This window comes from Aotus nancymaae, unplaced genomic scaffold (assembly GCF_030222135.1).
Source record: "Aotus nancymaae isolate 86718 unplaced genomic scaffold, 86718_ANA_hifiasm-v0.15.2.pri h1tg000015l_0, whole genome shotgun sequence".
Taxonomy (NCBI): domain Eukaryota; kingdom Metazoa; phylum Chordata; class Mammalia; order Primates; family Aotidae; genus Aotus; species Aotus nancymaae.
The window spans coordinates 11,606,840-11,751,018 of NW_026988426.1; the positions used below are offsets into that span (position 1 = coordinate 11,606,840).

A 144,179-nucleotide genomic window follows, 5' to 3' on the forward strand; every position below is an offset into this window, starting at 1 on the left:
CTCACAGTTTCTTAAATGTTAAAGTTCAGCAGCATATTGAATAAGTGAATAAAGACCAAAACCATTATAAATTGTGGTGGTGGCGCCCAGTGAAAACACCATTTTTAAAGTGCTTACATCAAAACCATAAAGAGGGTGGTATCCACAATACATTAACACATTCTATACAAGTTTTATTTTTAAAAATAATAAAGCTTTTTGGTTAGCTTCATTTTGTCTTTTACCTTATAATATACATGCCAGATATATAGACTTCCAAAGCCACAAAGAAAAATATTAGAACTTGTAAGAATATTTTCAGTTCCACGGAGGATTTATATTTTCTTTTGTTTTGTGAAGTTGCAATACATTTTTGTAACTGGGAATTGACAAAGATCTAATAATAGTTATATTGGTTTCACTCTTTATGTATAATCCACTTTATTTATGCATGCATGTTAGTTAATTGGAATATCTGTGTATATGAAAAGTATAATTTAACCTGGAACATATTTGTTGAATGGCTAAACCATCTTGAGTCCAATGCTACTACACCCATGAAACATAAAACAAATGAAATTTAGTCCTTCAACAGAAAACTAACTCTAGTTATAAATAAATAATAATTTAATAAATAATAAATGGATATATCCATGCATTAAAAGTATAGAACTTTCTTCAAAAAGTATGTCTGCCTCCGATTAAGGAAGTGCCAGGGATAGCTTTCTGAGGAAGATGACAACTGAGGTTTTAAGATAGAAAAGAACCTGCAAATTATAATTGTATCTCTAGATTTATTTATTTTTATATATAATAGACTAAATATAATATATAATGGTTCTAGTAATTAATTTATTATGTCAGTATAAAATCATGAGCTCTTCTCTTATTCATTAGGGTTGCAATACATTGTTGACATTATTTATTTTAATGCCAAAATCATTCCATTCAAACTAGCTTCTATATACTTTTGACATGTCCCCAATATTCATTGAACATTGCCTTAATTCAGGTGCAATAAAATGTGCAATCATATTTTCTCTGCCCTTGCCTTGGAATCAGTCATTTCTACAAGAAGTTCTGGTTCTGGTTCTTTTTAGTAAGGACAACATTTAGAAACTAAGATTATGGCCCTTGCCATGCTTGTTGTTATAGGAATGTCATTGCTTCTACGGCCTTTCAATGGACAAAGCTTGGAAATATATGTATATGAATGCATATACAACTATAAATACTTGTTGAATATGTATAATGAGTCCATAGTGAAACCTCCAATTTCAATCCAATACCTTTTGCTTATTTTCATTATTGTATTTTCTTTGTCTATTAATAAGTTCTTTTGCTTTGAGGGGTTCCATTTTATTCTCAATGCAGTTACTTACTTGATCAGTATAACCAAACTATAGCTGTGAAGGCCTCCCTTCTGTCTTTGCCAATCTCCTCCCAGCACTGCCATTGTGGGTCACCAAGCTTCCGGCCAGCTTATCTATATGGATCTCTAAATCTCCCTAAATGCCCTGCATCCCTGGTTACCATCAATCCTGCCAGCCCAAACCCCATGCAGCTCTCCCATCTTCCTCTCTCCCACCACTTCACATTCTAGGTTCCGTGTGTTCTCCTCCACATTACCTTTTTTTTTTTTTAATGGAATTCTTTTGCATGCTGCTGCAGCCTTTAAAGTATTGAAGTAACTGGAGAATCGCCAATATATCCAGAGAGAGACTACAGCTTTTTGTGAAAAAGTTGTGGTGCATTATGTCACCGTGCACTTGCCAGTGTGATTAGTGCCTAGGGGCCTCCATTGAGCAGAAATGGTAATGACAGTGATAAAACGTCTGGAATCTGGTTAGGCAGTAGGGGAGGGAGGCATAAGGAAAAGTGTGAGATCTCTACCTTTTGGTTTTTATCCTGTTGTGGCATATATGAATTCTCAAACATTATCTGAATAAATTTTCCACTCTAGGAAAAAAAAGAAAAAAAAGAAAAACTCATAAACGTGTTTTAATAGCATTTTTGTTCGTTGATGACTACTTCACAAAAGATTTATTAAAGATAGTGCCTACTGTCCCTTCTTAGAACACCAACAAAAAAATAAAGAAAACAAGAAGAAGGAAAACTTCTAGCACTTTCTTTTTTATTTTTGGGTCGGATTATTTAATTTGAGTCATCTAAAGAAGCAATTCTACAGTTTTGCCTAAGACTTTATTTCTTTGCACTTCTATCCTCAGAATACCAAATTAAATTTTAAAAGTGTTCATTGTAGCATTAAAGACATCTGTCAATTGTAACACCTGATATTTGAGTTAGAATGTTATGATGTAAATATTAGTTATATAAAGACTTTTAAGCTACTTTTTTGAGAATATTCATATAAAATTTCATGATTTTTTTAAAAATAAAATACGAAGTGACCATATGTATTACATGCAAGGCACAGTCTTTACTCAGGGGAGATTTACCGCCCTGTTAAAACATCAGCAAGAGAACATTGAGACAAATGTATCAAATAGTTAAAGTCTCAAAAGCATCCAGCTTTTATAATTTCACTATATAATGCTGCTGACTCTAACATAAAACATATATCTAGAGATTATCTTCTCTTTTCTTCCAAAAATATACAGTGTTGTGATGATATCTAGATACAATGTTTTTAGCCATAAATAATAAAGTGTGCCATTAAAAGAGGATCTGAGGAAATTTATTACCTCAGACAACAGGAAGCCCAGTGTCAGTAACTGTGAAGGTTCTAAGATGTTACTCTGCCAGATCCGCTTCTGTGTTGATTTTAAGGGCCAGACGATGCCCTTACATGAAATTGGTTGCATTATAGGAGAGAAACTCCAAGCTTAGAAAACAAGTCTTCTACAATGGACAGTAAGCTTGTCTAAACTGTTTTTTGGAGGTAGACATTATCTTTACCACAGTGAACAGTAAACAAAGCAGCCGTTTGTTCCAGAATGAGACACTAAATTTCTATCTTTCAAACTCTTTCCCTATACAAAAATCCTTGAAAAAAATGATTAGAAACAAAAGCAGTAAGTGAATTTGCCTGTAAGATTTAAAGATATTCAAGACACCTACAGAAAATTGGATGCAAGCTTCAGCTTGATTTCAGAGTTCATATAGCAAATCAGCAATATTATCATAGACCCACATGCTCAATACTTTAGTCCTCTGTTCTCCTTAGCATATTGGCAGTTGTTACTTATGGTTGCAAGATGCGTTCAGCAGTTTCTTGGTACCATATTGGCACATGGCCATCATAAGTGAAAAAGAAGGGTGTTCTTACTATTGCGTACTTCTTGTGGGTAAAGCCACACAGATAGATTTTCCTGCATGTCTCTGTTCAGTACTGGGTCATGCATTCATTCCTAATCCCCAGGTACCAAAGAATATGAGACTGATCACAATTGTCCCCCTCCATTTTCTTTTCTGAGCCATTTGAGAGTCAATATTCAAATAAATTGAGGTCCTATGGCAAAAAATGTAGGCAGACGAGGCAACCAGCTGAAACTTTCAGGCTCATGGATTCCAGAAATGTTGCTACTTCTCTGCTCTATAAATTTTAAATATTTCTTTTACAGCACAGCAGTAGAAAATGGCCTTTCTTTTCCACATAGATTTATGGAATATGAGCAATTACAGAAGCCTTATATTTTGGGCAAACCATAAGTAGGGAGCAAGGTGGGACATGCAGCTTCATCCTAGGGTCTGATAATTTAAGATTCTTATGCCATTTATAAGGGTTTAATTCTAGATGTTTCCCTCATTTTCACCCTGAAGACAAGTGACTATATATATTAGCATCACTATCTCTTTAAGGGACCTTTCTCAAGCTTCTGCTATAAAGTGCTGCTTCTTATTTATGTCTTTTAAAAATGTGAGCAGGACTGCTGCTTCTTATATTCCCTTGTGAGCTTATCATTATCTCCTTCATCAAGAAGTCATCTCTTGAATTACCAGAGAGCCAATTAGTATGATTCTGAGAGCAACTTATGTTTGAATGGTCTTTAAAAATGTGTTTTATGGAAGGAAAATGAAAAATATCCATGTGATTAATTTAATCACTAAAGGTGAAACTTCTTTTTCTTAAAAGTCAATACTTTTCCTCCAGTAGGTTCACGCTTCTTTTTCTCTAAGCTAAACTTTTATATCCAAGAGTTCTGAAACACATACCCTGCTGTGATATAATGGGATCTTATGAAACTGGGTTACTAAGTATGTCTAGAAACCCAAAGAAGATTCTTTAATCTTTTAACCAGTAAAACCTTAGCAGAATATGATAAAGGCCTTTCTTAGTATTTGAAAAAAATGTATTTTCATGTCTCTCTTCCTTAAGAGAAGTAACTACATAAAGTGCTCTATCTGGTTTTAAAATTCTGATTTGAATTATGTTACATTTAGTTACTAAACAGAGGACTTTTTGGTCTTTGATCTTGGACACCGGTTCAAATGTTTCTTTTGTTGTTTTTTTTGTTAGAACTCTTAAAAATCATGGCCACAGATAAAAGACTACACATTGGGTACTGTATACACTGCTGGGGTGATGGGTGCACCAAAATCTCAGAAATCACCACTAAAGAACTTATTCATGTAACCAAACACCACTTGTTTCCCCAGAACCTATGGGGAATAAAAAAAACTGAACAAATGTTTTAAAAATCATGATTTTCTACCAAAAAAAAAACACAAAAATCAGAAAGTAAATGTTTCCTGGTTCACATGGTCACCTATTGACTTTGCAGAAGGAAGAAAAATGGACTCCTAAGAGGGGTCTCTCCTAGAATAAGTTTCCTTAGAGTACTTAAATTTTGAAGTAGGGTTCAGAAAGCCCTACTTAGCCTTCATTTCTGTGACACTGAAAAAGTTACTTAACTTATCTGGCATTTTTGTTTACTCATCTGTGAAGCGCAAGCATTAAATTAAATACTCTCCAAGAATCATTATTCCATACAATGATTTATTTCAGGATCTGTGGGATTTTTATAATTTGCATTACTTTTATAAACTGGTAGTCAGTATATTTCCTAGATATGAGAAAATGCCTCTAATTCTCAAAACGGTTTGTTTTGTACTGTTTTAATGGTTCACTTCTGTGATTTTTATTCCAGTGTCTTTTTCTCCATATGTGAAAGACAAAGACTGAGCTTCCTGACCCATATTCCTAATAAACAAGCTATCTATTCCTGCCTTTTTTTCTTATTGATCCTATTGCTCTTATGAAAATAACAAGTTGAATTCAATTGGAGTAAAATTAAATTTATATTCAATAATGTCCTTTCCTGTTGAATTTGCTCCCTGAGTGACAAACAAAATTTTTAGTAGAATAATAATATTAGTAGTATGCACCACTAGCCACTACAAATTCTCTTTGAAAACAAGTTGAAGTTCAAATAAAAATAAGAAAAAATATATCTTTCTATAAGCAGCCTATTTTAGAGTAATATATTTCTAAAATACCCATTTGTTATTTTTTAATTAAAAAATATATTTATTAAGCTCACCATGTAAGCAAAATCATCAGACAATTTTTTCCTCCAGTCTGTTTACTCAGTGTCTGCCTTGGTCAGATGAAGACGATGATACTTTCTGCCAAAAATTCTTGTTAGTAGTGGTTCTTAGATATATTGTTTAGCATGAAGTGATGCAACTCATGTGCTTGAAAGAAAACAATATTCCTAGTGTAATAACTTCAGAGACAAGAGTCTTTGTAAAAAAAATATAGATGGTGGTCGAAACCACATGGGTGCACTTGAATACTAATTCTTTCTACATGGATTGATTTCTCTCAGAAACGTACTTGGCAGAATAGAGATGATGAGAAATTGTAGCTAGGATATAAATGATAGCAACAAACATCATTACAATGAAAAAGAAAGTTCACCTCCAACCATCCCAACAGAAAGACCCTGATAAAATCTAATTCTCAGCGTGGAACTACACTCAGAAGTATTTTACTGCCTTTCTTAACAGATTGCAAAGTAAACATTCCACAGTGCAGATGCGGGATTGTTCAAAATCTCAGAATCTCCTCAGAATTTAGTGTGGTAGTAAGTTGGGCCAGGAGCTAATGAAGAGGGATATAGACTATTAAAAAAAAATTAGACATGCTAAAGGGTCCTAAGGCTCTTATTGTTTCCCAAGAAATAATTACTTCCTTTGAAATCAGGGCTATGCAGAATTTCACTGATGCATAACCACTGGCACTTTCGTGGTAAATGGCACTACTTTGATGAAAATGATCTTGGCTTCAGTCACAATGCCCAAGTGGCAAAATGATAAATGTCACCACTGTGTGCTGTCTCTAACCAGCTTCTAAATGCTAGGAAGGGTGGGCCCTGGGAAAATACAAACTTCTTTGACTACAAATATGTAGAATAGACTATGCTGTTATCCTGAGGTACTAAGAGGTCTGCAAAGTGGCAGAGAAACAAAAACTGTCTTCAGCATGGAAGCTGCTGTTAGTGGGAAGATCCAATTAAATCAAAGAAGAGTCTGCATCTTTGTGCACTTAAAAAGGGTTGTTCTTAAAATTGGAAAATGGGAAGGTATTTTAAAATTTTTAATTCATAGAAATAATTTTCTCAAATATGGGCTTTCTTTTGGTGTAACAGTGAGTGTTCTTAATTTCCTTTGACATTGGTTATGTTCTTGGAATGGACATTGTCACATGAATAAACACCAGTGGCTTTTTATTAATCAGTCAAAGAAGTTACTGCTCTAATAGTTTGGTTTTTCTTATATTTGTTTATTGAATCCCACAAACAACCTCCCCTATTTATCCTCCATATTGATGCTAGGGAGGTCATTCAATAACACAAAAGTAGTCCTGTTTCTCTTTGCCTACAACTGCTTAAAAATTCCATGTTGCCTAGCGTACGATGCCTGTGTTCCTTAGCTTAGATTGCTGTAAAAAGTCTTTCACAATTTGACATTTGTCTCTCTAAATGTGTAATTCTGTCCTAGGACAATATATCCACCACAAGACAAATTCATTTCTGTTCTCCAGCTGTATCAAGCATGCTGAAGTTCTTGGGAAACATGATATTTATATCTATTTTCCTTTATTACACTTTCTACCTGTATTATATTTCCATTTTTCCCTCTATTTAAAAAACTTCTATTCACCCCTCAAAACTCAGTTAAGAGTCTTCTGAAAAGCATTGCATGACATAGTCAGAATCAATCACTCCTCTATCTTTCCATGTCATCAGCATCTAGGGCAATCTCTAGCACATGACAACTTCTTAATAGTTGTTTTATTTATGCAGGTATAATTTATGACAACACTTTTCAGGATTTTTAATCATCAAATGTACCTGCAAAACCTTCTAGAAGAATGTGGAATATGCAAATGTATCTGGAATTATGTCCAATCACTGTTAAGTAGCAGAGACCTGGCTACAATGGCTTAAACCATTACCGTTTTATTTTCCTACCAAACATCTAATTAAGATGTTAGTACACCAGGGCTCATATGGTAATACCACAGAGTAAAATGAAGCTTCGTTTACAAGTTTTTTTACGCTAATTTGTGTATTTTATCTTGAAAACAACCCAATGCCACAAAACTGTGGGTTGCTAGAGTTCCATCATTACAAGCAATTTCCAGGCAGAAAAATAAAACAGGGAAGTGGCAAAATGGATGCCCCTCCAAGCTCACTTAGAACCCTTATAGGACCTTTCTTATAGTACAATCCAAAATTAGCCCTGCATTTCATTGGCTTCCTCAATGAAATATAGGCTGAAAAATACAGGCACATACTATTAGATTATAATGCTTCCCCAACTAACTAAATGGAGTTCTGTTACTAAGAAAGGATTGTTGTGTATAAATAAATTCTGCTAGACGTTTTTCAAACTATGAGAACTTATTTTCATAAAATGTTACTACGTCTAGAAACATGCATTCTTTGTAACACAGTTATGAAAACACTGGTTTAGTCAATCTCTTTAAGGTAAATTTTCCCAGTGCAACAACATGCCAACATGTTGGTTGGCAAACCAACAACAAATTGGTTTCCAATTACCCAAGAAGTAAATTTCAGATTCCTGTATATTTGGTATTCTACTAGATCAAAGTCTCCCTTTTCAGATAATTTTATGTGTTCCCTTTGATTTTGCGCATTTATGAAACATTTCCTTTGGAATAATAATATCCTTTTTTCTTTAGAGATATTTTCCAGACACTCATCCTTTTCCTTCCAAAAGACCAAAGTCTAGAAGCACGAGGAATAAAGCATGGGTCAGCTATATACTCATGCTACATGACTGATTTAGGCACTTGGATTCATCTTATTGTGTAGACATGATACATTTGTTGTCTGATGACACCCACTAAAAGAAAAAAAGAAAAAAGAAATGTTATGTGCTATGTTTTAGCCAATGTATAGAGCGACACTTTTCAAACAATGCAGATAAAAACCACCAATCATTTTGTCCCAAGGCTGAACCTAACAATCTTTGAAATGCTACAATTCTCTATCAACTGCTGACAAAGCCGTCTGCTTCATAAGTGAAGGAACATCTGCAGCATAAAGCTGCTTCATTACAATATGGGCTGCATATTTCACAAATATCCTGGCTCCTGGCTCAGGAGCCGGGTAGTCCCAAGGTTCAACTCCTGGCCCAGGCACTGGCTAGCTGGGAAATCCCAGGCAAAGGACTTCCTTTCTGTAAGCATGCATTTCTGTCTCTGAAAAGAGCACCATTGCATTTTATTGAGTACTTTTGAAGTTTAGAAAAAATGTATAAAGCATTTTGCTTAGTTCTTGGATGAGTCTCTCAATAAGTTGTTGTTTTGTTTGTTTTTCTTCTTGTCTTCTTCCTCATCTTTTTCCTCATATTTTTATTTTATTTTAGTAGTATTAGAAGTATTTATGTTTTAGTAGTAACAACAACAGTGTAATTCATTGTAATAATATTTAGTTCTATTTCAGAAATTTCTAAGTAAAGGTTTTTCTTTCTCATTTTGTTTTAGAAATTCAAATACCTGCACTTTCCAGTGCAAATGTGTTCCTTGCCTTCAGAATACTCATGATATCAATAAACTTTATGACTTCTAAAAATAATGAGGAAAGTGAACCAATTCATAAAGTTAAAGAGAAAGCATCTTCTCCATTTGATTACTTTACTGTGCTCTATAATTTCCAGTATGATTTTGTGCCAGTACAAATAGCTAAATTCATTAAGTATCCCTTTTTCTCACCCATTATATCCTAGCCATACTGCTTTTCTTTCTCTTTTTGGAAAAGAAAAGTTATTTAATCCTTTGGGTTGGTTCCAGGTCTTTGCTATTGTACACAGGGCTGCTGTGTACAATATTCAATTCCTAATAAACAAGCGTCTTTTCTATTGCTGTTTTGTCTTTTGCTAGAGAACAAAAGTCTTTCCTTTTCTCTCCCCATTCTTTCCTCTTTTCCACTCTCCTCACTGCTTTTCACTCCCTCTCCTTTTCCTTGTCATCTGACATGTCCTTTTCCCCAAGTTCTACATTGAAGACCTTATACCAAATGTTATCACTTCATAAAGACTTTCTATGACTATTTTAATGAAAAAAGTGTTAGCTTGTTACACTATGCTTCTTGTTTAGCTTCACAGTATATGTAACCATCTGGAATTTACACACATACACACACATACTCATGTATTCATTCCTGCCTCTGCTCAGTACCAAGAGAGGAAGGAAATTGTCTGTCATAGTCAGTACTATATTCCTGGTACCTAGAATAATATCTGTCACATACAGGGTGCCCACTATATTAATAACAGTGTTAATGCTAAGTGGGTCTTTATTAAACATGAAGAAAGGAAATCTCAGGCTATATTTTACTTTTCCTTTATTGAGTTATTTTATCATTTTTATCACTTTATCGCTCTACGTTGTATCAAGAACTATGTAATGTCTAACACTTTACCTTACTTGCAAGCTAACACTTTGTCTTACTGCAGTTTCATGACTGCTAGAAGAAGATATAAGACTTCTGGTGTTTTTATGGTGTTAGGTTTTATGTTTAAATCTTTGATCCATCTGAAGTTAATTTTAGTGTAAGGTGACAGGTAGGGGTCCAGTTTCTGCTTTCTGCACATTGCTAGCCAGTTTTCTCAACACCATTTATTAAACATAGTGTCCTTTCCCCATTGCTTGTTTTTGCTGGGTTTGTCAAAGATCAGATGGTTGTAGATGTGTAGTGTTTCTTCTGGAGTCTCTGTTCTGTTCCATTGGTCTATGTCTCTGTTTTGGTACCAGTACCATGCTGTTTTGATTACTGTAGCAATGTAGTATAGTTTGAAGTCTGGCAGTATGATGCCTCCGGATTTGTTCTTTTTGCTTAGGATTGTCTTGGCTATGTGGGGTCTCTTGTGATTCCATATTAAATTTAAAGTGTTTTTTTCCAGTTCTGTGAAGAAGGTCATTGGTAGCTTGATGAGGATAGCATTGAATCTATAGATAACTTTGGGCAACATGGCCATTTTCACAATATTGATTCTTCCTAACCATAAGCATGGAATGTTTCTCCATCTGTTTGTGTCCTCTCTTATTTCGTTGAGCAGTGGTTTGTAGTTCTCCTTGAAGAGGTCCTTTACATCCTTTGTTAGTTGTATTCCTAGGTATTTTATTCTCTTTGTAGCAATTGTGAATGGGTGCTCACTCTTGATTTGGCTCTCTGTTTGTCTGTTATTGGTATATAAGAATGCTTGTGATTTTTGCACATTGATTTTGTATCCTGAGACTTTGCTGAAGTTGCTTATCAGTTTGAGAAGATTTTGGGCTGAGACGATGGGGTCTTCTAGATAGAGACAGTTTGACTTCCTCCTTTCCTAATTGAATACAGTTTATTTCTTTTTCTTGCCTGATAGCTCTTGCTAGAACTTCCAATACTATGTTGAATAGGAGTGGTGAGAGAGGGCATCCTTGTCTAGTGCCAGATTTCAAAGGGAATTCTTCCAGCTTTTGCCCGTTCAGTATGATATTGGCTGTAGGTTTGTCATATATAGCTTTTATCATTTTATGATACATTCCATCAATACCTAGTTTATTGAGAGTTTGTAGCATGAAGGGCTGTTGAATTTTTGGGCAAAGGATATGAACAGACTCTTTTCAAAAGAGGACATATATGAGGCCAACAAACATGAAAAATTGCTCGTCATCACTGGTCATTAGAGAAATGCAAATCAGAACCACACTGAGATATCATCTCATGCCAGTTAGAATGGTGATCATTAAAAAAGCAGGAGACAACAGATGCTGGAGAGATATGGAGAAACAGGAACACTCTTACGCAGTTGGTAGGAGTGTAAATTAGTTCAACCATTGTGGAAGACAGTGTGGCAATTTCTCAAGGATCTAGAAATAGAAATTCCATTTGACCTAGCAATCTCACTATTGGGTATATACCCAAAGAACTATAAATCGTTCTACTATAAAGACACATGCACACGTATGTTCGTTGCAGCCCTGTGTACAATAGCAAAGACCTGGAACCAACCCAAATGCCCATCAATGGTAGACTGGACAAAGAAAATGTGGTACATATAAACCATGGAATACTACGCGGCCATAAAAAATAATGGGTTCTTTGTAAGGACTTGGATGAATCTGGAAATCATCATTCTCAGCAAACTGACCCAAGAACAGAAAGCCAAGCACTGTATGTTATCACTCATAGGTGGATGTTGAACAACGAGAACACGTGGACTCAGGGAGAGGAGTATCACACACAGGGGACAGTTGGCAGGGGTAGGGGAGAGACAATGGGGGATGGGGAGGGAGTGGAGGGTGGGGAGGGATAACATGGGAGAAATGCCAGATATAGTATGCACCTAAAGTAACACAAAAAAAAAGTCTTCTGGGTCAGAGACGAAGGGCTTTATTATTCATAAGACAGCAAAAAGCATGACATCATGTTTGCATCAGTGCCCTTTACCCCAATATCCACAGGGCAGTGTGAAGAGGGCCAGATGACATTTACAGATGAAATTGGGTGCATTACAGGAGATAAATCCTCAATTTAGGAAACCTACCTCTTTTACTATAAGAGGTAGTTTTCTCTCTCTGGAGAGAGCAAGGGGTAGATATGCTTACTTCTTATAGTAATTCTATGTTCCATGGTTATAAGGAAATCTGCTCTTTCTTCAGAAGCAGAGCCATTACCTCTATCTTCCAAGGCTGTTTACTACAGAGATATCCTTAAAAAGATAATCTGGAATAAAGGCAGTCAATGTGTTTGTTCAGAGAATGTGCAGAAATGCTAGATACACATGGAGAATTGTCTGTCAATAAATCCCTCTAATTCTGACGCTTCAGCACAGAATCTATTTTGCACTTGAAGATTCAATCTTATGTATGACTTTTAAAAACCATTTGTTTTCTCTGAATACTCCTGGCCCTCATGGAACTAATAGTCTTGTATTACTAAGTAAGAAAACCCAGATTCCCCATCTCCAAAAATGTATTCCCAGCCCCAACCCATCCTAGTGATCACAGCCTCATAAGTAGTTTAAGTGCTGCCACTATTTCTCAGACCAGTCTCCTAAGTAATGCAGACAGGAGGTAGTAAAGTCATATTTCCCAATGAAACTGGAAGATTGGTTAACCTTTGAAGCATTTACAAATATGAAACCCAGCAGGAGAAATTAATGCGTGATTGCTGTCAGAAAAATCTTCTCATGTGAATAATTATTGGTATTTGTAAAAAATCCTTCTAATCAGCATGGCTTCAGTACTTTGGAGCTAGAAATGTGCTTCTCTTAGTTTGGAAAGCAGTCACAGTTTATATTTAGAGTCAGGACTCAAGAAGAAATATTTTTAGTTCACTATATACCTAAGCTGCAGTACTTGAGCTATCGAGTATTTGAAATTATTCACTAAAAACTTTTTATTTTATCCATAATGAATGTATAAACTGATATATTGGGAAACAACGTTCTTGCTTAATTTCCGCAATAATAGACTTCTTAATCATTAGTATTGAAAGAAGAAATAGAGTTACACAGAATTCACAAACATTCATAACATTAGCATATTATTTTTACCTACACAGAGATTCATGTATCCTAGGAGTAATCATGCATTCTAACTGTTATAATATTGGTGTTCCTATTACCTGGATCTTTTTAAGCCTTTATGACTGTAGAGTATGGTCTTTAAGATAGGGTTATCTAAAACCTATACTGACTGCTCATCCTAATATACATTGGCATCACTTCTCCTAGAAGATCATAGTTAATTCATTTGTTTAACCCTAAGTTGTAAAGTAAGACAGATGCTTCTTGATGTGTGGCATTTCCATGGCAATTTTGTAAATTCTCAAGTGATGGTGACATAATGCATTCCTTAAAGAAAAACATTATGTTAGTGTTTCCAGTAATGGTACTTACGGTGATGCTTTCCTTGAATTACTAATTTCTAACCTTATGATAAATACAAAGTATTAACTACAATCTATAAATTTAGAAACTGAGTCTCAGGTTTTTAATTATAATTTCATTAAATTACACATTATCAGTTAAAGTCTAAAACATATTTATTGAACATTTATTATGTGCCAGAAACAGTGCTAATTACTTTAGCTAAGTTATATAATTTAGACTTCATAAGAAAACATTTGAGATGGCTATTACACTTGATTTTCAGGTGCAATATCAGAAGTTAGATGGTTAAGTAGCTTGTCTCGGCTCAATAATTAGCTGAGCCATGTTTGCCTGAAACTGACCTGTTGTAACTCCATCCAGACATTTCTTTCATTGTGTTTGTGTTGAATGAAAATCTCTCTGTTATCTTTATGCTCACCCTAGCCTGGAAATTTAGCACCTATCTCCATCCTCTACCCTCATTTGATCTCAAGAGATGTTGAAAAATTGTCCACTTTACTGTACCATACTACAGGACTATCAAGTTAATCTTCACTACCTACTCTTCTGAAATGCAAACCTATGTAATCTGAGTGATAAACAAGACACACTATCTTTATCCGCCGGCACTCAATAGTAAAATGTAATAATCAAAGTTCTAATCTTAGAAGTGTTTCAATAAAATCTTAAAGAAATATTATTGATGACTTAATCTGATTTTTTTATCTGTTAAACAGAAACTTATGCTTTCAACTCACAGAACATATTTGTATATGTCAAAAATATATGTTCATATATGAAAAAATTATTGTCTTTCTTTTTAGAATGGTGTAAAGAAGAGATACTTTTCTCTTGACCATGAAGTTAACCATTTATGTCTCCAGAAACACTGAATGGATGTGGTACATTACATAGGGGTGAACACAAAGGAACTTAAGACATTTAAATTTATTCTCCATTTTAAAAGTTACTCTCCTTGCTGAGGCTATGTGGGACCAAATATTTGCAAATGAGAGAAAGAGCATCCTTGATGGAATTTTGGAGCTGTTTACTTACATAACTGTTGTGCAAAAATATACAGCCAAATGTAAATATCCTTCAACACAGGGAATAAGAGGAGTTCATTTAACATAAAGCTATGAGAATTACACTAGTGAAGAGTTTCAAAGTGTATAGACGGTGAAGTAGACTAAGTACTCTGGCTCCTATAAATATGTTGTTAACATACTTAAACATATGTTCCCTAGAGTATGTAGCAAATAGAAAATGATTTCTCCCTGAAACAACAGCAACGACAACAAAAGAAGCAGAAGAAGCAGAAGAAAAAGAAGATGCAGAGGCAGAGGCAGAGGCAGAGGCAGAGAGGCAGAGAGGCAGAGAGGCAGAGAGGCAGAGAGGCAGAGAGGCAGAGAGGCAGAGAGGCAGAGAGGCAGAGAGGCAGAGGCAGAGGCAGAGGCAGAGGCAGAGGCAGAGGCAGAGGCAGAGAGGCAGAGAGGCAGAGAGGCAGAGAGGCAGAGGCAGAGGCAGAGGCAGAGGCAAGGCAGAGGCAGTCTGTAAGTCTCCATACAGGTAACATTGCAAAATGATTTGGTATTTATAATGTGCACTAGACAGTTTTTCTTACTCAAACATTTCTCTTCAGTTGATTGACAGTTTCTATTTCCAATCATTTGTTGTTGAATTTACAGTAGACTTTTAAGCATGTTATTTGGAAAAATGCTTAAGATTCTGAACTATCTTATTTCTGAAGGGAAGTGTTACTCTTGGATGGCTATATAATTAGGAAGACAAAGAAAGTGAGTATGAGCTTCTAGCGCTATTCTGCCACTTCCTTCTCAACTTCTAGAAGTGAATGAAATCACAGCGATTTTGAGAACCCAACTCTTCTTGGGTGATAATTACAACAAACTTGTCTTTGTAAATCTAGAGTTCAGACTTTGGGATTTTAAGTGAACTCTGGGTGGCACTGATTTATGTCTTCTATATCTAAAAATCTAAATCTCATTTTCTTTTTCTTTTGTTATTATTTCATGAAAAATTTTTACAAAAGATATATACCCACAAAAAAAATGCCATATGAAAAGCATAAAATAAAAAGAAATAATCCATGTCAATAGTTTTATGTATATTAAATGCATATCATTTTAGACCTGTACTTTATCTTGTATATTACATATATTTTGTAAAATAGGAATAATATATTTCGTTCTTTGCTCTTCGAATTAGCTATACAGTGAAAATATCTTTTTGTGTCAATGGATAAAGATATACCTCATTTTTCTAAATGCTCATATAATTTCATGATGTAAACATCCCAAAATTTATTCAACTATTTTTCTATTTTCAGATATTTAATATAGCTCTAATTTTAAAGGCATTCACATTAATCCTCCATCAAACTTCCATATACTTATACCCTTCTATACTAGCATTCAAATATCTGTAGAATGAGTTTTTAACACCAGGATATTAATTTAAAATTTGCATACAGTGTATTTATCATTTGATAGCTACTAACAGTTTGCCATTTTTGCTACCAACAACTCAAATAAATACTGAGAAGTATCATTTTTTTAAAAAAGTTTTCATTAGTCTGATAACTGTGACATCAAGTTGTTTCAGTTTGAGTTTGTATGATCACAAATGCAATTGAATATCTCCACCCATGTTAATTGGCCACTGGTGAAATTTCCTTATTGATTTATCATTTTGTCCTGTGCTCTCATTTTTATGTGCATTGCCTGATTTTTTTTTTTTTTTTTTTTTTGAGACGGAGTTTCGCTCTTGTTACCCAGGCTGGAGTGCAATGGCGCGATCTCGGCTCACCGCAACCTCCGCCTCCTGGGTTCAGGCAATTCTCCTGCCTCAGCCTCCTGAGTAGCTGGGATTACAGGCACGCGCCACCATGCCCAGCTAATTTTTTTTTGTATTAGTAGAAACGGGGTTTCACAATGTTGACCAGGATGGTCTCGATCTCTTGACCTCGTGATCCACCCGCCTCGGCCTCCCAAAGTGCTGGGATTACAGGCTTGAGCCACCGCGCCCGGCCCTGATTTTTTAAATTAATTTCATTAATGCATAGGATATTTGTTGGTTCCTCCTTTCACCAGTAAATCATTTTTATTTCTAGTTGGGGGTGTGAATTTAATTTTAATATTTTTGTTCATTTGGTTTCTGTTCTACTTTATTGTAATGTCTGTAATCCTGTTCCATGTATTGAATAATAAATTACACTGCTTTGGAAAACTTCCTTTTCATGTACAGTTGCTCAAATATGCATGGGTCTTTTTCTGGATTATTCATTGTGATTATAGCTGTACAAGTCTTTCAGTGCCAGAATTACTGAGTTTTATTTACTACAGCTTCATGTATAGTTTATATCTGGTAGAATCTCTATGCCTTGATTTGATGGTTTTGCTCACATTAACTCCTTCAGAGAACTTCTGGATTGATTTAATTAGTTCTAAAAGTTATCTGATTAGATTATTTGGTGCATTTTTAAAGATATTTTATGAAATACGTTTTGGAAACTCCAAGGCGGTAAACACATGTATAGGTATAAATTCTTCAAATGGGCAGGAGAAAGTTGGCCTGAACAGGCATATCCTTTTAATATGGTGTGCCACTAAATGAGGAAATCTCAAATTTGGATTTAGATTTAAAAACTAGATAAAAACAATGATGAGCACAAAAGACAGTTACTGAGACTTCTTCAAATAAAACTGTGATTAAGAAATAAATACTTATACTTTCCAGGAGTCATGTTTATTAAATTGTTATGTAAAATTTTAGTTTTCCATGCTGAACTCTGAGAACTATATTTATTTTAATGTCTGCATTGATATGCTTTAATAGAGGAGCAACTTTAGAGTAACAATTATATTTCAAAGGAATGAGAACAATGTTTGTGACTACAATTTCAAATTTTACAAACACATTCTCCACCTGTACTCATACATTGTTGTAGTAGAGGAGTTACAATAAAGTGTATAAAAATCTTATTCTAAAATGTTCTTTTTTTTCTTTCTGTACTTTTCTGGTGCTTCATAAGCTCTTATCAAAGGAGATATTAGTTCATCTTTTTTGTTTTTAATTTTCTTTTGTTTTTATGTATTTCTCAGAGTAAATTGCACATTGATTTTAGGAAATGTAAGAAGTGGCTCCATCTTGCAATGTTTGTTTGCTTTTGGAATTAAAAGGGACTTCCATGAGCATATATATGGGAAGCAGATGCCCTTCTATCTGAAAACAGAGCTTGTATTTGAGCCCTCTTTAAGACTTTGACAAAGGCTTTCTGAACCTTGACTAACCTTCCCCAACCATGTTCCTTCAAAGCCACAGGGCAATTCTATTGAATTTGCTGACTTGTTTGAGAGCCTGACAAAAATTTCTCCAGGCACTGAAATCATAATTTAAACATATGGCTGTCAGACTAACTTAGCACAGTCCAATCTGTGAAATAGCTAGTTTTCCTAGAGGTATCAAATCTCCCAAGGTCATCAGAAGAGTAACTACAGTTTTTTAACATAGTTCAGAGAGCTAATAATGAAGGATAGGAAGAGAACATTAGTATAGTTCTTAGTTTTCAGTCACTGTTTCTAAGTTTTGACTTTATTCCACATTGATAGTTTAGAAAAAGTATAAACAAACTTTTAATTCAAATTGGTCATATAGAAATTATAAAACAGAACAAGATGTTTTGTTTTGATTTGTTTTGTTTTCAATGCAATCATAGTTGATTTTTGTGTTTAATTTGAATTTAGGAACATTGATAAGATTCACTTAATTCATAATAGAGTGAACTTGCCTGCTAGAATATTCCACAAAAATAAGTAAAACAAAAACTATGATATAAAACTGAACCTCTATGATAGTATGCCCTGATTTTTTGTTTTTCTAGTAAAAGTTCCTTTTCATTTCTGAATTTGCTGAATTCAGACTACATGGCTTCTTTTTTGGTATTCCTTTCTGATGTTTTGTGAATTGTTTCTCGCTTCAGCAATATGTACTCCAGTTGTTAATAAACATGTAAAACATGGCAAGCATAGGTTAGTTTCCTTTAGTTTCTCATTTATTGTTTTTCATCCAATTTGTTTTGCATTCCATTTTATTTGATTTGAATTTTAAACCCTTCCTTCCTTCCTCCTTCCTTCCTTCCTTCTTTCTTTCTCTTTCTTCTTTCTTTCTCTTTCTTTCTTCCTTCCTTCCCTTCTTTCTTTCTTTCTTTTTCTTTCTTCTTTCTCTTTCTTTTTTTTCTCTAAACCTTGTTGTCTTGTTAATAAAAAGACTTCAGCAGAAGTTGGACAGAGAAAGAACATGTTTCCTCCCACTGTGGTGTTAAGGTTGAGTTTCACAATAGCTTGTGCCTTAAGCATTTTATGTCTTTGGTCTTACCATCTGCTGAGTTGAGTTTCTCTAAAATAATGAATTCACTCTCCTTGCAAATGCCAATGCTTCCTTTCTTCGGGCCACAACTGTATGATGAAAAAAACCCAAATGATCAATCTGGTATGTGATAAACTTTGGCTGAGTTTGAGTGTGGTGGTTCAACTGCAAAGCCTCAAATGAATTGGTTGCAATGTGCAAAATCTTAATTTCATTATTCAGAAAGCGAAGAATTATTCTAGGAAAAGTTACTTGTTATCATGGACTGTTACACTGTAATGCCTGTGTTAACAATAACCATACCTACCAACTGTAGAGAATATTTTGTTAACTACTTTACAGGTATTATTTCATGAATATTCCATGTAAAATGAAATCATTAAAACTCTAATACAAATAAAGATACTAAAATTCAAAGAAGTGACCCAACTTAACTTCTGTAAATAATTAACCTAGAAAAAAGAAGAACAGTTTTGGTTCCAAATTTCGTTTTTAAATATTGCATTACTTTGGGAGGCTGAGGCAGGTGGATCACGAGGTCAGGAGATCAAGACCATCCTGGCCAACATGGTGAAACCCCGTATCTACTAAAAAATACAAAAATTAGCTGGGCGTGGTGGCACACCCCTGTAGTCCCAGCTACTTGGGAGGCTGAAGGCAGGAGAATTGCTTGAACCTAGGAGGCGGAGGTTGCAGTGAGCTGAGATCGCGCCACTGCACTCCAGCCTGGCGCATGGCAACAGAGCAAAACTCTGTCTCAAAAAAAAAAAAAAAAAAAAAAAAAAAAAAATCACATTAGACTGCTTTTTTAAATGAAATATTTTATTATTATTATTATTTTGAGACAGATTTTCACTCTTATTGCCCACACTGCAGTTCAATGGCACGATCTTGCCTCACTGCAACCTCTGTCTCCCAGGTTTAAGTTATTCTCCTGGCTCAGCCTCCTGAGTAGCTGAGATTACAGGCACGTGCCACCATGCTCAGCTAATTTTTATATTTTTAGTAGAGGCAGGGTTTCGTCATGTTGGCCAGGCTGGTCTCGAAATCCTGACCTCAAGTGATCCACTCAACCTTAGCCTCCCAAAGTGTTGGGATTACAGGTGTGAGCCACCATGCCTGGCCTAAATATTTAATTTTAAAAAATGCCTAATAACTACATTTCATTGCTGCAGATTTTTGTGATCAGAAATAGTATCACCAGTCTCTCATTATTGTTCTACTCCCAAGTTATGTGGAGGGATTTACCTTCACTGTTGTATAATCAGAAATTTTTGGAAGGCACAAAATCTATTCCTACATTCAAATGCAGAGTCTGACTTATAAACCATGTGTCTTTAAGAAAGTTAATTAATCTTACTGAACATAGATTCCCTAATCTGTAAACAGTACCTTTATAAGAACACGATTACAAACGCTATGTGGGAAACTAACAACCACCACAAACAGCTAAGAGTGTCTGGCACATTACAGCTACTAAATAATAACTAAACTTTTTGTGAGGAAGAGACTGTTATTTGGGGGTTTATTCTTTTTCCCTTAAATAAAATTTAAGGGTGGTCAACTTTATGTTGAAATTCCAACATTGAATGTGGTTAGTCAGAAGTAGTAAAAATCCACTCAATTTTTTTTTTCTTCTTTTGAGATGGAGTCTTTCTTGTCCTGTTGCCCAGGCTGGAGTGAAGTGATGTGATCTCAGCTCACTGCAATCTCTACCTCCTGGGTTCAAGCAGATTCTCCTGCCTCAGCCTCCCGAGTAGCTGGGATTACAGGCGCCAGCCACAACACCTGGCTATTTTTTGTATTTTTAATAGAGATGAGTTTTCACCATGTTGGCCAGGCTGGTCTTGCACATGTATGTATTCATCTGGAGCATGCTTTCTGGGCCAAATCCCAAGTTTTCATAGGGGTCAGTCTATGTTTCTGAGATTGGTATGAGCTTACCATTGTTTGATATATAATTACTTAAAAATGAATATCACTCATTTTTAAAACTCTTGATTTCCCCCTTCCCAAGTGAAGAATCTCTCTCTCTCTCTCTCTCTCTCTCTCTCTCTCTCCCCCTCTGTTTATTTAGGTCAAGAGAGAGAGAGATAGGAGAGAAGTAAAGATATCAATATCAATTTAGAGGTATAGATATCAATATTATTGACATAGAGACATAAATATAGATAACTGGTAGAGTGCTTTTATAGCTATAGACACATAGATATTTATATCCATATTTATGTATCTATATCTCTCCCTATGTATACATAGAGAGAGAGAAGGTATAGGCTATAAAATTTTCTTTACAGAGAAATCTTGGTGAATGTTATTATGAGCAAAATTGGAAATGGGTTAGGTTAAGAGAGATTCTTTTGTGTAGTTGTAAATTATAGTAAAAATATAATTACATCCATTTTCTACATTTAACACAAGGGCACTAGTTATGTTTGGAGATATTTATGTATAGCCATAATAAAAATGCATCTATATCCACAAATTTGCTTTCATTTCATTCCACACAACACAATTATTGTAAACATCAAGAATTAGGAGCTATTGAACAGATGGTGTATTAGTGTCTTAATTCTTGATCTTTATTCTAGTAAATCCTTCTGTTTCATATCCTTTCCACAAATCCTATGGCCACTCAGGGCATGATGAATGATTTTATATAATGCTGCTTTAATGTTGATGTCATTGTTTTGTGTTTTATTATTTCAAACAAATATGTAAATGCAGCTATCCAACAGGATATTCAGACCACATTAAACTCTTCAAATATTTAAACTAGACATATCCTAACATACCAGCAGGTCCTGAATAAGCTGAATGCAGTTTCTTGCTACCATCATGCCTAATGATTTTTCTTATTTTTGATATATAATATCTCTAAGTTGATTCTCTTAGATCTATGTTTCCTTCTGCAAGATAGATATTTAATCATTGTTACTGATTGAATATGTATTCATTCTATTTAACAAAGAAAAACATAAGTAAATATACATTCTTGTGGTTTAAAAAGAGTTTACACAAAGACTATATGTGTGCATATATTTATGCACTTTAGTTTTATCAAAGGAAATACATAAACATCTTAAATGCCTGAATTTTGCTATAAATTTTTTTAAAATGCATGTTTCCTCAATCAAGTTATATGGGATACAACATTTTAAAGTATTTAATCTAGGGAGTTGTGACAACGTTTCAATAAATAATATTTATTTTCTTACCTCCTTCCTGAGTTATATTAGTCTTCAAGTTACCAACTGAATTTGCAGGGTCAAAAAATTCTTCTTCAAGAATTTCAAAAGTAATTTATATATTACTTGAACTTTTAAAATAAATAATTGTTTCTAATTATCAGCATATCATTTTTCCTAACTCTGAATAAATTTGCATATGCCTTCTTGGGTTGATGTGTTAGACATCTGTGAAAAGAAAAGTCCTTGAAAGAAAATGGGTGAATCTGGGTTACATGTGAGTTGTTGATAAACAGAAAACTGCCAAGAGAGGAAAATTGGATAGTGCCCTACTTACATAACTGTTAAATAGACTCTGATTCTCACATACATATTTTTATTCCTGATGAGTATTTGTTGCATCTTACAGAATAATAATATAAACGTGTCTTTTGGGGAGCCTATGGTTGATTGTACTAGCTGTGGTTTGAGCATTTGCTGTGATTGGTTATATCCTGAGTCACAGTCTCTTCAAATGTTCTGGTTTAATGTGTATGTAAAATACTCTATGCCCAAGGCCCATGTAGTGAAAATCTCCTTCACTAAACACCTTAATGGGCCTAGGATTAAGATGGCACAGAGGCTAGCTTTTCCCACCACCTGTCTAAGTGACTATTTTGTTTCAATAGTATGCAAAATGTGAACAATATTATGTGTATTATTAGTTATTTGAACACACTGTAAATAATGCACTAAAATTCCGAGAAAAGAAGACTTTTATGGTGAGAAAAAAAGAGAGAGGAAAATGAGCATTCATTAGATGTATATTAGGTGTTACACAAGAGGGCTGTCTGATTCACATTTGCTTTCCCATGTAATGAATGCCACCACCAGCTTATAAGTTATCATTACCTCATTTGAAAACTTCAGAAAAGTTCAGCAATGTGACCAGGACCTTACAGCTATGAAACATCTGTGACTTCAAGTATATATTCATGCATAGTCATTTACTGTGGCATGCTAACCTGGGTTCTACTTCTGTAAAGATCATGGAAAAAATTACATAAGCTTTGTGATCTGTCAAAGTGGTTGGGGCAAACAATCTCTAAGTTCAACTAGAGTGCCAAACACAATGCAAATATAAATAAATTTTGTCTTTGCTATATCCATCATGTTTCTCAGTATGCTGACATACCAAACTAGCCTTCCAGACTAAGAAAAATAATTTGTCTAAATAACCCAGATGACAAAGATGTCCAGATAAAGGTACAAAAATACTCTATTCCTTAAATCACATTTCTTTTCTTTTTCCACTATTGAACTACTATTTCAATATCATTTATGGAAGAAGAGATATGCCTCTGGGTACGCTAGTATAGTCAATTAAACATGGTGGTCTGTGTTATGAACAGATGAATTAGAAAAGTAGGACTACTTAAATAAGTGTAATGAAATATTCCATATAAATATTCATTTATATATACATAAATGTGGGTGAACTCATGTTCAAATGCAACCTGTACATATATTGTTGCAGATTGGTAACCATGTTTCACAGTATAATGTTAAAACACGCTTTCAGTGTATATATCTGAGCCATTCAAATACATTTTAAAAGATCGATTTGTTCTGAGTTTCAACTAAAGTTCATTTGATATTTTATTATTTTTATTTATTTATTTGCTTTCACCCTATATTATTTTGTAAATGATAAAAAGACACACTGAATAAAGGAGAACACTCTTGCTATTTTTTTCTCATTTGGTTCACATTTAGTTGAAGAAAGTACAAACATTTTTCTGTTGAATAGAATCAGCACCACTTCATCAATTAGGTCACAGCTTCCTGCCATTTAAAATTGACAGGAAAAGCAAAATGTACCAGACTGCAGTACTGGAGATAGAGTTATTAGGCATCCTGAGGATCCCTGGTTCTAGATTTGACCTCAAATTATTTCTGCCAAAAACTTGTAACTATTAGAAGGGTCTTCGCTACTGGCCTCGTGAGACAAAAGAAAAATAGCTTAAATCTCTGAAATACTAAAGTAAGCCTGATTTTATGTTGCAGTTGGATGCACTGGATCATCAAAATAAAAGTCTTGTCATAAATAATTAATAATAAATATTCAAAGATAAGTTTTATGTGACTGATAGAAAGATGGTCAAGCATAGACATAAAGTGGATGAAAAATATTTTACTAAGGAAACAAAGTAATGTGGAAGTGTGGTTGAAGAGGACAGGCTTTGAAGTCAGAGCATATGGGTTTGCATTTTAGTATGGATACTCACTAGTTGTGTGACCTTAGACAAGTCTTTTGCTCTCTCTAGTCTATAATTTACAGAATGATCTGTAAAACAGAAATATTAATACTGTCTCTCAAAGGGACTCATTTTGAGAATTAAATTGAATTATTATGAAAATTAGTTTGCACATTAATTGGCACCAAGTAAACACTCTAAGAATATTAAACACCATGACAATTATTGTTTAGAAAACTGACATCATTAAATTCACACAAAGTTTGAAGGGCTTCATTCTAGCTAAAGCAAAACACACAATATCGAAAAATATATAAAATATTTAATATTAAAACACAATATAAGGTATTTTCTTGTCATTAATTTATTTTATTGTATGGTAGTATGTGCATATATTGATGACATCATGATGGAAAATAATAAGCGAACTCACAATTAGAGTGTCAGTTGTTTTGGAGAACTAAAATATGAATATTTTAAAATGCAATTAATAACATATATGTCTCAAAGCAAATTATATGCATGTGTGCATGTATACATACATGCATATTATATATTACAAGCTGATATTCATAGCAAATTACCTAGTAAAATCTACCTTGTGAGTATTGTATTTTAAAAAGAGAATAATAGTATAGGTATGTCCATTTCCATATACACACTGTAGCCCCCAAATTATTTAATATTTATTTTTTAAATGTATGAAAATGCTGTGTAATTGTATCCTGTTTCATAGACACATAAAAAATTTTTATCTGAAGCAGAATTGATTTGGCATTGATCTGAGACTATTGTTCACATGATTAAGCTTCAGTGACTCTGTTTGCAAAACCAAAATCAGTAGAGTGATTTGGTTGTGTTTCATTAATAAAGGATATAAAGTTATTTTCAATTTGTAGAAGATCATAAAAGGACCTGCAACAGTTTAGCCAGGAGAACACTAAAAAAGCAGACGTTTATGGCTATTGATTTTCATTAAAACAAGATAAAACTGTGGAATTGCATTGTATATGAAGTAATATAATAATGTTTTCTAATTGTTAAATTAGGATTTCATTGTTAATTATAAATATCATTAAATTCAGTTTTATTCTCAAAACCACTCAATAAATTAATTAATGGATAAGCAAATAAATACAAATTGGGTAATGTCACATAGGGAAGCTGTGATGTTTTTTCAGCGAATATCTTTAAGCATACATTGGCATTTATTATATCTGAACGTAATAGGCAATTAACTACTGCCCAGGAAAACAGGTATCTTAAGATAATCTTTAAATATCTCTCCCAAAAGTTTATCTCTAAAATCATTCCCAGTTGCCACTTAATCACAAAACTCAGAAGGTAGCAAAGCCCAATGTCGAATGTGGTTTTCAATTTTATATTCCCTATTATTGCAATAACCTTATTTAAGTTTTAATCATTACGCTGATTGCATTGCTGCATAAGGTCAAGAAGCACTTGTAGAATCAGAAACCCCAAAGTGGTTATGGACTGGCTATTCAGGGTTTTTCTTCACTTGCTTAAGCTCCGCCCCATCTGAAACGTCTTCTCTGCTAGGAGCTCACTAGGAGAAAATGACCAGTGCAAAGCTCAGACCTTATCCACCAGAAACCTTGCATAGGACACCTCACCTTTTCAGCACCTCCTGCCGTAACTGGACGAAAGTGCTGAAGGGACAGCTCCCAGTGATTTAGGTCTCAGCAAGCGCTCCCAGAAAGACAGCACCCATCCCCTCTCTGCTACAAACAGCCATTCACAAAATCGGAGAAGGAAACCACAGCCATCGCTGATTCCTTGGAAATTTAGTTAGACTGATGTTGAAACACCCCCCCTTTCCTAGTGTATAATTATTTGTGGGTGGAGAGCTACCAGGGAGGGCAACAGAAGAGGCCACAGAGGGGAGAAAAAAAAAGTAGACGCGGATTTTGTCCTGACTTCTAAAAATTCATCCTCTCCCTCTCCCATTTTCCTAATCTGAGAATCATGGAGCTCGAGGCAAAGAAATGATTCTGAAAATGGAGATGGGACTCTCAAACCTAGAAATGATCAGGGTGATTTATTAGTTAAATATTCCTCGTCCAGGAACCCCGCACAATTCAGAGGTAACAGCGCCTGCGTTTTCTCCATGATAACATAGACAAACAGTTGTCTCCAAAGATTGAAAAACAACAACAACCTGGTTTCGGAGGGTGTTCTTGCTGTCCTCTAAGCTACAGAAGAAGGTGGGCTGGAAAGCGCTCCCATCCTGAGAAAGTGCGAAAGACTCTCTAAACCCAGTCCCAATTTCCTACCTGCCAGAACTCTTTCCTACCATCCGTCACCATTCGTGACTCTGCAAGACACGGGGACTTAGACATATGTGTGGGAGTGTGTGTGTGAGGGAGAGAGGCGAGACGAGTGCTCTCTCCACACGTGTAACCCTGCATCTCCCTGTTTCAGAGCTTGAGTTCATTCATATGCAGGCAGCGGTTTCATATCTGATCAAAGGTAGAATACTTGCACGGAACAGTTGTATTTTTAATGGGCTCACCTTAAAATCGGGTGTTCGTGAATTGCAAGTGTGAAAAGACTCTAAGTGCAGTTCGTGTGTCTCTCACCCTTTCTACCCTTCCCTCCCCCATGGCCGCTCCCCGCAAGAAGGGAAAGCTTGCAGCAGATTGTAGAAGGATTTGAGCCTGCAGCTAGAGAGAAGGGGATTAGGGCCAGAGTGGTGCAAGTTAAATTGTGCTGCATATAAAAAATGGGCGGATTGGTCTCCAGATCCAGAGGCTGGTACCACCTTCCTTTCTAAAATAAAATCTCTCTGGCATGAAGTCACCGCCTATTTCACATCCGGTTTGCCCTGGGACGTATTACTACTGTCTTGGTAAAGAGAAATCTTTTGTTGTATAGCTGCAGATTGGATATTGGGAAGCAAATTTGGGTGTGAAATATTCAGCAGAGGAGCACGCAGAGTCCATGATGGCTCAGACCGAGTGAGTGAGAGGCTGAGCGAGGACGCCCCTCGGATCCGGCGCGCCCGGACTCGCAGACTCGCGCCGGCTCCAGTCTCTCCACGATTTTCTCTCCCAGACTTTTCCCCGGTCTTGAGAGATCCTGTGTCCAGAGGGGGCCCGAGGTAAGTGCCACTTTGGACCACGATACACAGACAGAGCTTGGAACGTGGCTCTTCCTAGCTAGAGAGACAGGAATGTTATAGTTGCGGAGGGGGGGGGGTGGTGGTTGGAGATGGGGGTAGAGAGAGACAGAGAGAGAGAGAAGAGGGAGAGCGATCGAGCGAGCGACGGAGCGAGCAGGACAGGAGCCTGATCCCACAGCAGGTAGAAACAACGAAATGCTTTTCTTTCAGGGTGAAACCGCAGCAACATAATAGCATTATTTTCCCGCTGTCTTTCTTCTTTTCTTCCCCGCTTTCTTAGGCGTATTTGACTGTATTCCGCAGGGTGGGTGGTGGCATGTTGTTTTGGTCTATTTTTTTTTTTTTTTTTTTTTCCTGCAAGGGGGAGCTGGGGTGAGTTGGGGAGGGGCGTTGGGGGCCGTCATCTAAAGTTAAGACACTGAGACAGAAAACCTGTCTCGCTGTTCTATCCTAGGGAAGGCACTCTCTGGTCCTGGCTGCAAAATCTCTTTTCTCCTTTCCAGTGGCCGCCGGTGAAATGCCCTCTGGTGTAGGGGGTCTCTCTCATTCAGAACATGAAAACTCAACTTATTCTTTGATATGGGTGGCATGGGATGGCGATGTTTGGAGTGTGTGTCTGGGGCGGGGGGTGGGGGGGGTGAAAGTAGAAAGTGATAAGACTGCAGCTTAGCCTTTCTTTTAAACTATTATGTTTGTATTTGCAAGAAACTTTCTTACTCAACAACTCAAGTGCCATGATAGGTTTGTTTTTCTCTTTTAAAAATGTCAGAGGAGGGCAAAAGCTATGGTGCCTTGTCTCAGGGTTTTGCTGTGTTTTGTTTACCCCTTCGGATATTCAGTATTTTTAAAAAGATCGCCAAAAATTAATAGGACTAAGAAGTTGTTTTTCCCTCATAACAAATGTTAAATATTAGTAAGAGGGTAAATTAAAATTTTGCAATTAACATGTAGTATTTTAACATATTTATCCAAGATTTCTTGTCATAGTCAACTTATCTGTTTCAAAACCAGTCACTAAATTACTAAATTGAGTAAAAGCTATGATGAGGCTCACAATTCTTATCTCTAGACCATTTTGCTCTAAACATACTATGTTTCATTGCTTACATGCCTGTTTGTAATGGTTTTTAGTGATTTAAATGATTCCCGAGAGTGTAGAAAGCATTTTATAGATGTATTTAAAAGCATACCGTGTTAAACTATAGAGTGTTTAATGAAAAAAAAAAAAAAGCTTTAAAAGCCTTGCAATCTATTAATCACTTACCCTACTAAGGAGTATAGATTAAATACTTTTAACATTTCTCATATTATGATTGTAATTAATTACAGCACATTAAAATGTTACCATATCTGCTCCTTATCCAGGTAGTGCCCTGAATTTTGAAAACGGACTCAACACACAGACTATATACAATTTTATTTCCCTAAGCTTTCTGAACTCCTCCAGTTCTCCAACATTCCACTACCAAGTCTAAATTCAACAATCAGATGGTGATTGATTGCACTTTACCTAAGAGGTAGAAAAGAATCCCTTATTCATGCAAAGCAAAGCACTCAAGCTTCCATCTGTTTGAGATGAAACATTTTCTAGCAGCAACCTGGCAGAATTTGAGAGGGCTTGAAAGATATGTGTGGGCATGTTTGTGTGGATTTGTGTGTGTGTGTGGTTCGTATGTGAGAGAGATCAGCACACGGCTTGACTATAAAGTGTGTCCTTTAGCCTCACAGAAACATTAGGAAGCATATTTAGCAGAGCAGTCACAGGCACAGAATACAAGCACGACTCCGGCATTCAACAGTGTGTTTCCTATGGTTTTAAATAGAGATAAATACAGTTGCTTCTGAAGTCAAGGTACCTGCAGAATTCAAAGAGGAATTCAGCCATCACAACACGTTAACCTATCCCATCCTATCCCTAAATAAATTCTTCCTGTTAGAGACACCAGCTTAAAAATTTTAATGTGCAGTTCACTGTGGAAACTCAAATCATAAAGGTTCAAATTTTCATATGATAAATATCAAGAAGAGAATAAACTAAACTATATTCTAAATATAAAACCTAAACAACTCACAGTTTTTATGTTGAGCAATGCTGTCACCTGAAAGCGTTTCAACTTGTATTCTTTTACAGGAGAATAAGGACACTGATATATTTCTGAATGGAGAAATGGAAGGGAGAGTGGAGAATGGATGGTCCAGGTTTCCATTGCTTCCAATGAGGTGTCATATCCCAGTGAGGTCATTTCCTGACTTCAAAGCATTCATCTAAACTGCCTCAGTCAGCCCCAGTTGTTATAACCTGATGTTTCCTGCTAGAGACATTGATCTCTACTTATTCTACTTTTCAGCTGCTCCAGCCCGCGATGAGGAAAAGTCCAGGTCTGTCTGAGTATCTTTGGGCCTGGATCCTCCTTCTGAGCACACTGACTGGAAGAAGGTGGGGACATTTTTTTTAAAATCTGCATGAAAATTTCTGTAACTTTTCATTTATTTTATCAGGGGGAAGAAAATTGTCCTCAGATGCATTTATGACTAAGGGAATTCAGAAAACTTAACTGCAATAATTTCCAGCTAAGAATAAAGAGGAACAGTATGAAAAAAATAATCATTGTATTTGCATGTTAGTTAGAATACACCTAACAAGCCATTGTTAAGACACTTATTAATTCAATATTTAAGTCTTACATTGAACTTTTCACTGTTCAGCTGGAACTGAACAAAACATGTGATTTCCTAATTCATAAAAAAAGTTACCCAATTAGTGGTTGCATACCGTGTAAGCTGATTATGCAGCAAGAAAATTTCTAGCCAGTTGCAAAGATCGCAGAGTAATTTTTGTATATATAGAAGTGGAAAGTTTTAAATAATATCTGCAATTTGAAAATCATGTCTCTATAAATGCATGTGCTTATCATGTTTCGAAATCGTTAACTATATAACCAGTAAAGGTGGACTACATGAGACAAATATTTAAGAACTTTGGTAACATCGAATTTCCCCATTTAAATGTATCTACTATGAAAACAAATTTTGGAAAACAATTACTAATTGTTTATTAAGCTTAACCATAGTCAAAATTTTTTAAAGAACTCAATCAAGCTTGGGAAATTAATATAGTAGAAACTATTTAAATGACTGAGTATTTCAGATTTTTCTTTATCTGATTTTGTATTTTTTGTGTAGCCTATTCCTGTGGCCCATAAGAAAGTCAGACATAAAATAAAAACATGAGTTTCTTCAAAATGCAATGGCAAGTGAACTCTAAAGAGTTAAAATAGGGACATGTAATAGTCTAGAAAGACACGTGAATTTAGAAAGATTTATTTTAATTCAGAAGTTGTCTGTTGTTGTTTTCTTGTTATTGTGTATGATAAACACTGACAGACATGCATTATCAAATACCCTTAATGTGAGAAGTTAAATGTCTTTACTGCTTTTGAAAAATTATATGAAGTGTTACTATTGCAATGACCTGTAGATGGAGTTAGTGCACAGTGTTTTATTATATAGTGGTTCATATGGAATCAAAATCAGGTACTGAAACTGGCATTGCTCTTCAAAATATATATTCAGTTTAGGAAACACTAAATTGTCAGGAGCGTTTAATACCAAATGGATAACTATCTAATTCCCAGGGTTTTTCTCTTGCAATTACAACTTGACATAGTAAGTTAGAAGTAAAGATGGAGAATCACTTAAAAATTACATAAAAGAAAGATTTCCACTTCAGTTGGGAAAGCAGAGGTTTTGGGGAAAAGGCAGTGGTCTCTGGGCATTTGTATTCCAATGCAAACAATTGGTGAAAACATTTGTAAGATAAAACCAGAAAGAAAAGCATTTTCTGAATTTTACATAAGCTGTAAAAACTTACAGGGTTTAGATAAAGGTAATAAACACTCCATGTTCTAAGGATTGTTTTAAAAATTTTATTTTACTTCGTCATGTTACCCCATCTCATGTTTTCCTTCTTTTTATTGTATTGCTTCTTCCTGAGAGTTCCCGATCAGGCCCTCCTCATAACTTAGGGTGTTCTAACATTTCTTTTCCATTTTTATCAAGATGACCTTCCAGTATCCTTGAAAGATGCATGCATGACAATTGATTTTGTGACAATGAGGTTTTTTTAAATAAATAATTGCATTCATAAAACTATTGTTACCTTACTGCTGTCATCTGCCAATGAGACATATTGGAAGACACTTAGCTTGTTGGAAATTTGATTTAAAAACCAGCAAGATGCTTAATTTTGCCAAAAGAGAGTAAGCCCTCAATCTGCATGGCATGAATATTGAAATTAGGGGAATGAAAATTGGTTTCATAGAGACATATTACATATATCCAATATTATGGATAGCCTTTAGTTCTAATAACTTTATCAAATTAAAACTTCATCAGAAAAATAGCCATTGCATTTTGCCGATAGAAAATTAATTACCTGCAAAGCAGTGTTTGTTTTTGAAATGATGTTTTGATCATATTTCTTGCTGATGTCAAGTAAGTGAATTCTGGTTTCAAATGTTACTATTTTTCTTATATTTATCAATAACATCAGCACACAGAAGTTCAGCCCAAAGCATATTAAGTAGAAAGTGTGGAAGAGATAGATTTGTGGCAGTTTCTTAGTTTACATCCTGTATTCATTTTTCTTTTGTATTCAAGGTCAGAACTATGATTGAAATATATCAGTAAATGTGATCCATCCTAAGATAGAAAACACTTCTCTCAAAGGATTTTGGAGTTGTCATGCTAATCATCACATCAAATATGATTCAAGGAGCATAGATAGCAATGTGATTGATGTAGGAAATACACGATTTTTGAACTGAGATCACTATGTGGTTGAAACGCAAAGACTAATAATGGTAAGGGATACAAACTACATCTTCAACTAGTAACATTTAAATATAGATAATTATTCCAATATAGAAGAAGGGAAATAAAGTTTCAGACTAAAATTTGAAGAAAGCTAGATTCTAGGTCAAGTTTTGCTCACAAATAGATGTGCCTTCTTAAACAAAACCCTAAAACTGTACTACAGCTTAGTAAACCATAAATTAAGATTATTGAACTTGATCTTTCTAAAGGTTCTTTTTACATCTTAGACTAGAAAAAATATTAATTAACTGTGTGAAGAGACAAATTTTAGTAATTGGGTCATGAATCTTAAGAGGAATGGAAATTTGCACACTGATGTAAAAATAGAATTATCTAAGAAATAAGTTTTATCTATGTTTCTCATCTAAATTTCTTACAAGAACATCAAAAAAGAAAAAAAAAAAACAACACCCTGCCAAAACACAGATCTGTAAGAGGTGGATGAAAGAAGGGATATTGGTAGGTAAAAACTTAGGCTTTTGCTACATGTTAAATTTAAAAAAAAAACACACACACAATGATTTTGGTAACTTTTTTTTAATTTGGAAAGAAGTTTTCCAGATTTTTAAAAAATGTGCATTAGCATTCTTACTTGTTCAGAGAAGACATGCATTACAACATAATATACATGTTGAGAATTCAAAAAGTAAACAGACAGAAGTCATTTCTTATAATTTTCCATTCACATTTAATGAATAAAAACTTAAAATAGCTTATAAACCATGAAGACAAATATAACTAAATGCCCAGTGTTTAAAAATAACATTCTTTTTTTACCTTGTGAAAAATAATTTTCAAGTTAAAATTCAGTAGAAAGCAAGGTAGAAAAACTGAGACAGGTTTCATTTGGAAAGAGGTTTTAGTAGAAATGTATAATTTAGCTATTGCTTCTCTTTATGGTTTTTCAGCTATGGACAGCAGTCATTACAAGATGAACTTAAAGACAATACCACTGTCTTCACCAGGATTTTGGACAGACTCCTAGATGGTTATGACAATCGCCTGAGACCAGGATTGGGAGGTAGGTTGCATTTGTTGTATTTTTGTTTTAGAGAATAGCATGAAATCTTTACCATTACAGCCTTACTTTACCTCTAATAGTCAAATAATAAGGATAGTAACATGTGATTTAATGACAAATCTATTTTTAATCGATCACTCAATGTTAATTCAAGTTACTATGTAGTTTCATATCCATATGTAGTAAAAGGCAGACACAAACTTCTCATAATGACACGAAGGAGATGCTACATTTACGTGATAAGCACAGTACTTTCTGTGTAATGATTTTATTATGTAGGTAAAAACTGGGATAATATTCTCTCTTCCAGCACAAAGACTGCAGCTATCTCACCTGGTACTGCTATATGTCTGCATTGAATTCCAACAGGGGTATCTTTGATTCTATTGGTTCAAACATTTATTTTGGAATATTACATATTGATCCACTATTATGTGTTAAATTGCCACCACCTCTAGGATAATAGGGGAAGGAGATAGATGGTAGTGTTGTAGTTTAACTGTGCATTTGAACTTATACCCTAATTTTCTGCAGTACAATTTTATTTTTCTTGGTTTATCCATTACTCGGTTATATTGATACATTTCTGCTTAGGAAGAACACAACACTTAATAACACAATATGTATAACAATAAGAGTAAATAGTTACATGAATGGCACACATTTGAATAACACTTGAATAAGATAATCAAAGTGTCTTATTTGTTAAACAAAGACTAATGAAGCCAAATCAAAATATTGATCTCAGAGTAAAACAAGTGAAGCAAGGAAATAAATTATCTTTCAGCGTCACACAGAAAACCAAGGTTAAAATCCATGATTCTCAACTATAGCTGACACTGAACTTTCCTAAAGCATTTGTAGAAACAATTTAATAGCAATATTTAAATAGTAATTAAATGGCAATATTAAGAAGGCCACCTCTTCTTCATCTAGACAGCACAGATAAGCAAAGAATAAAAAGCTTACAAATTCAAGCAATGATTTTACAACTAAATGGTTGCATGGATTTACAGCCACTTTTTAAGAAATATTTTTCATAGTGTAATGACATGAATGTGCATTATGGGTCTATTTTGAAGCTGCCAAATGTCATTAGTGTCTCAGAAGTTTAAGGGGAACTGCCTTGTGAAAGACACAGACCAAATATATGTCAAATGTCTTACCAGGTGTCCTTTCTAATCAATTTCAAACATTCATTTTAGGACATACTATACAAATTTCCTCAGGTTTAGACTTCAGCAAGTATTCATTTAAGTTTTTAGAAAGAAATTATTTAAGTCTAAATAAAGTCATTACAAAATGGGGAGCCTAATTGTATATATGATATGTCAAAATATTGCTTGTGTACCTTTAAACATCTCAATTGGTTTCACAAATTTTTTTTGATTTATAAAATTTGCAATAAATTCCAAAACTAGCTAGATGAAGAACATACAAAAAGAAGAAATAGCCAGGCTAGTGTTATAAATTTTACGTAGAAAGACTTTTGAAAATATTGATTGGAAGGATCTTATCACTTTACTGAATCTCCTTCCTGCCTTATGATATAATTACCTAAAAAATCATCAGATTTTACAACATATTTTAACACTTTCTCTTCATTCTAGTTTAGAAAATTCTATTTAATATTTTGACATGTAAATATGAATATTATCTGACAGATTTGTGCATAGTCTTCAATTTATTAAATAATTTTACATACAAACTTTTAAAATACTACCCATGTGGATATATTATTGTTCAGAGAACAAGTAACAAGCTGTGAGTGTTCATTTCCAACTAATTGTATATAATAACTCTTTAATAAATGTACACATTAACCCTTTCATCAAATATCGTTTTAGCAGAAATCACTTTAACTAATTTTTATATGCACTCCTAGACCCTGGAGAGCCATAGACCCTGAAAAGATATAGATTAGTCTAAGAGTATATTGAAAAGCTAATTTTCAATACTGGTGATTTGTTTATAAGAATAACTATGTTAATTCATACTGCCACATTGCTATTTTTGTAGAATCTACTTTTATCATCTATTTAATCCCAGAAAATAACAAAAATATAGATATGTATTTAAAGAGCAGAAATAGTAGTTTTCCAAGTATAGACATGCCATCTTCCTTTTAGTGAAATGAACTTAATATGCTATAATAATCTCAGGACTTGAGAAAATTAACAGTGGATGTGCTTTAAGCTTTAGTAAGATTATTTTTTCTGATATTTCTGATTTCTGGTAACAATAAGTTTTGAGATTATGATATAAATTAAAGCAAACAAAAAAGTAGCTCTGATATTTTATCTATTTTTATTCTAAACATCCTGTTGGAATGTGGTACACTTAAATGTGATGAATTTGAGATTTATGAAAAGACTTTGACTGACTGAACTTATTTTTTTATATTCTTTTTTGGATTTTTTTTAATCCTTAAGGAATAACATGGCATATGTTTGTTACATATATCTACAGAATCATCAATATTTTAAAGTGCATTTAGAGAAGGTATCTGAAATTGGAGAACTATAGTTTAAAATGCTAAGTATAGTTTTAAGATATCTTGAGAAATATAACCAGCTGTAGACTTAGAGAAACATGATAATACCATGAATGCTGGCTGCTATTAAGTTGACATTATTGTGTATTTTTTAAATTTTTACATATTCAATGTATTTAATTTCATTCCTTTACCATAAATTTTTGCTACTTTCAGTATGATGTGCATTCCAGTAGATCTTTATTGCAAAACAGGCCCTCTCCTTTTATTTATTTTTTTACAGGAGCCATTTGCCTTCAGATGAAAAGACTATGTAAAGGAAATATGTGAGATTATCATTACCTTATAAGAGAGTAAAAGATTTAGTAATTTTATGATCATAGCTAAGATAATTTCCTCTTGCAAGATAAAGGTGCCACTGGCTTCTTTCTTATGACAAAAGTCTTGTTTTATATAAGTAACAACATTATGCAAAAGGCAGGGATTTTGCTTCTGAATGTCGTCAGAAAATAGAAAAATGTGATAAGCTAAGACTTGAGACTAATACAAGAAACTCTTCTTTTGCAAATTCATCATGACCTGTTTTTTTGGAAACACACACCGCATCAGAAGGTGTAGCACTGCTCTTAGTAGATATATACCTTGGGTTCAATAACTAGAAATGCAAACTATAACTTGGTTAATCTAGATGACTGGAAACAGTTTGCAAATATTGTAAAACTATTTTAAAAAGCTGCCTTTTCAGGGATAAGATTAATCATGAGAAACTGCAAATAAAAAGATGACTAATAAAGAGAAATCTCTAGGAAGGTATTTTTAAAGGTAGAAGAGCTACAGAAGATTAGAATATGTGGAATTCTAAAAATTTAATATAGTCTATTTGGGATGTAAAGAGAAAAATAAGTTAGCTATGTTCATAATTTATGTACAATGTCAGTGAAGAAACATTTAAATACACGAGTTAAAATAATCAGTATCCAGAAAATACAAATAAAAATTATTAGTAATTGCTAAATTAATTCTTGTCTATAATCTCTTTGGTGGTAAGATGTTGGGGGGTTGCTTCTTTCTTGCAACTAGAAGCTGAATAATGTTTTTGAAAGCACTCTTACCTAAAGCATGGTCAGTGTAGAATAATAAAATAAGGGAAAAAGGAAAAAAGTCAGAAAAATGGGAAAAGAAGAAAGAAAAAGTTAAAAAAAGTAAAGGAAAGCAAAAGAGGATAGAAAATAAAGAGAGAACAGAGAGGAGTGAGAGGAATTGAGAAAGCGAAAGACAGCAACAGAGAGGAAATGATAAAAGAGAGGAATTGATCTCATGAGCCTGGGAAGACTCAAGTGTCCTTTGATCAATTTATATGGCTCTTTTAGTTTTAAATCAAGATGAAACCGAAATTTTTCTAGGAAATTCATTTTCCCAAGTTTTTTCCTTTTTGCCTGTATTACAATAAATGAAGGAATCCTGGATGTTCTCCAGCTTCCTAAAAAATTAAATACTGCTCCTGCTGAACTGCACCCATCTGCATGAAATTTCAGTTACTTCCATATTGGCTTCCCCTTCACTTTGGTTGTGGGACAAAAATAATCCACAAACAGAGATATGAAGCTGAATTTTGAAGGAAGATAATCAGGCTTTTATGGATATTTAATCCTCTTCAAGTGATATGTTTCTCCCCCCTTTTGCCCCACCATATATACAGGCTACACTTTATTTATGATTAGCCAAAATCCCAGGTGAGCCCCACTGATGTACATACAGTTTATCACCAAGAGGCCATGCAACCAAGCTAAGGGTTTCTCCTTCTCCTGTGCACATACTCATTTTCACCCATCTAACTTACAAAAGACATTTTATTCTATGAACACATTCACTTCACTTCTTGGAAAACAAATTAGGGCAGATATTTCTTTAACGAGAACACAAACATGATATAGCTGAAAAAATGAGGTCTTAAATGAAAGAATTTCAAAAGAAAGAACTTCTCACCCTCTCTCTCCCTAACTACCATTAGGTAGTTCCTGGAAATATTGTTATTATGATCTACATCAGTCTTAAACTTAACATCCATGTGTGATATCATGGATGATAAATGCCTTTCAAAGGTTTTGTCATCAAACCACATAGGTAAAGACAGCAAAGGAAACAGAGATGGATGTGTATTCCTAAAACGACAAACCCTGAGAGAAGAGTGGAGAGGTAGATGATAGAGAAGTAAAATTGTAGCTAGAGAACAGACTATCTTTATTCCTGCTATACTTTTAACAGAAATTTAGTTAACATATTCTTTTTTTTCTGTAAGTGTTGTAGGTTTGGATTTTTTGGTTTTGGGGGTTTTGTTTTGTTTTCATTTTTAGATTTTCTTTGACAGTATCAAGTAACAAAGCATTTGTAACTGGAGCTATGTCTGAATGTATTTAAACACCAACATATTATTTAAAAAATCATTTATACCTCAAAGCAGACTTTTTTTTATTATCGTATTTTTTCTAATCTTGAATTTTGTATGCCAATAGAAAACCTTTAAGACTAACCTTTAACCCAATTATTTCAAGAGATCTCAGCTTTAAGATGTAAGAAATCCCAACTCCTAACGCAAGGCAACTGGGTGGGAAATTCCCTACAGTTGGCAAGATGTTTTTGGCTTCTTAGGGAATTGGCTTGGGTCTTGGGTTCCATTTCTTTACATAAAAATAAGAAAAAGTGGCAAACTAAGAGTGCTCTAAAAAGAACAAATTATTTTTTGTGCCACTTTATAAAGCTTAGAAGACCCAAGGATAAGGAAAGCAGCATAGTTTAATTCTTTTAAAATTCAACTTCAATCTATCTCGAGATAAGATATCTGACATTCATGTGATCTTTTATATTTTTAATATGCCATGTAACACTGAGATTAGAGAGAATCATTTTGTTCATATTCAACTAATGTTAAAATACCTATTTTGAATTTATATTAAAAAATTCAAAAAAGGGACAAAGTAATTTCTGTCACAATATGATAGCATTAGATAGAATAAAAAGTTTAAATTACTGACAATTTCCAAAAAAAAAAAAAAAAATTAAAAGAAGATTAGGTTTATCCAATCCCTTGCTGTTGTATTTACTTTACCAGAGAATAGCCTTTAGTATTATGTTTTGAAATTCTACTCTGGAATCCTTCCTTTTGAATTTGCTGTCATTTTCTCTGTTGCTTTTAATGCAAGGTGTGGAGCAGATGCTCAGACTTTGGCAAAATGCAATCCATTTCCACAGAAATACTATATCTTAACAGTTCATAATTCAGCTAAATTTCAGAGAAAATGTAGTTACCAAAATCCCAAGAGGAATTGTTAAAATGTATAGAGAATACCTTTTAACATTTACTGGCTGAGATCTACTATTAGCTCATGGAGCCAGCTTGTCTATTGAATCTAACCTAAATACCTGAAATAATGTTCTAGCATGTTTAGAAAACTTCATACTCTCATCTTTTCTGTTGTATGTAAACCATCTACCTGATCAGTGCCAATATTTTCCTGAGATAAAATGAAACCACTGCAATATTTGTCTTTCTGTGCCTGCCTTATTTCACTTAGCACAATCACTTTCAGTTGCACCCATGTTACAAGTTCTCACTTATTTGTGAGATCTAAAATGAAAGCAATTAAACTCATGGAGACAGAGAGTAAAAAGATGGTTATCAGACCCTGTAGGGTAATGTGGGGAGGGAGGCGGGGATGGTTAATGGGTACAAAAAATAAGAAGAATGAGTAAGACCTAGTATTTAATAGCACAACACGGTAACTATGGTCAATAATAACATAACTGGACATTTTAAAATAACTAAAAGAGTATAATTAGATTGTTTTAACACAAAGAATAAATGCTTGAGGGGATGGATGTAATTATTCTGCATCATGCCTATATCAAAACATCTCATGTACCACGTAAATATATACACCCACTATGTATCCACAAATATGAAAAATGAAAACATTTTTAAAAAGTCAACCACTGCAACTATGTCCAAATTATAAAGGGCACAGTATTAGTAAACAACCATGGTTTATTTTTGTAGTGTAGCTACTCTTGACCCTTTTTATAGTTTCCATTTCCCATGTTGATTCCAGTGCCAACATGGGATTTTTAAAACCGTTGTCTATAGATCATTGCTTTTTTTTCTGGCAGAATCAGAATTATAAATTTAAAAAATAATGTAGTGTTACTGAGATGAGAATCTTGTTTGCTATATGTCACCTATGGCCATTTTTGGAAAACTTAAGAGAAAGCAAGTCCCTAAGAAATGGCATGTCTGTAAGATTGTTAATAGTATTATTCTAGTATAACTAAAATGCTACTCTGAGAGTGGGAAATAGGATGACTGACAGTTATCGCAGTTTGTACAATTTTGATCAAGACTTATACGATTACACAATGCATGCTTGTGTCCAAACATCTCATGTACTCCACAAATGCATGCACCTATTATGTACTCAAAAAAATTAAAAATTATAAAAATTTAAAAAAGACTTCTACTGGCCAGAAGAAACCCATTTCTCCAACAGCAAAATGCACATTCTCTAAAGGTTAGCTCTCTCTCAATACAAACTGTTCATATTAAAGTAAAAGGAGAGAATTTATCAGTGGAAATAAGATAAATAGGTCCTGCAACAGTATTGACCTTTCTTCCTAGGAAATGTTTGTATCATCTGAGTTCTTGGAATCCCAAAACACCAAAAAATCAAGGATTGGTCAAACACCTTGAAATCTGAGTCTACTCCCATATCCAGATTCAGTAGCTGAAAACAGCCAAAGTTAAGTAGCTCTACATAACCACCAGGGGAAAAGTTTTCAGTTTTTCTGAGGTGTGAATTGAATGGAGATGAAGGACGGGGTACAAAAATGGTACTCAAATCATGCAGGTCAGCAAGGAGCTGGAATATTGCCTTATCCAGGAGTATACATTGATGTTTATGTAGGAGCCCAGGATATTTTCAATTTCCAAACAGGACCATTTTAAAGTAGGGTTTTGAGATACATGTTATTATAATGACTAATGTCAGTCCATTTAGTCTCCACGTAGTGCCTACCTCTGTGAATCAACAGACACAAAACAGTTTAAGTAAGGTAATAGGCCTCCTTCATCAGTATGAACCCATAGAACTGGGTCTAGTGAATATTACTGAGCTCCTCAGTAGATAGCATTTCCAGGAAAAATATGGCCAATGCCATATTAAATAAACGGTTGTGATAGTATTACTAATAAAATACTACCTACAATTCTTCATTATTCATTTCCTCCTCCATTTTTTTTATTACAGTCACTTTTACAATTCACTATTCACACAGCATCAGCTATCTTCTTAGATGCAAGTAACATCATTTCATTTCTTTACCCAAAGGCTTCCTACTGCATTAAAATAAAGGTCAACTGCCAGCTGAAATGCACAGGGCTGTTCAGATATGGTCCCATTTACCTCTAGATTGTCATCTTGTACCAAGATCATCAGCATCACCAGGCTCCAGATATACTGGACTTTCTGTTTCTTAAACATAACACATTTATTTTCACCTCAGATCCTTTGCATGCTTCTTTTTTTTTTTCCCCCTCTCTTTAATGTATTTCCCTGGATTTGGATGTTACTAAGTTTTTCCCATCTTTAAAGTCTCAGTTCAAGTTTTATCTCTTCCAAACACATTTTTTTCAGAGCATTTATAATCAGAATTTAATTAGCAGAATGTGTGTATACGTGTTTGTGCATAATTATATAGGCACTTACATCTCTATCTATCTCCTATTCTATCTAAAATATGTTTTTCCTAAAATCAGTGTGAGTTTTGCTACAGAGGAACAGAAGCATTTTCACTTTTACTCATCGTTGTATTACTGTCACCTAGAATAGTGCCTAAGTGGCACATAGAAAATATTTAATATTTATTGACTAAATTAATGTACCCAACAGATGCCTCTCAACGTATTTTTGGCACCACAATGTTATTTGAACTTCACTCCAATGCTATGTAGTCATTTGAGCAGGTATTATTTCTTCATTCAGAATGTAAGAATAGAGACTCAGAGAGATTACAGGATTGTACCTAAAATCACACAGCTTGTTCTCGAGAAAAATCAGAGTTTAAATCTGAGTGTTCAGATGCTTAATCTAATGTGCTTACTGCTTATTTTACTACTCTGGTTTTCTCATTTTTGCCTCCAGTACTAATCTCATATTTTTGAATTACTGATTCAAAATGTGTGTTATTTCAAAACTTAGCAGGATATCAACATTGTAGAAAATTCCCAGGAAAAAACAGTTTAACTGCTGTATGGGAGTTAGAGAATGTAATATAGTATTTATATATATGTTTATACATGGATAGTGTGTATATACATATGTATAAACACAAATGTATGTGTCTTACACATTGAAGGGTGTGCTTGTTTAAAGACTGAATTTAATAGATTTATCACCAAATTCTTCACTTATGTTGATGTGTTATTTTGAGATATCTCTAACTGCAGTGACAACCACCATCATCAGGATTCTTTTTTAATAACTTCATTCAATGATTTTCCCTAAAAAACTTGCACAGGTATATACATTTATCCTTAAAGAATATTTTGGGTTGGGTGCAGAGGTTTATGTCTGTAATCCCAGCACCCTTGGAATCTGAGCCTGGAGGGTAATTTGAGCCCAGGAGTTCAAGACAAGCCTGGGCAACATAAGGAGACTTGTCTCTATTTTTAAAAAGTAGCTGGGCATGGTGATGAGTGCCTTTAGTCCCAGCTACTCAGGAAGATGAGGTGAAAGGATTACTTGAGCCCAGGAGGTTGAGGCTGCAGTGAGCCAGAAGTCACTGCACTACAGCCCAGGAACAGAATGAGATCCTCTTTCAAAAACCAGAATGTTTTGGCTTTCTTTTTTACATATGACATGGAAGAACTATTGTGAATAAAATCTTCTTAAAACTCTTTGATTAATTATCTCTTTGAACATTTCTTCCAACTATGTTATTTTAATTGATTTTCATTTTCAGACAATTTCCTAGTTATATTGATAGCTCACTCATATTTAGCTTTGACTAGGTGTATAATAATTTTAGATAGACTTTCTTAGAAGTTTCTGATTTGTGTTGTATGCTTTTAGAATATAATTGAAGCATAAAAAATGTGTTGACTTTTCTTCATGTGATCTGCAGAAAGTCCTTAGGTACTTTCCAGTTATTTCTAATAGCATTTTAGAATATGGTGCTTAGTCAATAAATTCTGGTATTAGAGTACATGATTTAGATTCTAATGTTCCTCAAATAATAAATAATTATACTCTGTGGTATCTCATTGGGAAGAGGGGTTAAGATGATTAAATTTTTTCAGCACTTGGAGAAAAAGAAGGTTCCTGAAGAATTCCCCTAGATCTCAGTCAACACACACACACACACACACACGCACATGCACACACACACACATACACACACACATTTTCCATTTGAGTCTGGTCATGGGGCTAAAGAGGTCATAATTTCAACCCACCTTTTCTTGGACACAGAAAAAGAGTTAACTATGTCTCTGTTTTTAATTTGGCTGAACTTGATTCACAACACGGCCCTATCTTAAGCCTTTGTACTTGGGATTATAAACCTTCTATCCTGAAGAAGAATGACTTCATAAACCACTTGGAGAATTCCTGGTGAACTATCATGAAATATACAGTTTTAGTTTAGGAAAACTATCCTTTGTTATTGAAAATATACTGGACTAAGTGAGGATGTGGTTTGAGGAAAATCATGAAGTATATATTTGAATAGAAAGTGGATGTGTTAGGCCATTCTTGAATTGCTATGGAGAAATAACTGAGACTGGGGTAATTTATTAAAAAAAACAGATTTTACTGGCTCACAATTCTGCAGGCTGTACAAACACGGCACTGCATCTGCTTGGCTTTTGATGAGAGCTTCCGAAAGTTCCAATCATGGCAGAAGGTGAAAGGGGAACAGATGTATCACATAGCAAAAGCTGGAGTAAGAGAGAGAGGCGGGGCGGGGGGCGGGTTGTGGCGGGTGGGGGGTGGTGCATTGAAGGGATGCCACACACTTTAAGATGACCAGATCTCATATGAACTCAGAGAGAGAGAGCTCACTTATCACCAAGAAGATGGCCAAAGCCATTCATGGGGATCCACCCCCAAAATCCAAACACCTTTCACCATTCCCCACCTTCAAAATTTGGGATTACAGGTCAGCATGAGATTTGAGTGGGACACATATCCAAACCATATCTCAGTGGAGTTATGTGAATGGTGGCATTCCGGGAATTTCCCTTGTTTTCATATCTTTCTGAGTTTTCTAAACTTATATTTTGAAGGTTTTTTTTTTTCCCGAGAACATAATGTATTATATTGTTATATAGCCTCAAGCACATCCTAAAGCTTTTGTGATATCTTAGAGCAGATGTCTCAGATAATTTGGGGAGACAGGGTAAACAAGGTTGACCACATTTATTTAAGACATGATTTCTCAGAGACATTAGGATGTTAATGTTTTCAACAGCGTTAGATAATTAGCAGAGTTTTCCAGCCACATAAACTTTTTTTTCCACTGGACACTTGCTAAAAGCTGATGACAAATCAAATTAAAGAGAATTTCTTGAGCGTGTGGCAAAGGAGATATAGTAGAGGGGGAAATGGATGAAAAGTGGTTGTTCCCCTTTTCAAATTATTCTATTGCCCCAAGTTCTAGTTAGTATGCAGAATATCATTACTCCCTGCTTCTTTCTCTTCTTATGTCTTCACTCCCCTCTTCCATTTAGTAGTTGGTCACTGCAACCTCCCACAGGCAAATTTCAGTATTGAGGTATCCTTGAGGTGTATATAATAATATAATAATATAATACATTATGTTGCTAGAAAAAAAAACCTTCAAAATATAAGTTTAGAAAAATAAGAAAGACATGAAAACAAGGAAAATTCCCTGGAATGCCACAAATCTTGCAACATAAAGCCTAGGGATTGAGAGTATGCTTGAAGGAGAAAAATAATAAATAGAGAGCAAAAATCGGGAACTCCTGAAGGATACATGTAAGGTTAGTGTTCATGGTGAGGTCTTTCAAGAGACTCATGTTGGGACACCCAGTCAGGGCACTTGTCTAGTGATGTTGGAATGGTGAGTATTGGGAAGTCTCAGAGGCAAGTGTCTAGTAGAAAATAAGATAAAATAACTGAAGATGATGAACTGGTATGGTAAATAAGTTTAGGAGAAATGATAAAATATTAAAGAAATAAACTCTCAACGTGGTTTTAGTCATATATGTGAATTTATTTCTATTTTTGCCTTATCTTTAAATGGCACAGTAACAATTATACATGGCTATATATGGATGTAAATTGAACTATGTCTTGTACTGTATTTTATTGGCACAATAATCTTTATAAACACACTTTTAAGCCTTTTAATTAGTCTATTCTTCAGCATGGTAATCTACTAGCAATCTTAAAATAACAGAGAGAAAAGCCCATATATTTGCCAAATGCTCAGCTTTCTCCTTCAGGGCTTTTTATCATGCTAAATAATACAGTTTGGTGGCTCCTAACACCCTTTGTAAATCTATTTTGTAAAGCTAGGGACTTTGTGGAATTACCTTAAAGTGTAGATATTATGCTTTTCCCATACTTAGGAATTATGTAATAGTGATAAAGGATTCCCGGAGAGCTGACCTTGGCTGCTGAGTACCTGCAAGTGTGCAGACAAGGATTGACAGATATTCCCTAAATGAATGTGCATCTCAAAAATAAAAGTAATTATATATTACTAAAAATTAACATTTTGATTCCATATATTACTAAGTTTCATAAAATATTCATTGCAATTCTTAAACTTTGTTATATAAGCAGAACCAAAGTTAAACCTTGGAAACAAAGAGAAGTTGAGTCAACAAATTAGAAAAAAAAAGTATAACAGGAATATCTGACCATATCAAGATTTAGTTATAAAGATAATTTAGATTTTGATTCTCTCAATCACCCAGCCTGGAAAACACCTAATTGCAAGAAATTTATCTATGAATAATAAGAAATAAAATTAATACAATAAGGTACACAAATAATTTAGGGTGAAAATATGCTCAAGGGTCTGTCATCTTGTCTTTTGTGCTTTCTTCATGATAATAAAGGCGCATTTTATTATAGCAAAGAAAATCCAACTGATGGTACCTTTATTTGATTCAGAAAGGGAAATACTGAAAAAAAAAAAGCAGAGAAAAATGTGAGCTCATTTACTATGATAAATTCTTGCTTTTGTGAACATATAGCATAAATTTTGTTTATTATTGTTTTTGTTTGAAAGGCAGTCCTGACTTCTAATAAAAAATGAGCTCTTGATGGAGTCTTAAGAAATAACAGATGTTTTAACTAAGAAAAATAAATAATCTAGTAAAAATATATGTGGAAAGAATGTGTGTAATAGAGAAGGACATATACCAGAGAAATGGTGCTAGGACAAATGAGAATGGGGGCATCAGAAGAGGAGTATGGCTGAGGCAGCTGAAACAGCACTGACAATTGTGCCTCTCATGCTACACAAAGTTGCTGCAGTGTGCTAAAGCTACAGTTGGAAGTGCTTTCTAAAACCACAACTCTTTATTTTCGTTGTCATAAGCTATGTTCTCATTTTGAACTTTTAAAAGGGTAAATTGCAGATAATTTCTATATCAAGAGGCTCATTTAAGCATTTTGAAGCCAATTATTATTTTTTTTTTTGCAGAAAACATTGTATTGGTTATTGAAGGGAACATTCCTGATTCCAAATTATTTTTTTAACTGAGTTATACATTACATGTAGTGTATAACATGACCTTCTTGAGATGAATTTATACTGAAAGTCTTAACTCTTCACAAGTAAATGCTAAGGGAAAAAGGCCAGCTCCTGATTTCTAAAGGAAATTATCATTTTATAAATTCAAAGGAATAATTTATAAAAGGTGAATCACCTTTTTAGAGATACCAATACGCTGATAAATGAACTGCTTAAGATACTGGACTGCATTTTTTAGAGCTAAAGGTGAAAATTATAAACTCATATTTTTCATTCTCACCCCTCAACAAATTGTTTTCTTTTCTGAAAGCATTGTTATCCTATCTCTTGGGGAATGGCAGTATTTCTCTGGAAAATGACTATGTTGTCACAGCACTATAATAAATATGCTTTATTGGTTGATATATGTGCCATTAGAGGACAATACAATAAAATCACATGGAATATGAAACAGAATCTATTAAGTGAACTTTTTCTGTGCCATCATATGTTCTTCTCATCCTGAAAATTGAAGATACTTACATAAGTTGTCATATTTTTCCCAGGGAGTAATTTGGATAACTCAGTTATGAGTTAGTGCAAGAAAGCAAACATTTATAAAACATACTCTTGAGTCCTTAAAGAGTTAATAAGGCTTGCTAAACTACACTATATACTCCCTAAGAATAGCTTAAATACCAGGAGGATCTGTCTTGCCATGTAAAAATATTTAAGTTTAAGCCGTACAAATATGCTAATGTGTTTTCATTACAATGTGAAGCAGTTTAGTATTATTTAGGCAAGTATGTCCATTCTTGAAGAATTCATTAGGCAGCAGCTGAGTTTTCCATAAAGTCTGCCTCTCAAAGTGGCATATTTGGGCTTCATTCTCCATAGAAAATATTAAGTGTGAATTTTTATGTGTAAGCAGTAAATTATCAGGACTACACAGTGGACCAATTTTAGAAATAGCTAATCAAAGCCAATAAATTTCCAATTTGGGTGTGTGTATGTGGTGGTGAGATCTAATAAGGACTGTTAGAGACACTTACTTGCCCAATTTCCTGCTTCATCAGAGCGTGTAACTGAAGTGAAGACTGATATCTTCGTTACCAGTTTCGGACCCGTTTCAGACCATGATATGGTAAGTGGACACTGTATCTTTGGTTTTCTTGGAGAATTTTTAAAATGTAATTTGTCAAAGAAAAATATAAATTAAGTTTATAGGAGGCAACCTGAAAAGTCTTGGCTATACCTTTGTGTCTTTCTGTATGTAATGTATAATATGTAATATAATATTTATACAATAGAAAAATATTTATTTGCTTCCCAGATCAGACCTATTTCCATGGTTTTCAACCAGTACAGACATGGTTTTTTTTTTTTTAGTATCTGAAATGATTGCTTTGCCTCGGTTAATATCCTGCAAGCCATATAGTATGAGTTACCTTTCATTTTAGTTAGTAGGCCATGTTGATTCAAGGATGCTAGTTTTCAGGTAACCAGAACTGTTATAGAATGGCTGTAAACATTATGATTTCTAAATTATTTTTGGCTATTAAAAAGAAATGAGTGTAAAAGTTGGCCAGAATTAGACAAAAATAGTTAAAATACCACTAGGAAACACTCTGCTTCACTGCAAAAAGCATTCATTAAATTATTGCCAACAATGGAAATATAATGAATCTATACCTGCTCTTTTTCCAATCCAAACAAATTAACATGAATTTCTCTTCTATCTAATGGGAGTTAATAGAGCTCTACAGAAATTATATAATATTCCTGAACTAATAACAGCCAAGATTCTATATAAGCAAAACATCATAAAGTAGCCATGAAGACATACCATTATAAATATTTCAAAGATGTATTAATTGAAAACTATTTTTGAAATGCCTTATGTTAGCACCAGCTTACTGTAAAAGTATTTTGATTTCAAAATGACTCAGAGAGATTTAGAATAAAACTTAAAATATGAATGGCAGAGTAAAACCTCTGACAAGTTCTGATGAAAAAAAAAACCTGCTTGGCTATATTTAATCTGGTGTTTGTGCAATTGGATTTGTTCAAGGCCTTTTTTTGTCATTTGACCCCTGTTTACATTCTGTAGAATTAATATTCTGTGAAGTGAACATTGGGAAATTCTGGCCCAGAGGATAATTAGATATTTTCGATTTTAAGACAAGAATTGAAATATATCAAATGGACAAAGAAAAATAGGTTGAGTATATGAGAGGTAACAGAGTGGTAACTAAGAATGCAGATTTCAAAACCAGATTGCCTGAGTTTATAATTCCAGCTACTTCACACAGAAGGGTATATCCTTGGGGAAGTTACTTAATATCTCTCTGGATCAGTTTCTTCATGTATAAAGTGTGATTAATAATACCATTCAACAAATTTTAGCCATTACTAATATGCAAGAAATATATAAAAGTCAATCATGCTTGTGAATTTATGCATCTGACAATTCATTTGGTAATTATATTCAGTCTGTAGACCACTTTATTGAAATATCATGTGATGCAATGTATTTTACAAAATTGACCACTCTCTGAGGACCCATTGTGATTCTCCCATGTTGGAACTCAGTCTTCCACACTATTCTCTCATGGTACTTTCATAATTAAGGACATTTATTAGGTCCCAGTCATGTTTAAGGTCAAATACAAACTCTTCTGCCTATATTCCATACAATCCATAAATTATTTTGCCACTCTTTGTCACTCGTTTCCAATATTATTTGTTTTAGTTCTGCTTTCTGTGAGGCAGTACAGTGTCGGGGCTAGCAGAGCTGGCTCGGGGATTCAAACTGGCTGAATTCAAATCTTACCATCAGCAGCAGCATGACCTTGAACAAATTGCTTAAGCTTATATTATTATAGTTGCCTATTCCTGCAACATTTTTATACATTTTAAATGAGATGTGTAAATAAGGTGTCTATCGATAGTGCTCAATAAATAATAGCTATTATTATTGTTTCCTCTGAGCTCCTTATTGTGCCATGCAGACCTAATAGAAATTTCTTCTTCTCTCTACCCATCTAAATCCTATACTTCCTCAGAGGCCCAAATCAAGATCCAAATGCTTGATGAAACTATTTTTATTAGCCCAATAACAAATTGACTTTTCATTTTGTATTCTAATCACATGTGTTGACTATAAAATACATTTTAGCTTTTGGCCACATATACAGTACTGCTTTGTAAAGTTATTTCTCTTATTTATAAATAAATATCTTATTTTCTTAAATTGTTGCCAAAAATGTAAAGACATATGTTTCACATCTCTGACAGTATTAGTTCATTGTTACTTTAGAGTAAGTTTTAAATAGGCATTTTCTTGATGATAGGTTTAGGAGTTAATAATATTTTTAAAAAATGAATTATTGTGGAACCTAATAAATTATATGCTCTTTCCTATCTGAGTTCTGAAACTATGAGATATAAGACAATAGAGTAGGAGGCATGGGGAATGAAAATATCATATGTATTACTAATAATTACGATATTGTAGAATGTAACTTATATATCTGTAGACAAATAGGTTTGCCGAGAGTAGGCATAAGAATAAACCAGAATAACCCACCCAGTCATAGGCAGCGTTGGCTTTCCTTTCCTGGGGTGTAGATTATGCTTGTAAAACTTCCAGCATGGAAGAGCACAGCAGGCTTTTTCACTCTTAAAGGCAGCCAGCATCCAAATGGAAGAGACAAGAGAAAAGGACAAAATAGGTAAAATTGATTTCTTTTTCCAGATTCACCTATCAAATTCCCCTTTTCCTTTCTTTTCCCCAGTAGAAGAGTGTGAAGGAATAGGGAGCATGCAGAAGTTTTACACTAGCAAAGCTCTTTTCTCATTGATGAAAGCATCAGAGAGGGCATGAACATTCAGAACATCATGCACTGATGGAAATACTCATTTTACTACTTATAATAATGTAAAATTTTTAATAGTCATTCTATCTCAGTCTCTGGCACCTGGCATGGTGCCTAACAGAGTCAATGTCCAATAGGAGTTGTTAAAGACAATGCCCAAATGAAGCCACAAGCGAACAAAAGCTTTTCCCTCTTCTTAAAAAAAATAAGTGTCATGCCTTTGAGTTACTGGTTCAGACTAATTGTGATTTAATAATCCAATTCTGGAGTTTTTTAAATCTTAGAATAGGCTTTTGGATATACCTTTATCCCTGTGATTATCATGATCTACATTTTATATATTACATTTGGTCAAATATCAGATAGGAATAATGAATAGAGTGTTCAACCAACAATATTCCCTATTGCCTAAAACCTCTCAACAAGGCAATGTTTCAGTTGCTCTGTTGAAGCATCAGATTAGCCATAGGTCTGCCACTGGTTTGCTAGTAGCTGGGAGAAATTGTACAGGACCACCTTGCTTTGGAAGATTAATTATTTAAATTATATTTTGGGAAACTTTATGTAAAAGAAGAAGCAGTGTGATTTAGAGACAATCAAAATTAGAAGGCATAAAGACAAAGCTGTTTTTCAAAATGGGAACAGTTTTGTAGTTTTTAAAGTGAGAACTAATAAATTATACTAATAACATAACAAGATTGAATGTTTACAACGCATTAGGCAACATATGCTTTCTAGATAATATTTCATCTAATCCTCACGCCAAATCTTATAGCTAAGTGTTGTTCTTATCTACATTTCCCAGAGAAGGAAAGTGACCTGCTTAGCTGAGTGTAGCAACTTGAACCCAGGCTATTTAGCCCTAGAGACTCCGTAGCTCCCAAGGCATCTGACTTCATCTGGAATAGAAAACAAAATTAGGACAACTCTCTAACTTTATTTTAAAAACCATTAATTGGCAATCAAACAGAACATTCCCAGGGCACTAGGTTCTGACAGAAATATCCAGGCAGTACAAACATAGAGCCTTGTTTTCCATAGTGCTTAAAATGTATTAAGTCAAAGTACACACAGATGGTAATAAATGGCACAGGCAGGAACACTTCAATACAATATTTATTTAGGAACATAGAGGATGTTTTGTCCCAGATCTTCAGACTAAGACTCACATTCTCCAGGGGCCTACTCTATTGAACAGAGCAACTCAGATTTTTCACTTGAGTGGTGGGGGCTGGAGCCTGGAAACTTGAGCAAATTGTTTAGTAGAGCTTCTTCTTGGTCTAGTCTCTCTTCCGTGAAGTCCCCTCTTTTGCATTCTGTTTTTACTGAACTTAGTAAGTAAAAACTTGGTAACTTAACTTTTCACCACCTTACTTTTTTCTGATTTTCTTCTCTACAATCCTTCTATAGAAATAGCACATTTTCATGACTGGCTACATAAAAGCCCAATATAAATTTGTGTTGATAAAATAATAAAATGGGAGACAGATAAGAATTTCTAACTTTTACTCAGAGCTTCCTATGTTCTAGGCACTCTTAAGAGATTTTCTCACAAGTATCAACTCACTTCTCAAAATCACAGAGTGCATTATCCCACTTTATAGATTAAGAAACTGAGGCCTTAGCAGGGATGAAATAATTACCTAAGGCCACTAAGCAGGCAAGTTCAGAACTTACATTCATAACAATTATACTACAGTTCTGCTATTCTCCTCCCTCTCATTCCAGCTTCCTTAAGAGGGGGCTTTGGCCGGGGGAGGTGGCTCATGCCTGTAATCCCAGCAATTTGGGAGGCTGAGGCTGGCGGATCACCTGAGGTCAGGAGTTCGAGACCAGCCTGACCAACATGGTAAAACCCTGTCTCTACTAAAAATACAAAATTAGCCTGGCATGGTGGCTTATGCCTGTAATCTCAGCTACTCAGGAGGCTGGGGCAGGAGAATCGCTTGAACTCAGGAGGCAGAGATTACAGTGAGTCGAGATTGTGCCATTGCACTCCAGCCTGGGCAACAAAGAGTGAAACTCCATCTCAAAAAAGAAAACAACAAAAAAAGAGGGGGCTTTGGCCAATCTTCATCCAGATGCCCATTCTTGGTCTAATGACCTGTACCCATGGGGGCAAAGTCATCTTATAGAACTAGATTCTGGGAACTACCTGCTGCTCCCACAGCAGTCATACAGGGAGAGTTGTCAGAAATGGGAGACCAAATATTTACACTCTTGGTTAGACAGAAGCTAATTTTCATCAACTGCTTTTATTTCACTTTGTATTTCAACTTCTAGCAGTGCAGAAAATGGAAATAAATATTACTCAGTGAGTGTTGCTGGGTGTGTGTGTGTATGTGTGTCTGTGTGTGTGCACGTGACTGGTCTAATATTTGAAGGAAAATATCCTAAAGGAATTTGGGGATTCCATTGTCTGTAATTAGCACAGACAAATAATAAAGCTGGTGTCAAACATGATAAATGGGATTTTGGCAAGTTTTGACATAATTTTTTGAAATCATTGCCTTTGAGATATATATTGTCAAAGATTCGATAGTAAATCTAATTTAAGTTTATATTTACCACTTATTTTCAAAAAACATCCTTGGAGCAAGCAAACAAATGAGCCAAATTTTCTGGATTGATGGGAACGTGGTCATGTTAGGCATCTTGGAACTTTGATTTGCAGGTGCCATTCATTCTCTCTACTCTTGACCAATCTAAAGTCATTCAGTTGGATAGAAACTAGAGCTTATATGGCTAAGTCCAGAGTAACAGAAAAATTCATCACGTATTGTATCCCTACCTCACAAGCTTGTCTGTCATCCAGATAGGAAAACGTGCACACCCTGAGGTGGATCCATCCGCCCAGTTTCCCTAATAGGCATTGCCACATTATAACACTTGCTGATATAATCCAGTCTCCCTTCCCATTTCCCTCCTCATGGAAAATACTATTCTATGCCCATCCTACTCTTTCATGAGTTTTTCTTACAGTGCCCAAGCCTAAACAGTTCTCCTTTGCTGAATTTACCAAGTCCTTAAGAAATGTTTGTTGGTGAGTAAATTCCTTTCATGCATTTAGCGCAGCGCCTTTTATCTGACACTTCCAGATACAAATCCTAACCAACAAACAAGGTAACATGTCTTGTCTACAAAGACAGTCTGGCATCATAGTACACTTCCTTGTTTCTATCTCAATCAGCAATTAGTACTATATCTGGTGCATTATAATACATTCAATAATAATTGTTAATTACTTGATCAGTAAGGGCTCAGTAATGCCAAACAAATGCCAGAGAACACACCTTCATTCAGTCTTTATCCACTATTGCTTAAACTCTTAGGAGACATGTAATTAAGTTCACACTCAAAATTCCCAAACACAAACATTGTTTATTTTGTAGGACCTAAAGATAATATGTATAAGATTTAAAAAACAACTGCTTTGAGATGTACCAGGGCTTAGAGGATTAGGAAAATGTAGCATGATGTTTTCAAGTTAGTCTTCCTTCTGGTTTGGAGTATGCTAAGATTAATGGAAAATGTGGTAATCTCTACTTCAAACCATTGAGCTCCAAATTTAGTGCCAGTGTGGCAAGTACTGCATGAAAGATGGATGTTACCCTTTTCAGTTTTAGGAGCTGGTAAGTCACATTGCTTGTTTTCAGATTAGCAGATGTTTGTCTCTGGGTATTGCCATAAGGAATGCTGTGTTTATTCAGATAAATAGATTCCTTGGTTGTGAATGATGATGAGCTTCAAACATTTCTCATGTGGCTTATACACATGTACAATCACAAACACGTACACATACACACCAGCACACTCTGCATTCTTTTTAGTTCTTTTTCTTTTTGAAAAAAGATCCAAATCACCAGTAGAAGCAGAGTCTTTGTGTTCATAATCTTCTTTAATGTGTAGGAGAATTGAAAGTCTATGTACATTATCTGTGAAAAAAAAAAAGTTTATTTAGCAAAAAAAGAAGATGGAATTTTTACACCCATATTGGAATCATAATTTACTTGGGTGTGGGCATGAGGTTTTCAGAGACCATGAGAGGGCCCCCAAAACATTATGCTTTATCTTTGTGGCTGGAATTGCCTAATTTAGACATTTCTTTCTGGGCATAATACCTTCTAACATGAATTTGTTTTAAAATTGTGATATATTCTATTTCTTCTAGTGCTGCTGTGATAGGGTGGAGGTGGGGTGTTACTTTCCTTTTACATATCTGAGCAGATAATTGGAAAAATTTTTCTGACCAAAAATTATGTCAGGCATTTTAGGTATTTTTTAAAAAATCATTTCACCAACCAGTGATTCACCTGACATCAACATGTATATGCTATCACACGTTTACTTCTAAAAACATCACCTAGCTAACATGATACTTCCAAAATTGCAAAAATTATGCGCTGTCTGTGTTAGATATTTGCATTGCAAAATACAGCACAGTGAACTCTTCGTCATTTTCCAAAATTACCTAGGAATATACAATAGATGTATTTTTCCGTCAAAGCTGGAAGGATGAAAGGTTAAAATTTAAAGGACCCATGACAGTCCTCCGGTTAAATAACCTAATGGCAAGTAAAATCTGGACTCCGGACACGTTTTTTCACAATGGAAAGAAGTCAGTGGCCCACAACATGACCATGCCCAATAAACTCCTGCGGATCACAGAGGATGGCACCTTGCTGTACACCATGAGGTAAGGATGGCTGCACTGCCATTAACGAATGTTTCTGTACTTCATTCCCTTCCACTTGTAGGCAGTCATCAGGCTGATGAGCCATGGTGGAACATTTGCTTCCTTGTTTTTCAACCTTAATAATCTTAAAAATCTCTCCAACCCATTCTAATTCCCTCAATCAAGGATGAATTAGTATTTATGCAAGTCTTTATGTGCTTACATCTAGTTTTATTCTTAAATAATTTTCTGTAGCTAGGTGGATTTAATATAAGGAACTTCCTCTCCCTACTATAAAACTCATATATTCCTGCATCCCAGTAAGATCTAGATTAAATTTCTAGAAGCTGTCTAAGATGTATATCTGCAACGTTTCTACTAAAAATGAAGCAATAAAAGACAGAAAATATGGACAGTAACAAAATTTATAAATCACACATTCATGTAGACATAGGTATTTGAAGAAGTATTTGAATTCACAATGGCACTGATGGTTAGAATGAGAATATAGATACTCTCAATTTTGCTCAAACTGAAGACTATGTATACATTTCTGTTTTATAAACATTTCCCCATCTTTAAGATTGCTACAGAGCTTAACATCTATTAGGTGCTCAATACCTTATGACAGAATGAAAGAAACATGAATCAAATAAGGTTTTTGAATTTTATAAAGAAAAAAGAGATGTTTAAAATATTCCTCATTTATGAGAAATTAAGAATTTTTCCAAACTCATTCTTGAGAGCAGCAGTAATTTATTCCCAGATGACTTGTTAGATACAAGTTTTTTATATCTTATAAGTTTTTACAAAGTATTGATCAAATGTACTTTGTAATTCAGATTTTTTTCACTTATTTCTTCAGTACAAAAAGGTAATAAAGGCAAAAATCCTCAATTTAGTGGATTGCATGCAAACACAGTAATATTTTGTCTTTGAAGAAAGCTGCCAGAATGTCTAGCTTTTCAAACACAAACATCCAAAAGAAAAAATGCTTCAAAAGACACTTTAGATATTGAGGCAACTAGTCAAAATGTCATAGGACTTACTTAAAAAAATCTAAAAGATAGAAATAGAGAACCAATGAACACATGTGTTGAGAACTTTCTAGATTATCTAAACAGGACCTATTTGTATTTGAAATTTGAAATGTTCTCCCCTGATGAAACACCACACATTTGGCTTTGAGCCTAAATCCAGTATTCATTCCTCTTAGAAGGCAATTTTCTGAGGAGAGATTTGCATATCCTAAGTAGTTTATTGATTAATGGTTTCTCATGTATGCAATGTTCTTCATCATTATCTAGCCTATATCTTTCATCTCCTAAAATTTTCCTTTGCTAGTGTGTTTTTACTTTCTTCAATCATTTAAGAATGCAATTTAATCATTAATTTACACTTTGTATATTTGCTTTAGTTGGTATTCTAGTCACTTAGTGATTTATTGGCTATAAATCAATCTTACCACATTTCTTGAGCTTATTAATAATATGGGTAAATATACTTGCTAAAAATCATATGAAGGACATGAATATAAATTTCCTTATACTTCTACAAACTGAAAGCAAATATATTTCAGTGAACTTTTTTCTTAGCAATCAAAAAAAAAAAAAAAAAAAGCAAGAATAGATTTCACACCCGCAGAACATCCCGGGGACTAGAGAGAAGCACAGCAGAGTCCTAGCTTCATTAGATGGTGAGTTTGTAACTAAAGCCAACTGGTTGGCAAGTAGTGAGATCCTAGATGGAGATGTTATATTAATTGTAATTTCTCAAAGCCTGGGGACGCATTCCCCTTTACCTTTTCCTTCCTTCTTTTATGCATTTGGTGCTATTTTAGGGAAGGAAGCAGAGAGAGATGCACTTACTTACAGCAGGAGAAATTATCTTCTCCTCCTTGCTAACTATGTCTTCCTTTCAACCAAGGTTAAATTAGTATTTATGCAAGTGTTTATTTGCTTACATCTAGTTTTTTTGTCAAACAATTTGCTGTAGCTGGATGGATTAGTTAACAGTTGTTTTGGAAAATACTAACAAGGCTTGCCCATTATACAATATCAGGAGTTGCCGATCTTCTTAAAGCAAACAAACAAAAGGATAGAATTCACTCATTATTGTAAATATGTTTTTTTAGATCATTTGATTATTAACAGCTCAGCATAACTCTGCAATTTACACCTGCTTTGTTAATATATTTGCTTCAGCTAATAACATTCCACTTGTAATTATCAAGAAGTATCTAATCTATATGGCTCTTGTTTGTATAGAAGTATCTAATCTATATGACTCTTGTTTCTATGTATTCCCTTAAGGCTGACAGTGAGAGCTGAATGTCCAATGCATTTGGAGGACTTTCCTATGGATGCCCATGCTTGCCCACTAAAATTTGGAAGCTGTGAGTAAATTTATATTAATTTTTCTTCATTGTGAGTCGTTAATCAAGAGATCTCTAACTAGTTATATCTGTGAGAAAAACACATATAAGAGAATCAGGAAAATTTTTAAAGAGTAATATACTACATGGGCTTTCCATAAGTAGTGTTCCTTGACTTCACTTTTTAATGTGGCTTCAGGAGACAGGTTATTCTCTATCTACTGAACTAGAAAGCACGGATTAAACTAGTTAGTGAAATAATTCTATTTATGGTGCAGTTGTGTTTATAGAAAAAGAAGTGAAGTATGGATGCTTCTACCTCATGATTATATTTTCCTCTCAATTAATGGAGATCACTGTGTCAATTTTATATCTTTACTGACACTTGTTTGATCTTAAAAATCATTATAAGTTTGTTTACCAAATTAAAATGTTGGTAGTTGGCAAAGGTCAATAAGTGTTTCTTAATAATGAAGCCTACACCTACCTGATTTTGCAAAAAACACAAATACCCCAATTATAGTCTTAAAAAACTACCTGATACATCTGTATACCTCATGACATTCATGTATATATGCATTAGTGCTCTTGAAAGTATCCTAGATAAATGCCCTTTATAATAACTTTCTGGATTTCAGCTGTTTGAAAATGTTCAGAAACACCTTGGAGGAGCCAAGAGAAAATGGCCGTGAGAGTCAGGTTCTCCGATCTTTTCTTTACCCTTCTGCTTTCGACTGGTTTACATGCATGGAGTGAGTGGGAATAATGTATTCTTGGTTTTCTGCAGGGGAGTTATGTACAAGGACTGAGTCAACTCCTGGACTACCTAACTGATTTTCTGTTCTCACTAGACAGGCAGTCTAAATGACTATTTTGGTGAAGATATGATTCATAGAAGAATAACAGTGGTAGTGTAGGAAGACAGAAAGTAAAGAAAATAGCAAAGGGCCTTCGGGCTCCTAGCAGCATCAGTCCTGGAGAGAAAATTTTATTTATAAATCCCATTTTGTACTGAAACTCAAAGATAAACTATTTCAAAAACTATAGCCTAAACTGGCATTTGGTGATAACTCCCTTCTCCCTGCTTTTTCCCCAATTTAATATACATTCTTTAACATGAACTATTATGTTTCCTCCTGAATAACAGATCCATTTTTAATAATGATAATATACATTATTTGTTACTTGCATGTCAGACAGTATATTAAATATTTGTACATCAATAAGTTCATCTAAACCACAGTATAACCTTACAGATAGGAAGATTATACATCAAATAATAGTTTCCCTGGGACAATACTGGTTTATGCCTAATATACTGGTATAATAATAATTATTATTATTATTATTGAGACGGAGTTTCCCTCTTGTTGCCCAGGCTGGAGTGCAATGGAGTGATCTTGGCTTACCACAACCTCTGCCTCCTGGATTCAAGTAATTCTCCTGCCTCAGTCTCCTGAGTAGCTGAGATTATAGGCATGTGCCACCACACCTGGCTTATTTTGTACTTTTAGTAGAGACAAGATTTCTCTATGTTAGTCAGGCTGGTCTCGAACTCCTGACCTCAGGTGATCCACCTGCCTTGGCCTCCCAAAGTGCTGGGATTACAGGCGTAAGCCATCGTGCCCAGCCTCATGTAATTTTTTTTTAAAGAGACAAGGTCTTGCTCTGTTGATATGGCTGGAGTGCAGTAGCACAATCGTGGCTCACTGCAGGTTTGACCTCCTGGGCTCAAGAAATCTGTCTGCCTTAGGCTCCTGAGTCCCTAGTACTACAGACATGTACCACTATGCCTGGCTGATTTGTAACTTTTTTGTATGGTTGTTGTAGAGACAGGGTCCAGCTATATTGCCCACTCTGTCTCACATACCTGGTCTCAAGCAAACTGTCCACCTTGACCTCCCTAATTTCTGGAATTATAGGCATAAGCTACAGTGCCTGGCCTGGTATAAATACCAATAATCCCCCCGCTTTTATCTTAAAAATGTCCTAATTTGAAAAATGAATGACATTTTAAAAAATTAGTCAGGAATGCTTTCAGCAGTGAGAATAGCTGAAAAAAGGAAAGTTTATCATTTTATATAAGATGTGTGAAAGTGTTGATAGATTTCTGATTAGTTCGGTATCTTAAAAAGTCTTAAGATGTCTTTAGATTTTCTTTCTCATCACAAGATGGCTGCTCTAACTCCAACCATTGCATCTCCAATCACAATAAAAGGCAATAGTAAAAGAAAGGAGTAGTATATAATAAACATATAAAAGCTTTCCCTAAAATCCTAATAGAAATCTACTCACACATCTCATTAATCAAACATGTCTCACACTGCCAATGATATTTGCAAAGAAGCCTGGAAGCAAATATTTTTAATTGGACACATTGTCAACCTGAAGAACACTGGAGGTATTTTAAGAAGAGGTAAATGTATAGTGAGTAGAAAACAGTGTCTCATATAAGAAAATTGAAGCTAAAGAAAAATAAGCAAGCTGTTTTCCACCTCAGAGCCATATGCTCTTTACTGTGCCTGGATTACTCTTCCCTTGGTTCTTAGCATGGCTGGCTTCTTCTATCTCTGCACATGTCAGCATAAATATCATCTCCCAGGGCCTTCCCTGATGATCTTATCGAAATTTGCTTACAGTCTCACCAGTCTTGTTGATCACAATGCACATTTATTTTATACCATTTATCACAGCAATAATGATTCATTTTATTTATTGGTTAACTTTTTTATTGTCTGGAGACTGTAACCTCATGAGAGAAGGACATATTTTGTCCAGCATTTCCTAGCACAAAGGTTAATACAATGTAGGTTCTCAATAAATATTTATTGAATGGATAAAGGTTACAAGACTCAGGCTTTAAGTGCCTCTTCACTATATAAGCTTCAGAAAAGAGGGTTTAAGACCTTTGGGAAATGAAACAGAACGGACTAGGCATTGGATTTCAGGCTCTGATGGTCATGCTTAGTGGAAGAGAACAGCATGGCTGGTTACCACTGACTGGCACTGGCATGAGAAGAGGCAGGGGCAATCCATTTGTGGTCAAGTCATTTCTCTGACCTGGTCTGATTAGCATATTTCAAAGGTCAAGAAACTGAGGCAAGAGCGGGCTAAAAATACTTTGACTCATTTTTTGAAGTAAACATCTTGCCAAAATATCAGAAAACAGAATAGGCAAGAGGAGTTTTCAATAATTTGGTGGAACAGCGTGTAATAAATGTTTATGAATATTCTGAACCAACCTGATTCATATGGTGATAAAATCTAAAGTTGAGAAGCAGTTTTCCTTACCATTCTCTATTAGATTCTGCTTTTAAAGACTAACTTAAACGTTTTGCTGGTTATGGATAAAGCTCTCTTTATAAGGCCAGATAACCCAGGGTCAATGTGCATAATATAGCTGTCATCATTTCACTGCTTTTGAGAAATACACCAAATAAGGCTTTGAGTCCAAAAAAAGGAGATTTGAGTTATGGATTCTGACATAAAGACCTAGGCAAAACCTGAATCTAGTAAGGCCTTATATGATTGTTTCTTGACTAATTATCAAAAACAAAGCATTGTAAACACAGAGAGAGGAATAGGTCAAAATTTGAATTAATTCTGAACAATACACAACTTTAGAAATGATTTAGTTCATGTGGCTCATACAAATGGAAACACAGAGACTCATAAAAGTTAAATAATAGTGTCAATCAGCAGCTCTCTGATACTAAATAACAACTGTTCCCAGTGTTTACCACCACAAAGTTCTTTCATAACACCAACCAAAACCTTGTTGTCTTTTTTTTTTTTTTTTTATTGCATTTTAGGTTTTGGGGTACATGTGAATAACATGCAAGGTTGTTGCACAGGTGCACACGTGGCAGTATGATTTGCTGCCTCCCTCCCCTTCACCTATATCTGGCATTTCTCCCCATGCTATCCCTCCCCAACTCCCCACCCCCCCACTATCCTCCCTCCCCCCCAACAGACCCCCGTGTATAGTGCTCCCCTCCCTGTGTCCATGTGTTCTCCTTGTTCAACACCCGCCTATGAGTGAGAACATGTGGTGTTTGATTTTGTGTTCTTGTGTCAGTTTGCTGAGAATGATGGTTTCCAGGTTCATCCATATCCCTACGAAGGATGTGAACTCCTCCTTTTTAATGGCTGCATAATATTCCATGGTGTATATGTGCCACATTTTTCCTGTCCAGTCTATCATCGATGGGCATTTGGGCTGGTTCCAGGTCTTTGCTATTGTAAACTGTGCTGCAATGAACATTCGTGTGCATGTGTCCTTATAGTAGAACGATTTATAATCCTTTGGATATATGCCCAGTAATGGGATTGCTGGGTCAAATGGAATTTCTATTTCTAGGTCCTTGAGGAATCGCCACACTGTTTTCCACAGTGGTTGAACTAATTTACACTCCCACCAACAGTGTAAAAGTGTTCCTATTTCTCCACATCCTCTCCAGCATCTGTTTTCTCCAGATTTTTTAATGATCGCCATTCTAACTGGCGTGAGATGGTATCTCAATGTAGTTTTGATTTGCATTTCTCTGATGACCAGTGATGATGAGCATTTTTTCATATGTTTGTTGGCTTCATGTATGTCTTCTTTTGTAAAGTATCTGTTCATATCCTTTGCCCATTTTTGAATGGGCTTGTTTGTTTTTTTCTTGTAAATCTTTTTTAGTTCATTGTAAATTCTGGATATCAGCCCTTTGTCAGACGGGTAGGCTTCAAAAATTTTTTCCCATTCTGTTGGTTGCCGATTCACTCTATTGACTGTTTCTTTTGCCGTGCAAAAGCTGTGGAGTTTGATTAGGTCCCATTTGTCTATTTTGGCTTTTGTTGCCGATGCTTTTGGTGTTTTGGTCATAAAGTCCTTGCCTATGCCTATGTCCTGAATGGTTTTGCCTAGGTTTCCTTCTAGTGTTTTTATGGTGTTATGTCTTATGTTTAAGTCTTTAATCCATCTGGAGTCAATTTTAGTGTAAGGTGTCAGGAAGGGGTCCAGTTTCTGCTTTCTGCATATGGCTAGCCAGTTTTCCCAACACCACTTATTGAACATGGAGTCTTTTTAAATTTTATTAATTAATTTTTTTGAGACATGGTCTCGCTCTGTTGCCCAGGCTGGAGTGCAGTGGCACAATCATGGCTTATGGCTGGCTTGAACTCTTGGGCTCAAGTAATCCTCACACCTCAGCCTCCTGAGTACCTGGGGTTACAGGTGCATGCCACTACACGTGGCTAATTTTTGAAGAAATTTTTGTAAAGGCAGAGTTTTGCCATTTTTCCCACACTGGTCTTGAACTCCTGGGCTCTATAAATCTGCCCGTGTCAGCCTTACAAAGTGCTGTGCCTACAGAAATGAGCCACTGTGTCTGGCCACCTTGTTGTCTTATTTTTAAAACTTTTCTGGGGCAATATAATTTATTTGAAATTATAACTAAAAATTATTGACTAATTAGCTGAAGAATCTTTTTAACCTCATTTTTCTTATGCTAATGCCTCCAATCAAGTATGTTTTTATAGGAACTACTTTCTGGTTACTAAAATTTAAGGAAACAGTAGGATATATCATCTTTGCTAAGATCTTAAGTATATCTGTATTCTCCATCTTAAAATTCCAACTTGCATCATGTGAATCTACCCTTCATTTTGGAAGATTTCCACGGACAGGCATGAATAATGAATCATCTGCACCTTCATAATGATGTCATGTTTGTAGTAGATGGTCTACACATTTTCATATGCAATGGTGCATCTATGAAACTGCAAGAAATGAGACACTAAAGTCATATAAAATGGAAAGTCAGTGGTAACACATTTTTCCCCCTCTACAACTCTATTAGCAGTCCAGTAACGACACGTGACAAAGGATATAAAGACAGGGTGCAGACACTGTTGCTAACAGCACTGCAATATGCAAGCAAGCGTTTTAGTTTGTCGTGAAATGACACAAGATCTAGACCTGGTTTCATCACTAATTGCATGACCACCAAGTATTTTTGCTTAGCTTATGAGAATCTATCTAATTTACAGTTTTGCCTAGAAAAATGCTCATAAACCACAGTAAAGTTGAATGAATAGCATCCTAAGTTTTTATCTCGGTTTTCCCAGAAATTAGTGATGTGCCCTTAAACAAGTCATTTTATTTTTTTGCCTCAGTTTACCATCTGTAAAATGCAGTTAAACTCCATGACTTTTGAGGCATTTGCAAACTGATCATTCAATCATTTCATGTTACCATAAACTCATTATGTCTTCTTAGGTAAGACACTTCTATTAAAAAGTAATATTTTATCATATTTTTAAAAATTACTGAATGTGGTTCTCTACAAATTGCAAACGATAGGGTCCTTCTCAAACTACTGTGCTCTGTCTTCTTCTAAGAGGTTTTTTTTTTTGAGATGGAGTCCTGCTTGCTGTGTTGCCCAGGCTGCAGTGCAGTGGCATGATCTCAGCTCACTGCAATCTCCACCTCCCTAGTTCAAGGGATTCTCCTGCCTCAACCTCCCGAGTAGCTGGGGCTACAGGTGCGTACCACCACGCCTGACTAATTTTTGTATTTTTAGTAGAGACAGGGTTTCACCATATTGACCAGGCTGCTCTTGAACTCCTGACCTCGTGATCCACCTGCCTCAGCATCCAAAGTGCGGGGATTACAGGTGTGAGCCACCACACCTGGCCATTTTAAGAGATTTTTAAATTACATTTTACAGCCCTCCTAATAGACACAGTACTCCTAATATACACATTGCTGAAATGCTTTCATTTTTTTAAGACTATGAGGATAACCACAATTAAAAAGGAAAAACAAAGATAAATTCAAAATTACCGATTTTTTACTTTTACATGTCTCATGAACCACTAAATTAAGTTTTAGCTCATTCTCTTAAACTTATGGAAAATTTTGTTTTTTAAAACCATCTGATTATAAACCGATGCAGAAATGATATTGAAACTGGCAGGCCACCCTTGTAAAATCAGGGAACATTGGCTACATTTTTCTGCATCACTCACCTCCGTGAAAAGTAATCACTTTAGAAGCTTTGTTTTAGGGACTGAGAGTCATGGCTCACATCTTTTTTCAGGCAGACTCATTTTCATGTCAAAAAGCAATCATGGTTTTATACCTCATAATATTTTATCTGGGGCAAAGGTGTATTGGACACAACACAAACTCCTGGTCATTTGAGTGAGGATTGGGTCAAACAGAGATGCATTATGACTTTTATGGGCCTTAAACATTTTTGTCTTTGGAGGCCATTCCTCCAAGAAGAAAAGTAAAATTATTTTATGACTATGTTGCTACTACAAAGATGAATATAATCCAGATTAGATTATATTCACTTTATCTTTTGATTTCAAAAAAATTTACAATATTTTTGTGGCCTCCTAAAAGCATTGAGGGCCTTTGGTCCTGCAACAAATGTGCCTAATGGAGAAGTTGGCTGTTGGCCAATGAGTCAAGCTCTTATCATAGGCCAACTTTTGCTATGATGCTTTCCCCTCAAAAACACTGGAAACAGCTTGCTTTTTCTAACGTGATATTTTCTTAAATTTTTAACCTCATTCTGAATCTAAACAGAGGAAAGTACGTACTGTTATTTCAACCTATGTGAAGTGGGTGTTATAGGACTATAAATCATAAAAGCAATGGAATTCCTTCTCTCTTTCTCTCTCATTCTACACACTCTCCTCCTCCAACCTGTGTAAATTATCTATAAGAATTATGACTTAATCTCTCATTAGGAGATGGCCAAGTTCAAAGTGACAAGGCAAATGAAAATGATTGAGATGAAGAGCTATAGAATTTAGCTCATCATCATGGAAAATATCCATAAGAAGGATAATCAATAACAAAGAGGAGAGTAAACTCAGACTTGCTAATATCCCCAGCACAGTATTTTGTCCAAATGCTTGTAAACATTTGCTGGAGGAGTGAATAAATGACTTTAAAAAATAGAAAATGTGTTTTAATTTTCCTAAATTCCTAAATTAAGGGACGTGCACTCTGCTTTCTTAGCCTGCCCTCTGGAACCATGATATAGAACATATCAAGCTGATAGAAGGTATCGACTAAATAAGGGAAGTGAAGTGGTAAAATATATGGATAACTTTCTACTGTTTCCTTTTAGATGCTTATACAAGAGCAGAAGTTGTTTATGAATGGACCAGAGAGCCAGCACGCTCAGTGGTTGTAGCAGAAGATGGATCACGTTTAAACCAGTATGATCTTCTTGGACAAACAGTAGACTCTGGAATTGTCCAGTCAAGCACAGGTAAGTGCCATTTTGTTACTTCAAACATGGAGGAAGAAACAGAAAAATATTTTTTGAGAACTCCATGAGTCCTTCAGTAATACAAGTCTAAGAAAGAGAAGATTTCACTAAACTGGGCATCAGTTGAGCTGGGAACTAATGTGAACTCAGTAGATCTGTGACCTTGGACATGTCATTTAATACCTCTTGGCCTCTGTTTTTGTTTTTTGTTTGCAAATTGAGAAACTGGTTCTATGTGAACACTGTAGCACAGCAGGTAGCTATGTGAACTCTTAGAGATGAACATCTGAGTTAAATCCTTACTCCCAGACCTCATCAGTTGTTTGTAGTTCCCCTGCAGGGTGATTGGAAGAAATACATTAAATTCATAAAGGGTACTTATCACTATTCCTGACACATTAAAAGCTTTTCATAAATAACTATTTATATACTCTAGGCTCCATTTATTACCATAAGTTAATGAATTTTGTTGAATTCGTAGTAGTGATTATTATATGTGGGACATCAAAAAACCAATTCCTTCTACAAATTCATTTCTATCTCTAGCCAAGCATTTTCCACAGCTAAAGCTGAGAGAGACATAACCATATTATTGATCACTCCATGTTGGAATTAAAAGTAGGTAGCATGCCATCCATCTTAGTATATTGACTGATTTGCGAATCCTATACTCAGAACTAGATAAGATACTCTGAAAAAGCTGGACCTACATCTTTAAAGTTGTTTCAAACAATAAGATAAAAGTTTTATTATTCAAGTATCCATTTTGTACTATCTGAAATGTGATCATCAGACTAGAAAATTATAGATAAAAGTTGGACTGCAACAATTAGAAAACATATACCCCACAAACCCCAACATTCTTTAACTAAGGTTCAATTACTGAAAGCTTTAACAAGGATCAACAATTATTTTTATGAATGTCTTTCAAAATTTAAGTTGATCTTATTCACTGTTATTTGTGATTTCTATGGAAACATGATTTAGCAATAAACAAGAAGAGTGATGCTATTTTTCTCAGAACAAACTTCTTCCTCAGATTTCAGGCTTTATAATGGGAACCTCACAAGCATAACACACTCAGATAATATAGGTCAACCTCTTATTATGATTATTGGATGAGTTCTGATTAATAGGATCGATTTTTTGCTTGCTATGTTTATGTGTTTTATTTTTTAAAAAATGGAGACTGTGTCTCTGTTTTTCTCTTATTTCAAATCCAAGTGGCATAGTGGAAAGGTCATAGGCTTTGTAGTGAGGAAGATGTGAATGCAAGTCCTGCTCCTGTCGCTTAGAAGCCTTGTGACTTTGGGCAAGTCTTTTGTTTATTTGGAAACTCTAGTCTTGCCTAAGGAATGATAATCCTGTATTTTTGTATTAAAGATGAAATAATATAAAATATTGCAGAGTATTACATAGCAGATACTCAAAATGTTAAGTAATACCTGTTACTGTAGTCCTGAAATATTCCAAAACATGAAAAATGCTCAAGATTTTTCCTTCCTACAACATAATATGTTGGAAAAGATACTAAAATAAGCTTTGTTTACTTTTTTTTAAAACAACTTGAATGCCGTTATAAGCTGGGTATAATGGCAGACACTAGAGATTAAATGATAGACAAGTTCAGGTTTTGCTGTCATGGAATTTGAAGTCTAAGAGAAATTGAATGCATAAATTATAGTTCTCAAAATCGGTAGTAAGTGCTGTGATTAACATTTTTGTGATGGCAGAGACCACGTCTGTCTTCTGTACCTCTATTATTTTCTGTAGTAGCTGAGACATAGGAGGCATTGAACAAATATTTTGAATTAATGAATAAAAAAATGAATCCAGCCTAAGATGATCTAGGAGGGATTGTTGCAAAGGTTGACTTTTCATTTTATTAGTCTGAATATATTGGGGGATAAATAATCACTGTTCTAGGCTCCAGGCGTACCAAATACTGCACACATAATTTTTGGTGCTCAAAGAAGTCTCCATCTCTTTTTGTTAGAAAGGAAGTTGGAGAATATTAAGGAAACACTTCAAATGCCATAGTATGCAGTCCACAGTGCAAATATGCATGAAGCCTCAAAGGTTGCTTAGAGAAGAGGATGTTCCTACTCTAGTTTTATCTTTAGCATCCTTAATCATGTCACTATAACCCTCTTTATGCCCAGTATCCCATATGTTCAAAATTAGAGGCTTAGTCAAAATAATGGAGGGCTTCTTCACCTTTGGCTTCCAAAGTTTTCAACCTACCTACATTCTGGATACTCGAAAAAAAAAAAAAACAAATAAAAAAAAACATGCAATCATTCAATAAAATGAGAGACAGTGGCCCAACCCATTGCCACCTATGAGGGTAGTGGGTTGGGTCCATTAGAAGTAATCATTCTGTGCTAGAGCAGTAAGTTCACCTACATAAAATAAAAGCTTTTTCCTGTCACCACAAAGTGAATACTGGGGGGCAAGGAGAATAATGACCAAATTCTCAGATGGGAGCTCAGTTTGATGTATGTTTCAACTCCACAATAACACACTGAATTATACTTCCTCTGGGTCCACTTTAGCTCACCAAGAATGCAAATTGATAGATTTCAGTAGAAAGAAACAGAGACCTTTGTGTAAGGTCTGCAACTCTGTATTTTACATCTCTTTGTGGAGCTCTGAAAACATTAAGATAAATGACCTTGAGTACCATTACCTCCCTGTTTCTGCCAGTAGACTAGAGAATGATGGTGAGCGAGAACACACACATTGAGAAGGATGAGATAAAGGGCAGCTTCTTTTATTTTAAAATTCTCCCTGGGGAGATAATTATTCAAACCCCTTGGAAGTTTAGAAAGTGCTGTCCTACTTGCCTGCCACCAACACACATATGAAAACATAAACACACAATCACACTCACCTCTTTCAGGTAAAAATATTTTCCAAATCACTTCATTAATGTAAGAGAGGAAAAGATTGAAATCCTAACACAATATTTGAATTTCTAGTTCAGTACAAATGCATTAGAGGTACAGTTCCTTCCATGGAGTCTGCCATTAAATTTAGGGAAAGAATATTTAGTTAGAGTCTTGCTTTTAAGTACATTTATTCACTTGGCAGAAAAATACTATTTGCAGAGTATGTGGCAGAGAAATAGGCAAATGGGTAGGATGATCCAGTTGGTTTTCAAATCCAATATAAATCTTTATTATTCATTCATTTATCCATGTATTCCTTAAATCGCTTGTTCATTTGCTGTATCTGTGATTAGGCTTGAAGAAGAGAGATGAAAGACACATGACCCCTGCCCTTCAGAAGCTCTTAGTTGAGTGAGATAAATAGCTAATATGCACTGGCACTGTTCTATTCTTCACATCTGATACTCACAGAAAACCTAGGATTTAGGTAATATTATTATCCCCATTTTACAGATGGGATATATGGGGGCCCAGAGAAGTTTAAACATTATTCCAAGGTCACACAGCTGGGAAGTGGCAGAACTGGGATTTGAACCTGGGTTGCCGACCTGCAGGGTGTGTACTCTTAACTACATGTCATACCAATAACAGGCAACAGAGACATGTAAGATGTGAAAGCATAGTTGTTAAGAGTATGAACCCTGAGGTTATACCACAAGGGTTTAAATGTTGGTTTTGCAAATTATTTACTGTGTGACTTTTGACAAGTTTTAAATTTTTGGTTTTTTTTGTTTGTTTGTTTTTTGGTATCTAGCTTTTTCATGAGCTATTGTGAGATGGAAATTAGGAAAATGCATGTAAACTACCTAGAAGAGTATCTGCTTTGCAAAATGTATGCAATAAGTGTCCAATATTACTATTAATAATAAGAGTAAGCTGGTGCATTGACTCATGCCTATCATCTCAGCACTTTGGGAGTCAGAGACAGGCAGTCACTTGAGCCCAGGTGTTGGAGACCAGCCTGAGCAATATGAAGAAACCCCATCTCTACAAAAATTATAAAAATTAACTGTACATGGTGATACATGTCCGTAGTCCCAGCCACTTGGGAGATTAAGATGGAAGGATCACCTGAACTCAGAAAAGTAGAGCTTCATTGAGCTGAGATTACACCACTGCACTCCAACCTGGCTGACAGAGTGAGACCCTGCCTCAAAATAATAATAATAATAATAATAATAATAATAATAATAATAATAAATAGTAAAGCTAGTATAAGGGAACTACATGACGGCATAAAGGAGGAAGAGGTCATTTCTACTTGATGTGTCAGGGATGGCATAACCCCTTGTCTCTTCTCACCCTTACTACATTATACTTTCTAAGTGATTATTTAAGGAGAGCCCATGCAAAAGTTACTACAGTGATTTAAGGACATAAAATATGACTTATAAAGAAAAATAAAATAATTAAATTGGTCATTAGGCATAATAATAATATCAGTATCCAGAAATCAATAATAATGTAATACCATGCAATGTTTTAAAAACGCACACTGATGACTGAAAGTTCTCCATATTTACCTAAATACATTTGATCTTAAGAAAATTTGGCTAGTTTGGTGAATAAGGAAGTTTCTTCTGAATGACTATTGTTAATCCCCCCTTTTTTTTTCTCTTTTGGAGACGGACTCTCTCTCTGTTGCCCAGGCTGGGTGCAGTGGCAAGATCTCGGCTCACTGCAACCTCCACCTCCTGGGTTCAAGCAATTCTTTGCCTTAGCCTCTGCAGTAGCTGGGATTACAGGCACCCACCATCACGCCTGGCTAATTTTTTGTATTTTTAGTAGTGATGGGGTTTCACCATCTTGACCAGGCTGGTCTTGAACTCCTGACGTTGTAATCCACCCACCTTGGCCTTCCAAAGTGCTGGGATTACTGGCATGGGTCACCACACCCAGCCAACTATTGCTAATCCTTAAAGGAGATGACTAAGAAACATCGTAAGATTCTCTTTTTTAGATTCAGAGTCCTCTCTGCATGAGTTGATGTACTGATGACCCTGAAGGGTGAAGATAATAAGAAAAGCAGCTGTCTTCTTTGACTATGGAGTAACAATGGTGATCAACGTTCATTCAAAGAGCCTAGGTGCTCACATTTATAAAGCCTAGTACATGATCTCCAGAGAAATCATTATAACTATAGAACATAAGTTCTGGGGGTGGGGGGAAAAGACTTTGTGGTCATTTGGTCAAACCATTTATATTTCAAATGAGGACATGGCCCCAGAGAGGCTAAGTGATCTAGAACTATAGTCAGTGCTCCCTTATCTCTATTTAGAATCTCTGAAGCAATTAAAAAAGTAACTACCACTTTCTCAATAACATTTTTGATAGAAAATTCCTTTTGCAATATTAGTATCTGTAGAAAACACCAAGTTTAGAAAACTTGGAAGGAAAACGACAGTTTCACAAGCAATCAATGTTCAATACAATTTTGTTGAATGACCAAGTGGTTGATTCTATGAGCTAGAGAGAGAATACATGTCTGTGATTTTAATCTTTACACTGTGAATCTCCATAGAACTTGAATTTTTAAAAAGTGCTTTCATGCATATTAATTTTATCCTCACATCATCCTAGGAGACAGTTAAGTTAAATACTATTATATTAATTGGACAAATCATGAAACTGAAGCCAAATGAACCCAAACAAGGTATTTACCTTCAACTAACTAATATTTGAGACAGCAAAAGCTGAAAGCCAGATCTAAACAAATCTTTAGCACTGTTTTGGAAAATTATATGAGTTTCTTTTCTTCCACTCTCCTTACTTTTGTATTGCAATATATCAGAAACATTGTCACATCGAATTTACAAGCTTCCTTCAGGGTTAAAGTGTAAGAATATTTGAATTACAATTCTCCTAGACTGTTGAATTAGAGGAAAATAATTCGACATGCTTAGTGCATAAGCACTTGATGTCTAGACATATTATTTCAATCCAATTTAGGTGACTGGGTTTTTTGTTTTTGTTGTGTTTTTCTTTCATTTTAAAGCTATTGCAACATGATTTTGACATCGTTGCCCTTTTCTTCCTTATTTAAAAGTTTTGTGCCAACACTCTTAAAATTGTATTTCATTTAGGAAAACGTTTCAAAACATTGGAATTCCTTCTATTTCTTCCGTATTCTGTTATTGAAAAAGTTGTTTGTAAAACAAATATAATGTCAAATAATAGCTCTTCAGATTGCCCAAAATTATATTCTTTTCAGGATCTTTGCAAAAATGTCATGTTGAGAACAACAAAAGATAATGGAATGTATACAGACACTCATTTTTCTGACATTATATAAAGCTGGATTGTTTTTCTTTGAGCTGGTGACATTTTGCAGGCTGCAATGGAATGAATTGTTAGGAATAATAATCCATGTCCCAGAGATGGTGAAGTGTAGTATGGGTATGTTCACACAAGACTATATTTTAGCAGAGTTTTGGGAATATTGTTTTTCTACAGTTTTCTCAAATCTGTATCACTTCTTTCTTTTTCAATGACCTTAAATATATCACTAGAGGAATACACAGAAAATAATAAGAAATTAATCTGTTAGCATTTCATTTATCCTTTAAAAGAAAGATGCTTGTGAACTTTGTTTTGATTAAGTGACCACAAGCCTCATGCATCCATTTTCATTATAGGAAGGTATTAAATACTGAGGCTTTGGCCAGTCATGCTACATAACCAAATAACTATTTTTCTCTTTAGTTAGTTTTCAGTTTGGTGGGAGGGATATGTGTAGTTAAATAACTAAAATGCAGAGTATGAGATTTTATCATAAATATAAGCAAGAGCTATAAAGTTGAACACAGTAAGTGTGCAAAGGGCAGGTACTATTATCAATAGCAATTAATAATGAAAGCAGGCATAAGTGCATAGATAATTTTTTGCTAAAGAAAGCAGGATGTGTTATTCTACTAACATTTCTATGAATTCTTATTGAGGGGAAGTGTGAAGAATTGGAGAAACAAACTAAAATTTAACATTTTAACATGGTTAAATAGTATCATGTAAATTAGAGCCATTATTCTTTATTGTTTCTATATTGTACTTCTGACTATTTTGTAGACAAGAAAACTAAGGATAAGAGAGTTTAAGTGAGTTGCCAAAGTCTACACAGCAAGAAAATAGGAGATCTGGGTTTTGAAGTCAAATTCATTTTCTTCCAAAGCTATTATGTTATTCTATAGGACAATTATTTCTGTTCCACTGAGAACTTGATACTTGGGCTGGAACCAACCTATAGATGAGGAAAATATTCAGCTGCAGAAGATGTTAAGTAGAGTTTTGTGGGCCAAGATACTGTGATGTTGAAGTGTTTGGAGAGACAAGAGAATTCAGTGCCTATTAGAGCTATGCTATATGTAGTCTTAAGCACAGATTAGAAAGTTTGCTTGTTACTTTGTAGAACTGGAGTCAGTTTATACTGTCACCCAATGGAGGGGCAACTGTTTGCTACTCGCATCTAGTGAGTAGACTGCAGGAATGCTGCTAAACATTCTATAATGTGTAGGACAGCCACCTTCAATAAATGATTATCTGGTCAAAAATATCAATAGTGCTGAGGCTTAGAAAGCCTAATGTTATTAATTGGACTCCATTGATGTGTTTTAAGTTAAAAAAAAAGAAAAAGGTGGCAGAATCACACAAGTGAAAAATCACGCTTCATCAAAATTTAGAAAAAATTGGAGTTAGGATGTGACTAGAGCCAAACAAGAAACAAATAAGGCACAAAGGACTGGAGGCAAACAAGACACAATCTACAAAGGAAATGCACACAGTGACCATGAGATAAGAAGAGATAGAAGCAGCAATGATACCCAAATGGAACTGAAATTGTGATGATCAACTGACTCCTTCCTCTCTCTTTCCACAGAACTATCTAACAAATAAGGATTAATTCTGGGTTTTTAGCTTAAGTGAACAGACAGATAATAGAGCCATTTATTAAGAAAGGATACCAGTGAAGAAGCAGCATAGCTGTGTGCTAGTCATTCTTTTGTGGAAAAAGTTAGCTGTGAGAGTTTTGAACAAATATAATTGGTGGTATCAGTGAAAAACCAGTATCTGTGGGATGCGATGTTGTCTAGTATAGATTTGGGAATACACCATAACAGTTATTTTGAAGATGTGGTCACTTAAACAGATGTAAATTTTTCAGCCATCTGGACATCTAGATAAAGATGACACTACAAGCAGGGGTGAGATGAAGAACTTCTTGTTAGAGATGAGAGAAAGTAAGAAAGAGAGCTGAGGGCAGAATTATACCTCATTTTCTTTAGGAATCCTACCTTTACTTTGAAGAAAAATGAAGAGTGATGTGAAAAATATAAAGAATTTAATAACTTATTGAAATAATCAATAAGTGAGCAAAATAAATTAAAACTGAGATAAAAAATGAAAATAGAAATTAAGAGTTTGCGCTAAATAAGGTAGGGACAGGCATTACTTAAAACCATGAAGAAGGTGTGTAGTCAGCTCCAGCTCCAAGACTGAGAAAAGGGTTTTGGTTATCAAGATTAAGAGTTTCTGAACAGTGATAGTCACATTATAGGGGCTGAGGTCTGAGGTACATACACTGAGATAAAAATGTTAGGTCAAGTAGGAAGAAGTTCGGAGAAGAAAAGAGGGAGAAAGGTGTATTCTAAAGTGAATGATGCTTTCTTAGCCATAACACATCTGTTTCTCTCCTATCCACCTACAGATAGTTAACCCTATATTCTGAGTGAATAAGGCTAAACAATTCTAAAATTTTTAACTGAGAAAGTATAAAGCAAAAAGAAAAAGTAAGACTCCCCTGCAATTTGGATTGTGTGTCTACTGCTTCATACCTGTAACTGAAGTCAGAATTTGGAGTATTTAAGCACCATGGAGAGCACCTAACCAGCCCACTGTTTCCCAGACTAATCTAGGAACTGGGACAAACTCAAAAGCTGGTTATAAATACAGATTTTCCTGGCAATTCAAAGAAAGGTTTGTGAATCTAGGTGGGATTTGAAGAAATGTATTCTTCAAAAGTTTCCCAGGGGATCCTGGAAAATAAATTTTGAGAAACGATAGATTCTAGCCCACTCTCCTTGTTTTGTAGATCAGGCCACGCTAAATTACTCATCTGAGGTCAAAGAGATACTTAATGCAGTGCTGTAGCTAAAATTAAACTGTCCTGACGTACACACTAAAGCTTCTTCAGTAGATATTGTGGATCTGCTCTGTAATGAACACACTGGAGATCTGATCTGTTTCTGACCCATTGGTGTATGTCACAGGGTTTAGCATATTACCTTCTGGGTCAATTTAAGGATTGAAAAGCAAATCCTTAAATATAAGCTCAGATTAGCTCCTTCAATATGTGATGTATTTGAATTAAGAGATGAGAATACATTTAAAAACTCTGGAACCTCAGTCTCATCCTCAGAGTCATTTCACTCTGTGTTAAGAATGTTTATTTTATTTTCTGGATAGAAACTTTTTTCTCCAAGAACTGGATGTCACATGGAAAAAGGGTGTGTCTAACTCCCAGGTCTTTGATATTCATAGTAAATCTCAGAGATAACTTTTTTCCAATTTCAAATTGCTCAACTTTCTTGTCTATTTTACTTCTCAGGAGAATATGTCGTTATGACCACTCATTTTCACTTGAAGAGAAAGATTGGCTACTTTGTTATTCAAACATACCTGCCATGCATAATGACAGTGATTCTCTCACAAGTCTCATTCTGGCTGAACAGAGAGTCTGTACCAGCAAGAACTGTCTTTGGTAAGTGCAAGTCAAGATACACACACAAGGAAGGCTATAGAGGACAAGTGATATCATATCTCTGGCATTGCAAAGAGAAATAAAAAAATCATTATACACTCAAATATGAAGTTCATACAACAGAAAAGTTCAAGGAATTGCCACTCTTGTTATGGTATATTTTTTCAAAAAAAATTATTTAAATAGCATGTTGTTTTAGTATATATGAATAGATGATATTAATGAACATTTGATTTGATATTTTGAGATAAAAATCAGGGACACAGGCACAAAATGCATCATATTAAAAATACATGAATAAAAGCTGAATACTTAAATAATATATTTAGAATACATAACATGAATCACTGCATTGCTTGAGAAGCTTAGAAAATATCAGCAGAACTATTTATTTACATTCATAAAAAGCAGGGTTTCTTTAAGTAGGGAAACCTAATTAATGACCATCATATCAGTATAGGAATACTTCACTTTACCTGATGTGTGCACTTCTGTAGAGTTACATGCACTCATTTTAATGATCTACAGGCATTCATTGTAATGATCTACATGCTTCAAGTTAAGAAATCTAATGACGCATTGTTTAAAGGGTAAATAACATTTTACTAATAGGAAAACTTCTTTCCTAATGTATTATTTTAGAGTGTGCATATAAAAAGGTATTTCCTGCCTATATCCCAGCATATTATCTCAACTGTATTTTTCAGGATGATAAAAATGAAAGATTCCACTACAATACCTTCTAGACACAAAATACAGTAGTGAATTGAACATAGACCACCACTCTCCTTATGAAAATTGCATTCTGAAGCTTAAAATTGAGTAATCATAAAATCATAGATAATACTCATCAAATGCTTTTATACTAGGCACTATTCTATACAATTAACCTATATTATTTAACCATGAAACAAATTCTGTCTACTATTATTATTTCCATTTTATAAAAGTGAAAGCTAGGGAACAAGAGATTAAGTAATCTGCCCATAGTTAGAAGCTATTAGATGGAGTCAGGACTAAGATCCTAGCATTTAGTTCTGGAGTCTGTTCGCCTAATGACAATATCATATCATCATCTCTGAGCTATCCTGCTACAATGACAACAACTGAAATGGGAGTATTGTGGTCAACATCATTTGTAAATCACAAATGAATATTTATTGCTGAAAGGTACAATTATCAAGGGTCATTCCACAAATATCAACTAGGTACCTGCTGTTTTTAAGAGGCTGTGCTAAAGGATAAAAGCCTTAAGAAGCTTATAGTCTAAACTGAGGATTATTCATGTTAGGATATTCCTATGATATCATCTTTCAATAAAATGTAGGATATGAAAATTCGGTTATCTCAGAAAAAAAGGAAGACTCTGCTACAAGTACCAGATACATGTATTTTCTTCCCAGCTTGGCAATACGCTTCTAGATTGGCAAACACCTAGTCTTTGCTCTGACAATAACCTAAACATATAGCTAAATTAATATTCAAAATAATTGCAGCTACAAACCAAAAGAGCAGTTCATTACATACTCATTCTTTCCTATTAACTAGCAATGCAGTCACTAAAGACTAACTCTTGTTAAGATGTTTATCTCTGTATGAGTATGCCTTTTCTCCCTAGGAAATTTAAAAAAATTAAACACAGGACATATTTATGTTTTGTTTTATTTTATTTTTGTAGTATGACTACGTTATATTTAAAAAGATTCTTTCAAAGGTAATTTTCCCCCTCCCACTCCAACAAATTCTACCCTTTCGATTAGAAAATTCTTTACAGCATTTTAAATGGTATATAAATCAAAAAACATTGCTATTAACATTTTCAGCAATCTTATGTTTCAACTGACTCATGGCCTTTGGTGAACAGAGCTATATGTCTGTAAACTCAACAAACTTAGTTGTGACAAGTATTTTTGTGTTTCAAGTTATTATGTGTTGCCAATATTTTAAGTTCACTAGAATCACAAATATAATTTTCTGAACTTTTAACTTTTTAACATTTGTGCTGTACACATGTTTCTATGCCTTTTAGTTTGTACTCAGCACAATTTTCTGAGCTCTGTGAGATGTCTAAGAGGATTGTAGAGATTAAAAAAAACAAAAGAACAAAACAAATAAACAAAAGTTGTGCTTCATCACCATTTATTAAAAGACATCCAGAATGAAGCAGTCAAAGTTTATGTTATGCCTTAAAAGATCATATTCTTGGTTTTCCATGTTGTCTCTCATTTGGAGGCAATGTGGTCACTTAAATTTGCTGCCAAATACATCCAAGTTTGAGATTCAGTCTTACCACCTACCAGCTGTATGGCATCGGCAAATTTACTTCCTCTTATGGAGCTTCAGTTGTCTATAAAATAAGAGTACAAGGAAAGGAAAGTAATGCTGTTTTTTAAAAAGGGAGACAAATAAAATAAAATACATACATTGTCAGGTTCGGTACTTGGAACTTCAAAGTTGTTCAACAAATCTGTGCTCTTTTCTCTTTTCCTATAACAGGAATTGTGTTTTCCTATGGCACAATTGTATCTTTATGTTATTCTTCTTAACTGCTCTTAATTTATGGACACATTTGGTTTAAGAATACTCATTCCCAAATTACTTTTGCCTACATAAACCAAAATTTGAAAAAAAATTGGACTGTATTGTATTAGAGATTTATCAAAAAGGACTGAAGTCGTCAATTGTAATTAATTTTGCCCTTATTATCAGGCTAACTGCTAAACACTTCATTGCATTACCTTATTTAATATTCATAATAACCCTCTAAGTTAAACTTATTAAATCAACTTACAAGAAAAAAAATTATAAACCCCAGAAGCTCAGGATTTTAAGGCAATTTTCTCAAGGTCATCCAGCAGTTATAGAATAGGAATTTGAAACTGGATTGCCCTGGACTTTTAATTACCCTAATACTTGCTCAAGTTAATATGAATGTAAATTCAGGAGACTGAATTTTGCTGCCAAATATACCCTCATGATAGTCTTGTGAGTGACTGGGCATTTAATCCTCATGACGGTCTTGTGAGTGACTGGGCAAAAATGTCCTTCTCATAGAATTTCAACAATAGTATAGACAGTGGAAAGAATGAAAGACAAGTCATCCCTTTTACAGATATGGGGACAGAGGTCCCTACAAGTTAAATCACTTAGCAGAGGTCATAGAGCTAATAAGTGGTAGGGCTGAGACTAGTCATTGGAAGAGGTCAAAATTGTTTCTACGATATGTAGCCTGATCCACCCCGAAATGGGTTACTGTGAACTGGTTTTTAAACATTTTCAAATAGTTTAAAGGGAACCTGACAGTATTATACTTTTGTACTGAGTACGGTACATTACATATAGTAGGTTGACACTATTTGGTAAATGAACATTAGAGGACATCATCTCTCCCATACTAGCTTATATAATCATACAAGTAAGCTAAAATGGGCCAACTTGAAAAATTCTTTGAATAGAGGGCATTTTAATCACTAGGGATGAATTTGCAGAGTAAAAAAGATGAAGCAGCCTTATCAGAAAGAAAAAAAGTTGTAACATTTGAATCAGAAAAACTGGTGTTCAAATGTTTTGGTACTGCTACTTCTTAGCTGTGTGATGTCTAGCAAGTAACATAAAATGTAGATTTATATATATATGTGTGAGTGTGTGTGTCTCTACATGTGTGTGTGTGTATATATATATATACATATATATACATACATACATGTCTCTGTCAGTTTTAGGAATTTTTTTAAAAAGTAGCTATTTTTGAATCAGGAAAAGTAGTGTAAATGCATGAGCCAATAATGTGGCAATTATCCCCAGATTGTTCAATTATCTATCAATTATCAAAAAGTCATTGGTTTCCTGGTTTATATATTTGGAGTGCATAGAATATTAAACAGATCTGAGCATCTAGAAGTTTCTTGTAGATTACAGGTGGTGAAGATCTGTGATGTCTATATTAAGAACTAGGTACAGTAAGGAATGTTATTTACTGTCTTATCCAGGACACTGTGTTCAAACTGCCCATTTAAAGGAGGTTACTATCTTCTTAACAGCTCCTCAAGAGCAGAGAAATTTATTCCTACAAGATGTCCTCTTCAATACTGCCATTCCATGAATCACAGACTACCCTGCAGTTAAATTAAGACTCATAAATTCCAAACCAAAATAGGATGATTTAGAAACCACATCCTGTCACGATACTGTTGACTTCCTTTTGTTCAAGTAGGCTGTCCTCTCGTGATGAAATTTCATAGTATAAACTGACATCACTTATTTTTTTCTTCTTTACAGGAGTAACAACTGTGCTCACCATGACAACGTTGAGTATCAGTGCCAGAAACTCCCTCCCTAAGGTGGCTTATGCAACAGCTATGGATTGGTTTATTGCAGTGTGCTATGCCTTTGTGTTCTCAGCTCTGATTGAGTTTGCCACAGTAAACTATTTCACCAAGAGAGGTTATGCATGGGATGGCAAAAGTGTGGTTCCAGAAAAGGTAAATGCAGTACATCACTATTAAGTCTCTTTAAACCTACAAAATGAGATGTTTGGACCTGTGGTATTGGATGGAGTATGGAGAATAATAAGGATTCTTTTTTTATGTCATAAACAATTAAGTGCCACGATAATTTTGTTATCACTAAAGAAGAGGTCATTTAGGTGAATAGATGTACAAAGTTGGGGAGATAAAGGAGAGACAGGAAGATGATCACTTCTGGTCAAATATGCTTTCCAATGGTTTCTATTTATTTGAGAGCAGTTTTAATAAAGCTGATATTAGGAGCGAATAAAATTGCTCAAATTCTTTGTTTACCAAGTGCATTATAATTTCATACCTTGAAAATCATATTCTTTTGGTTGTTTTCTGAGCCTAAGTATTTGGTCATAAATGTATAACCATAATGCCTCAATTAAATTGAGTTTGCAACATGAACCATCCCCAGTTTTCGGCGAAGTCAGGGGCAAGCACATTTTTTTTCTTTCCAAAATAAACATACGCTTTAGGGATCATAACACACAGAAATTACCAAGAAATGCCTCATGGTAGAAAATGTTCAAGTTACGTTAATAACTGCTTCTCTCAATTAGAACCTATTACAGAGTGTGGGTTTTATGTTACAGCTTGGGAGGAAAGCTCTATTTACAGGGTTTGAAGAAAATGCATGTCAAAATGCAAGTGAACTTTGGAATGCTGTGATGAAGAGCAGAGACGTAGACAGATTTTAAGATGTTTAGAAATAATCTAGAAGGACTCACTTGACAGCTGCTTTTCTGAAACTTTATTCTACAGAATATTAGTGTTTTAAGATACTCTCTGAAAATTTAGTTCTGTGGTGAAGCCCACTTGAATATTGCTGCATACTGTGTTTCCTGGTCACAGTATAGTAAAGAAGCTTAGAAGTTCTATAGTAAAGAAATTGATTTAACTGTGTTTATCCCATAATTAACACAAATGCATTAGATTAAAAAATCCTCTGTAGTGGTAACATCTACTATATTTAATAAAATCTAAGGTGCTCCACTTCCTGATGGCAAAAGGCTATTAAATATTGTCTGCATTTAAAATGTATTGTAATAAAACAGGCATAAATTATGTTTTTAAAATTTTAAATAAAGCACAGATTTAGGTTCCAAATTAAGGACTACCTTGCTCAGCAACTTATAATTTTGCTTCTGACTGTTTACTAAACAAAATGCTTTACTCTTTCTTTCTACAGCCAAAGAAAGTAAAGGATCCTCTTATTAAGAAAAACAACACTTATGCTCCAACAGCAACCAGCTACACCCCTAATTTGGCCAGGGGTGACCCAGGCTTAGCCACCATTGCTAAAAGTGCAACCATAGAACCCAAAGAGGTCAAGCCCGAAACAAAACCACCAGAACCCAAGAAAACCTTTAACAGTGTCAGCAAAATTGACCGACTGTCAAGAATAGCCTTCCCGCTGCTATTTGGAATCTTTAACTTAGTCTACTGGGCTACGTATTTAAACAGAGAGCCTCAGCTAAAAGCCCCTACACCACATCAATAGATCTTTTACTCACATTCTGTTGTTCAGTCCTCTGCACTGGGAATTTCTTTATGTTCTCAACGCAGTAATTCCCATCTGCTTTATTGCCTCTGTCTTAAAGAATTTGAAAGTTTCCTTATTTTCATAATTCATTTAAGAACAAGAGACCCCTGTCTGGCAGTCTGGAGCAAAGCAGACTATGCAGCTTGGAGACAGGATTCTGAGAGAGCAAGTGAAAGAGCAAAGTCATGTCAGAAGGAGACAGAATGAGAGAGAAAAGGGGGGAAGATTGTTCAAAGATACAAGGAAAAGTAGAAAAAAATTAACACTTAACTATAACCCCTAAGTCATTTGTAGATATATATTTCCAACTATTCTAAAAAGATACTGTATATGTCAAAAATATTTTTCTGTGAAGGTGTTTAAAAGGATAAATTATAAATGTTTCATGAAGAAAAATTTAATAATCTGTGTCTTTATTACACAAACTATGGTGTGCTTATGTTTTTGTTTTGCTTTTTAAACTGATGTATAGCTTTAACATTTTGTTTCCAAAGCTGAAGATCCCTATTCTTTCTCTTTGAAAAAAAAAAATGCCTAATGCATTATTTTGTCATAAAATGCTATTTTAAAATTCATGGAACTTTCATAGGCAAAGGTGCAGTTGCTCATTGTAGAGCACATTTAGTCCAATGAAGACAAATGCTTTAAATAGGCTACTTCACTTTCATCTGAGCTTTTACCACTAGACTCAAGGAAGAATAATTTTAACCGACACGTATACTCAATAGAAACTAAACTAAAATAATTTAAAAATATTCCCTTTTTCACCCTATTTTCAGATAGCACATGAGCCCAATACTCACTCAGTTCTCATTATGAAGATGTTTTTAGAAGGGCAAAAATATTTTGCAAGCTCTGGAATTGTTGAATGTATTCTTTTATATAACTACATTAAAAGCTTTAGATTGAAATTTATGACTAGCAAACAAAAATAGAATATATAAACGATATATGTAAATATACCAGCATGAGATTGTACATTTTTTACTTTTTTAAAATTGTGTTCTTAAAATATTGTGTAAGAATCACTGCTCTTAGCTGTTAGAATGTTGTTAAATGCTATGGAAATACATTTAGAGCCCGCATTTAAGAACAGAACAGCAAGTAGGAACCACATGGAACTTAAAACATATGGGTATGAAGTCCATTTATGTAGACAAACTTATAATTTCCAAACTGTTGTCTAGTATACAGTGATCAGTTGCTATCTGTTCAAGTCATGCCACACATTTCCCTATTTTAGGCTATTGTATTATAGAAAGAAAATGGAAAGCATTAGTTGGAGCTAGAAAATGAACTATATATTATTGCCATATTTGCTAATACCAACTATTTCAATAAGTGTTGTACCATATGTAGCATTAAATATAAAATACATAAAAGAATGTACAGAAAATAGCTTTTATTGAGTAATATTATTACATTTCATTTATACTGTAGCAATATATTTGTAGGTATACTATGTAAGGGCTTTAAATAAAAGAGGTCCATTAATACTTCATTATAAAAATTCTAGTCTGTTTCGTTATTGCCCAGATGTTTTAGAGATAAATATTTATGCAGAAGGTATTTTTGAAGTCTCCTTTTGTCTGATAGAGTTTAACAGATACTTAAATTTAGTGTTCAGAATCCACAAGTCATGGTCTAAACACACTTAGAATACTACAGCATAATCCTGTTAGCATAATTGCCAAATAAGACAGTTGGGATCCAAACCCAAGTTTTGAGCAATGTTTTTCTCAAAAAGCTGCTATCCAATGATATAGGAAAATACATTGTGTTTTCCTAAACACACTTTTCTTTTTAAATGTGCTTCATTGTTTGATTTGGTCCTGCCTAAATTTCACAAGCTAGGCCAATGAAGGCTGAATCAAGGACATTTCATCCACCGATATCATGTGTAGATATTATGTATAGAAAATAAAATAAATTATGGCTCTAACTTCTATGTTGCTGTTTATCTTGTTATTTTTCGGCGTTATCCTAATGTGTTTATTGAGAGCATTTTACCTTCCAGACTTCTCATGGCTAACTTTTGGTCTGTATTTTGCTCATTAGATGTGAATATTTCTTATTAGTCTGCTTTCTGCTATGCAATGACTGCATTTCTATCATTTCTTAGTTTGTTAGTATATGTGGATAGTACTTTACTGTATAAATGATTGCAAAGTTTATCAAAAACAAATTATTCTATGTAGCTTTTCTACAGTGCTTTGCTAAACCATGTAATACTAGTTAAGTCTTCCTTCAAAATAAAGATACACTCTTATAGGGGACAGTTCCTGTTTACTCCCAGGAAATTTTTTAAAAAGATGACACTGAATGTTTATTGCACTTTAGTGCAGTGAAGTGGCAATAAAACCTAACATGAATCAAGGTTGTTTATGGCAGATGCATGTGTTGCTTTACAGAGTTTAGCAAAAGCTCTTAATTTTATGTCATACTGTATTCTACTACAATAATAAAGCTAACATTATTCAATAATAAAATGGAATACTTGACTCTCTTTTCATGGTTTCAAAAGGACTTTTCATTTGCCCTGTTTTAATGTATTTTTACATTAGAAGCACCAAAAAGTACCAAGTGCTAGCAGGAATCTAGGCCACTAGAGAGATATTTTAAAATATGTCAATAGTATGATCCTAAACTATGATTTTAAAAAATTATTTATGATATAAGAATGTATTAAACACCTGGTTTCTGGTATTACTAGTAGTACTTTGAAGTTTATGAAATATAAATATAACAGAATGAACATGCTGAAATAATGATAGTGGAATTTGTTCATATTTATTGTCAGTATAGGAAATTCATTTTCTTTTCTATCATGAGATTCTGACTTAATTGCTTTGAGGTGGCATCTGAGTACTGTAGTTTTATAAGTTATCCTGGTGACTTTCACCATGTAGCCAAAGTTGTTACATTATTAGTACTTTTCATTTAAACTTAAATTCCTTAAGGTTTCTATAACCAAACAGTCAGATCAAGGTAAAAAAAATTATAATCACATGAGAGACAATAGAAAAATCATTTCAATGATAGGCATAAAACCATAATTGGTTTCTACACACCAGACCACATGAGACAAAATTTCTGTTTTAGATGATGGTCTTGCCAGAACAACGTAAATAGTATCTTAACAAATACAACCTACATATTCCCTAATAATGACTGACAACTGATAAAAACTCACAAGTAAAAATTCTCCAATAAAATGATTTATTCAAATAAAACTGCCAATATAAACTAGCTGAACCATCACATTTGTTGATTTCTGGGTTCTCATAAAAAAGAATGCAATGAATGATGACTATTTTGGCTATCAAACCACATTCATGTCAAGACTCAACACATAATTATCAAAGAAATCACAATAAGAAAGGGCTTGGCATTGTTGCTGACCATCTGTTTGAAATTCATTGTACCAGTTAGTTATAACCTTCTGTTGGAGTTTTCTGAAATCTATCCAGCTCTTATGACCAACAATAATAAACATCTAACTTGAGTATATTATACCCACAATTCAGCAAAATAGTTTAACTTCAAATGTTGGTTTGATTTAATTAAACTAAATTCTACTAACATTTGCTGAGTCTTTTCCCTGTACTAAACACTGTACTTGATGATTGGGATGTAGAGGTAAATATGGCCATTTTTCTTACAAAAATAATGATTATGCTGGGGAAGGAAAACAATCAGACAAATATAATAAAATAAGTATTATAATAAAAGTAGAGGATGCTAACCGGTGCATAAAAGAAGGGACTTGTACTCTTCATATGGTTAGCAAATTGGATTTGTAGAAACTAATGATGTTCAAGTTGAAGCCTGAAGTATAAGAGGAATTGAAACTATCCTAGACCCGGACTATGAATGAGTGGACTTCAGATCTAATGCCAGTTTTGTGAGTTGTTAGCCATTAAACTACAAACTAAACATTTGTAACCTCTAAGAACTCTTTAGCTCCTGGAGTAGATACTGAGATTGCAGAGATGAAAATGACAATAAAGTCTTGGAAAGCTCATAAGTTCATAGAGATTCAGAATGAATCTAAAATTAGAATACTCCCTGTAATAAGTATAATTACTGAAAAAATGTGCAGGTATAGGAGACTTACCTGGGGAGTGGTATGAGGGAAGTCTTTAAATGAAAGCATTAGCCAAGCTAGGTTTTCTGTTTTGTTTTGTTTTAGAAATATAAACTTTATCTCTCAATACAAGTTTCATCAATTCAAGACACTTCTGTAAGCAATGATACCAGCCATTCAGTCCATCCCTATAGAACTGAGGGTCCTGGGAATATAACCATGTAAATACAGTATTTTTTACATAAAGTGAAGAAAAAATGAGTGTTCTTTAAAAATTGTTAAGATCAGGAAACAAAAAATGTCAGAAAGAGCTAAATCAAGACTGTAAGATGGATGCCTAATGATCTCTAATCAAAACTCTTGCAAAATTGCCTGAGTTTGATGAGAGGCATGAGCAGCATTGTTGGGGTGAAGAAAGACTCTCTGGTGAAGCTTTCTTGGGCATTTTTCTGCTAAAGCTTTGGCTTTTTCCAAACACTCCCATATAAGCAGCTGTTATCATTCTTCGGCCTTCCAGGTCAACAAGCAAAGTGCTTTGAGTATCCCAAGAAACTATTGTGACCTTTGCTCTTGACCAGTCCACTTTTTCTTTAACTGGACCACTTCGATATCTTGGTAGCCTTATCTTCAGTATTGTACTGGTAGAGCCACATTCCATTTCCCATTACAATTCTTAGAAGAAATGCTTCAGCATCTTGGTTACATTTATTTAAATTTCTACTGGAAGGTTTGCTCTTGTCTGCAACTGATCTGGGCATAGCAGTTTTGACACCTATTGAGTGAATTTTGCTCAACTTTAATTTTTAGTAAAATTGTGTAAGCTGAACCAGTGGGAATGTCTATGGTGTTGGCTGTTTTTTCTGCTAATTGTTAGTCATCTTCAGTTAGAGCATGAACAAGATTAATAATTTTATATTTGCACATTGATGTAGATGGTCTGCTATTGTGGTCTTCATCTTCGGCATTACCTTGGCCATTCTTAAAAATAGTTATCCATTTGTAAAGTGCTACTGATTTTTTTGGACATGGTAAAATTTTTGTAAAGTATCAGCAATTTCACCATCCTTCCACACAAGCTTCATCATAAATTTGATGTTTGTTCTTGCTTCAGTTTTAGCACAATTGATGTCATCCTTCATAGTGCCTCAAACTAGATCTGGAAACAGAATTTTCAACATAGATTTCAGATCCAGGTTTTAAAAACTGGAACACCTCACTTAATTTTCCCAAAATCAGTCTTATTTTCAGTAATACTTTAGGATATTTGTCACTGACATGTCCTGTTTCCTTCAGCATGAAATTTTCAATTTTTTTTAATTCAAATTTTATTTTTTTTCCATCAAAGTATCCTCTACTACCAAGTTCCAACAGATAACACAACTTGTTCTTTATAAACAAAAGACAACCCAACAGGAATATAGACGTATGTTTTTCAAAGTAAACAAGAATGTATTTTCTTTCCTTGAACAAGGGTGAGGGCTGATAAAGATTCTCTGATTGGCCAAGTTGCCGTCAGGTTCGTGAGCCTTCTCGTAGGCCCATTAGTGCACTGCCTTGTAAGAACTAGGTTTAACAAAAAGCACTGCTAAGTCAGTTTAAAGAACCTCAACCCTTGACATCTCTGATCAGGTTTCTCATCCTCCACCATCTCCCAGTTCTGATCACCCTGGCCTGTCTTCAGCAAGAATCCAGTCCTGATGTTTTAGCAAGACTTTCCCTTTCCCCTGATACTTCTTCTTAGTGATTTCCATCCTCTGACCCCATCCAGCTCCTTGGCTTGCAAACCCCAGTTGACTCAGGCTATGTTTAGAGTTGAACCCAGTCTCTCTCCTTCACTGCAAGACCCCATGGCAATGATCCCTACAGCTGTTGTGATAGTGCTGAATAAAGTCTGCCTTACCATGCTTCAAGCTAGGTTTTGAAAAATGATTTCATATTTATCATACACTTTCGTGATGGAGATGGCAGCTGGTAATAAGCAATAGATCTTTTATTCAAAAATAATGTTAATCAACCTAGTGTACACCAAAGGATTAATTGATAAAGAAAATGTGACATAAATACAAAAATTGAATAGTATTTTGCTTTTTTTTAAAGGCAATTTTTTCCTTTATGAAAACATCAATGATCCTGGAGAACACTGTGTTACATAAAATAAGCCAGGTGTAGAAAGACAAACACCACATGATCTCACTTATATTTGGAACATACCAAGTTTGAACTCATGGAAGTACTAGGTGAATGATGGTTACCAGGAGGTGGGGAGTGGGTGTGGTTGGGGGGGATGTTGCCAAGTTAATATAAAATTGCAGTTAGATAGAAAAAATAAGTTCAAGAGATTTATTATACAATGTGATGACAACAGTTAACAACAATATATTGTATTCTTGAAAAACTGCTGAGAGGAGTTTTAAATGTTCTTACCACAAAAATGACATGTCAGGTAACACATATGTTAATTAGCTCAATTTAGCCATTGTATACATATTCACAATATATACGTATTTCAAAAAATGACATACTGTACATTATAAGTATGCACAATTTAATTTTTGTTAAAATAATTTTTTGAAAGAATATAACAAAATATTAAACACAAAATGAAACAAAGAAAACATCAAAGGAATTAAAGTAGTACACTAGAAAAATTCTACTTAACCCAAAAGAAATAATAAAACAAGACTAGAAGAATACAGAAAAATTAGACACACAGAAAGCAAATAGACTGTCACCTCACAGCATATGCAAAAATAAGTCAAATTAAATCATAAGTCCAAATGTAAGCACCCAAACTATAAACTTTCCAGAAGAAAACATGAGGGGAAATATTCATGATTTGGGGTTAGCCAACAGTTTTTGGACACACTAAAATCAAAATCTATAAAGGAATGGTCATGGTAAATTAGACTTCATCAAAATTAAAAACTTTTGTGCTTCTAAAAACCACAATGGAAAATTAAAAATAACACAATCTGAGAAAAATCTTTGTAAAAATTATATCTGATAATGAACATTTGTCCAGAACATATAAATAACTTGTAGAACTATACAATATGATAACAACCTATTCTAAAAATGGGCAATATATTTAAGTAGGTATACATAAATGACCAATGAGCCTATGAAGTATTTCTTACCATTAGTCACTAGGAAAATGCAAATTAAAGACACCATGATAACTTTATGCCCATAGAAAGGCTGTAATCAAATGATAGACTATAAAAAGTGTTGAAGACAGAGTGAAGAAATTGAAACATATATACATTGTTGGTGAGAATGTACAGTCAACTTGGAAAATGGTTTGGCGGTTTCTTATAAAGTTAAACATAAACTTACCATGTATCTCCACAGTTCTACTATTCAAAAAATGAAAAATTATGTATCCTTACAGAATTGTATGTAAATATCCACAGATATATTATTCATAAGAACCTAAAACTGGAAATATCCCAAATGTCCATACATTGATTAATGGATAAACAAAATGTTATTTAACAAAAAAGAAGGAACAAAAGCTTGATATAAGCTACATGGATAAACTTCAAAAACATAGTAAGTGAAAGGACCCAGGCACAAAGACCACATATTATATAATTGTATTTACACTAAATGTCCTGAAATGTAGAGACAGCAGATTGTAGTGTCTGATACTGGGGGCGGGAGTGGGAACTGGTTGGAAATGAGCATGAGGGATCTTTTTGGCACAATGGAAATGTGTTAAAATTGGGCTGTGGTCATGGCTTGACAACTTTACTAATTTACTGAAAAGTTTTGAGTTGTACATTTTATGTAGGTGGCTTTTATACTTTGTAAGTTATAATGCATTAAAGCTGCAAGAATAATGATAGTTTATGCGAAGAATTGTTTTGAAGCATCACTGATAACAAATTGTTGTAAAAGAATCAGGCATACTTCCTGTCCTATAGTATCTCTTACAAAATTAGATTATCTATTAAGAAAAGGCCACTATGTTTAGATTGCAACAAATAGTTAAAACTGAGTCTAAGGAGAGAAAAAAATTACCAATGGGCCAAATACAACACATAATAAAATAGGGTAGGGATTTCTTATCTGTAAATCGCAGATAGGATTAAGGGTCAGTATGGACCCATATATCTAAATAATCTAGTTCACATATATGAGGTAGGTAACTTATTTAAAACATTTGCAGAAAGATTCAACCCACCTCCTTAAACACCTCGGGCATACTTCCACACTTGAACAAATACATTCCCTGTATGGAATAAGATAATACAGCATTTGAGTATCCTGGCATGCAACAGACCAGGCTCTCAAACTTGGTGTCCCTTACAGTTGCCCTGAAGGGCTTGTTGAAAGACAGATTGCTAAACTGTACCTACAGACTTTTTGTTTCAATAGGTCTGGGATAGTTCCCGTAAATTTGCATTTTTTTTTTAGACGGCTTCTCACTCTGTTGCCCAAGCTGGAGTGCAGTGGCACCATCTTGACTCACTACAACTTCCACCTCACATGCTCAAGTGATTCTCTTGCCTCAGCCTCCCAAGTAGCTGGGACTACAGGCACACACCACCTTGCAAGTCCCTAGCTAATGCTGATGCTGCTGGGTCCATGAAACACACACTGAGAAATTTACACATAATATCAACATTACCCACAGTCCATGTTTATGGATTAACTGGCTTCATTTCAGAATTTAAATTAACAATCCATGTGAGTGAGGAAAGAAGGAAAACAGGATTTAAATAATAAAGTATGGATTTGTTAGAGAAAGCATATACATTTTATTATTAATGACAAGGAATTTAAAGTTTTATTAAATTTATTTTATTAAAATAAATCTATGAGATTTCTGTCTCATTCAGTATAAAACTGGTAAATATAATAAATTCCACCCACAAATAGAAAATTGAATACAAGCACAATAAAGAAATACAATTCAACCAGCCAGTTGAAACAGAGATCTTTTTTACACAGAATAATACTCAGATATTTTCGAAAATTATTTTGTCCTTTAAAGAGGAAACTCAATTTCAGACACTATAAGCGAGACTATATTTTCCTAAGTTATAGTACAGCTATTTGTAGGTCAGCCAGAAACATTTGCTCCCGCTGTTTGTAGCTGTATCTACTTTGCCTGTTAGCTCTAGTTCTCAACTGATTTGAGAGCAGGGAAATGTTCGTGAATATTATGATTATTATAAATGTTTATAATCTTGAGTGATGGAGTATAATTTATGCTTAGAATGATCTCATTTTAGAGAATGGCAAATGTGCATACAATAAACACTGCCTAGATGTTTGTAATATTGAAGGTTGAAAAACCATATTGTTGAATATAAATTTGAATTTCTGGCATCATAATTATATCCAGGTAAGGAGTACAATAAGAATCTCTCCATAGTATTCTCGAGTACATCTCTTTAACAAAGCTATTCAAGTACTAAATGGTAAACATTTAAAATTGCTTTTATTAATACCAGTGATTTTCTGTTTTCTAGTAGCCATATTTCTTCACAGACTACCAGTGAGAGTTGATAAATTGACATATGGAAACTGAATGAACATATTTGGAGGCCAGTTGTCCTCATCAATTCAGTCTATTCCCTTTATGGCCCCTGCAAAAATAGAAATAATGAAACATAATATACCAGAACTGTTTTCCAATTCAAACTGTTAAAGCAAGCTAAATATGGTTTAAGAAGGATTCTGTTCTTCTCTATTTGAGTCTTTATGGATGTACTGAAACCTAGCTTAATAGACAAGATTGAAAACCTGATTTGGGAATACGTACCTGTAGCAATAGCTGAGTTGTGGGCAATCCAGCGGCCATACTTCAACCATTCATAGACTCTTAGGTGTTCAAACTGTGTTTAAATAAGGTAAACCCCAATCTGTAACCAATCCAGCTGTTTCTGCACCTCCCTGCTGATTTCTGTCTTCATTTCTTTTTGTCTATAAATCTTCTTCCATCACATGGCTGAGCTGGAGTCTCTGTGAATCTTGCTATGATTCTGGGGGCTTCTTGATTCACAAATCATTCATTCCTCATTTAAACCCCTTTAAATTTAATTCAGCTGAAGTTTTTCTTTTATCAAACCTTAAATAATACTCATTAAAGAATCAGAAACATGCTTTGATTCAAAAACTACTTTCTTGAAGAGGCACTAATCAAAGGGTAAGATGTGGGGTGAGGAAAATGGGGAGGTGTTGGTCAAAGGGTACAATCTTTAAGCATAAGATGAACAAGTTCAGGGGATCTAATGAACAGCACTGGCAGTGATGTGGTAATTAATTTGATATGCATAATTACTCAAAGTATATTAAATCATCACACTGCATACTTTAAATCTATACAATCTTTATTTTGTCAATTAAATATTTCAAAATTAATTTAAATGAAACTTTGATATGTGGCCCAAAAAGGGGACTTTATCTGCTTAACAAATTTTAGCTAATGACCAGAAAGAAGTTAAATATTGTTGTATAATCATATCTCTGAACTCCATGGATCCTAAATATAACTTTCTATCACAAAATAAGCTATTGTATAACAGTGATAACAATCACTATTAAAAGCTCACAATAATGTGTTGCTTTCTTAGTGTCAGGAAGTACGCTATGTATTTTATATATATTAGTTAATTCTAACATCCTTATGAAGTAGGGATGACAACCTTCATTTTATGGATGAGAAAACTGAGGCTTAAAAAGTCATAAAAATTGCCCATTGTAATGTAGATATAAAGTGCCAAACCAGGCTTAGAAACAGAATTGAAACTAGATCACTTTTTTATGAGCTTAAATGGATTGAAAAGGTTATCTAGATTAATTCCTTTATTTTATAAATGAAAAGTAAAAGGAGCCACCGTGGATAAGCCCCCAGCTAAAGGTAGATTCAGGATTATAATACACATTTCTGAAATTCTAACAAGAAATAAAAATATGAACTGGTTCTTTTATATTAAATTTTCACTGTAATGTCTTAACTCTTAACTGTCACACTTTACAGAGAGAGAGAGAAAGAGAGAGAGAGGAGGAGATATTAAACCCAAGTGATACCAAAAGAAGGTTTAACCCAGGCAAGCTGTACCTTTCAGGCTATGGGTACTATAAGAAATTAATTCATTGAGTACATACGTGTTATGAATAGCTTATGTGCCAGGAAATGTTCTAGACACTAGGAATACAAATATGATTATAATTTGGCCTCTGTCTCTCAGAATACCTTTCCCTTTAAGAAAACAGTGGTAGCATAATAGGCTAAAGAAGGTTCTTTGGGATGCATATGAACAGAGCCACAGTGGGTTGAATGGTAGACCCTCAAAATATATGTCCATGTTCTAACCCCATAACCTGTGAATGTGATCTTATTTGGAATAAGGCTGTTTGCAGATGTAATTAAGGATTTTGAGATGAAATCACCCTGGATTATCGGGCCCTAAATTAAATGCCAACCTTTAAAAGTCATTATAAGAAGGAATAGAGATATAACACAGACAGGAGACAACACATACAGAGGAGAAGGCCCTGAAGAGTGGGGTGATGCAGCCACAGGAGACTCCTGATGCTACTAGAAGATGGAAGAGACAAGAAAGGATCCTCCCGCTGGAGCCTTCAGAGGTAGGCTGCCCCACTAACACCTTAACTTTTGACCATTGTCCCCTGGAAATTTGAGAAAATAAATTACTGCTGTTTTAAGCCAGGGAGTTGTGACAATTTGTTACCGTCATCCTAAGAAACAAATATAGGAACATATATGGATTTTCCTAGCACTGGAAGAAAAGGTGTTCTAAGTAACAATTTTTAAGATAGATCTACCATTAAGCTTCCTCTAATGTGGCAGTGATCGAAATAGCAACAGATATTTATGTTAAATGTCTGTATCAAGTAAGTTTCCTATAATAATCAATAAGTTAAAACTTTGGGTCGGAGGTGGTGGCTCACACCTGTGATCCCAACCCTTTGGGAGGCCAAGGAGGGTGAATCACTTGAGGTCAGGAATTAGAGACCAGCCTGGCCAAGAGGGTGAAACCCCATCTCTACTAAAATACAAAAATTAGCCAGGTGTTGTGGCAGGCACCTGTAATCCCAGCTACTTGGGAGGCTGAGGCATGAGAATCACTTGAACTTGGGAGGTGGAGATTGCAGTGAGCTGAGATCACGCCACTGCACTCCTGCCTGGGCAACAGAGTGAGACTCCATCTCAAAATAAATAAATAAATAAATAAATAAATAAATAAAAGTAAAATAAAATAAAACAACTTTGAATTTAAGAAATTTATTAATTATTTATTAAATAAGAAGCTCTAGTCTTGGAGTACTAGTCTGTGACTATAAAACATGGTATATTGTAAGATTTTGCCACTATAATATATAATAGTTTAAAATCTATTTAATGATATTCAACACCTCTTCCACATTTGGAACAAAATAATTAATTATCATAAGTTTGAAAACATAAGCAAGTATTTTTTATCACAAATTTAAACATTTAGCAAGGATGCAACAGAAATAAAAGCATTATTTTCTGTATAAAACTTTGTATCACTGGGGTAAAATATAATCTTCAGAACAAACTAGCATGGTCATCATTCTCCTCAACTTCATAATTTAATCATCATCCAAAAAGCCTACATTTACTAAAATCCTAGGTCACGAATGATGTTGAATAAGAATATCAAAATACAAAAGTACTGTTTAATTGAAAGGAAAAAACTGAAGGATTATAAATGAACTCAAATGAATCATTTGTAAATATTTAAATACTGGGAATCAGAATCATTTATTTTCTGAATGAAAATTCAGGTTATGGAACTTGAAAAGTGCATGCAAGGAAGTAACCTCATTTTATAGATGAGATCACTATATCACAGGGAAGTGAAATACCCAGTGTGCACAGTCTATGGGAAAGTAGTATCTGAAATGTGATCTCAATTCTCTAGCCAATGCTATTTACAAGATTCCTTATTCACGTGTTTATATCTAAATAGTGCACTGCTATCAATGTTACCAAGACAAGTGGAAGGGATTTTTGTAGGTGTTAGATTAGAAGAAACTAGAGATGGTCATTCTATTGTATGAACACCAACAAATTTCATATAATTATACTTCCCACACAAAGAGTAACCCAACTTAGATTTTTTTTTTAATTTACTTATTTTACTTTAGTGCATACTATACCTGGCACTTCTCCCCATATTATCCCTCCCCACCCTCCCCTGCCTCCCCATCCCCCATTGTCTCTCCCCTATGCCCCCCAACTGTCCCCTGTGTGTGATGCTCCTCTTGCTAGTCCACGTGTTCTCATTGTTCAACATCTACCTATGAGTGAGAACATACGGTGCTTGGCTTTCTGTTCTTGGGTCAGTTTGCTGAGAATGATGGTTTCCAGATTCATACAAGTCCCTACAAAGGACACGAACTCATCATTTTTTATGGCTGCATAGTATTCCATGGTGTATATGTACCACATTTTCTTTGACCAGTCTATCATTGATGGGCATTTGGGTTCAAAGATTTAAACATAAAACCTAACACCATAAAAACACTAGAAGAAAACGTAGGCAAAACCATCCAGGACATAGGCATGGGCAAGGACTTCACGACTAAAACACCAAAAGCAATGGCAATAAAAGCCAGGATAGACAAATGGGATCTAATTAAACTCCAGAGCTTCTGTACAGCAAAAGAAACCATCATTAGAGTGAATCGGCAACCAACAGAACGGGAAAAAATTTTTGCAATCCACCAACCTGACAAAGGGCTAATATCCAGAATCAACCCAACTTAGATTTAGTGATCATGAACTGCTATTTTGTTGGCTTAAAAATATGATGTTCCAATAAGTAATATATTCTAACAGGTGTCATTCAGATATTACTAAATTCCTACCTCTACCCATTGAAAGCTTTTAGAAGGATTTCTACTCAAAAGTCCTAGACCTCTAGTGCCTGCCAGGCTATTATGAGATTATTTATTTAAACCAAACAGCCTTTTCAAGTCAAACAGAGGTTTATAACTCTTTTATGCACTCTGACAAAAGTGAAAGTTGCAATTCTAACAATAACCTTAACAATTAACCAAAATTCACTTAAACTACACTTGTTAGAATATAAATAGTACATTCATCCATAGACACAATTTGGCTATTTTCCTCATGTAAGGTCAATTTACTAGAGTAGATGTTAGGATAGACAGACTAAATTAAGAGAAATAAATTGCTGTTTCTTATTCCACTTATGTGTGGTATTGAAAACAGTCAAACTCATAGAAGCAGAGAATAGAATGATGGTTGCCCAAGTCTTGGGATGAGGGTAGATGAAAATGGAGGATTGCTCTTCAATGGGTATAAAGCCTCTATTTTGCAAGATGCATTCATTTTAAAATCCTACTGTACAGCGTAGTACCTGTAGATAACAACACAATATAGCGTGCAATATTGTAATGTATCTTAAAAGGATAGATCTCATGTTAAGTATTCTTACATTGGAGGTGATAAATATATTTAGTATCTTGGTTGTGGTGATGGTATCACTATTATATGCAAATAACCAAATTCATCAAGATGTGTATGTTAAATGTTTACAATTTTGGTGTGTGTGGAGGGGTTGGGGAATGGATATTCCCCAACAATTGCTCTTGTTTCCCGGGCTGGAGTGCAATAACTCAATCTTGGCTCACTGCAACCTTTGCCTTCCCATTCAAGCAATTCTCCTGCCTCAGCCTCCTGAGTAGCTAGGATTATAGGCATGCACCATGTATTTTTGTATTTTTAGTAGAGATGGGGTTTCACCATGTTTGCCAGGCTGGTCTCGAACTCCTGATCTCAAGTGATCTGCCTGCTTCGGCCTCCAAAAGTGCTAGGATTACAGGCCTGAGCCACCGTGCCCGGCCAAATGCGGACAGTTTTTGTATATCAATTGTACTTTAATAAAACTAAAACAGAACAAATGCCTTTTTTATTCTTTTGGGTAAAAGGATGATTTCTGGTAATAATTTGAAGACTGTGCAAACAGTTAAGTCTCATGTAATTAATAGCTACCTTATTTTCTTCTCCCATTATCTTTGCCAGTGAGTCATTAGACATGAGCTTGTGACATAATTTTGAACATGAGGTGAAGGTGAAATTTGCTACTGGGCTATGGAAAAAGATTTCTTATTCCTTTGAAGAGGCACAGAGAAAAAGGCAGGCTCTTTTCCCTTTGGGTATGGTTGTGTAAGACTGTGTTTTCTTGAATTTCAGCAGCTATCTTGGGATCCTGATAAGAAACTAACCTCAGGAGAAAACTGACAATGCAGATGGACAAAGGGGTGATGGAAAGAACCCTAAGAACTTAATAACATAGATGATCTGCTGAGTTAAACTTCATAGCTCTGCTACTTCTGGGTTTCTTGTTGTGTGAGATAACATATGCCCTTATTATTTAAGCCATTTTGATATAGAAGTTTTGTGTTAAAGCCAAAAGCATTCTAAAAGATGTCTAGAAACAGATTGTTGGGGCAATCAGGCAGAAAGGCAACATTGCCTAACATAGATGAATGCTTTTAACTCCCTTTTCTTAGGCCTAAACTATTCCAGGTGTCTCTCATTATCTAGCCTTCAAGTCTCCCTCATGATTTTACATTAATTTAGAGTCGTTCATTGAAGATTATTTGCTTTTGTTTGATCAGGGCAGGGTGTGTTTACAACTGAAAATATAGAGATAAAAAGTATTAAATGTAAATAACTCCTGCAAAAAAAAAATTCATACAGAAGCAGATTCTTCCAATCCAATCAGACAATTGAGAGCATGTCACCTAGTATTGCTACTTGCATAGCAATATTCAGGAGACAGTTTATTGTCTAAGTAGTTTAGATTCTCAAAATCAAGCATTCTGCTTTTTTGTGTCAAACTGTTTTTTTCTGATTAATATATACCTCAATCATTTTTAAATGATTTTTATATATGTGAATATTTATTTTGACATACAGTAGAACTTATATTTGTAACTTACACACATTTCTGCAATAAGCAAGTGACCTAGATTTCTTTTGTAACTTAGATGAATTCAATGACTCAATCTTAACTCACATTTACCTTTATCTGAAGGGTCTTGTGTCACTAGTTTGATTGTAAGATGAGAAATAGAGACAATAAACTATTATGAAGTTTTATAACATGATTAAAAATTGTTTCAAGAACATTGCTTTTCATGTGAATTATGGAGAAGATAATATTCCTTTTTGCAGAGATGGGTGGCATGAATACCTCTTAGTATAGCCGTAAGTGTAGGTTTACCCATAAAATATTAAACATTCATGACCAGCATTCCAGAATCAAGACACTTTATTACCTCAAAATTTTAGGTAGTTAATATGGTAGATAGTGTTTAAGAACTACTTGGTTCACTTTTTTCAATGAGGCCCAACTGAATTAACAAAGTGACATTTTATTAGAAAGGTAAGCTGAATTCATATATGATTATTCTTGTTTCTTTTATATTGTAGTTTTATCTGTTCCAATAGAAAATCACGTTTGTTTGAATGAGTAAAAATGAACTGAGGATTAAGCTGTCTGTCTGGATATGCGTTCAAATGTTTGGCAATGATATAATGTGCTATGTAGAGCTCTTGTATCCTTGTGGTCTTTTTAGGGGATCCATATGGTCAAGACTACTTTTTCCTAATGATACTAAGACCTTTTGTTTTGTTTCACTCAATTGACGTTTGCATTGATGGGACAATAGCATTTTGGGTAAGACTTCTTGAACTTTAGAATAAATCAAGACAGTCAAACCCAAAATTACAGTAGTCATTTTGTTGTTTACCAGCCAGCCATCACAGGAAAAACAAACAAATAAAACCACAGCCAGTTTCACTTAACATTATCCTCGATAAAGAAGTAAAACTATTGATTTTATTAAATCTCAACCACTAAGTCTACATCTCCTTGATATTCTGTGTGATGAATTGGAAAGTATTGATAAAACACTTCCGCTGAATGCTGAATTGTTAGGATAGCTTAAGAAAACATTCTTAAATAATTGCATTAATTCTTTATACATATATATATATTATTGCGTTTTAGGTTTGGGGGTACATGTGAAGAACATTCAAGATTGTTGCATAGGTACATACATGGCAATGTGGTTTTCTGCCTTCCTCCACATCACCTATATCTGGCATTTCTCCTCAAGTTATCCCTCCCCAACCCTCACCCCGCACTGTCCTTCCCCTGTTCCCCCCCAACAGACCCCAGTGTGTGACACTCCCCTCTCTGTGTCCCTGTGTTCTCATTGTTCAACACTGGCCTATGAATGAGAACATGCAGTGTTTGATTTTCTTTCCTTGTGTCAGTTTGCTGAGAATGATGGCTTCCAGATTCATCCATGTCCCTACAAAGGACACTGACTCATCATTTTTTCTGGCTGTGTAGTATTCCATGGTGTTTTTGTGCCACATTTTCCCTGTCCAGTCTATTATCGATGGGCATTTGGGTTGGTTCCAAGTCTTTGCTATTGAAAACAGTGCTGCAATGAACATTCATGTGCATGTGTCCTTATAATAGAACGATTTATAATCCTTTGGGTATATACCCAGTAATGGGATTGCTGGGTCAAATGGAATTTCTATTTCTAGGTCCTTGAGGAATCACCACACTGTCTTCCACAATGGTTGAACTAATTTACATTCCCACCAACAGTGTAAAAGTGTTCCTATTTCTCAACATCCTATCCAGCATCTGTTGTCTGCAGATTTTTTAATGATCACCCCATTCTAACTGGCGTTAGATGGTATCTCAATGTAGTTTTGATTTGCATTTCTCTAATGACCAGTGATAATGAGCATTTTTTCATATATTTGTTGGCCTCATATATGTCTTCTTTTGTAAAGTGTCTGTTCATATTCTTCGCCCACTTTGAAGCCCTGTTTCATGGAATATCATCTTTACTTAAAAACCATTGGCACTAATCAAATTTGGACATTGGCCAGACATTTTCTCAAAATGAATGAAGTCATCTTATTACTTTGAGAAAAACAATGAATAATACTTTTTGCTTGTAATAGGATTTGAGTAAGTAAAGATTTGTATAACTCAGTGACTGAACCAGCATTTTCTAAATAAACTAATGAGTAATTTTTCAAAATGTGTATGGGTAAAATATCCATTCATGTTCCAGATGGACTATTGGATTTTATTGTAACACAGTAAGAAAATTTTATAAATAGAATTTCAGCTTCTATATTAACGCTATCCTTTAAGAAACAATCTTTTGTCAAATTTTTGTGTAATATCAGATTATATTCATGATTATCTTAAAAGAATATTTAAATATTTCTCCGCTTTCAACTCCATATTTATTTGAGACCAGCTTTTCTTAATATATTCAAACCAAAACAATGTATTGCAGCAGAATGAATGAGAATTAGATATAAAAATCCATCTGTCTTCTATTGAGCTAGACATTAAGAAAATTTGCAAAAATATAAATCAATGTCAGTCTTCTTACTATTTTTTGTAAGTATAATTAATTTTCATGAAAATGTTATTTATTTTTGTATTTAAAGTTTAAATATTTCATGTCTAAATAAAATAAATGTTTATCTTTTAATTTGTTTTTATTTTTAAATTTATTTATTTTTTGTGACTGAGTCTCACTCTGTTGCCCCGGCTGGATGAAGTGCAGTAGTGTGATCTCAGCTCACTGCAACCTCTGCTGCCCAAGTTCAAGTAATTCTCCTGCCTCAGTTTCCTGAGTAGCTGGGATTAAAGGCATGAGCCATCATGCCTGGCTAATTTTTGTATTTTTAGCAGAAATGGGGTTTCACCATGTTGGCCAGGCTGAGCTCCCCAACTCCTGACCTCAGATGATCTGCCCACCTTGGCCTCCCAAATTTATCTTTTAATTTGTCAAACAGTAAATACTGATAGGCACAAAAATATATATATACAAAGGTCTTTGGGGTCCTCAATAATTCATTATAGTACAAAAGGGTCATGAAACTAAAATACTTGGGAACTAGTGGTATAAGGCAACAGATATCAGTTACTTTGATTATATGTTACATTAGAGCCATACCCAATGCAAAAATAGACTATAGGGACCCCCGAAGGGGAAGGGTGGAAAGGGAGCGAGAGTTGAAAAATTACCCACTGGGTATAACATCTAGTATTTGAGTGATGGATACACTAGAAGCCCAACTCCGATGATTACGCACGTAATGCCCATGTAACAAACAAACACATGTACCTCGTTGAATCTAAAACAAAATTCTAAAAGGACTAAAAAAAAAAGATGAAAAATAAAAATGCTGAATACTATCTCCAAAATCTGAGAAAGAGAAACTGGTTTTCTTATCTTAGAATTTGCTACATGTTCCTATAGCTTTTAAGGACATTGACCAGAAATTTTCTGGAGAACTTTTATTCATGTCTTTGGCAGGATTTTGAAAATAACAACAGCAGCTATTATTTATTTACCTAATGCACTGCCAGACACTCTGGTAAGTACTTCACATGCATGACTTCACTAACGCTTACAACTTCATGAATTTAGTATTATTTTATGCTTGTTGGGAATTTTTTGAAAAAGAAACTCAGGTAGAATTATTTTGTCAGTCTTCATGTATCTTAAATGAGAGAGAGAGAGAGAGAGAAAGAGAATATTTTTCTCTAAGTACCAGACGCTGTCGTAAGCCCTGGAAATGACAAAGTGAACAAGGCAATACAGGTTCCTGATCTCATAGACTTTACATTCCAGTTGTTGAAACAAATGATAGAAATGTAGTTAAAACATTAAGATAAGTACAACGAAGAATATAAACCTATATATAAATAGCATCTGTGATGGTCAAGGATGATCTCTGTGGGAAATCAACAAAAGTTCTGAGATAAGACAAGATGAAGCCAGCAACTGATAACCTATGTGAGCCAGAGAGAAAAGTAAAAGCAAAGGACCTGTGGCTGGGATACATTTGTTAAAATTCTACAAGAGAAATAAAGTACACGTAGCTGACGTGTTGTGACTGAGATAGAGAATTGCAGGAGATGCTGGCTAGGTATGTAGGGGCTATATCCTGGAGGGTGTTTTAGACCATAGTGGAAAGACTGGATTTAATGCTAAGTTTTAATAGAAGCTCTTAGAGTTAATAAAATGCTAGTGACCAGGCTGCCCTCTGCTTTTTTTTTTAAAATATGAATTAAAAATTCATGTTCTTTCAACTCTGCCAATAACTGTAACATCATAAATGTTTCAAAAGAGAGCCAGAAAAAAATAGAATTTATTTTAAAGTAGATAAGAATTGCTTTGTAGGAAAAAATATTTGTACATCCCAGAAAGTTTTGAGAAGAAGAAAAATAAAACCCATTTCCTGAAATGGTAGGAGAAGTTGGAAAACCCAACAAGGAGCTTAGTGGCTCAAACAAGTAAACTCTCATTTCCAGGAAACAAAACAGTGTATCTTCTATTTAGGTATGTATTCACATGTGAGTTTTATTCATTTCCTATTGATTGAGTAATACTGGGGAGAAATGGAAATTTGGAAAATTGCAAATACAAATTTGGAATTTGTTGTAAACTTGAAACAGATATATAAAGAAAAACTACAACCAGAAAATTAGAAAAGGCCAACTGAATGAGAAATAGATAAAGCTGATGTTGGGCTGGAAAAATTAGACAACCTTTTTTTTTAAGTTTAAATAAATAGTATCAGGATTCTCCCACTCCCCAAGATAGGCTGAAAACTATAAATTCCAGTGTCCTAAAACAGAGATTGGATAAAAGATGAAATGAGCTCTGTAAAGGGAATTTCAGAGAGTTGGCATACCAATTTTTTCTACCAAGGAGCTTTAGCCGAACCCCAAAACAAGGGAAAATTTTGTTTATAACAGATGAAGAAGATAGTTAAACATCAATAAATAGGTTTTGGAGTTATAAGAGAGAAAACCCAGATTCACAGTTGATGAATACATAAACACTATTATATACACTTCAAATAGAAATGAATAAAAATATTATTATTTCAGCACAGAGAGTAATTGTCACTCTAAAATATATTTTCTAAATGTATTGACTCAAATTGAGCGAAAATACATAAACATCCATATCTTTTAATGTTATGCTTGTTTTAATCTATCTCTATACTAAAGTAATAACTGAAGGCATATTAAAAATAACTACCGTTTTAAAATTTTAGAGATACTTACTGTAGAAGAGACATGGAAAAGAGTTAGAGTCATTTGAATAATTTGACCATGAAACCATAGGCTATAATAAGACCCATTGGCAAGCTGCAGCCTTCCGGTGTGTTTTTGTTAAAAACAAAATAGAATCACTGTTTCTAACTCAGAAGAACTTGCATACACTCTGGTTTGTGGGCTTCTTTGGAATCAAAAGAAAAGCTGGCAACATTAGACCTACATTCTACAAGAAAATTGTGGCTACTTCCCCTTCCAAATTGGGCATGAATGTCTCTGCTCTTCATGGTTTTTTCCCAACACCCCTCATGGGCCCCAACACCCCTCATGGGTCACAACACCCAGCACCCAGGTCTGGCTTCATTCATTGATATAATCTCTCTGAATCTTGCAGGCATTTGGAGGCCCTGAGTCTAAGACATTGGGCAGATCTCAGTGGAAACTAAACAATTAGGAATTCTTATGTAGTGTCTTCTTCATATATCTGGATATTTGACTCTTTCTTATACTTGAGGAAATAACTATACATGTATGTATGTATGTATGTATACATGTATGTGTATTTCTCTCTGCCTTTTCCTTTCAATATATACAGCTGGAGAGAGTGAGAAAGAGACACATACACTCACATAACCTTACATAGTTATCTCCTTAAATATTTAAATATTCGCTTCTACTCTCAGAACCTGGTGAAGACAGAGAAAAAGCATAACAAAGACAGCAACCACACATTTTTTGGTTTGGAAAAATAACGAGCCCATAGGTGATCTTGATTCTAAGTGAAACTTCTCAATAACTTCTTATTGTACCAATGACATTTACAATTCTTTAAAATAAAGGACAATTTCTCTATCTTGGAATCTCTCAGCCTTTAGGTACCTGTTTGCTTTTGTTGTTGCCAAAGTTTATTGGGACACAGCAGAAATGACAGATTGTCTGGAGACCAGAAGGCTGCTAGCAGCCCAAGGCAGTCCAGGCAACACCAGGGAGCAAACTTCCACAGACTGCTAGGCCCTGTGCTCTTTAATCAGGGCTGCTAAATGATCCAGGTGGCATGGAGTTTGGGCACCTTAGAATAATGCAGAAAAAATAAGTGAATATTCCCTTCCCAACTGTTCCATTTGGCTCTTCTTCACTCAATACAAATGCCCTTGGGGGCAAAATGGACCTGATTTTAAGGAGAGGTCAAATATCCTCTGTTGATCTATAAGAATATAAAATAATTACAAATCTAAGAAAAAGCAAAACAAAACAACAACACAAAAAGAACCTGTTTATCAGACACAGAAAAGGGCAGAAATAGCCACAGGGACAAAGATTTCTAAAGGCATTTCAAAGAGAAGTTATGATTTTAACCTTTTTTTATTTTTTATTTTTTATTTTAATTTTTATTTTTTTGAGACAGAGTCTTGCTCTGTCGCCCAGGCTGGAATGCAGTGGCACAGTCTCGGCTCACTGCAGCCTCTACCTCCACCTCCTGGGTTCAAGCCATTCTCCTGCCTCAGCCTCCTGAGTAGCTGGGACTACAGGCATGTGCCACCATGTCCAGCTAATTTTCATACTTTTTCAGTAGAGACATGGTTTCACCTTGTTGGCCAGAATGGTCTCCATCTCCTGCCCTTGTGATTTGCCTGCCTCGGTTTCCTAAAGTGCTGGGATTACAGGCATGAGCTACTGCGCCTGGCCTGATTTTAACCTCTTAGTGTACTTCAGATGATTGTCTCCTGCAAGGACTAGGTCAAGTCCCTGGACTAAAACTGGCCTCCCTCTAAATGCCTGCCTTAGGGGTAAACTTCATTCACCCCAATGTCTTTTGCAAACTCTAGAATTCCCATTTTAGGTTGATTTCTAATTCTTAGTGCCTCCATTAAATTGAAGGTTTATCTTTCCTTGTTCCCATTATTCTCTTCACTGGCAACCAGGTCTTCAGTTGCCTTGCCTGGTACCCACAGTCTCAGGTCCTATCTGCCCCTCCCTACATCTGTCACTGGCTCTCAAGACTCTCACTGGTCAAGTGGTTCACCAGAGGGACATGTATCAAACATAAAATTAACATCATGTTAGAGGCAAAGTTAATGTTGTGTTGAGTCACTTACAAACCTAGCTCTGATCGACTCCAGGAACTGTAGTCATAATAGCAAAAAAATTTTACTAAAACCACAAGAAAATGAATAAATGGAAGAGAGAGAATGCACTGGTGAGTTCAGAGGTGAATTCACCCTCATGAGCTTGAAAATAAGGAAAAGTACTCCTCCATCTAATCCAAATGGACAGATAAAGTTTATTTAAGCATACCAGAAGTAGTGAGTATCCTGGGATGGAGAATAAAAAGATAAAGGTGTCAGTTTAGAGTCTGCTGGAGCTCATTGTGAGAACAATGAGGAAATGGTCTATTCAAGCCATTTTGTTTCTAACAGGAGAGCAGTTGTGGAAGCCAAGACTGTGTTCTAAAATCACACCTTAATGTATGTATTATTCCCATTCACAGGAAGATCTACTAAAGTGCAGTGCTTAGGAGTATGAATTCTACTTTAAAGAGACCAAATTTAAAATGTCCACTGGCATTAGCTATCTGTGTGGAAAAGGTTAAATCCTCTATCCTCTCTATGCCTTATTTTACTACTTTTTAGAGTAGGACTATTATTGTTTAGTTTCTAGACAAAATTGAATAGGTAATGTGTGGAAAAATAAAATGTCTTGCACACAGAATTATTCAATAATTATATCATTAATTATTCAGTCATTTGATATTTTTGAATCATCTATTTGGTTATATTTGCTGTGCTTGACACAAGAACTAGAAGGATGAATAACACCGAGTTCCTGGACTCATCTCATCATCTGTGAAGGAAGAGAAAGTTAACCAATAGTTTTTAATACCACATCATATGTAATATGGTGAAGGTAAAAACAAAAGGCCTCACTCTGACGCAGTGGAGTGAGTAACACCTGAGGCCAAAGGGTTGCCACGTTGAGGAGTAATACCTGATTCAGGACTAGAAGGTCAGATCAGTTTTCCATAACAAGGAAGTAAGAGTTGACAAAACAGAAAGGATCTTTTAAGCAGAAGGAAGAGAAAGTACAAAGGTCTCACAAACAGTTCAAAGTGACTTAGCCAAATTGTGCACCTGGAGCACACCCGCCAGTACAGGAGATGGGGTTGGAGAGTTTCCCAAGGACCTGACATTTATTCAAGACTGATTCAAGTGGTGACGGTGGAGGTTTTTACCTTCTGTGTGAAAATCACAAGAAAAAAAGAAGGAAGGTGAGTGACTTCATACAGACTGTTATAATGATTAAAGGCATTAGCTTTGGAGACAGGGAGGCTTTGCATTTTTAAATATAGTTGTTATCTTCATAGCTTCAAGTAAGTTAACTGGTGCAAACCTCATCTTCCTTATCCATAAAATGGAGACTTTTTTCTCATGGATTTACAATGGTTGATTAAATAAGGTAATAAAGAATCTGTGTTCTAGGCCAATTTCAGCCTCGCCTAGAACACAGATTCTATATTTGCCAGCCCCACTTACCACTGATTATTTTATTCATGAAAAAGGCTTTGTTAGAGAAGCCATAATGAAAGGGGTAGCCCTTTATAACATGCAGCCCTACTCCCATCAACATAACTGATTTTACCAAGGCCTCAAAACTGACACAAAATTCTTTCAAGTAATTTGAAAGTTGAGTTGCTTAAACGTTCTGCTTAAACTAAGATGTAACAATGGAAATAGGAGAGAACACTTACCAGTTTCTCACTATGTGTCAGCTGTATAGTTACTATGGCGTCCATTTATCTACATGCGTTACAAATTTAAAAAGAGAAGGAATAAAGCAAATTAGGCAAGTCATCATAAATAATAAGTCATTTATTGATTCAGTCTTTGATTTACAAGGAAAGTTTAAATTGGATTATTTAAGCTGAAAATTCTAGCCTAGAAAATAGAAAAAAAAATGTAAATTTTAGTGTTGATGGATTGGTGGCAATCCTGGGAAAGCTCTTTTACCCTCTAAAGCCCTTGACTTCTGAATCTCTAAAGTGTGTACATATGTTTGAGGCATCCTAAAAATTTTATGTTTCCATAATTTTATATTAGCTTTCTATAGATTTATCAGTCAAGCTGGCCTTTTTAACATATTCCTGGGAAATTTCTGAAACAATTTAATTCAACGAGCCACTAGAAGTTAATGCATTATCCCATCATAGAATGAAAAATTCCTATCATTCTTATTTGCACTTCCTTACTTCTTTTCCCAGGCAGACATTGAAAATCAATCACCACACTCATTCATGCCAAGACTGGATGAGGCCTCATTATCGCACTGAAATCAGATATGACAGATGAGGTAAAACTTATTTGTCAAGACGTCTGCATAGTGATAAAATGCTAGCTTTACAAAAAAGCTCTAGATTTCATAAGAACCATTTAGAATACAAAGTTTGCTATGCTGGGACCAAAATATCCTTTTTTTTTTTTTTTTTTTTTTTTTTTTTTACAATGCCTTCAATTCTACCTGTCATGGACAAAATCAAGCACTATGTCCTCCTTCCTACAGCCTTTTCAGTAATCTAACCCAACAGTAATCCGTCTTATTTTGTTTAGTAGCCAGAGAACTGGCTTCCTGGGCCTTGATTATATTCAGTTTGGAGCATGATTATATAATGTCTTATAGAGTTAAATTAGTCCGTCTTACATTTATTCATTCCTTATTCAAGAAATACTAGCTAATGTGTTTTTATAGATGAGGCAGTGATCTAGGCAGTATAAACAAAATATGAAGATGATAGACATAGACTCTACAATTGATGTTCCTTTTTCACAGCAGAAAGGCAAAAACTGTAAAATGTGATTAATGGGTTGTAGGAACACAGAGTAGGAGTGTCTAAGGCATGAAGGAAGTCTTCCTGGAAAAAATAAAGTTGAGTTCTAGAGAATGAGTAGGAATTAGAGAAACACAGATCAAAGCAATGGGGTTTCCGTGATAAGAGGACAAGAGAAACAAATGCCTAGAGCCAAATGAAAGGATGATAAATTAGTAAGGGAGGGAGAATTCAGTAACTCTCAGGTGCAAAGTGAAAAATGGTAAGAGATAAAGTTGAAGGACAATAAGGGGATCTATTAATAAATGTTCTTGGAAACAAGCAAATTCAACTATGTATAACTTTTTAAAAATAAAAAATAATTTAAACTGGCTGATATGGTTTGGCATTGGGCTGGGCCCAGGGCCCCGCTGTTGTGTGCAGTCTAGGGACTTGGTGCCCTGCATTCCAGCTGCTTTAGCAGTGGCTAAAAGGGGCCAAGGTACAGCATAGGCCATAGCTCCAGAGGGTGCAAGCCCCAATCCATGACATCTTCCACATGGTGTTGAGCCTACAGGTGCACAGAAGTCAGGAATTGAAGTTTGGGAACCTCCACCTGGATTTCAGAGGAGGTATGGAAATGCCTGCATGTCTAGGCAAAAGTTTGCTGCAGGGGCAGGGCCTCATGGTGAACCTCTGTTAGGGCAGTGCAGAAGGGAAATGTGGAGTTGGAGTCCCTACTGGGGCACTCCCTAGTGGAGCCGTGAGAAGAGGGCCACCATCCTCTAGACCCTAGAATGGTATTGATGTACTGACAGCTTGCACCATGCACCCGGAAAAGCCACAGACACTCAACACCAGCCTGTGAAAGGAGCCAGGAGAGAGGCTGTACCCTGTAAAGCCACATGGGCAGAGCTGCTGAAATCCATGGGAACCCACATCTTGCATCAGTGTGACCTGGATGTGAGACATAGAGTTAAATGAGATCATTTTGGAGCTTTAAGATTTGATTGCCCTGCCAGATTTTGGACTTTCATGGGCCCTGTAGCCTGTCTGTTTTGGCCAATTTCTTCCATCTGGAATGAGTATATTTACCGACTGCCAGTACATCAATTGTATCTAGAAAGTAACTAACTTGCTTTTGGTTTTACTGGCACATGGCAGAAGGGACTTGCCTTGTCTCAGATGAGACTTTGGACTGTGGACTCTTGAGTTAATGCTGAAATGAGTTAAGACTTTGGAGGACTGTTGGGAAGGCATAATTGGTTTTCAAATGTGAGAATGTGAAATTTGAAAGGGGCCAGGGTTGGATTGATATGGTTTGGCAGCGTCGCCATCAAAATCTCGTCTTGAGTTGTAGCTCCCATAATTCCCATGTGTTGTGGGAGGGACCCAGTGGGAGGTAATTTAATCATGGAGTGGGTCTTTCCCATGTTGTTCTTGCAATAGTGAATAAGTCTCATGAGATCTGATGGTTATTAAGGGGAGTTCCCCCGCACATGTTCTATTGCCTGCCGACATGTAAGACTTTTCTTGCTTCCCCTTCAACCTCTGCCATGATTGTGTGGCCTCCCAAGCCATGTGGAACTGTGAGTCAATTAAACCTCCTTTCTATATAAATTACCCAATTTCAGGCACATCTTTATTAGCAACATGGGAACAGACTAATACACAGGATACACCACATAATTGATATAGAAGCTGTGTAGTCAATTCACAAGAAATGTGGGAACAAAAAGGTTCCCAGAGATCTGAGTAGCAGAAATTCATGGCTCTTCATTAGGGAACAGCCATTGCATTGCGTTGACTCAGTTCTGACCACCTTTGGTCTTTTTCGGCACTCTACTATGTATTCAGTTCTTGGAAAAGATTGATTGGTCTAGCTTGCTTTATGGCCTCACTCTCTAGAGCAACACTGTTGGTGACAGTCTTAACAGAACACTATGAAATGGGAGAGGTAATTTCTTCCCAAACAAATATGCGTAAGTGCGCTACGTAGGCAAAAGGAACTGCAAAGGACAAAGAGCAACAGACTCAAGACATGCATATGACATCACCATGAGAAATGTGGATGCTAAACTGAAGACAATAGAGTGACACTGGGGACTTTATACAGTAGAGTGACATGAGCAGGTCTGCACTAAAGATAAACACAATGAGGTATGTACAGGTGGATCATCCTGAAGGCCTGTGGGTATAAAAGTGAGAGATGATGGATAGAGATATGAACAAGATAGTACTAGGAGGAACAGAGAGAAGAAAGCTGGTTGAAGAGACATTAACCTGTAGAAGGAAAAGGGCAAGGAGAAGCCATATGTATTAGAGCAGCTAGCAAAGCCATAACTCAGCAAACATCTATTGATATGGCATAAACAAAGAACCCTATGGCTTAGAAGGTGCTTTGTAAATTTTGGCATTTATAGACATCCATTGCATTACAACACGTGAATTTTTTCAAGTTGCTCTTCATTTTCTTTACATCAACTGTAATAATTTCTTTAATCTCACAATCTTTATAGTTGTATTGCCTAATTATAAGTAAGCACACATGCATTTTTAGGGAAAATACAGTTATTTCATTTGAAGAAGAATATATATCTGAGAAGATAATTAAACATTTAGAAGAAATAGTTTCAAAGATGCACATGTTGCTTAAAATGCAAGAAGATAGTAAACCTTGGTAGGTGGAGATGTAAGGGTAAGTCTAATAAATCTTCTAAAAATTTAGGTTTGTTAATGATGATAGCCTTTACACAGCTCAGATGTCAGCTTTTTTCTCTTCTAAAACTGTGACAAATGCAGAAGTATTTTTCACCCATTTTGAGAAAATAAAATGGAATTTCACAGTAATTTACTGGAAGATATGGATGTTAATAAGATTTGATGTAATCTGATTTATGTGAATTAAATCATTTTAGTTGTTAAGCTTGTGTAATGGAAACCCAAATTTTAGATAATTCTATGTTTCTGGAACAAAGTAAGATGAGCAAGGAAAGGAATGATCACCAAAATGTGTAAAACAAAACCAAAAGAAAAACACTGTAGAAAAAAAGGTTGCTTTAGCACACCAACCTGAGTAGGGATTCGGGAGTTACAAGGAAAATCTATACTCATCTTCCTATGCACCACTGTCACAAAAGAAGAAAATGAGAAAGTAGAGTCAGGGCTCAGGAGAGTCAGAATTGAAATATAAATTAAATGTAATCATGTAGTGTATTACCACCTAGGCACCTGCAGAGTTCAAAAACCCATTTCAGCATAAACATAGCAACGGGTTGTTCCATCTGTAACAAGGTGACCTCAAAAGGGAAAAATAATATGATCTATTTTCACAATTGAAGCTGACTCTTGAGTAAAGAAATGTGATTTTAAGGGCATAGTTGGCACAGTGTTGCAATTCAAATGAACTGTTCAAGTTTTAAAGAATATCCTCGATCAATCTTCTCCTTTTTTTTCTTCCTCTCCTATCCCCTTGTAAAAACACTGGAAATATAAGATGCAAAATTTGAATTTGGAAAATAAAATACTAAAAAAGAAATGATTCACAATTGATTGGAAACAAGTTTTCCAGTGATGATTTTAAGAACGTTGTATGTAATCATGTCCTGTGCTCCAAAGGACAATTGCAATTATTTTGGCCAAAAAAAAAAAAAAAATCACTATTCTCCAATTACAACACCTAAACAGATTTTAACACAGACTCACGTGACTTGGGTATACATGGAGTTAATAACTGGTGAGCATCAAACACTAGAGAATAATGATTCCTTCCACTCTCCCAGAGAAGTTTGAGGTTCCTAAAACTTATTTTATATATATATATATATATATATATATATATATATATATATATATATACACACACACACACACACGTGTGTGTGTGTGTGTAGTCACATACATACTAGATATATACAATGAAAAAGAAATTGTGGGCTGGGCAGGGTGACTCACACCTGTAATCCCAGCACTTTGGGAGGCCAAGGCGGACAGATCACCTGAGGTCAGGAGTTCAATGCCAGCCTGGCCAACATGATGAAACCTTGTCTTTATTAAAAATACAAAAATTAGTGGGGTGTGGTGGTGGGTGCCTGCAATCCCAGCTACTCGGGAGGCTGATACAGGAGAATCACTTGAACCTGGGAGGTGGAGTGAGCCAAGATCACACCATTGCATTCCAGCCTGGGCAACAGAGCAAAACTCCATCTCAAAAAAAACAAAAAACAAAAAACAAAAAAGAAGTAGAAGAAGAAAAGAAATTGTGATGCAAAGGAATATTATTCAGACTTAAAGAGTAAGAGGATAGTTCCATTTATGACAATATAAGTCAACCTGGAGAACATTAATCAAAATGAAATAAGCCAAACACAGAAAGAAAAATACTGGATGACTTCATTTATATGTGGTATCTAAAAAATGACAAATACATAGAAGTGGAGAGAGTAGAAAAGTAGTTATCAGTGGGAGGAGGAGAAAATGAGAAGGTGTAGGTCAAGAGGTACAAATTGCAATTATGTAGGATGAATCTATCTGGAGATGCAATGTGCAGCAAGAGGACTAAATTTAATATTATACTATATTAAAAAGACATGAGTCAATAATAAATAATGTATATATGTATGTATAATATAGTAAATAATTGTGTATACCTTATACAACTACTTTACAAATATTCTAGCTAAAAACAAACCAAAATACGTTATGCTTAATAAGAGAAACTGAAAAAATATTTTAATATATAACTGTGATTTTTAATACTGAGTGTCAAATTGATTGGATTGAGGGACAGGAAGTATTAATCCTGGGTGTTTGTGTGGGTGTTGCCAAAAGAGATGAGTCAGTGGGCTGAGGAAGGCAGATCCACTCATAATCTCGTTGGCACAATCTAATCAGCTTTCAGCAAATACGAAGCAGGCAGAAAAACCTGAAAAGGAGAGAGACAGGCTTAGCTTCCCAGCCTACATCTTTCTGCCGTACTGGATGCTTCTTGCCTTCGAACACTGGACTCCAAGTTCTTCAATTTTGGGACTCTGACTGGCTCTCCATGCTCCTCAGCTTACAGACAGCCTACTGTGGCACCTCGTGATCATGTAAGTTAATACTTAATAAACTTCCCATATATATCCTCCTATTAGTTCTGTCCCTCTAAGAGAACCCTGACTAATACAATAACCATTTTCTACTAGTATATAGGCAGGTAGATTAGGATATGTACTAATTAGTAGCAACATTTAAACAAGTACAATATTGCATTAGTGAGATAAAGTACCATCATTAAAGGCATTGCTCTTTCTTTTTTTTATTAAAATTAAAGAAAAATAAGTATGATTACTAGTATTCATTGGCTTTTTTCAGCAAGTTTTTTATATTTCTCACATTCTGGATATGTCTGTGATATAAAATATTTCCATTCAATATATAGCATATATAGGTCATTCATTCATTTGAACATGATTTTAAAAAGAAAGTATTCATTTGAAGACGTCTTTGTCAGAAATGTAACATCCTCATCGTCTAGAGAAACGGCCCTTTTACAGATAACATAAAAATACGGAATTTTGTTTTACATGTATAACTGAGTTATCAGGAAAGGCTTGGAAGTCAGTTCGCAGGAGAGGCAAGTGAACACAAACCTCCATTTATCTTGACAGTATCTCCCTAGCGGACTGTAACTTGGGTTCTAATAGAGCATGGTCACTGAATGCCAATCACTCAGGTTTTGACTCCTAAGGCTAGACTGTAATTGTTAGTAATTATTCAGACTCCTAATCAGTCCAAATATTTTAGTTTATTTTTCTCAAACACCAAAATGCCTATGGTTGATTGACCTCATTCACTCTCACCCCTGGAAGTGTTCTTCACATTGGTGGGTTCACGTACATTGCTGCGAGCTACCTAAATTCCTGCGGCCTGCCAACAGCCCAACAGCCTGCAGTTAAAGTGTTACCACACACTAAAATGGTAAAAATAAGGCCAGGAGTGGTGGCTTACGCCTGTAATCCCAGCACTTTGGGGGGCCGAGGTGGCTGGATAATGAAGTCAAAAGATCGAGACCATCCTGGCCAATATGGTGAAACCACGTCTCTACTAAAAATACAAAAAATTAGCCAGACATGGTGGTGCATGCCTGTAGTCCCAGCTACTTGGGAGGCTGAGGCAGGAGAATTGTTTGAAACTGAAAAACGGAAGTTGCCATGAGCCGGGATCGTGCCACTGCACTCCAGCCTGGCGATAGAGCGAGACTCCATCTCAAAAAAAGAAATAGTAAAAATAATCATTCTTATATGTGAGATATAGAGCTTCTGCAGGTCCTGTATAATGAATCTCCCATTTTAATGGCCTTGAAAAGAAGGCGTGGAATTGTCTGACTTTAAGATAGATAAATGCAGTGAGGTGCTACTGCCATCATCATACTGACTGACAATTACTGACAACCTGCTGTATTGACCACTCATCAAAATAGGCTGAAGTACAGCACAGCCACAGAAGGTGCTGTACCTACATTTACATAAAGGCTGGATTTATTGTTAAAAGACCAGATGGGTGTACAGTCTCCTGGACTGCCCAGATATGTATTGTTTGAGAAATGACCATATGTGTTGACTAACTATGGGAACAGATGCAAATATTTAGCAACAAGCTGGTCATATTGCCACACATGTACCTGCCCAAAGAGGGTTCCACATCTAGAAGAAAAATCCTTTCTGCCAACAAAACCTATGCGTTCAATTTCCCTGGGATTGTGAAACTTTGGAGACTCTTATGCATCCTAATCTTCTGCGTGTCTAATTTAAACATTCACACTGCCTGTGATTGTGGGGTTTGTTCCTGCAGCATACTTGACAAGTTTCTTCCGTGAGAAAGAGAAAGGAGAATATATTCAGAAAGAACCATATAGAGGGCTTCAAAGTACAAGTAATTTCCCATTACTATGCTGTGTAGTGAGCACACAGGAATTCATTTCACTTTTATCCTTTGAACTGAACAATAGCATAGTATGCAATTTTTGTTACACATCATTTCCATAAAATATTTCATAGTATTTAATATATGACAAGTTTACTCCTGCTATTCCCGAACAGTGTGCTGAAGCACACTGGGGTGTCACAGAAAATTTACATGGGTGCTGTGGGTTATTATACAATTTTTAGGTAGACACAGATATTATACAATTTTTGACAACTGTCAGTTTGCAAACCATCAATCAGCCTGATGAAGAATATAGTTTCAATATTAGGTTGCTACATTCCTTCAATGATGTCATTTCTTTGCAAAACTTGGTTTTCAGTAGTTATTGTGATAAAAGTAGATACTATGCAAAATCTATGTGGAACAGAAAATGAGAGTAGGAATGTCCAATCTGATTACAAAATTTGAGAACTTGTTCAGTGCCCAAGTTTACCTGGTGTTAGTACATAAATATTTAAGTTATTTGAAAGAATCTAAATAATAAATAAAATATGCATATATATCTTATTCATGTATATATAGACATACCCTGTTTTTTGTGCTTTGCTTTATTGTGCTCTGCAGATACTGTGTTTTATACAGATTGAAGTATTGTGGCAACCCTGTATCCAACAAGTCTTTCAGCACCATTTATCCAACAACATGAACTCACATCATATCTCTGTGACACATTAGGGTAATTCTCAGAATATTTCAGACTTTTTCTTTATTATTATATCTGTTATAGTGATCTATGATCTCTGATGTTACTATTTTAATTGTTTTGAAACACCACCAAACACACCCACATAAAATGACAAACTTAATTGATAAATGTTGTATGTGTTCTGATTGCTCCACTAACTGGTCTCTCTCTCTCTTCCTCCTTGGGTTTCCATATTCCCTGAGACACAAATATACTGACATTAAGGCAATTCATAATTCTATAATGGCCTCCGAGTGTTCAAGTGAAAGACAGTTGAATATTTTTCACTTTAAATCAAAACTAGCAATGATTAAGTTTAGTGAAGAAGTCATGTCAAAAGCTAAGATAGATCAAAAGTTGGGCCTTATGCACCAAGCAGTTATTAGGTTGTGAATGTTAAAAAAGAATAGTTCTTAAAGAAAATTAAAAGTGTTACTCCAGTGAAAGCACAAATGATAAGAAAGTGAAACAGCTTTGTTGCTGATATGGAGAAACTTTGAATGGTCTGGATAGGTCAAACCAACCACCACATTCCCATAAGGCAAAGCCTAATCCAGATCAAGACCCTAACTTTCTTGAATTCTATGAAGGCTGAGAGAAGGGAGGAAGTTGCAGAAGAAAAATTTAAAGGTCGCAGAGGTTTCTTCATGTGGTTTACAGAAATAAGCCATCTCCGCAACATAAAAGTGCAAGGTGAAGCAGCAAGTGCTGATGGAAAAGTGCAACAAGTTATATACAGATCTAGGTAAATTAATTGATGAAAGTCTTTACGATATGATGGAGTTTCAATAGATGTGAGAGCCTTCTGTTGGAAGAAGATGCCATGAGGAATTTTGAAGCTAGAGAAACTTCAATTCCTGGCAAGCTTCAAAGGACAGAATGACTCAATTTCATTAGGGGCTAGTGCACCTGGTAACTTAAGTTGAATCCAATGCTTATTTACCATACTGAAAGTTGTACAGCCCTTAAGATTTATGCTGAAACTACTCTGCCTGTGTGGTATAAATTCAGTGACAAAGCTTGAATGAAAGCACATCTGTTTACAGAATAGTTTACTGAGTACAAGTCCACTGTTGAGAACTACTGCTCAGAAAAGCAAGAGTCCTTTAAAAAATTACTGCTCATTGACAATGCACCTGGTCACCCAAGAGCTCTGATGGAGATGGAAAAGGAGATTAATGTTTATATGTCTACTAACACACTATCCATTCTACAGCCCATAGATCAAGGAGTAATTTTGACTTTCAAGTCTTATTATTCAAGAAAGACATTTCATAAGTCTACAGCTGCCATAGATAGTAAGTTGTCTGATGGATCTGGGAAAAGTAAAATGAAAACTTTCTGGAAAGGATCCACCATTTTAGAGGCCATTAAGATCATTTGTGATTCCTAGGAGGAGGTCAAAACAGCAATATTGACAGGAGGTTGCAAAAAGTTGATTTCAACCCTAATGTATGACTTAGGGGGTACAAGACTTCAGTGGAGAAAGTCATTACATATGTGGTGAAAACAGCAAGAAAACTAGAATTAGAAGTGGAGCATGAAGATATAACTGAATTGCTGCAATCTCATGATAACACTTGCATGAATGAGGAGTTGCTCTTACGGATTAAAAAATAAAGAGATTTCTTGAGGTGGAATCTACTCCTGCTGAAGATGTTGTAAACATTGTTGAAATGGCACCAACAAGTATTAGAATTACATAAACTTAGTTGATAAAACAGTAGCAGGAGTTTGAGAGAATAGACTCCCATTTTGAAAGATGCTCAATTGTGGGTAAAATACTATCAAACAGTGTCATATGCCAGTGACATGTGATACCACCGCCTGTAATTCCAGCACTTTGGGAGGCCAAGGTGGGCGGATCACCTGAGGTTGGGAGTTTGAGACCAGGTGGGCACATGACCTAAGGTCAGGAGTTCAAGACCAGCCTGGCAAACATGGAGAAACCCCATCTCTACTAAAAATACAAAATTAGCCAGGCACGGTGGTGCATGCCTATAATCCCAGCTACTTGGGAGGCTGAGGCAGGAGCACCACTTGAACCTTGTTTATCCTATGTATCTGCCATTTTGTAGCCTCTATATCTCACCATTTTCTGCTCCCAACCCTGGTAATCATTGTTTTGTTCTATATCTCAGTATATTTGATATTGTTTATTCCAAATATACATGAGATCATACAATATTTTTCTTTTTGTGTCTGAGTTATTTCACTTAGCTCAGTGTCCTCCAGGCTCATCTGTGTTATGTCAAATAGAAAAATGGCTGTGCCTTTTTGCATTCCTGCCAGCAAGGAATGAGAGTTTCTGTTACTCCACATCCTTTCCAGCCATGGGTGTGGTCAGCGGTTTGGATTTTAACCATTCTGATAGGTGGGTAGTGGTATCTCACTGTTGCTTTAAGTTGTAGTTTCCTAAGGACAAACGATGCAGGGTATATATTGATATGCTTTGTTGATCTATGTCTATTTTCTTTTTTTTATTGCATTTTAGGTTTTGGGGTACATGTGAAGAACATGCAAGATTGTTGCATAGATACACACATGGCAGTTTTCTTAGGCAAAATATCCACTCAGATGTTTTGCCCATTTTATAATTGAGTTGTTCACTTTTTTATTATTGAGTTCTAAGCGTTCTGTGTATATTTTGAATACCAGTCTTACATAGGATATGCATTTTGAAAAGATTTTCTCCAAATTTGTGGCTTGTCTTTTCTATCTCTTAGCAGTATCTTTCACAAAGCAAATAATAATAATAATAATATGAAGTCAAAAGTATCATTTTTTTCCTTTCATGTATTGTGCTTCTAGTTTTGCATCTAAAATTCATCACCAAGCCAAGGTCATCTAGAATTTCTTCTATAATTATATTTCAGAAGTTTTTGAGTCTCATATGTCACATTTAGTTCTTAGATTCATTTTGAGTTAATTTTTGTGAAAGGAGTAAGGCCAATGTCTGAATGTTTGTTTTGAGGGGAGTACATTGTTTTTGAGGGGAGGCATGTGATGTTTAGTTGTTTATTTAAAAGACTTTTATTAAAAATACCATCTTTTTTGAATATTTTTTGAATATCCTTCTTCTTTGTCAAAGGTCAGTTGACTATATTTGTGTGGATCTATTTTTAGACTCTCTATTCCATGATGCATGAATTATTTTTCTATTCTTTAATATCACACTATTTTAATTGTTGTAAGTTAATAATGATTCCTGAAGTTAGGTAGTGTTGCACTGACTTTCTTATTCTTCTTCAGTATTGTATCACCTCTTCTGGCCTTTCTATAAAAATTTCAGAATCAATTCGTCTATATCCATAAAAACTTGCTGTAATTTGGTCAGAATTGCACTGACTTTATAGATGAGTTTGGAAAGATCTGGCATTGAAATTTTCTATCAATGAACATAAAATGCCTCTCCATTTATTTAGTTCTTTGATTTCTGTCATTGGTGTTTTGTAGATTTTCTCAAATAAATATTGCGTTTTGATAAATTTTTTCCTCAGTCCTTCAATTTTAGAGTTAATTTATTATTATTATTATTATTATTAGAGAGGCAAGTTCTAGCTTGCTCCCCTGGAATATAGTGGCATGATTACAGCTCACTGCAACCTAGAACTCTGGGGCTAAAGTGATTCTCACACCTCAGCCTCCCAATTAGCTAGGACTACAGGCAGGCACCACCATGCCCGGCTGATTTTTGTAGATTTTTTTTCTAGAAATGAAGTATTTCTTTGCTCCCAGGCTCGTCGTTAACGTTTTAAAATTTTTTCTAGAGATGAAGTCTTCCTATGCTGCCTACTTGTCCTTCTTTCGGTATTTCCATTACACATGTTATATCTTTTTTTTTTTTTTGAGACGGAGTTTCACTCTTGTTACCCAGGCTGGAGTGCAATGGCGCAACATGTTATATCTTTTATAATTGTTCCTTAGTTCTTGAATATTATGTTGTCGTTGTTGTTTACTCTTGTTATTTTTCTTTTTACATTTCAGTTTGGAAGGTTTCTGTTGACATATCTGCAAGCTTCCTGATTCTTTCCTTATCCATGTACAGTCTACTGGTAAGCTGATCAAAAACATTCTTCGCTTTTGATACACTATTTCTATTTTTTCAATTTGTTTTGATTCTTTATTAGTGTTTTTCTTCCACTCATTTGATTACCCATGTGTTCTTGCATGGTGTCCATCTTTTCCATGACAGACCTAAGCATATTAATCATAGTATTTTTATTTTATTTTATGTTTTAATTTTTTTTGTGAAGGAGTCTTACTCTGTTTTCCAGGCTGGAATGCAGTGATGTGATCTTGGCTCGCTGCAAACTCCTTTTCCTGAGTCCAAGAGATTCTCATGCCTCAGCCTCCTTAATAGCTGGGATTACAGGCATGTGGCACCATGCCCAGCCAGTTTTTTTGGTGTGTTTTTAGTAGAGAAGGGGTTTCATCATGTCAATCAGGCTGGTCTCGAACTCCTGACCTCAAATGATCTGCCCACCTTAGCCTCCCAAAGTGCTGGGATTACAGACTTAAGCCACCATTTGCAGTCGATCATAGTTATTTGAAATTTCTATCTGATTACTCCAATATTTTTGCCAAAAACAAGTCTTATTTATACTTACTTTGTTTATTCAGATTGTGGTTTCTTTCTTGCCTTTGAGCATGACTTTTCTGAATGCTGGACATGACATTTTGGGTAAGAGGGAACTGAAGTCCATAGGTCTTTACTGTGAGGATTTTTAAAAAATGCATTTTAATGGAATTTAGACCTTGTTCAATGTATGTTTCAGCTGTAGGTGTCAAGGACTTCCATTTCTTCTAGTGTCCTTGTTGCCTCTGCTATTGACTCTGGGCTTCCCTAGAAACTTCTTAAATGGAGTGTGTCTCTTGCAGCTCTCTAAGTTGTAATTTACTGTTAGGCAGTATATGAAGCTGTGTTGATTTGGTGATAAGGTACCAGGCAAGGAAAACATTCTATGATCTATTCTATTTATTTACTGCTGGTGAGTCACAATTCTTGTGCTGTGACTTTCAAAATAATTTCTTAGTTTTTTGTATTTTTCTCTCCTGTGTAAAACAGGAGAGATAAAAGTTCACTAATTGATATCTTCCAGGTTAAATATGGTATTCTAAAAGCATTTCTTTGAGAGTTAGCCTATATTTAAAAAAAAGAAAGAAAAAACGTACAAAAAACAGATGTTTTGGATGTATTTAAAAACTATGAATTTTCTTCTTTGCATATGTTACAATGGTTACTTTTCCCCATCTTCTTACAAAAAGTATGATCGGATTTTTCTCAGACACTTACAGTGAGAACCTGATAGGGCTCCTGATAGTAAAACTTGTGTACTGTGAGAATTACCTAAAACTGTACCTTCCACAGTCTTTAACTCTCAAGTTAGTTCATAGTGAGCCTCCAGCAACTCATCAATTGGGGTTTAAGTATTCATGCTTGTATTGGTTCTGCCATGGGGCTTCTGCTCCTGGTAAGCTGTGATTCTCTATTTCTGCTTATTTTCAATTTTTCAGGTTACCAGTTTGCACTGACACTCTAATTCTCTGATGAATCTAAGAAAAACTGTTCCTTTTCAATGTGTTTAGATTTTTTTCTTGTTGTAACATGAGAGTGATGACTTTGAAGCCCTGTAAAATCCAGGAATCTGCAAATTTTGACAGACAATAATTACTCGTTTTAAGGGAAATCTAAATAAAGGAAGCGGTTTTGATGGCTTAAATTAAATGCCATAATTTCTCTTATAGTTCAGAGTTTCTTTTAATAAAAGGGGAAATATTCTGACTTAGCTAACCCTTACTGACTTTCATCATCATTTCTCAAGCTCTGATTAAGAGTATAAAGTTCAGTTATATAAATACTAAAAATAACAGCTAAAGAATATTAATGAATTTGTTTCTGTGTGTCTGCTCTTGTAATAAGAACTTTGCATTCAGCACCTAAGTCCATACAAGAGTTCTGAAAGATGTTAATAGCATCCTTAATTTTCAGTTGAGAAGAAAAAGTCATACAGAGTTTACATTACTTAACTAAGGTCTCACAGGTCAGAGATAACACAGAGTTTGAGTTAGATGAATCTTACTTCAAAGCTAGCTGTCTGATAATGTCTTTTAAGTTTTATTCCCTCAATGTAAGAGAAATCTATTATTTACCTATTGATAAAGTTTACTCTTAATATATATATAAAATCATGAATGAAACTTAAAAATATCCTAAGTGAAAGAAGCCAGGCAAAATAGACCACCTACTGTATGAATTCATTTGTTTGAGATTCTAATTGATAGAACCAGAAAAAAGAGCAATGTTTGCCTGGGTTTGTGCAATCAAGAGATTGATAGAAAAGGTGTTTTAATGAGGTTATACAAGAGAGTAATCTCCCACAATTCATTGAAACCATATACTCAAATTTTGGGCATTTTGTGGTTGTAAATTATACCATGATATGTTAAACACAATGTAATAATGAAAAATCTAAAGAAACATTTCATAGATATTAGGAATATGAAAAGATACTCCACTTTACTAGGTGTGTTAGTCTGTTTTGCATTACTATAAAGAAATACCAGAGAGTGGGTAATAAAAGGAAATGAAGTATGTTTTGGCTTTTGATTCTGCAGACTATACAAGAAGCATGGCACCAGCATCTGCGTGTGTAAAGGCCTCAGGAAACTTTTAGTCATGGAAGAAGGGAATAGTAGCTAACCAGGCATATGGTGAGAGGGAGCTAAGAGAGAGGAGAGAGGTCCCAGTCTTTTAAACAACCAGGTCTCCTGTGAACTCATTACTGCAGGGAGGGCACCAAGCCATTCATGAGGGATTCACCCTATGACCTAAACTCCTCCCACTGGGCTCCATCTTGAACACTGGTAATCATTTTTCAATATGAGATATGGAGAGGACAAATATCCACACTATATTGCTAATATTTAGGGAAACACAATAGTGTACCATAATCAAATTGGCAGAAATGAAAATGTCTGAAAATAGTAATTGTGCACATGAATGTGGAGAATCATAAACTCGCATACGTGCCTCATGTGGAAGTTAATTGGTTCAATAGCTAGGAGCAATAGCTGGTAGGATTTGGACAAGTCACATGCACAAGGTCACATGCAGTCAAACTGCCTGGGTTCAAACCCTGCTCATTTACTTAATATAAGTGCTTGGCCAATTTCTTTATTTGCAATCTGAGGATAATCATTAAGGCTACTACATAACAATGTTATGGGCATTAGGTTAGCTAATATATGTAATATGTGTAAAGTGCTTAGAACAATGCCTGGTTTAATCAGGGAAGGTTACATAGGAGATTCCTCTTTTTATAAAACATTTATTTTTGCTTTGTTTCTTTTAACAATATCTGGATTAAATAGGATCATGTTAAATTTTGTCCAGCATGTGTTGCATCACAAGTGCTCGTTATTCTATTTGAATGGTTTAATATATAAACTGTGCAGTTTTTCTATACTGGTCCTAATTTGTTTACTTGTTTTATCTTCTGACCCTGGTACTACTTATATTTATTATCCGACCTCTAAAAGAATAAAACATTTTCAGCAGAAGTTTAAAGCATATTTCATAAGAACAGACTTAGTTTACATACATGTGTATATCTTATTTCTATTTTATCAGCTGTGGATATTAAAACCGAATTCACATTACTTCAATGTTAATAAAAAATGTTTAGTCCTTTGATAGTATTTAGCATTAATTTATTTTACTAGTATTTTGCCTTCTTTATTTTTTGTAGACTTATTTGTTTTGCTTAATTACCCTGTATTTTAGCCAGGTTTAATAACGAATAGCCCAGACTCAAGCATCTGGAGATAAGTTGCTTTTTCTCTAAGAGTTTAAATTTTGATTATGCTCATTATACATATTACCATCAAATTTCCATATACTTTCCTTCTTATTATTGTATCTCAGATTCCATTATTTGTTATAATGTTTTGAAAAAGCATTTTATGATTATATTATAAATCATTTCTGAAACATTTTCCAAAAATCAATGGACAAAATCATGTAATTTCAACATTTTTTCTTAAAGGTAAATTGAGTTGTCAGACTAAATGATGTGGGAATTCAAAATTGAAAGTTGTCGTGAGAGAGAGAGAAAGAGGATAGACTGGAACTAATAAAATATTAGTTGACCAAAAAAGAGAGAGATTTTTCTAGTGTAAACTCTTTAATGTGGTTGAGCTATAGAGCATTTATACCTATTACGGGAATGAGAATGGAGGCAGCAGGAAATAAGAACAAATAGTTATTCATCAGATTTAAAATGAAAATACGTCTACTGCCATTTCCTACATCTTAAACTCAGGTGGAATGCTGTTAAGCTATCAGGAGATAGTTTCTTTAAAGTACTTTTTTCACCCATATATATAGCATTTTAATTTTCTAAATGGTAACATTATAGGTGAGGTTTATAGTTTTTGAGTTTTGGATTTAACAATAGCAGATATTACTCTTGGAAAATTGTATTGTTAAAAATGAATTTAATACCTTAAAAGAACACAAAGTTTAGAGCAAAGATTAGATTCCATTTTGATGATATACTCAACAGCTAGGATCCTTCTAGTTCCTGAAACTTGCCTATTGTTGAAGGGAATAACAAAGTAAGAGCTGTTCTATATTCTATAAAGAATACGTCATAGATAACTTTCATTTGAAACATACAGATTTAATGTATTTTGCTGAATATACAAAATATTCAGTGTACCATAATCAAATTGGCAGAAATGAAAATGATTGAACCAAATATATTCAATTGCAATGGTACAAGGCAGTAGCTAAGAATACTGGTTTTATAATTTGAATTTCTGGGTACCAACTGTGCTAGCTAAGTGATTAAAGCAAATTACTATGCCTTTCTGTGCCTCAATTTCTTTATTTTATAATGGGAGATTTTTAAAAAATTTACTTACCCCCATGGGTTTGATATAAGAACTAATAAATTAACCAATGTAACAAGCATAGAAAACTAATACAAAGTTAGTAATTGCTAAGTAAATATTAGTTTACTTTATTTAGATTTTTCATTAATAAGCATGTAACTTGCATTCAAAAGTTTTATTTAAGCACATTTACTAAAATGTTAAAAGGGGAGGGAAACTAAAAAATGTAAAACTGAAAAAGTGGAAACAGTTTATTTTCACCACATCACTACCTTCATTTTACAATTACAACACAGTTATGGTCCAACATTTCACAGCTACACAAATGTCAGTGAATAGGAAAGGATGGAATCTAATATTCTTATCCCAGGGTTAGCATTCTTTCCACAAAACTTCTCTTATTTGTCTTTAGATTCCTTTTTTAATGTGTCATAGATCACAACGCCATTCTAAGAATGTATTTTAGAGCAGTAAATAAGAACCAATAATTCATATGAGCATCGACTGTACAAATATAAAATGCTTCAATTGACTGGTATTATTTATTATTAATAATTTATGGAAGAATTTCTAGTTAGCTAAACACTTGGTGATGACACTTTGGGACTGCCCGGAAAATATGGCAGAGTCAACACTGGGTTAGCCGCACTACACCCTCTCCACACTCTCATTAAAACGTCAATCAGCAAATAATACAGGCATATATTCACAATGACAAATGAATGGGAGAGAAGACAACTATTGATTACCCGTGCCAACAGAAGTTTGGAAGATAGAGGACAGATAATAACCAGCACAATGGATCAGAGAAAGCTGAGTTTGTATGCTATGACTTCTTACAAGAAGCAATCAAGTATGCACAAGGAACAAAAGTTCATGAATTGGAGATACATACACTTACGACCGTAGGACTTGAGGAAGAAGCATGAAGATTAGAAATTCTTGAAAATCTAATTAGTAAGACATATTCTCATACATACATACATGTGCAGTTGGAAAGTTCGAAGTCAGCTCTCCAAATGGAATATAGCAATTTTATTCTCTGGATAAACTGAACCTGATAAGCTTCAGGCTAGGGCACCAAGGAAGAGGTGTGGCTACATTCTAACAACAGTATTTTGGGGATATGAGAAGTCCTAATAAAAAACAACTTTCCTATCTGGTTTTAGAACCATCTGAGATACAGACAAATGGAAATTCAAATGCAAGCTTTATGATGAGCATCGATGAGCGTAGATGCAGGTGATCCTTGAACAACATAATAGTTGGGGTGCTGACCCTCCACGCCGTTGTAAATCCATGTGTAACTTTTTACTCCCTGAAAACTTAACTATTAACAACGTATTGATGTCTGGAGAGCTTAATGACAATATACAGTCAATTAAAATATATTTTGTATGTTTTTTATATATATATATAATTTATGTTACAATTAAGTATGCTAGGAAGAGAAAATGTCATTAAGGAAATTGTAAGGAAAAGAACATACATTAACAGTACTGTACTGTATTGATCAATACCATAAGTTTATGTCATCTGTTTACAAGATGAACCCTGTCTGAAATAGTGGACAATCACAGCTCCAGATCTCAATCTAAGAAACATAGGAAGCAATTCAACTTTTTTCTTGTAGTATCATGACTTTTCTCTGCATCTTGGGAGCACTCCTAGTATCACTAGTGGCACTTCACATGGGTACCATGGTGTTATTCAAGGTTTATGGTATTGCACAAAATACGATGTAAAATACACACCACAACAAATCACTTTATGTGGCCATATGCAATTTACTGGAGAGGTGAACTGTTCACACAGAGATGATTAGCAATCTACATCATTTTAAGTGGACACTTGCAACACTTATGCTCATTGCAATAACAACAGTAGGTAGCTATGAAATTATTACAATAGTACAGTATAAACTACAATAAATAATATGCAGTTATGATTTCACATTGTATCCTTATGTTTGTTTACATTTCTCTTGACTGTGAATGGTGCCATATATATGGTCTGTGTTTGTGTAAGTTCTGATAAATTTTAACTGTTTATAATAGATGTATATACTTTATAGTAGTAAATGGTAAACTAGCTAGTATTTACATATATTTTTTGCATTTGTGACATAATTATTTTTTCCTTAATTCTTTCAATGATTTTAGGGTACTGGGTTCATATAAACGTTTTTTTCAAATCTCTAAAATGTTTAAACAATCCTGCATGATCTGCTGCACATGTATCCCAGAACCTAAAGTACAATTAAAAAAAAAAAAAAACATAATGACTCAAGAATGACAATGGCAAAATATGACATTTTCTGGTGTTGGATATAATAATGGATAGAGACAGAGGAATGGAAAAAATAGTCTAGCTTTTTTGCCATGGCAACAGTAAGTGCATTTATTATATAAACAGAAGAAGGAAAGGAATTTATTTGGTCCTTGTGCCTTTTCCCCCCTAATTCTCCATTTCTCCTGTTTTTTGTTTAGCTTAGATTTTCAAAAGTTGGAAGCCAGTTACCTTACAATGACAATGATCATTTCTTTAAATACCTAATATATGCAGGTATATTCTTGACTCCATAATATTTTACTGTTTAAAAATAAATAAATGAATGTTTTCTTTAAAAGCTGAAAATTACGTATATAGATTTATTGATAAAATATCCATATATAAGTGAGCCTGATGAGTTTTAACCCATCTTGTTCAAGGGTCAACTGTAATTGATAAGATGTATCTTTAGATTTGAAACACAAATAGGTTTTCTAATTCTCCAAAGAATTATATTGACTTAACTACTCCGTTAGTCAGAGCTGTGAAACTTTACACTTCGTCTGTAGACTTCTCCACTGGAAAAGTATGGCACAGAGACCCTTAGGTTGCATGTGGTCTGGCTGGCTCCTAAAAGGATGGGAAGAAGGACTGGAGCTGAACATACCCAGTTCTATTTGATATACTCATTCATTAGTTAGCAGTGGGGTGAGAAGTCATACAATGCTCCTTTCCAGGGAAATCCACCCAACAATAAGGCGGATTACGTAAAAGGAAATGTACTGAACCATAGGACACCCTTACCCTCTTTCTGCGGTTCATTTCCCACCACGTTGGCATCCAGCATGGAGTATCACCCTAAACCCCTACTTCCAGGACACCCAAGATAGTGGGTTGGAAACTTTATTTTAGAGAAATTCAATGACTTCAGTGAAAACTCTAGTGACACCATTTTATAGCATTCTTTAAATGTGGATGTTTATTTCTCTCTTTTTTGTTTGTTTTTGGTGTTATTTGTTTATTTCTTGACATTGAGAGCTCTTCCTTTTAAACATGCATTGCCATTTCTTTGTCTGGTTGAAGTCTTTCTCCTGTTGTAATTGTTGGGTGGCTTGCTACCTTTTCCCCATCCCCAAACCCTGCTTAGTACAGGCAGTCATCATTCCTTGCTTACAATATTATGATAGCTTCCTTACCTAGGTTTCTTGCCACTAGAATTCCCATTTCTGAAGACTTTGTATACTGTAGCTATTGAGTCATTCAAAACCTGAATCTGTGTCTGCCACTGTCAGATATTGACTACCATTTGCAAATCACCCAGAGGGCCTTTCTAAGTCCATTTATCATTTGTCTCTGCTTGCTTGCTTCGTTTCCTTATTTCAAAAGTAATACATGTTAATTACAGAAAAATCTAGAAAGATGGGTTCCCAAAAAGAAGAAAATAAAATTACCTATACTAGCACCCCTCAGACGGAGGTGAATCACTTTAAACAATTTGGCACGCATTTTTTCCAGTAAAGTCAAGTTCTAAATTTGCTTCTCTGCTACCTACACTGATTTGGTCAAAAGGGTCTATTTGTCATGAAGACATATTGCTCTCGTTACTAATTTGCTTTTTGTTTTGAAGCTAGCATGGAAACTTCAAGTATAGAATTCTTCATGTTCGGAAATATATAGAAAAACTAGATTAGTGAAATCATATACCCTTCTTCAGTCACAATTCAATGCTGCAATCTGTGAGGCAATTTGTTTAAAATTACTACAAATTTTCTAGTAAATAAAATACAAATCATGTGTGTGTGTGTGTGTGTGTGTGTGTGTGTGTATTTTTTTTTTTTTTTTTTTTTGAGCCTTGCTCAGTCGTCCAGAGCTGGAGTGCAATGTCACAATCTCAGCTCACTACAACCTCCACCTCCCAGATTCAAGCAATTCTCCTGCCTCAGCCTCCCAGGTAGCTGGGATTACAGGCATGTGCCACCATACCCAGCTAATTTTTATGTTTTTAGTAAAGACAGAGTTTCAGCATATTGGCCAGGCTGGTCTCAAACTTCTGACCTCATGATCTGCCTGCCTTGTCCTCCCAAAGTGCTGGGATTACAGGCATGAGTCACCATGCCCAGCTATAAATATTTTATAAAATTTGTTGAACATATCACTAATTAAGAGCATTAACCTAAAATAAAATAGAGAGTAGCTATTACTGAAAACAGTAAACTTTGACATCAGTGAGAAAACTAATCTCAATACCATTTCACCATTACACTAATTGAAACAGTAAAACTGACTGTGGAAATAATCAACAGAGTATCTGAAACTAGAAAAATTTGTAAAATTTTTATTGACTAAAACTGAAACAGAAATATATTCTTATTGAGGAAACATACTTGAAAAATTATTTTCTATGGTTTATGAGACTACTGTCATCAATTTTACTTTTGAAATTTATGACACAATTGAGTGGAAAGAAAAATGACAGAAAGTACAATCAGCAAAATTGTAAATAAATAAATAAATGTGGTCGATTGAGCAAATCTTTATTGTTAAATGTGTTAGAAAATAACTCTTCCTGCTGACAATGCTTAAACTGTCTTAATTATAATAGTGATCAAAGAACTACTACATTTGCTTAATTGGGTTAGTATAAGAAAAGACCTTTTGAGAGAAATTCATCAATATTGCCATAATTCAGTTAAAATCTTCACCAATAAAGCAGAAGTTAAAATGCTCTGGGTCAAAAAATCAGAAACTAAATAGTAGGGTCAGAATTTTATATAGAAATTATTTCCCCCTCACATTGAATTGAAAGTATAATTTGGTAATCCATATGTTGCAAATGCATGTAATCCATTTGGTCTCCAATTTTCTTTTCTTTATTAAAAAATTATAAATAGTTAAATGTTGTTACATATAATTACACAGCTGATATATTGTACTACTAATTATGTTTATTCTAGACTGAAAGTTTTTAGGTAAAATTTTGACATATTTTACATCTTAAAAAATAAGAAGTTATAGCTTAAGGAAGAAACCGCAACTAATCCTGTTGAAACAATATGTTCCCTTCCCTGATCAATTCTCATAACTTGTTATACACCAAACATACACCATACTTCTGATATAATTCTTCGATTTACCGGTGTTCAAGAATCTAGACAGACCTGAACTCAAGCCTGGTTCTGCCATTTTTTAGTGGTAAACTCTTTTTTAAATTACTTAATTCTAATATCTCATTGTTTCCTCAATGTAAAATTTAGGGAGTAACATCACCATATCTTTTGTGGTGCTGTGCGGACCAAGGAGATAGTTCTTAAAACTACTCAGCACCAGTTTAGTATTTAATACATGCTACATATGTAAGAAGTTTTGAGTTATTATTATTGTCATTATTTTTAATAAAATTAGGATTAATGCCTAAACCCATACAAGGCCTTTCCCTTGGGGTGCTTTCAGCTAGGAACTTAAGAACCAAACAGCTGAAGCACTGGGAGTAAATATAAAACAATTTAAAAGTCACACTTACATAAAAGGAGCATAAAATTGCCATGCAAATGCTAAATTATTTGTATAATGATAAAATACCATTTGGATATGTTTTGTAACATTCTCCAAAGGTGTTAGTAATTAATTCAATTTAGGGCAGCTTAGAAAAAAACAAGTAGTTTTCAAGAAGAAATGGTTATCAAATAACCTCCAATATCAGCATTGTCTTTATACCAGTACAAGACAGTAGATGAGAAATGAGTTTTCTGCACTGATATTATGACCAATGTGCAAAAATAGATGACATATTATAAAGATGTATGAGCAGAATACCCATTCTGTTTAAAGTGATCTCTTTACTCCTGTGTGTCATTTGCTGGTTTTTACTTGTTTTCCAAGATAACTAAGTCTAATTTTACTTAACCATGGCTATGTTTACTCAGATTCACATTAAAAACAAACTTAATCAAAAAAGTATCACTGTATTTTTGAGCCTGAATTAGAAACATTGAAAAATTACATTTTCAAGGTTTCCAAATGCAGAAAATTTAAACCATTCAGGAATTATTGTTATATAATCTAAAACAAGCTGCTCAAAACCAAGTAAAAAGCAGTGTTAGAACCCAAATAGAGTTAAATAAATACAGCAAGAATACTATTATTTTCTGAAGTAATTAGACTTGGGAATATATAATGTTAAAATGTATTTTATCAGGAATTTATGTTAAAATACACATTTTTTATTAAAAAATTTGACAGAATAGAAAATGGTGTTTAATTTTCAATCGCTTTGTTTTTAAGATTGTTCACATATAAAAAACAGCAGAGTAACACTTAGAAATCATGATGAATGTTCAGGGTTATCTTCAGATGCAACTTCTAAAATTGTGCAGTGGCTGAAGACGTCAGCAATATGCACAGATCTCATCAAAACATCTTTAACATCAAGGTACAGCTATAATCAACCTTACTGATCAATGCTTATCTCTTACTTGGTGGAAGGTAAAAAAGATGTGGGAAATAAAAGTAACAGATAGAAAAATACTTTTTTCCTAGCTACTGTCTTTGAAAATAGTTGGTAGTCATAGTACATTTAAGCCTAAATATCTTTAGAATTGATGATATTTTTATTATTAACTTGATTTTCTCAGAATCTCAATACATATATTGTTTGAAACAAATGTTGATACGGCATTCTGTACTCCTTCCTTTTGCAGGTTCATTGATTCTGAAAGTCTCAGTCCAAAAATCACTTAATGATTCAAAGTATTAAAGTATTAAAAATAAAGGTAATATAGTTGCTTTTGTACTCACTATTGTAGCACTATTCCAAAGAGGGTTTCTGCCCCTAAGTTTTCTCGCTGCCCCCAGATACGTTTTGAAGAATATTTTCTTGTGATATTTGGCAGGTGAACCTATGCATTTGCTCAGAGGATTTTCTCTCTGTCTGTGTAGACATCACATTTGGCATTTCTTAAGACACTTTCTCATTTCTTCTAATCAAATTACCTTTAATATCAGAACATAGTCTCTCATATAAAAATATTAAGAATTTTGAGAACATAAAAGATCACAATGAAATCAAACTCACTGGCCATTTTTGTATTTTTTAAAATTGTAAGAAATAAATATTAGTCAACCAGTATTTTCTAGGCATCTCGTAAGTGAAAGTAATGTGTAATTATTTTGATATTATATAACAATTGAAACAAAGTTGTAAAGAATTTCCACAGTTCTTGATATTATGTTTTTCAAATAAAATTTGTTTTTTACAGTAAAATGAAGAGAAAATTGCTCAGTAAGATTTTTTGAGAAAATCATATGTTTTGAATTTGCATCTTTAATATCTGTTAGTGAGAGTAAGAGAAATAGGCATTTTTCAAAGGTGTTGATAGGAGACAAATGTATTTATTTCTTTGGAAAACAATTTGCAATATTTTTCACAATATAATATTGCTTTAGAATATTACTATGGACAGAGAACATATTGATTGAAGAATCCCACTTCCTAGAAATTTTGAAACCAATGAGAACGAAGACACAACATACCAGAATCTCTGGGACACATTTAAAGCAGCGTCTAGAGGGAAATTTATAGCAATAAATGCCCATATGGGAAATAAGGAAAGGTCTAAAATCGACACCCTATCATCAAAATTAAAAGAGCTAGGGGAGCAAGATCAAAAAAATTCAAAAGCTAGCAGAAGACAAGAAATAACTAAGATCAGAACAGAACTGAAGGAGATAGAGACACAAAAAACCCTTCAAAAAATCAATAAATCCAGGACTGGTTTTTTGAAAAGATCAACAAAATAGACAGACCACTAGCAAGACTAATAAAAAAGAAAAGAGAGAATCAAATAGTTACAATCAAAAAGGGGATATTATCACTGATTCCACAGAAATACAAACTACAATCAGAGATTATTACAAACAACTCTATGCACATAAACCAGTAAATCTGGAAGAAATGAATAAATTCCTAGACACTTGCACTCTCCTAACACTAAACCAGGATGAAGGTGAAACCCTGAACAGATCAATAACAAGGGCTGAAGTTGAGGCAGCAATTAATAGCCTACCAACCAAAAATAAGTCCAGGTCCAGACGAGTTTACAGCCAAATTCTACCAGATGTACAAGGAGGAGCTGATACCATTCCTTTTGAAAGGATTCCAAACAATACAAAAAGGGGGAATCCTCCCTAACTCATTTTATGAGACCAACATCATCCTGATACCAAAACCTGGCAGAGACTCAAATAAAAAAGAAAACTTCAGGCCAGTCTCCATGATGAACATTGATGCAAAAATCTTCAATAAAATACTGGCAAACTGAATGCAACAGCACATCGAAAAGCTTACCCATCATGATCAAGTAGACTTCATCCCAGGGATGCAAGGCTGATTCAACATACACAAGACTATAAATGTAATCCAACACATAAACAGAACCAAAGGCAAAAACCACATGATTATCTCAATAGATGCAGAGAAGGCCTTCAACAAAATTCAACAGCCCTTTATGCTAAAAAAAACCCTCAATAAACTAGGTATTGATGGAACCTGTCACAAAATAATAAAAGCTATTTACAACAAACCTACAGCCAATATCATACTTAATGGGCAAAACCTGGAAGCATTCCTTTGAAATCTGGCACTAGACAAGAATGCCTTCTCTAACCATTCCTATTCAGTATAGTATTGGAAGTTCTAGACAGAGCAATCAGGCAAGAGAAGAAATCAAGTGTATTCAATTAGGAAAGGACGAAGCCAAATTGTCTCTATTTGCAGACGACATGATGGTATATTTACAAGACCCCATTGTCTCAGCCCAAAATCTCCTGAAACTGATAAGCAACTTCAGCAAAGTCTCAGGATACAAAATCAATGTACAGAAATTACAAGCATTCCTATACACCAATAACAGAATAACAGAGAGCCAAATCATGAGCGAACTCCCATTCACAATTGCTACAAAGAGAATAAAATAGGAATACAACTAACAAAGGGTGAGAAGGACCTCTTCAAGGAGAACTACAAACCATTGCTCAAGGAAATAAGAGAGGACACAGATAGCAAAACATTCTATGCTCATGGTTAGGAAGAATCAATATTGTGAAAGGGCCATACTGCCCAAAGTAATTTATACCTTCAACACTATCCCCATCAAGCTCTCACTGACCTTTTTCACAGAACTTGAAAAAACCACTTTAAATTTCATATGGAACCAAAAGAGAGCCTGCATAGCCAAGACAATCCTAAGCAAAAAGAACAAACCTGGAGGCATCATGCTGCCTGACTTCAAACTATACCACAAGGCTACAATAATCAAAAGAGCATGGTACTGGTACCAAAATAGAGATATAGACCAATGGAACAGAACAGAGGCCTCGGAGGCAACACCACACATCTACAGCCATCTGATCTTTGACAAACCTGACAAAAACAAGCAATGGGGAAAGGAGTCCCTGTTTAATAAATGGTGTTGGGAAAACTGGCTAGCCATGTGCAGAAAGTAGAAACTGGACCCCTTCCTGACACCTTACAATAAAATTAGCTCCAGATGGATTAAAAATTTAAACATAAGATCTAACACCATAAAAACTCCAGAAGAAAACCTAGGCAAAACCATTCAGGACATAGGCATAGACAAGGACTTCATGAGTATAACACCAAAAGCAATGGCAACAAAAGCCAGAATAGACAAATGGGATCTAATTAAGCTTAAGATCTTCTGCACAGCAAAAGAAACAATCATTAGATGGAACCAGCAACCAAAAGAATGGGAAACAATTTTTGCAATCTACACATCTGGCAAAGGGCTAATATCCAGAATCACAAAGAACTAAAACAGATTTAAAAGAAAAAAATAAACAAAACCATTCAAAAGTGGGCAAAGGATATGAACAGACATTTTACAAAAGAAGACATACATGAGGACAACAAACATGAAAAAATGCTCATTGTCACTGGTCATTAGAGAAATGCAAATCAAAACCATATTTAGATACCATCTCATGCCAGTTAGAATGGCGATCATTAAAAAATCTGGAGACAGATGCTAGAGAGGATGTGGAGAAATAGGAACACTTTTACACTGTTGGTGGGAGTGTAAATTAGTTCGACCATTGTGGAAGACAGTGTGGGGATTTCTCAAGGATCTAGAAATAGAAATTCCATTTGATCCAGCAATCCCATTACTGGGTATGTAGCCAAAGGATTATAAATCGTTCTATTATAAAGTCACATACACATATATGTTCATTGCGGCACTGTTTACAATAGCAAAGACCTGGAACCAACCCAAATGCCCATCAATGATAGCCTGGACAAAGAAAATGTGGCACATATACACCATGGAATACTATGCAGTCATAAAAAATGATGAGTTTGTGTCCTTTGTAGGGATTTGGATGAATCTGGAAACCATCATTCTCAGCAAACTGACACAAGAACAGAAAACCAAATGCTGCATGTTATCAGTCATACGTGGGTGTTGAACAATGAGAACACGTGGACACAGGGAGGGGAGAATCACACACTGGGGTCAGTTGAAGGGGGGTTAGGGGAGGGACAACTGGGGGTGGAGGGTGGGGAGGGATAACGTGGGGAGAAATGCCAGATACAGATAATAGGGGGATGGAGGCAGCAAATCACATTGCCGTGTATGTATCTATGCAACAATCCTGCATGTTCTGTTACCACAGAACCTAAAGTACAATAAAAAAAAAAAAAAGAAATAGTAACCAAGCTGTACATCAGCAGTAGAGCAAAATACCATTGAAATTAATAAAGGATATACATACACATTTGTAGAGACATTGGATATTAATAGATGGTAAAAAGTATTTCTCTAAGAAGAGGAGTTGGTGGCAGGAGTGCAGGAAACTTTCTTTCACTTTATATACTTTTCTAACTTTTAATTTTTCATCTGTACACAGAGTAAACATGCTATTTTTTTAGAGAAAGAATATCTAGCTAAAAAAAAAAAAGAACACATTGGTATGTAAGCCCTTTGGGGAACTATACTATCTAAACAGCAGAAGTTATTTTTGGAAATCATATTTAGAAGAACTTCCTACACTGAACATCTCAAAAAACTTCTACCAAAACAACAGAAAAGATAAATAATACACAGACAGAAAGAGAAGCATTTCTATAATCTGCTAAAGAAAGTAGGTCTTGAGATGAAGATAGGAAATTAGCAATGCTAGGTATAGTGCAGTATTGGGGCTGTCTTATTGATAATTTTGAATATTCATATTGAAAAGTTACCATATGCAGTACATTCATTATACATGAGACAGACAAGGATGTGCAGCCAAAAAGCTTCAATATGCTGACACGACCCAATTTATTCAAGATCACTCAGCCAATCTGTATTAACATCAGAAATGAACTACAGCTCATAATGGAGCCCTTATTTTACTAAACTACATTGTCTGATTGAAGTGAGTAGCATTCATCATGGTGACATATGACTCTTAGGCTAGACCATTGTAGTTTGGTATTCATAATAAAAGAGAAGTAGTAAAAGAAAACAAAAAAAGGAAAATTTATTTATTCAAGTTAAAGAGTACACCTCTTTTCCAATAGCTCAAAATTTACCAGTATACCTGTTTCATCCCATGGGCCTGATACAATGATGGGGAGCAAGATGTAAGAGCAATATTTGGAGTAAAGAAAGCATCTGGTGTGGCAAATGAATTTGCAACTTCAACTCTGGCCCCCTTCACTCTCCAGACTAAATTTCTGAGCAACATTAACAAAATGCAGACATGCATTATAAAGACATTTTCTCAACTCCCTATTATTTCTTTTACTTACTTACAATGAATAAAGTGCATTTTAAAAGCAGAAATATATAAAAGGCACTCAAGTCTGAATTCTTGTACTCTGAATATGGTTTAAACCTTCACTTATGACATTACTTATATGCAAAAATCAAATGCAAGCTTGTTAGGGTAGACATATATTTTGCAGTTCCCAATGTTTAAATATGTTTGAACAGTAATTGCACATTTCAACAGTTCCTTGGGAAACAATAAAATATTGTTTTCTTCTGACCTCAAACTGCAAGAAAAAAATGACTTCATTACTATGTTCCTTTGTTCGTAATAGACTGTCTCTACAGTCATTTACTTTGACAATACATAATCTGAAACATTTGTGCAAAGAAATAAAAACATTTTTCCTTCATGGATATCATTCTAAAAACTCTTAAGTTTGGGCAATATATCCACACACAGTTACACACACATGCACATGCACACAATCCCTCAAATAAAATAGTCAAATCACATAAATATTTGAAATATAGACAAAAATCATAATCTTCTCTCCTTTCAGTGAAGTAACTCATTTATACATGCGTTGCTCTCATCAAACCATCCTGGAATGTGGTATATGTTACTAAATAGCAAAGCATTACTCTCATTTGTGCTGACTCTAGCCTTTCATTCATTCATACAAAAGGAGATCACGACAATTTTTTAGGCATTTTCTACAATTGGCTTATGTTGAACTAAAATTCCTATATCCTCTCTTTCTTTCTTTAAATGTACAATTAACTTATTGGTTTTTGTTGTTTCCTTTTGTCAAGTCAGCATAAGACTTTGTATTATTATCTGATATTTTATCTTATTAAATGGAAAATTGTTTTACCATTCAAAAACTTTTTTGCATTTGATATTGTTTCCATCATCATTGTTTATTTACAATATTCGTCACCTTGAAATTAGATAGACAAGCTATCAGTGTCCTCATCTGAGTCATTAGTAAAATTTTTGATGTGCCAGAGCCAAGGAAAAAGCCATCATATTCCAAGGTTTACATTAACATATATCCAATACTTGTAAGCTGTGATTGCATCCATCTCTAATAGGAAATATTTCTGTATCTGGCGCAATAACATTTCTAGGCATGCTGCCAAATGCCTTCCTGACATACAGAAGCAGTATGACTTCTAATCTATGAAATCAGTTTAGGGATAGGTACAGTAAATAAATAGATTATTGTAACTAATAATAATCAATGTGTTATCGTAATTAACATTTGGATTACAATAAATAGCTTAACACCCATTATTTTGTCATAATAACATTTTCACTAATTCTAAGCAAAATTAATTCTAAACCACATAGCCTGTAAGGCCTCTTTACCTATTTACTTTTTTGCATCATCTACTTATGTTCAATTTTTTATGCCTTATTTACTTTCCACCAGAATATTGGATCTCATACGTGAATTAAATTTAAAAACAATAGATGTTTCAATAACAAGTTGCCAACTTTGTATTTTTAAGTGAAGAGGATAAAAGTAAATCAATCTAATTATGATGGCTTTCATTTAATGAAAGAATTTTTTTTAATTAAAAGTAGGAAAACAATTTCAGAACATAAAAACATGCACAAGTTTACCTTTATGAAAACTAATCACATTTATTTATTTATTTTTCACTGACTCAAGAAAATATTTCCATAAACCATCTTTTGGAAATTACTGATCTAGACTTTGTTGTCAGTCAAGTGAAAAAGAAACATTCCATTTGCTCAAAACACAACCTGAAAAAATGCTATGTCAGGAATTGTGATAGGTGCTAGATGGATGGAGAATTTGAAAAGATATGCTCAGCTGAGGAGAAGCAACAGACAGGCAAACTGAAAATCAGTTGCAATACAGAACAATGTGAAGTCTATGTCGGTGTCAGCACAGGGTGCTATAAGAGCATGGACTAAGGACTACCATTTTGATTATAGAATTGAGAGAAGTCTTCCCAGATAAAATGAGTGCCAAGTTAAAAGCTAAGTCATGATGATAATAATGACTATGATTATGATGACAGTAGCAATCAGGAAAGAGGAAAAAGATCCAGAGGAGAAAAGATTATTCAGATATTGGTAACAAGTAGTGAGACCAAGCACTGAGAAATACACTGGAATTTTATAGTAACTTAGTTTATTATAAAGCACAGAATCCAAGAATAGGATTGATGAGATGTGAGAATAGAGATATTACTGAATTTGCTGAAGATAACAATGTGTACTTTCTATTTAATTTATACATGGCACTAGAGCCATTCTTTATTTAAATTAATTTTATTGTTACACTTTTATTATAGTTAAGAACTTGTAAAACACAGTTAGCTGTCTATCTTGTGAGAGAGAGACCAAACTCATTTAATCTTCAGAATATCTATAAAGTATGTGTGTTATTATGACAAAAACAAGGCACAAAGATAGAAAGATGCTGCTAACTCATTCACATGATACAGCTGGTAAATGGTAGAACTTGGGTTGAAATCCAGTCATGTTCTAGAATCTCTGCTCTCAAACACTGCATTAGGCCATAAGAAATACATAGTGTCTTCATTCTAAGATTTCGGAACTCAGTTAAAAGCCCACAATAAATAGGTCCATTAAGTGTAATGGATCTCAACTTCTGTGTTCTACAACTATGAGAAAGTAGCCCTGAACCCCGTGAAGCCAGATTGACAGTGTTCACATCTCAACTCTACCACTTATTAACTGTGTTATCCTGTAAAATTTCTCAGCCTTCCTATGAATCAGTTTCTTCATTTACGAAAAATCAATAGTAAAACATTTACTGTGTAGGGTTGTTTTATGCATAAATAAGTTACTATTTTTAAATACATAAGAAGAATGCCTAGAATGATTGATAATGCTCAGTGAGAGTATCTTACAAAATTGTTTTACTCCACTTCCTGAGGAAAAGCAAGCTCTGCAATCATTCATTATGTTTATGTACACTTTCACAGATGTATGATCAAATAAGCCATTTTTTCATTTATCTATCTATCTATCTATCTATCTATCTGTCTGTCTGTCTGTCTGTCTGTCTGTCTGTCTATCTATCTGTCTATCTATCTATCTATTTAATTTTTGAGATAGAGTCTCGATCTTGTTACCCAGGCTGGATTGCAATGGTGTGATGTTGGCTCACTGCAACCTCTGCCTCCCGGGTTCAAGTGGTTCTCCTGCCTCAGCCTCCGAAGTAGCTGGGATTCCAGGCATTTGTCACCACACCTGGCTAATTTTGTGTTTTTAGTAGAGACGGAGTTTATCCATGTTGATCAGGCTGGTCTCAAACTCCCAAGTTTAGGTGATCCACCCACCTCGGCCTCCCAAAGTGCTGAAATTACAATCATGAGCCACCACACCTGGCCAAAACCATTTTTTTTAAAATGTAAAAACACTCCTGAATACATTAAATGAGCAAACTGATCATGTGACTGGCTGTAGATCAATTGGAATATTAAGTTTTAAAATTAAATTATTAATTTATGTGTTTTATTTTTTCTTTCTGTGTTTTGTTGTTCAGATTTAAGATATTCAGATTTAGCTATTCAGTTTTAGCTAAAGGAGAATTTTAAAAGATGCCCTATCTCTGCTGCTTATAGCTTTCAGAGATGTGGCTTTTCAAGAGGAAATGAGTCTCCAATTCCAACAATATGATCTGTCAGACGAATGAACCATTTGCTGATTTCAGCAGTAAGATATTCTCAAATGATTTTGTTGTCACTTTTTCTTTTTTACCTTATTTTAAGACTCCTTGATGAATTAAATGCAACAAAAAAGTCAGCTGAAATTCGATGACAAAAATAAATTACTTACCAGGCAAATAAAATCTTAAAATTCGCTAAATTTTACATCAAAATTGTATCAGTTATAATTTATTTTCTAAGCCAACCTATAACCTCATAAACCTGTCTTTCACATATTACATCAGTATCCAAAGATTTATAAATTAATTGCCTCTGTTTTTTTTTCCCCTAAAGTTTAATTTAGAAGGCAGATAAAGCCTGGGGTTTATTAAGTATCAGATAAGTTAGATGGATTATTTTATGTATTGCTTAAAGCTCTAAAAACTATCAAGCCTCATACATTTCAAATGTAACTAAATTTTATGAAATATTGTCAATGTTGTCTTACCAAGTGCCTGGTGGTGGATATGAGTATCATACACAATTGGCAAAAGATGTATCCCCAGTTTGCTGGCAAGAAATAAAAATAATTCAAGAAGTACAATAACAGTTAACATGTTTTTAACAATGAGAGATGAATACAATGATAGCCTTTCTTACAGGTCAGGAGTTCAAGACCAGCCTGTCCAATACGGTGAAACCCCATCTCTACTAAAAAATATGAAAGTTAGCCAGGTGTGGTGGCTTGAACCCAGGAGTCAGAAGTTGCAGTGAGCTGAGATTGCGCCACTGCACTCCAGCCTGGGCGACAGAGTGAGACTACGAATCAAAAAAGAAAAAAAAAGGGAAAAAATAAGAAAAGAAATAGAGCACATCTAACTTGAATCTACTCATCCATATATCCATCCACTAAATGTCTTTATGTAACATTGATTATGTGTCAGGTGTGTGTTGGACACTAGCAATACACAGAATAATAAAAATATAGCACCTGCCCTGAAGGAACAGTTATATTTCCACTATTTTATAAATCTAAAATTCAAATAATCACTTTACCTAATATTCAATTGTACTTAATTCAGTTAGCAATATTCATATTTTTTATTGGTTGATATCAGTTAATCTTTAAATAATATTCATTCTTCTTTAAAAAATAGATTATATAGAGCTAAATCCATTGACTTTTTAAAAATAAAATTGTCCCTCTTTCAGCTTAAGAAATAGACATTTAAAAACTTGGTATCAGTAGTTTGACCTTTCTTATGTTCAGGATCAGGAGTTATTACCAGTTAATGATATAATTCTTGGCTAATGGGAGAATGAATTGAATGTCTCCTCTTTTGTATGGGTAGTTGTTTTTCCCTTTAGAAGAAAACCTTATTCTCAATTAGAAGCTAACAGGTAAGTCCTTTCCAAGGTGAAGTATGGCTAAATGCATACATTAACATTACACACTACTCAATAGAATTTTCTAGATAAAGTCCTTGCTCCTATAGTGTTCTTTTGGCTTCTACACTGAAGCCAACACTTTCCCCTTATACATAAAAAAGAAAACAGCAGTTAACATGATATGCTGGGTAAAATACTCCTTTTGTCATCATTTATAAGTGATTGTCACCTTTTTAAAATGTCATTTTGCACTCATTTGACAGAAGTAGCCATTGAAGAATATTTTAGAGAATTGTAATTAACCCTTCTTTTTATTTCCTTAAATAAAATTATTTTAGAAAGTATTTCAAGATGGCTCTTCTTTTCAAAAAGAGAAACTCAAAAATATCTGAATGAATTAGAGGGCTAAATAATCATTATCTACAAAGATGGAAATCTAGATATGCTATTTCATTCACTGTAAATTATGTCTCTGTTATTTGTCTGGAAAGGAAATAGTTCATCAATTTAAGCTTATGTTTGCCCCTCTTATAGAAAAAAGTAGAGATACAGGTGCTACACTACATTAGAGATGAAGTAGGACAAGAAACACCAAAATTTTATTATAAGTCCCCTGTTGAATTTAACAGGACAGTTATACATGGCGTAAATGAGATTCGAATGCTTTTTGAATTCAGGCATATTTTCGTTTTCTTTTTTGACTTTGCAAATGAAATTTATGCATCAATTGCTATGTGATGATTTAGACAGTTGAGAAAAATGTCAATGATTATCTTACATGGTATTCAATTGTGTCAGCTCTCTTTCTACAGAAAGCATTTGTGTTCTTACATCCAGAGAAATGACAGGGCAATTTTCCTCATCATGAGAACTGGAACTGTTTTCTGTAATGTTACAAAAGAAATGTTTATCTTGCTCTGAACCATTGCACTAACTGCAAATAGATAGAGTAAATTTCTACTATATACTACTCAGATGGGAAGAATGTGCTAGCAAATGTGTCCCTTCATCATCAGTTACCTCCATTAGGAGGAGCTCTAACAATATTTGGCCTAGCTGGGTTTAACTTGGCAAGCATTAGAAGCTACTCATTTTCACAGTGCTGCAAAACATACTGAATTTTAAAACTCAGAACACACACAGTTTCTGTCATTTCTCTCTCCATGTAACAGCAAATTGTGTGTGTGTGTGTGTGTTTGGCTGTGTGTGTATGTGTGTATCTCAGAATCTACACACTTCTTTGGTTCCACTGAAACATGCTATGAGGGCTTCTTCAAGCACATTCGGCTCAAAAAAGCACTAAGTCTACTTTTCAAGAGCACTTAGAGATATGTTGGAAAATCAGTTTAAAAAGAAGCAGGAGAAATAAATGAAGCAAGCTAAGCAGGGGACAACTTACAATAATTGTATGCAAATACATTTTCAAATTTAGTTCTGACTTTCATATAATGCCATAATTAATACCACATTTTAAACTCCTCACATACTGGAATTTTTCTAAGAATTTGCCATAACTTACTTATTTCTAAGTAATTTGAGAGGTACCTAAAACTCAGAAAGTTAAGTAACTTTTCCAGGTCACAAAGCTGGTAAAGGGAGAAATCTGTCTTCTATCAAATAGCAATATTTACTATTTTTTTCCAGACTTCTCACACCGTGTCACTCTTTCCTACTCTAATAATAAAATAAGAAAACAAAAGAAATTGGGGAAAAGTACCTAGTTTCTACTGCTTTCATTTTTGGTACTAAGAGATATCTAATTCTATTTTGTCCAGTGATATTGCCTTTGATATCCCAGGTTGGCTATGAGCAGATTTTTAGATTTTTTAAGTGAAATTTCAAAATTTATAAATGTTGGTTTCTAGGTTCATAGAATAATGGCAACTACTTCATTTAAAGTCTGTTTTCTAATAACCATACAGTTTCATAAGGAGAGTATCCAAACAAAACTTACAAATCCATGCATACAGGATAATTAAAGGACACGGGGTGCTACTGCTCTTAATCTATGTTGAAGTTAAATGCCCAAGCCATGCTCAACCCATTCTGGAGCCCACACTGAATAGGAACCCAGCGACGGTGAACACAAGTGAAAGCAACCCCTCTGAGAAAAAGTCCACCTAAGTGAAGACATAATAGCTCCTCCAAAACCTGGGGGATCAGAACACTGGCTGCCGGGAAATTGACAGAGATTTGAAATTATTCAGAACAAGAAGTGACAGTCTTGAAGGAGGACTGCTTCTGAAGGAGGACCAGGCATATCTTGGAAACTAGGAGATAAAGGGAATGAATAAAACAGATGGTAGAAATTAAAGTTTCCTAGGGCTGGGCACAGTGGCTAACACCGGAAATCACAGAGTTTGGGAGGCTGAGGCGGGTGGATTGCTTGAGTCCAGGACTTCCAGACCAGCATGGCCAACATGGCAAAACCCCATCTCTATTAAAAAGAAATTAAAGTTGCCACAGAACAAAAGAGAAAAAAAATCAGAAAATCAAGCGACATATCTAATAGCCTCTACTAAAATAAACACTGCCTATTAAAGATACTACGCTTCACTGTATAGCTGATCAAGGCAATTATGAAATTGGGAACTGAGTGAATTACCCTTTTGCTCTCTTTAGAACACTACAACAAATCACCATGGATTGTCTTTTTACTCTGGACTATCATGTGTGGTCTATCAGCGTGAAACACTTTCTGCAATTGTTTCCAGATGGAAAAATTTACTCATCTTTTTATATTGGCCCAAGTATCACTTCATTTCTTCCTCTGCTGCCAACTTTTATGTGGCTTTCTATGTGATCCTGTGGTACGCTATATTTTCCCATCCTCATCCTGCCACCCTGCATCGCAACTGTCTTTTTATCTCTCCCTTTTTCCCCATTAGACTGTAAGCCCCTTGAGTGCAGGAGCCACATCTTTCTTATTTACTAATTTTGGCCCCAGTGCCTGGTAGGCAAACTAAATACTGTTTTAAAAAACTAAAAATGTACTAAGTTAGTAAAGTGTAAAGATTCATCAATGACTACCAAGTGCAAAGAATCCCATGTTTCAAATTCCCAGAGAAGGTTTGATCAAGGTATATGATAAATGTAAGTACACAT

The 144,179-nt window shown here is 34.7% G+C and overlaps 1 protein-coding gene across 3 annotated transcripts; it reads left to right on the top strand.

Annotated features, from left to right (window-relative positions):
* Positions 1 to 26,576: 26,576 nt before the first annotated feature.
* Positions 26,577 to 83,900, top strand: GABRA1 (gamma-aminobutyric acid type A receptor subunit alpha1). Of its 3 annotated transcripts, XM_064376508.1 has the most exons (11): positions 26,577 to 26,632; positions 27,038 to 27,263; positions 29,633 to 29,721; positions 33,068 to 33,180; positions 47,509 to 47,576; positions 54,786 to 55,006; positions 57,298 to 57,380; positions 65,492 to 65,635; positions 75,185 to 75,337; positions 79,616 to 79,818; positions 81,041 to 83,900. In XM_064376508.1, the coding sequence occupies exons 3-11, from the start codon at positions 29,648 to 29,650 to the stop codon at positions 81,350 to 81,352; spliced, it is 1,371 nt and encodes a 456-aa protein (XP_064232578.1). In that variant the 5' UTR covers positions 26,577 to 26,632; positions 27,038 to 27,263; positions 29,633 to 29,647; the 3' UTR covers positions 81,353 to 83,900. The 3 variants fall into 3 exon arrangements, with proteins under 3 accessions (XP_064232578.1, XP_021527888.1, XP_064232577.1); XM_021672213.2 differs by lacking the exon at positions 26,577 to 26,632 and having other exon boundaries at positions 26,817 to 27,263; XM_064376507.1 differs by lacking the exons at positions 26,577 to 26,632; positions 27,038 to 27,263 and adding an exon at positions 27,361 to 27,465.
* The last annotated feature ends 60,279 nt before the right edge of the window (positions 83,901 to 144,179 follow it).

Coding starts and splice junctions, on each gene's coding strand:
- GABRA1 (XM_064376508.1), top strand. CDS start 29,648: ATGAGGAAAAGTCCAGGTCTGTCTGAGTATCTTTGGGCCTGGATCCTC. Junction 57,381..65,491: donor CCCACTAAAATTTGGAAGCT/GTGAGTAAATTT, acceptor GTTTCCTTTTAG/ATGCTTATACAAGAGCAGAA. Junction 65,636..75,184: donor AATTGTCCAGTCAAGCACAG/GTAAGTGCCATT, acceptor TTTACTTCTCAG/GAGAATATGTCGTTATGACC.